Consider the following 144179-nt stretch of genomic DNA (forward strand, 5'->3'; position numbering starts at 1 on the left):
CGGGTCAGAACAACAGCCAACAAATTTGTGCACACAGTGTCTGTAATAGCTATGGAGCTGTATATTTTAATTGCTGTTTATTCAAACATGAATTTATTTTCCCAGTCGACAGAGGAGACCCTGGTGGCACATATAGTTTTTCAAATGTCTGCTCACAAGTTGACAAAAATCCAAGCTCTTCACATCCTCAGCAGAAAAGCGACGTAACTGTTCACAACATGTAAATAAGGGCTCTGTGGACACAGAACAGCATTTGCTCAAAACTGGTTGAAAATAAAGTGATTGAAATGCAATGTTACAAATAATCTGAGCAAAATTGTAATATATATATCCAGAAAGAAACTTTCTTGGGCTTTTCACATAAGCATTGTTAAAATTAAAAGCATGACTTTTACAGATTGCAAAGTCAAAAACAAACAAGCAAGCCAAAAATAACGCCCCTTTCCAATAAGGTCCACATATATACACTTTTCTGCTATCAGATGCTGTCCTGGTTAGAACTGCTGACACCCCTGAATTTTAAGTATATGTTGTGTTACAGCATTCATAACCATCTAGTCATTAGTGGCATCTAGTGGTGAGGTAACAGAATGCAATTATGCTGTGGAAGGTGACAAATTTATTTTCTTCATGTTTTTGCCTCTTTGGCTACGTGGATTCATGCTCTCTCCATTTCACAGGGTTGAGCTGGCCGATCATTTTTGGTTTTGAGCTCTTCATACTTGTGACCTGTGGTGTTACATACTCCAAGCCAGTTGGTGGCGGTAATGCACCACCAGAGTCGCCAACAGCAATTCAATCCGAGGGAATAAGAATTACGTCGCAGTTTAGCTATAGCACGATTATCATTACTGCTCACTGTTGTCAGTTAACTCTCTGGAATTGAGTTTTATTTGTTAAGATGTCTGGCGGACCGAATGAGTCGAAGAAGCGGAAGAAGAAGCGCTATGCGGGCGCTCAGCACAGTAAACGCTGGAAGGGCAGCAGAGAGCTGGAGGTGGGCATGCAGGGCGTCCTCATCTCCTGCAACATGAACGAGAGGAAAGCCACCGCCGAGGCCTACAACCTGCTCGGAGAATACGCAGACAAACTCTACGGGCCCGAGAAGGTCAGTCTTTATTGGTTTATAAAGCTTTGTCTAAGCACCAGAAGTTTCATCCTCAGGGGTGTTAATCTATTCCACCGATATACAGATACCGATATCTGTAGCCGATACTGATTACTGTGGAGTCAATTTCCCGCCAGAGCTTTGCAAATACATAAAACATCTTGTGCAAATGATTTGTAAAAACAGAACTCATTTAGATAGTGCATTCGCAAAGCAAAATGCACTGTGTATGTTTCAAATCGGAAATATGTCAGAGTTCTGCTTTGTGCAAGACTAATGAAGTGTGCAAAGCCGTGGTGCAAAGGCAGAAGCATTGTACATGTACAACCCCTGGCAAAAATTATGGAATCACCGGCCTCGGAGGATGTTCATTCAGTTGTTTAATTTTGTAGAAAAAAAGCAGATCACAGACATGACACAAAACTAAAGTCATTTCAAATGGCAACTTTCTGGCTTTAAGAAAAACTATAAGAAATCAGGAAAAAATTGTGGCAGTCAGTAACAGTTACTTTTATAGACCAAGCAGAGGGGAAAAAAATATGGAATCACTCAATTCTGAGGAATAAAATATGGAATCACCCTGTAAATTTTCATCCCCAAAACTAACACCTGCATCAAATCAGATCTGCTTGTTAGTCTGCATCTAAAAAGGAGTGATCACACCTTGGAGAGCTGTTGCACCAAGTGGACTGACATGAATCATGGCTCCAACACGAGAGATGTCAGTTGAAACAAAGGAGAGGATTATCAAACTCTTAAAAGAGGGTAAATCATCACACAATGTTGCAAAAGATGTTGGTTGTTCAGTCAGCTGTGTCTAAACTCTGGACCAAATACAAACAACATGGGAAGGTTGTTAAAGGCAAACATACTGGTGACCAAGGAAGACATCAAAGCGTCAAGACAGAAAACTTAAAGCAATATGTCTCAAAAATCGAAAATGCACAACAAAACAAACGAGGAACGAATGGGAGGAAACTGGGGTCAACGTCTGTGACCGAACTGTAAGAAACCGCCTAAAGGAAATGGGATTTACATACAGAAAAGCTAAACGAAAGCCATCATTAACACCTAAACAGAAAAAACAAGGTTACAATGGGCTAAGGAAAAGCAATCGTGGACTGTGGATGACTGGATGAAAGTCATATTCAGCAATGAATCTCGTATCTGCATTGGGCAAGGTGATGATGCTGGAACTTTTGTTTGGTGCCGTTCCAATGAGATTTATAAAGATGACTGCCTGAAGAGAACATGTAAATTTCCACAGTCATTGATGATATGGGGCTGCATGTCAGGTAAAGGCACTGGGGAGATGGCTGTCATTACATCATCAATAAATGCACAAGTTTCCGTTGATATTTTGGACACTTTTCTTATCCCATCAATTGAAAGGATGTTTGGGGATGATGAAATCATTTTTCAAGATGATAATGCATCTTGCCATAGAGCAAAAACTGTGAAAACATTCCTTGCAAAAAGACACATAGGGTCAATGTCATGGCCTGCAAATAGTCCGGATCTTAATCCAATTGAAAATCTTTGGTGGAAGTTGAAGAAAATGGTCCATGACAAGGCTCCAACCTGCAAAGCTGATCTGGCAACAGCAATCAGAGAAGGTTGGAGCCAGATTGATGAGGAGTACTGTTTGTCACTCATTAAGTCCATGCCTCAGAGACTGCAAGCTGTTATAAAAGCCAGTGGTGGTGCAACAAAATACTAGTGATGTGTTGGAGCGTTCTTTTGTTTTTCATGATTACATAATTTTTTCCTCAGAATTGAGTGATTCCATAATTTTTTCCCTCTGCTTGGTCTAAAAAAGTAACCGTTACTGACTGCCACAATTTTTTTCCTGATTTCTTATAGTGTTTCTTAAAGCCAGAAAGTTGCCATTTGAAATGACTTTAGTTTTGTGTCATGTCTGTGATCTGCTTTTTTTCTACAAAATTAAACAACTGAATGAACATCCTTCGAGGCTGGTGATTCCATAATTTTTGCTAGGGGTTGTATACGTGTATATGTATAGAGAGAGAAACACAATTTGACAGTCTTTCTTTCAAATGTGAGTGCTGATAATTTCTCACAAATGTGAGTAAATTGCCCTTCACTACTTGTTGCAAAAAGTGACTTACTCGGGCCATTTGTTAGAAAGGCATAGAAATTGGCTTGACAGTATTGGTGTGTGATTTGTTTCCTTTAATCCAGCTTTAATTTTAGTTCTGCAAGATGTTGACCGAATCTGTACTCAAATGCTTGACACCCCCCCCCCCCCCCCCTTCCAATCTACAAATTTAATCAGAATTTTCCAGCCACAGATTGAGTTAAAATATTAAAAAGTGGATACCTGACATTCAATAAATAAGACAAAAAAAGAATAAATAAAACAAGAGCACCATGCTCATAGAGCGCAAACCTCTGCCAACACCAATGTCCAATTCCACAAATTTTTTTTACCTTGGAAAAAATTTTGAAGGTCAAAGTCTTGTTAGAAGTGGCTTTTCAAAAGCTAAAATGTAATACAAAATATAGGTCAAAAGGGCTTTTCAATGTTAATATCAAATATCTGTTATATCTGCTATACAGATCAGTGACTGAGGCACTTTTGATTGAGATATAATACAAAATGTACACCAAATGGGCTTTTCGATATTAAATTCAAATTTCCACAAAATCCACAATCCAGATCATATCTGGATCAAACTTTGTCTGGCAGTGCCAGTCTGCACCTCACTTTCAAATATGAGAGTGATTGGGCACTTTTGATTGGCACTTTTGGCCCATTTATTGCAAAATATGCAATAAATGGGGATTGCAATGTTAAATTTAAAACGCCACAAAATCTGTAATCTGGATAAGATCTGGATCAAACTTTGTCAGTCAGGATACTATCTTACATAACGCTCTCATAATGATATATGAAAAATTGTGGGCTCCAGGCTGTTCACAAACAAATGGTTATAAAGCAGTCTTGTGCTCACAGTTGCAAAATAAAGACGGGAGCAGCAGTGAAGAAAATGAGTCTGGAGAAGATGAAGATGTTGATGTGGCCTTGAAGAAGGAAGTGGCACAGATGAAAGCATCTGGAGTTAAACAGGAGAGGCGATTCCAGGCTTTGGACAGTGGTGCAAACAACGTCATTTTTATCAGAACGCAAAATCTGGGTGAGTCTTTCGAAGGTAGTGGATCAATCAGGATGATAGTGTTTTGATGATTAATCACATCACTGAATAAATAAGTAAGCTATTTAACTCATTTAGCAAAAGGATTGTTGCTGACTTTGTTGTGCTCTTTAAAAATATATTTTCTTAAATTTTATGCACTAACTTGGTAATTATGAACAAGGTAAATGAAGGTGCAATTTTTTTTTTTTTTTTAAGCTGTCTCCAAGTATTCAAGTGTCCCCTGTTTGTTTTTGTCTTCCAGAAGCGGACAAACTGGTGCATCACATCTTGTCTGATCTTCACACAACGAAGAAGAAAAAGACCCGCGTGGTTCTTCGAATGCTGCCGGTGAGAAACCAAAAGTTAAACTCTGACTTAAAGGAGGCACTAGTTGGGTTTCCATTACAAATTTGCAGAAATTTTAAGTGATATATTCAGATTGCTGGAAAAAAGGAGAGGGAGAGAGAGGAAAAAAAAACAAAACTAGAGCACCGTGCTTGTAGAGCACAAACCTTCGCCAATGCTAGTTTCCAATTCCACAAATTTAGTCCTGTTAGAAGTGGCTTTTCACAAGCAAAATTAGATGTGATCAAATGTCAGGAGTATGTAATCAGTTGATGTACAGACGGTTGCCCAGTTCTGGATCACCTTTTTTAAAGTCCCGCTATAAGGAGCCATAATGCAACTGAATGTCCTTTATTGTGTATTGTTGTATTGGGTATTTGGATGTTATTTAGCTGAAAGTCTGGGTGGAGTAGCGCTTCTACTTAAAGTGTGAAGCCACATTATGTGTGGCGCAAACATTTGCCAGAAATGGATCACTTTTGCCAGTTCCGGATCACGACACTCTGCGTCACTTTGGGGTCATTCCTGGCATCTGGCTGGAGCCCTTCTAATGCAGAATGATACACACTGTGCCCGAGAATGTGTTTTGAAAACAAAATGATAGAAATAATACTTATTAAATGAGAACTTACTTCGTTTCGAAAAGCGCCGTTATACGTTTTTACGAGCAAAAAATGAAGTGTGGAGGTGAGATTTCTCCCGAATTAAAAAGTAAAAGCCCCCACATTCATGTCCATTCGTGATGTCGAGATGACCCTCAAAGTCCACAAGGCTCACAACTACAGACACGAGGCTGCTGCTTCAGTGATCCGGAACTGGCAAATTTTCGCGTCAGAGATAAATATGCGCAGCAATTAAACAGCAAGACATAACACAGACATTTTCTACCCAAGTAAGTATTTTCCCACTCTAGAACCAAAAACACCGAACGGCTAACTCACCTTTGCTACGTTTTAGAGATCGTTACTTTAAAACTTGCAGGAATGAGTGAGTCAGAAAAAGTGCGCACACCGCAGACACCGGGATGTTTTGATTCCTCTGCTGATCACAAGGACGGCTGGATCCGGTCGAACTTGTGGTCGTTTGTAGACAAAACATCAGTCTTTCCATTGGTACCAAGTATTAGGTTATTCGTGCTGATTATGAGAAACGGCGGCACAAAAACTACAGCAGTGATCCAGAACTGGCAATGATCCGGAACTGGGCAAGTGACTGTTCTTGAATCACAGTTTTATGGTGGTGTTGTCAGGTTTTTGTTGTTTTGCAAAATGTACACAAAATGGGCTTTTCAATATTAAATTCAAATGTCCACAAAATCCACATTCCAGAACAGATCTGGATCTAAATTTGTCAGGTGAGATTGCCAGTCTGCACCTCACTTTCAAATATGAGAGGGATTGGGTCATGTTTGATTAAGATACAATGTAAAATAATACAATAAATAGGGTTTTTTAATGTTAAATTTAAACAGTTGGGCAACTTAAAGACATTCACAGAGTTGTCCTGAAGCCACTCCTTTTGATATCTTGACTGTGCTTAGGACCATAGCACTACTGAAAGATGAACCCTCATCCCAGTCTGAGGTCAAGAGTGCTCAGGAGCAGGTGTTCATCCAGGATGTTTCTGTACATTGCTGTGTTTATCTTTCCCTCAACCCTGACTAGTGTCCCAGTTCCTGCTGCTGAAAAACATCTCCACAGCATGATGCTGCCACCACCATGTTGCACTGTAGGGATGGTGCCTGGTTTCCGCCAAACATGACACCTGCATTCCAGGTGGGCTGCCATGTGCCTTTCACTAAGGAGTGGCTTCCGTCTGGCCACTCTACCATACAGGCCTGATTGGTGGATTGCTGCAGAGATGGTTGTCCTTCTGGAAGGTTCTCCTCTCTCCACAGAGGAATGCTGGAGCTCTGACAGAGTGACAGTTGGGTTCTTGGTCACTTCCCTGACTAAGGCTCTTCTCCCCCGATCGCTCAGTTTAGATTGGTGGCCAGCTCTAGGAAGACTCCTGGTGGATCTAAACTTCTTCTATTTATGGGTTTTGGAGGCCACTGTGCTCATTGGGACCTTCAGAGCAGCCGAAATGTTTCTGTACCCTTCCCCAGATTTGTGCCTCAAGACAATCCTGTCTCGGAGGTCTAGAAACAATTCCTTTGACTTCATGCTTGGTTTGTGCTCTGACGTGTACTGTCAATTGTGGGACCTTATGTGTAGACAGGTGTGTGTCTTTCCAAATCATGTCCAATCAACTGAATTTACCTCAGGTGAACTCCAGTTATGCTGTAGAAACATCTCAAGGATGATCAGTGGAAACAGGATGCACCTGAGTTAAAGTTTGAGCTTCATGGCAAAGGCTGTGAATACTTACATATGCATGTGATCTTTTTTTCTCATAAATTTGCAAAAATACATTTTAAAAAATTTCCACACTGTCATGGTGTATTGTGTGTGTGTGGGGGGGGGAAACAAACAAAAACAATTTCATCCATTTTGGAATAAGGTTGTAAAATAAAATGTGGAAAAAGTGAGCACTGAATAATTTCCAGATGCACTGTACTTAGTGTCTGATATATTTAAATTTTATTTTCATCTTGTCCAGGTAACAGGAACATGTAAAGCCTTTCCAGAAGACATGATGAAGTATCTGACCGCTTTCCTGGAGCCTTGGTTCAAAACCCCAAATTGTGCTACATATCAGATAGTTTTCAAAGCACGAAACAGCAGCCACAACAACAGAGAAGAAGCCATCAAATCGATAGCAGGTAGACAGTGGGAATGTTTGGGATGTGGAGTAAAGGAGAGGTGGATTTTTGCTCGAGTCTACATGATTAACTTTTTTTTTGTAAACAGGTCTTGTGGGGCAGATGAACCCTAAGAACAAGGTGGACTTGACCAACCCGGAACTCACCATCATCGTGGAGATCATCAAGGCTGTGTGTTGCGTTAGTGTGGTGAAAGACTTTAATCACTTCAGAAAGTACAACGTGCAGGAGGTGGTGAAAGAGAACGCACCCAAGCCAGCTGTGATTGCGGCAAAAATGAATACGCAAGTGACTGAGCAGACTGAGAAATGTGACGAGTCGATGGGCAAGAACTGTAACGAGGAAAAAGTGTCACAGAACAGTGAGAATACGGGCAATTAAGACATGCTGTTTAGAGAGTTCAAGTGCCAGCTGATGAGTCAGTTTAGTTTTATACAGTTTAGCTTGTGTTGCAGCAGAAACCACAAAGCACAGTGATCATGTAAAGTTACAGTGTGCGGGGATTTAGGGGGATTTTATGAGCAGAAATAGAATCTAGCATTCATAACCATCTGGTAATTGGTGTATGAGTAATTTGTTACGTGTAACAGTGCAAGTAAGTTCATTGTATTTTCATGAAGTTAGAATGAGCCCTTCCTATCTACATGACAGCTTGATGCCATTATGTTGTTACTGTAGCACAAAAGGGACGTTTAGTCCAGCTTTTGCATTTTCCAGCAAGGCTTAAAGCCTTAAGACTACACAGGGTACTGGTTGGCAGTGCAAGCTAACAGTAATGAGAACCCTCATCATGAAATGTACCACCATTTCTCATACGAGAACACAAGGGAGCATAGATGCAAAAATGTGAAATCCTGACAAAAATGCAGCTAGTAACCTCACCACTAGACAACATTGAATCTGTCGCACTGTAGCTTCAAACAGGATCTTAACATTTGGATTTGTGTTCCTATTTGTCCCTTTCTGTTAAATGTGTTCTTTTCTTATTCACCAGGTGGCGTTAGTCCCCCTTATACAGAGTGAACATCAGTGTAAATGGTCCAGTAATTAATTTCACATTTGGAGTGAAATTTGTCCTTTAGTTTCTTTTTGTAAATTCGTTGCATTCTGCTGCTGTTCAAATAAACTTTCAGCTGCAACACACTGAAGAGAAGTCCTTAACCAAACAAATTCACACTTGCTCAAGTACTCTAAGTACTAGTTTGCTTACTTTATCCGGATAGAGATACCCATCTGATCACCAGTTTATTCCAGATGACCTTTCACGTAATCTGGATGTTTTTTTAGACTGCAACTCCACACAAAGGTTCCAGCCCAGGTTTGAACCCCAAACCTGTGTTTGCACAATCTTGCAAGATGTCACACAAAAGTCGAAGTCCGTAAATTTAATAAGTGACTAAAATCAGAAATGTGCAAAAAGTAACCATCCTAAAATGAATTAGACCATTTTGTGCAAAAGTCTCAGGCATTCATGTATTTGTGTAACTGGGTTTAGATTTTTATTTTTCATTGAGTCAGCAAAACATGACAAATTTAATATTCCCCCCCAAAAAAGTAAATTTTGCTCATTTTATTAAAGAAGCATCATGTTTACTTTATTGGCATATTTAAAGGCTTTAATGGTTTACACATCCTAAATTAATTTGGAAGATTTTCATGAATTTTATTGAATCTTCAGTTTAATTTCATTTTTTGGCACAGGACTGTACATGCACATAATTAAAATAGTTAACTGTACAGACAACCATAATTAGTGTTATCTTTCAATTTAATAAGTTACAAAAGTCATGACAAATGTGCCAAACAAATCCAGTGAAATGTGACATAATCCACTTGAAACATCACTGCAGTTTTTGTTAGCAGATCTATCTTAATTTTGACCTCTGTGCTGGTGGACACAAGACAGCTGAGTTCATTTGACAGAGTGAGACAGATGAGCCACCAGCAGGAGAAACCTGTGTGCTACCCTTTATAAGAGCCGACTCCCACTTAAAGAACTGGCACCCCTTGTGGATCCTGCCTCCGCCGCTAGAACGACGGACCGGACAGCAGTAAAAGCCCCGCCCATGGTTTGGTCCGCCATTGGAGACGATCTGTCGCTTTGTGCGGCGTCCGCACGCACACAGTGGTGATGTGATCCTCGGTGTTGCAGACGTGGTTGAACAGTTGATAGATGAGAACGTGTTGATTGAGACAGATGAGAGGACACTCCTGGGGGCGGGACACAAGCGGCCACAGGAGGTGTCACCTGTGGCTGCATCACTGTAGATTGTAAAAGAAGCTTTGTTTCTTTTGTAACACGGTTCATTTGTCTTACGCCTGACAAATGAGACATTAGGGGTAGATGTCTTTTCTGGGACAAACGTCTTGGACGTGAAAGGGGAGACAATGTTTGTTTTACAGTTCTTGTGAGAATTATGTGACTTATCGAGAGCTTGAGAGTGTTGATATGAGTCTGAGACCAAAGTTACTGGTTTCAGGGTGACTGACGAGCGTTGCTGCATCTTGTGTAAGTGAGGAGAGACATTAGGATGGAATCTTGTCTTCAAGGATGGGGAATTAGAGTCAGTGGACATCATTGTGCTGATGCTGTTTTTCAGAGTGCAGCGTCCCTCGGGTGAGTGTGAATTATCCAGACCATCCCACAAACAGCATCCACTATCAAAATCTGACATGTACTCCACGTCACGTTCTTCACTAAAAACACCAGCCTCCAAGACTACAGCATCATAAGAGCTACACCTCTCCTCTGGTTCCACGAAAAGGTCTTCCTCCTCCTCAAATCCTTCCGTTCTTGTCCGTGAGGGGTCACTTGGTGGAGGCATATTGGAGGGACAACCCAATGTGGTGGAACACAGAACGACACCATCACCATGTGGTGAAAGACAATTAACTTTGACTGAGGCAGGATTAGTGATGCACACTGCCATAGTCCTTCCATTCAGCAGCGTTTTCGCTGACACTAGAGTGCAGACTTGAACTAATTCTTCAGCGCAACTTTGCTCTGTATTTCTGTCTAGATTCCTCACAATCTTCTCCGAGCAGGATGATATTGGAAGAATCGCCGTGGATGAGGTGGTTTTGTTTGTGGTTAGCATGTTTTCCACTTTACTGAGGCAGAGATTTTCTTTGTTTGTGGGACATGTGTTTCCAAACATGGGTTTGGCCACAGATAAAGTCTAAGAAAAGAAATAAAAAAAAAAACACCTATAAAATATATAAGCTACAAAGATATCCATAGTACTCCCTCACCAAAGGAACCTCACTTGTGTTCTTTTTATTTCAGTGATTGCACCTGCCCTAGAGCGTACAAACCATGAAATGTTTGTGTGGCTCCAAAGTAACCTAAATTTGAGGTGTAGCATTTTACCAGTTTTCTTCTAGATTCCTGATAGCAGTACAGTATAATTTGAGAAACATTTGTGTCCAGCTGTTCCCCACCCCCAGGTTCTCAAACTTAGTAAGTACATGAAAGGTGGCCCCAGAACTGCCAAACATTTTTGTTTTGGCAAATGTTAAGTCCCTGGGATCAAAGGTCAAAAAGCTGGTCTGTCTGTTCCTCTGCTTCCCCCAGGTCCTTTGGTGGATTTCCACAAAAGGTGTTTCATAGATGATTGTCAACCTCAAAATTACCTGCACAAGGTTTGTTTTGTTTAAAATATTAACTTTTACCCTGATGTCCACCAGACATGTCACACATATCTTGGTGGATTCTGGAATTACCCAGACAAGATCAACTTAATCATAGGTCAATAGTTTGAGTCAATGGTTAAAACTGAGGTTTTTCCACTCTGACATGCACCATACGAAGGTAGGATCTGGAATTGCCCAGCAAGGTTAAATTTGCCAAAGGTGATTTGGACCAAGGTCAGGTCTACTGGTCTGTTGACCTGCTCCTTCCAGGTCCTTTTGCTGATGTCTAACAAACTTTGTATGTCAATGAAGGCTGATCCTCAAACTGCCCTTGAAGAACTAATTTTGGAAAAGATCAAGATAAAGGAATTTGATTTTCAAACCGATCCAGACCAAATTTGGCGCACAAACAGGTGGATTCCAGAAATGCCCTGGAAAAGTCAGCCAGAGGCCAATCATTTGGGGGAAGGTCAAGAGTCAGATTGCTGTGGCCCTTACTGTCTCTTCATGCACACAGGGAATATTACCTGGTTTTTAAGATTTTTTTTTTTTTTGAGAAAAAAATTTTGGGCCTTGACAAATATGTACAGTTTTTATTAAACTCTATGAAAGGGTTTGTTCTGCCCTGGAATATAACAAGTTACATTTTGGATAAGCTTCTACTTAAACAGCAGCACCAGGGCATTTAAAAGATTTTTTAAAAACAGGAAACGTGGTGTCTATGCACTCTAATGAGGGCCCATTTAAAAAGCACAGTCAAACATGCCCCATCAGCAGTTACTGCTGTTGTTTCAGAGTGTCTATAGGGTGCGCCGTTCACCACCCAGTTCTTTCTTCCCATCATTCTAAATCATTAGTTCTTACAAGAAAATCTAGCAATAACAGTCTAAAATGCCAACAAGAGGGAGAAAACTGTGCAGCACTCCAGGTTTAGATACATTTAATTAAAAGGTCTTAAAATAATTCCTCCAAAAAAAGTTTAACAGCATTTGACACAGAGACCTGAAACAAGCTTCATCCAGGAAGAGATTAAAAACAGAATAGGGTGAGTTTGTGAGAGGCAGTGGGGGACCTGACGTTTAGGATACAGTTTTCAGACGGCCACTCACCCGCTCCAGACTCCTGGTGATCGTCATCACACACCCATCTCTCATCATCCTCGCTGCTAGCCGAGCTGTATTCTGGGCATCATCTAAACCTGAGGGGAGGGAAATTAATACACAAAAGGGTGAGAAAATAGTGAAGACATGACTCTGCTTATAAATCTCTCCCTGCCCAAAAATATACCAGAATGTTCTCTCCCAGAAAACTGTATTCCCAGATCTTGCAGCGCCCCATTCAGTCCTTTAGGTTTTCGGTTGTAAAAGAGCTGAAAAACAGACAAAACCCTGTATAAATCAGTACACTTAATTTTCTTGAAATTAACATGCAATTGGAATGATAGAAATGTCATTTCTGTTATTTGTTATGTGGAGGTCATAAATAATGGTTAAAAACGTTCATATTTGATGGACATAGCATTTGCTCCCTTCTTCAAAACTGCCTCAGTGTTCAGTTGTCTGATGGAGCTCTCTGCCTCACTGGATAAAAGCTACTGTAATTTTACATAGTAGCTTTTAAAAGAGTCACTATCAGTTTTTTTTTTCCTTTCAACATGTTTGAGTGGGATTACATTACTTTTTTAACAATATAACCCCTTTAATAATAGTCTGATTTGAACAACACCTGAACCTGGACTGATTTCATTATAAACCTGCTCTTTACAGGATAAAACCTGGATGGATCAGAATTTCCACTTTCCTGTTTCACTGAGGCTGTGTGCTGAAAATGATTGTCAAGTTGCTCTGCTGTTTTAATGAGCATTGTGCGTTCAAGTCTGTCATTTTGTTTGTAAATGTTCCAGAAAAACTATTGTCTTTTGTGGTCATGTGAAGGAGTGAACCCCCCTCACCACCCCCTCCTTGATTCAAACACTGTCTCTGCTGTTTAGTGTTTTCTCCTGCAGAGGAAACGGAGCTTTTTGGAAACATGAAGCCTTTAATCTTTAAAATAAACAGTTATGTTTTTAATGTGACAGCAGCTACAGACAGGAGGAACTATGGATTATTTAAGATATTGGTTATGTTTTTTTTTCTCTTTTACTCAGAGGAAGATTGATGCTCTTTTCAGTTGTGCGGTCTAGCAACGCACAGCACGTGATGGTGGAACCTGGCGATCAGTGAGTTGCTACATGCAGCACTGCAACAATAGACCAACATATCAGCCAGTATAAATGGCCAATACCAATAGCTACAAAAATGCTGAATGTCAGCGCAGATAATTGGTTGACCCCTTGTTTGCTTGTTTCCAGAGAGGAAGGTTCTCAGTTCAATACCAACCCTGCTCATTCTCCATGTAATGTGGAGTTGCATCAGGAAAGGCATCTTATGCCACATCAACACAAAGATCCATCTCAGATCTGCTGTGGTGACCCCGAGTGAAAAAATGAGAAGCCAAAAGAACTTACTTTTGTGTTTTTAATTTTCTATGTTTTATAGATTAAATAACTGGAGAAAAAAAAAATGATTTCAAAGATGTACCTGCAGTCATAAGGATGATTAAGAAAGTAGAAAAGAGAACGTGTCCACTTACCCTGTATGTGCTTCTCAGGTCAATCCAGCTGTTAAGGACATCAGGTTTATGGATCTGTTTGCGTTTACACTCATACTGCAAACACACGCCCAGATCCCAGTCTGAGAAACAAATGTGAAATTTGAGTGCTTTAGCTTAAATTTTCAATCTCCGTTTCAGTAACTCACGTTAATTAGTTTCAGTTTGACAAAAGTATCACATTTGTATCCAGAGATTTAACATATGTCAGTATTCTTAAAAAATAAATAAATAAATCCAGCCATATCTCAAATGAAAACCATAATTGGTGAAGTTCATTTTGAGCTTCCTCACCAACACTACAAAGAACCACCTTAAAGTCACATTTGTGATGTGCACAGATTCAGCCAAATCAATCCATGGGAACAGATTGTCATGACCACACAAGAGTATGTGGAGCACCAATTCTCCCCTCTTTGACCACACTGGGGCTCTGTGAGTGTGCTGTGGACACCTTCATGTATGCACCTTCTTAGTAGGCTCCTTTCAACGTGAGCATCTATCTTTTCTTTCTTTAGGCAACCTTGTCCTGGTTTCTGCAATGGAAACCTGCATCTCCACCTCACACAAATTCTTTATGGAAGTCCAGTGGATTGTGTCTATGGGCCAGTGTGATGAAGTGTACTATTTTCATGTCATTTATATTGTAATAGCAAAAACTAATACTGGAATCCTTTAGGTCACAGCATCTCAGTATCTATGGAGTACTTCTGGGTACAAAATTTCTGTTTTTAAGGCAACTGGTGACCTACATGATCCTTTTTTTTTTTTTTTTTTTTTACTTCACCTGATGAGGCTACTTTAACTGTCTAAAAACTTAAGGGTGGCAGAAACAGCATTGTAGACAACAAACATAACCACTTACCCGACCATGTGAGGAAGGTACAGGATTTCTGAGAGAGTGAAAGTTTTTTGTTGGGAAAGCCAAATCCCATCTGCAGCTGCTGAGTCTGGAGCCAACGGCTGAACCGAGACAGACAGATGTGTAAGGGGATTCCTGCCTCAACTTGTGTCTGTCAGATTTGAAAATGAAGCAGTCAGATGAAATATGAAGCATTATATAGTAAACAGCACCGGAAAGGGCGCTGGGACGGCAGTAGTCGGTCGTTTTTGCTTATGTCGAAGCACCTGTGTAATCCCAGTCAGCTCAGTGCAGAACTGGGACAGGATTGGATGTTCTTGGGGCTGAACGTATGTATGAAACTCAGACTCGACCTCACCCGTGGACGTGTTCAACAGAACAGCAGGGAACTCGACTACAGAGAACCACAGGAACCAAAGGCAGAAAACAAACATGATTATTAGTCCTCATAAAACATGGATTAAATAATTTCAGAGCTGCTCTTATATTGAGAAAAACTACCCCTGTATTGTACGACACTTACTGATTTCCTGAGTCCTGTTGTTTTTCTCTCTCCAGCAAGTTGACTCAAAATCAATCACAATCAGGTATGAAAATACTTGATCTAAAACCATGAAATAATCACGTGGTTATTGCTGGTGTACATTCGTACCAACCGGGCAGCCACACTCCTAAAGTAACATTAAATAACTCGTAATATCATAGCATAACCCACTTTTTAAAAAAAAAAAAATCATATTTATGTCAAGAGGCACTAATTTTCTAAAATATAATTTGGTCTAGTTTTCACATATTACCAGTTCCACTACAGATACTCACTGGATATCACAGACGTCTTCAGTCCACTGGAGGACTGACATCGCTGCCTCAGGAATCCCAATTCTCTGTAAAAAGGAGGAAATTAAAAAACTCGAGTTAAATAACTGAACATTAGATTTATCAAGTGAAAATATCTAGCTTTACTTTCAGATACATTTGCTTGTTTCACTCGTGAAATCTGGCAACACGTCAAACATACTTTGATAATGATGCAATTTTATTAATTCCACGCCAGCCCAAAAACACACTGAAACTAAATTAAAAAAAAAAAAACATTTGCTACTGATCTGAAGAAAAGCTAATACCACCGAGTGAATTACTTTTACATTTTTAAAACGACGCTCAAATAAATCCAGCTTATGCTAACTACTAAGCTAACAAAAAAAAAAAAATAATGATTATTACATTCGGTTACTTACTTGGCCAGTTTCTTTGTAGACATGATTTGAATCGGAAAAAAGATGTGTTACCTAAAAATAAATACTTGTGAAACTATAGAACATTAGCGCAGAACAAAAGGCAGAAAAGAAAACACACTACTATGTTCAAACGACAGCGTCTAGACCGGAGCAGCGCGATGTTTAAATGCCCGGATGACCCGGAAGTAATGGAGTCGCAGGGAAGAAAAAGTTTAAATTGGTTTAAATCAGTATCATTGAACAGGGTTATTCAATAGAATAACTTCAATTTAATTTAATTTAATGTAATTAGCTTATAATGCGCCAAATCACAGCAAAAGCCGTCTCAAGGCGCCTTACATAAAACAATTCAACATAAAATTTAAATAAATAATTAAAAATGAATAAAAAAAATTCAAATACATAATTAAAAACGGAAGTAAAAGAATAAAACAGATAAAAAAAAAACGATTCATAAGAAAGAGAATAAAAATAGGTTTTCAGTCTTGACTTAACCCTGGGAACACATCCTGCGGCCGCAAAGCCCGGGCAGATATACAGATATATTTTTAATCGGCTCTTTATCTTTTTTTATTTTTCTTCCTCTCCTCCGTCCAGACGTCAGACTCCCAAACAATTGGTGGCGGTAATGCACCGTGTCGGTTTGCAAACCGCCAATAAACTCGACAGAAGAAGAAGAAGTAGCAGTCGCAGCACTAACTTTACGGCGAACTTGGTGTAAAGCACGTGTTTTTAGCATTGTAGCTGCTGCCAGTAAAATCACCTCGGCCACAAACCTGGTATTTACTAATATTTATAACCTTGCTGTATAATTAGTCTCATACCATCTATTTTGGTGAGGGTTTAATGTTGTTTACTTGATGTTGGGCATGTAGAGATCCATGATGAAGTTTACTGTAAATTCTAATAATGAAATATAATTAAGTTAATTACATTCAAACCTCTGCAGACATGTATGACAATGAACCAAAGGCTTTTAGGATGATATGGGCTGGCTCACACAAAACCCCCCTATAAACTCTTGTACATCAGATCCAACGTGGATATATATGTTGATTTGGCACAATGTTTACACTGGAAGCCCTTTGTGGCGCAACTCCACATTGCAAGGAGAAATCTGACAGGGATGGGGATTGATTGAGCCAGCTTCAATAAATGGGCAAAAATTAACATATAAATACCACGTCTATGTCACCCAGTATTGATTCTGATAAACTCTGATACAAAGTAAAACTATCACAAGGTGGGAAAATACCATAATTTCATGAAACTTTAAGCAGGCAAGATCAACATATTCGGCTGCATTTCCTGCAAAGAAGCACAAAACCGGCAGTGTGGTGAGAACTTTGGTCATTTCCTGCTGAGAAATCAACCAAAGATTGATATTTACTATCAGGTTTCTCTGAATGAGGCATAATTACCTCCGCCAAGGAGGTTATGTTTTCGGTCGCGTTTGTTTGTTTGTCTGTTTGTCAGCAGGATAACTCAAAAAGTTTTGAACAAATTTTGATGAAATTTTGTGGAGTGGTTGGAAATGACAAGAGGAACAAGTGATTAAATGTTAGTGGTGATCCGGATCACGATCCGGATCCAGGAATTTTTTAAAGGATTCTTCACCATTGCGGGATAGGGGGAATTTTGACATTCCAGTTTCTAACTCCACAAAAACAAGGCAGAAAGGCTTGAAAAAAAATTAGGGTGTAACATAGTCAAATGTTCTATCAAACAACAAAGTTTGGTGATGATCGGATCCGGATTCCGGATCTGGTGATCCAGAATATGCAAAAATATAGGGAAAATAGAAAATGTGTCAGTGTGAGGTAACAAATGAAGCTAGAGATGCACAACTAACACCAAATTGTAGCTGAATCTGTACTGATTCAGTAAGGTGTCATCAGATTCGATATAGCTTCAAATGTTATGGAGCTAGATCCAGACAAAAACCGCCATTACCGAAAAATCATTTTTATACAATAACTTTTGAACTAATAAAGACATAAAAGTGATTCCAAGTTCTAGTGGTATGTTTTCATGGTCAAGGATGTCAAATATAAAGGAAAGAAAAGTGTATGTATCATAGTTTTGGTTGTAACACTGAATTGTTGAATAGATCACTGTGCTAAGGAGGGAATCTCTTTAGGGTCAGTGACCCTATGGCCTTGTTTAGAGAAGTGTTTCATAAATGTTAAAAAATTCATATATTTGCAGTTTAGTTGAATAATAAATTGAATTTTGTCTCTTATTTGTTTTTGTCTATAAGCACATGCAATATCAATATCAGTGCTCAGATGACAGTAGCTTCTGAGAAAGGTGCAAGTTGCAATAAACTGTGATGCCAAGCGCTAAGGAGACATGCTATCCAGTCACAGCAGATGAAACTTTTTTTTTTTACTACTGAGCAAACATTATTGTTAGACTTTTTTAGGTTCGGTGATTCCACGGCGTGTAGATGTTATGGTGTCAGTGACCCCATGGCCTTGGCGGAGATTTGCACTCTCTGAGTGCTTCTAGTTTTCAAATTTGTCATCATCATTCATCTTCAGTGTGGTATTATTACTCTTACGACAGTCTGTTTCACTTAAGTGACATGGCTGCAATCTCTATTTAATGTGCCTTTGTAGTAATCATTTGTGATTTTTTTGATCTTCTGAAGGTTAATTACACAATGCAGTAAAATGAACATGCTATTTTCTAATGAATGTTACAGTATGAGGTTGTAATTTGGCAGTTTGGCAAATGTACCAAGGTTGGGGGAAAACCTATAAATGTACCCTGTAAAATGCAGCGAGTTAACAGCTAGATATAGCCCACCCCCACCAGATTACCACACTAACGTAAAAACAATAAACATTAGCATCTTGTAACTCATATTAAAAGGGCTTATAATGAGGCCACATTCTTTAAAATGTAGTAAACTTCAATGGCTCAATGTATATAGCAACTTTGTTTTGCCGATACAATATCCCACAGACTGGTGATGGATTAGGAGCAGGTGTATGTGGTTCTCATTGAGAGACACTGACTGTTTCAGCACAGAACTGTACTAAATCAGGGAGCTAAACAATTATTATGTGATTGTTTTACCACGGTTACATTCTAAAACTGAGATAACATGGTCATACCTTTATACAACCCTGCAGCAAGGACGTTGTATGAATTTAACCACAAAAATAGAGAGGTCAGTAGCAAGATACATAGTGAATAAGGTCAATGACAGAGAGTGTGTTTCTGCACAGAAATATACTTAATCAGAGGAATATGCATTAGTTTCTGATTGTTTCAGAGTTGCCATGTCCTGAGATTAAAATAGCATGATCATAAATTCACACAACTTCACAGAAAATATTTTGTATGAATTTAAGCACAAAAAGAAGAGGTAGGTAGCAAGGTACATAGTAAATGAGCTCAGTGAGAGAGCGTGTTTCTACATGGAATATACAAAATCAGAAAAATAAACCATTATTTTCCTCATTGTTTCACAGTGGTTATGTTCTAAAATTCAAATAATACAGTCACAAATTCACACAACCCTGCAGAAAGGGTATTATATGAATGTAGCAAAAGCAGACACTTCTTTCACCATTCTCTCCCTCTGCATATTTCTGAGTTACATATTGCTATAAATTAGTGTTTTTGCTAATTCCTTTCATTTTTAAAGCCGAGGTCTGGTGGCCACCAAGACCTCCTCTGCTTGTGGTGTAAAGTACGTGAAACTGATTAGAAGCTTCAGGTGAAATGGTTGTGTGACTGATTCTTTGACTGGAGGGTAAAGACCAAAGTGTCGCATACAACCACAGTGCACATTGTGTCATATCAAATATCTGTCATATTTTCCAGGAGCAACATCACCTTGAACATGGAGCCTTCAATGTCAGCACCATGGAACAGACAGAAAAGGAGGCGCAGCACCCACGCAAACCACGAAGAGGTGAAGAGAATAAAAACTGACAAGGACTTTGAGGGGGCGGCTGCGGCGGTGTGCGTATGTCGCCACAATGCACCAACGATCTCTGTGCCCCTTGACCGCATCCAGCAACCAGTCACAGTGAAGGAGCTGTTGGAGCTTTTGCATTTCGCTGCTTTGGGGAGAGCAGGTGGCATCAAACAGCCTAGGTAGGTGGAGCTTCTTTTAAATGGCTGAAGTGATTGGACAACAACAAAACAAAATGCTTACACACAGTGAAATTGAAAACAGACTTAAAATATACACAACACAGTTACTGGCGGCCTCTTATGTCTCTTTCTACATTCTTCTGGTAGTTGGTGCCGTCTTCGCCACCAGAGGAGGATTAAAGGTGTCAATGTTGTGGTTGTTGAAGGCCTGACTCAGAGTCACTTTTACAAGTTCTACCTCTCATTACAACACCTCAGAACAAATTACAGCACTGTAAGTAACCACCAATTATCTATGACAATTTCTACAGATGATGAAAGGTTGTTTTCGCTTCATCTTCTTTATTGGTGTATTTATCTGGATGTATTAGAGGGTCACTTTCACGCCGCCGTCTGACAGCCTGGTGTCTGGAATCTTCAGCAGTGAAGTTTTGAAATTGGACAGCACGTCGGTGTCACTACATAAAAATACCAGCAGTTACCTGTACAAAGGTGAGAATCGTGTTCTTCTTGCGCAAACAGGAATGCAGGATTATAATCTGAGATGAGACAAACTGGGACTTGTATGTTTAATAGGCATGTCTCGATCTGATTGTCATTTTTTTTTTTTAATGGATTGTATCGGATTTATTATACACGAGTAACATGTACATCCATTCATGTCAGTTCACAGCCATCACTCTGTCAGTGCGTCCTGCTGGCTCAATGGCAACACAACTGTGCATGTTTTAAAAGCATATTCATGCTCTGTTTCACTTCAGATACACTCCAAGTGTGTTTCCGGTGGATGGTGCATGCGATCTTCTTACCATCCAGTCAGATAGCACTTTGAACATGAATACACATTTTTCTTGTCATCTTGTCTATGTTTTCCTTCTAACAGGGCTGTCACAGGGTCACAAACATCTGATCAAGATATTTTAGGTCTAAATTTTGCTCAAAGGGGAGTTTCTATATGGACTTGTTAGACTTTAAGAATGTTTCAAATGGAACAAAAACCATGATTAACTGTTAAAACCCCGTGTCCACATGCCTCCTGCTAGGTTGCGGTTGGCTTCCAGATAGAACAAATAGCAAAACAGCAAACTCATGGGATAAATACTGATCCCACTGCAATCCATCTGCAAGCATACATGGTCATCCTGGAGCGTGTCGTCCACCATTGAGGTGTCGGGATAATCGTGAACAAAATTTTGGATTCCTCAAAAGTTCAGCGCCAATGGAAATCATCAGGAGCCCAACCAGATCACCAGGAAGCTCGCAGCAGCTTAACCGACCATCTTCAATGTCCTGGGAACCCTGCTGCAAGCTGATGCCATTAGATTTGTACCAAACACTGATGCAGGTCTGCACCCGATCTGTTATCCTAAAGCCCACTGCAGCAGCGCAGCAAGCAGGCAGCAAAATATTCCATCTTGTGAATAGGTGTCACCATGTGGCAAGGTCACTGCTAGCTTTAGTTCTGGCCCTTTTTGTGGTTTTTGTGGTTTTGGGTGCCGTTTGCTTCCTGATTTCTGTCTGGAGCCTACCTGGAAACTGACGGGAATATGTGGACATCAATAAAAAATCTAATTTTGTATAATATTAATCCTTTAATGTCTCTGTCTGTTTGGTTATCAATGATTTTCCAATGTACTAATTATTCCCAAGTTTGTCCATCTATACGTGGCCCTGTAATAGAATGGTATCCTGTCCAGGGTGTACCCCGCCTCTCGCCCTATGGCTGCCAGGATAGGCTCCAGCTCCCCCTTCCCCGGCCTTTAATTGGAGTCAGTGGATATAGAGAATTAATGGATGAATAATAATTCCTTTGGTGCAGCCATTGCGTTAGACGTCACAATGTATGTGGGGAGTCACTCAGTCATGCAACATTTTATTTCTGAGTGAGATTAGTTAAGTTGTACTGGACTGATTGTCACGAAACTTAGGACATTGATTACACACAGTAACACCAGGAAGTCTATTGATTTTAGGGTCAAAAAGTCAAAGGCCATTGTCTGTGGAGCCCACTTTGTAAAAATGTTGTGAGCTCTATAACTTCTTTCCTCATTGCCTGATTGTCACCAGACTTGGTGTGTGTGTTAGCCATGCAGAACACAAGAAACCTATTGATTGTGGTGTCAAAAGGTCAAAATCACTCAACTGTATTTTGACGCCTGTCAAAATACAGTTTTTGACAGTGATTAAACGCCTGTCAACGTTTGCCTAGTGAGGAGACTGCAGACAATCTTGTTATATATCTGAAAGCACTGCACTTGCCTCCATAGTTTGCTCACTTTATTGTTATCAGATTTTGTGGTTAAAGACACTAATCAAAGTGATTAAATTAACTCCTGCAGCGCTGAAATGGCACCCAGTTATTAGCAGCTTTGGGAACAAGAGAAGAGGACTAACAGCGTATGTTCTCACAGAGGAGGACATGGTGAGGAGACGTTTCCCTCTGAAAGGTGAGTGTCTTCCTGTCTGTGTGTCCGTGTCACCGTCTCCTCCGTCACATCGTCCTGTTTTATCTCTGGTCACAGGGATGCCGGGCTTTGAGGAATTTGTGTGTACGCTTTGTGACGACTGTGTGATGGACAGCAGCCCGCTGTATGGACTTGACTGTGAAATGGTGAGATGCTTTCTGTTTGCTCACGTTACTTTGTGGCTCTGCAGCAGCTTCCCAGGGACAATCAGAAAACAATAAATACCTAATCAATACATTTGAGTGTCGTTATGTTATTTGGGTAGATGTAATTGTTACAGAGGGTAAAACAGTGTGTCATGAGTTAAAGTGTGATTCATCAGTACGTTGCTTTTTGTGTTTCCAGTGTTTAACTGTACACGGGTACGAGGTGGTCCGTGTCTCCCTGGTGGACAGTGATGGGACCTGCGTGCTCGATGAGCTGGTGAAGCCCAAAAACCGAATCATTGACTACCTCACCAAGTATGCAAACAGACACACAGAGTGCACACACAAACATGTGGATGTGTTGCTGACAGCTGACAATGTGGAGAAAAAAGTGCCTGTCTTCTATTAGGTTCTCTGGTATCACTGCAGCAATGTTACAGCCAATCACAACCACCCTGAGGGACGTTCAAGCGAAGCTCAAGATGCTGTTGCCACGGGATGCAGTTCTGGTGGGTCACTCCCTCGAGAATGACCTCCAGGCTCTCCAAGTGAGTGACTGATACAAACCAGCAGAAATGCAGTTGATCTTATATTTATTTGCATGAATTGATGTAAAAAATCTCAGTGTATAAAACGGATACAGTGATTTTCTGTTGTAAAAAATGGATGAATTTATATTATTGAAAGGAATCACGTTAATTGATGAAACATTTCGGCCTTGATAATTAATAACCGTAAGGACATCTGTGTTTGGCCCCATTGAAAGGCCTCAAAGATTAACTCAAATGTTCATTTCACAGTATAAAAAATACAAAATCTTACCATGTTTGTCTAATTTCAAGTCAAAATATCTGACCTACATGTAATACATATGATAGGTGACCGATCATAGGCTGACGTGCTGCTGCGCATTTCTGAGCATCAGCAGTGATTCACCGATTATCACCTTGTTTCTGCTTAAAACTTCACTGCAGTCATCATCTATCTCAGCGACAAATATCAGAAGCTTTTGTACAGCAACAGATATCTGAAGCTTATGTGGAAGTGATCCACATAAATTCAGCATTATTTCATAATAAAAGACAGTGGACCAATCAGAGCGCCACAGCAGCACGTCTGAGTCTGATGTGTTGCTGCATCTACGGTACGTCATTTTGGAGCATTAGTAGCAATTCACACATTATCGCCTCATTTCTGCTTAAAAGAGCCTCGTTTCTGCTTAAAAGAGAGTTTAGAATGATTTAAGAGGTTTTACTTTATCTGAAGGTTATTAATTACATTATTCCCTTTGATCGCTTTGGGTATAGAGAGTCAGACTCAGATGTGCTGCTGTCGTCCGAAATGATGCATGCGCAGTGAAGGTATGGCGGACCAATTTTTAGGGGGGACCGTTCGGTCGGCGACACCTGTACTAGCAAGTTGTACTTAATAAAGTGGCCGGTGAAAGTTCTAAGGCACATGCACGTCTTCTTTTTTTAGACTTTTCTTCTGCTTTTAACACTATCCAACCACATATTTTAATAAATAAGCTTGTTAAGGATTTTAAACTGGATTTTACTATGGCAGGTTGGATTTTGAACTTTTTAACAGGGAGATCTCAGCGAGTGAGGGTAAATGGTTGCCTTTCTGATGTTTTACATTCCTCAACAGGCTCACCACAGGGTTGTGTGCTGTCCCCTCTATTGTATATTTTGTATACAAATGACTGTTGCAGCCATTATAAGAATCGCCATATATTAAAATTTGCAGATGATTCTGTTATAATCAGTCTCCTGCATGGTGATGAAAGGGAACATGGCCCTGTCGTGGCAGATATGGTTCAGTGGTGTGACGACTCCTTCTTGCAGCTGAATGTTGACAAGACAAAAGATATGGTTATTGACTTTCGGAAACGGATGTCCTCACCCAAAACCATTACAATCAAAGGCCAACAGGTGGAGCATGTGGACAACTATAAATACTTGGGAACGCTGATCGATAGCAAGTTGAACTTTAATGACAATGCAGACCTGCTGTATAAGAAGGGGCAGCAGCATCTGTTTTGTCTTCGTAAGTTGTCATATTTTCAAGTGGACAGGACAATAATGACCCTATTTTATAAATCTTGTGTTGAATCGGTTTTAACTTTTTCGATGATGTGCTGGTACGGAAATCTCAGCATTAAAGCAAGGAAGCCACTTCACAACATTGTAGAATTGTGCAGCAAGCTTTTGGGGGCCCAGCAGACCTCACTGTCTGACTTGTTTTCCAGACAGGTGAGGAGGAAGGCTCAGAGAATTTCTTCTGATCTGGCTCACCCTCTCCATGGTGAATTTTGTTGTTTGCCATCTGGAGCGAGGCTTAGGTTTCCTACAGTGAGGAGTAATAGATATAAGCATTCCTTTGTACCTGTGGCTATCTCTGTTCTGAATGCTGACCGGAGGAGAGAAGCAGATACATAAGGTCGATGGCAAATCGTGTTAGGTAACTCGGTTCCTTTTCCATCGATCCAGGTCTGTACTGTGTCCCCCTTGTGTACTGAATGTTTGGTGTGTTTTTGCTTTTCTTTTCTTTTCTTTTTATTCTGTGCTTTTCTGTATACCCATTGCTGTACAGCTCATTGTACATTGAATAAATAAAGTGAAAGTGAATGCACTAAACACGTGAAAATTTCAGTCACCTATCAGGACTTGCTTTTCGATAATGTATCTTAAAAATACAAAGTGGAAGAATTTTGCAACCATCGTATTTTGAGTTGTAGTTGTTTTTTGTTGTTGTTGTTGTTGTTGGTTTTTTGACTGTCAGTAAGATTTTTAAGATGTTGTGAAAAGCCTGAAAAAAGCCTGAAAAGCTTGTGAAAAGCCTGAAAACCTCTTAATACAAGTACATTCAAAATCACAATGAATTTTCACTTGTTGCATTGGCAGATTTTCTTTACTTGTTACAAGTTCAAAACTCATTTGTTAAGTGATTATGTCTTATGTGTAAATTAGATATACTGATGAGAAAATAGACAAAAACATATGAGATTTTGCAGAGCAAAACACAATATTTGAGTTTTCAAAACTCATTTGTTAAGTGATTATGTCTTATGTGTAAATTAGATATACTGATGAGAAAATAGACAAAAACACATGAGATTTTGCAGAGCAAAAACACAATATTTGAGTTTTAATTCCCAATTTAAAACACAAAACCTATCAGTAATTTGTATTTATTTTTAGATTTTGTTAATCTATGCCTTGAAGGGATTTGGAAGCATCACCTTATAACACTGATGTTCTTCAAACACAGATACATGTTTTGTTTGTTAAGGTAAAACAGGAAGTTTTGACTTTTTTATGTTTAATTTTTGCCCTCTCCCAGCTGATCCACCGCCATGTAATCGACACTTCGTTACTCTACAGGAAAGAATTTGGACAGAGGTTCAAGTTGAAGATCCTGGCTGAGGCAGTACTGAGGTCTCGGTCTCTCTCTCTCTCTCTCTCTCTCTCTCTCTCTCTCTCTCTCTCTCTCTCTCTCTCTCTCTCTCTCTCTCTCCTCTCTCTCTCTCTCTCTCTCTCTCTCTCTCATTTGTTTTTCACTTACTTCTCAGGAGACAAATACAAAGAGAAGAGAATGGCCACAATCCCACCGAGGATGCCACAGCAGCGCTGCAGCTGGCGCAGTACTTCATTAAAGCAGGACCACTTAAGGTAACAGAACTCTTTCTAAAACTCTCTTCAAATGGGATTAGTTTTATATCTTGAGGTGAAGTAATGTCATTTTACCACTGGACGTCATTATGGCCCTTTAATATGGGATAAGAATTCACTGTATACGAGGGCTGTCCGTAAAGTATAGGTCCTTTTTATTTTTTTCAAAAACTATATGGATTTCATTCATATGTTTTTACGTCAGACATGCTTGAACCCTCGTGCGCATGCGTGAGTTTTTCCACGCCTGTCGGTGACGTCATTCGCCTGTGAGCACTCCTTGTGGGAGGAGTCGTCCAGCCCCTCGTCGGAATTCCTTTGTCTGAGAAGTTGCTGAGAGACTGGCACTTTGTTTGATCAAAATTTTTTCTAAACCTGTGAGACACATCGAAGTGGACACGGTTCGAAAAATTAAGCTGGTCTTCAGTGAAAATTTTAACAGCTGATGAGAGATTTTGAGGTGATTCTGTCGCTTTAAGGACTTTTCACGGTGCGAGACGTCACGCAGCGCTCTCAGGCGGCGTCATCAGCCTGTTTCAAGCTTAAAACCTCCACATTTCAGGCTCTGTTGATCCAGGACATCGTGAGAGAACAGAGAAGTTTCAGAAGAAGTCGGTTTCAGCATTTTATCCGGATATTCCACTGTTAAAGGAGATTTTTTTAATGAAAGACGTGCGGGCAGATTGCAGCGTCGGCTCGCAGCCGCTGCGACGCTCCGCCACAGGAAAAACACCTCTGTTGGAAGCCTTGAGGACAAGTTGGAACATCTCCAGCTGATAAACAATTTCTCATATACTCACTCCACTGAAAGCCATCAAAAGCCAACTGGATTTTAACAAATGGTTATCAACACGGAGGTGTTTTTCCTGTGCCGCTGCGCCGCGTCGGCTGCGTCCCGACGCGCGGACCCGTCCGCACGTCTTTCATTAAAAAAATCTCCTTTAACAGTGGAATATCCGGATAAAATGCTGAAACCGACTTCTTCTGAAACGTCTCTGTTCTCTCACGACGTCCTGGATCAATAGAGCCTGAAATGTGGAGGTTTTAAGCTTGAAACAGGCTGATGACGCCGCCTGAGAGCGTTGCGCGACGTCTCGCACCGTGAAAAGTCCTTAAAGCGACAGAATCACCTCAAAATCTCTCATCAGCTGTTAAAATTTTCACTGAAAACCAGCTTAATTTTTCGAACCATGTCCATTTCGATGTGTCTCACAGGTTTAGAAAAAATTTTGATCAAACAAAGCGCCAGTCTCTCAGCAACTTCTCAGACAAAGGAATTCCGACGAGGGGCTGGACGACTCCTCCCACAAGGAGTGCTCACAGGCGAATGACGTCACCGACAGGCGTGGAAAAACTCACGCATGCGCACGAGGGTTCATGCATGTCTGACGTAAAAATATATAAATGAAATCCATATAGTTTTTGAAAAAAATAAAAAGGACCTATACTTTACGGACAGCCCTCGTATATAACAGGGATGGGAGTGGCTACTCAGTAAACAGGCCTGACGCACAACCATCGCCCTAAAAAAAAAATGGCTTCAGAGCTTTTTTTTTCATTTCTGTGTTCTCCCCTCTGTGACAGAATGGATCCGTCTTCGTGGTCATTTTGTTTTCTGTTCGTATAACCTGAGGCAGTTACTACAGATCTTTTTACAGAAGGTGAAAGTTGCTTGAATCTTTACTGACATACGAGCTTGCAGTGCCTAAAAATGACTGAAATGGTGCATTCAAATGGGACTAAAATCACTGAGAAATTCTGGTACTATTGACGTTGCCCACCTTCAGATGTGAAGCCATTCTGGTTTGAGTTGCACTATTAAACACATTCATCTGACATTTCCTATCAGGTTGTAGAACGTCATCAGGAGGTTCTGTGGGGAGGATTTCCAACCCTGAATGAGTCCAACGACTGCAGCTCTGCACCTGCACAAAGTAACAGGTACAGTCCACTTGACTGAGAGTGATCTTTAGCAGAAGCCCCAGTCAGATGTTCACTTTGCTCCAATTTGACTTTAAAAAGCCAGAATTTTGTTCCGTTTTCATTAAATGTCAAGCTACCAGTTTTAAGTCTTCAAGCAACATTTCCATCAAACGTCCTTCACAGCTTGTGTATGGTGGCCGAGAAAGGTCACAGCGCTAGCAAATTCAAAAATCACAAATGCTAAAGACACCCGCATAAGTTTTACACTGGGTAGTTAGTTGCATAAAAAAAATCTTGCAAATTGAGAAGATGTTTGCAAACACAAGTAAATATAATGCACATGCTGCAATTTAATTTGACATGTCTGCTGCAGATTCACACAATGCATGCAGAAACACAGATGCAGTGCAAAATAGACAACAGTAGTACTGGGTCAGGTAGGTTTGCAAATGGTTTCTCAATTTGCCACTAGGATCCTGATGAGGATGCGTAAATACGATCATATCACTCCCATCCTTAAATCACTCCACTGGCTTCCTGTCACATTCAGGACTGGGTACAAGGTTTCCCTCCTCACCTATCACTGCATCCATGATAATGCTCCCCCCATCTCAAGGAGCTCCTTAACCCCCAAACTGCTACATGCAACCTCTGCTCTGGAACTGCTAACATCCTAAAACCCCCCAGGACCAAGGTCCGGACCATAGGAGACCAGGCCTCCTGCTCGGCTGCTCCCAGGCTGTGGAATGCTCTCCCTGAGCATCTGAGAATGCCACAGTCTGAACATTCCTTTAAACAAGGACTGAAAACCTATTTATTTATTAGAGCTTTCTCTTAGACCTTTTATAATTGATCCTATCATTTTTACCTTGAGTAATTGCTTTATTTATACCTCAACTTTTTGCCATGGCTTGTGTGGTTGTTGTTTTATGTTTTTAATTCTTGCATTTAATGTTTTAATGTTTTTAACCTGTAGCACTTTGAGATGATTGAATGTAAAGTGTAATATAAATAAAATGTATTATTATTTATTATTATTAATTTACAAGGCAGTTTTTGATACAAATACCTATTGTTGATTTGAAGCAGGTGTTTTTTTCCGTGTGTGTGTTTTCGGAATTTGCTAGCGCTGTCTAAATAAACGTTGTGGTCTCTCTCGGCCACGCTGCATCGGTCATTACAAACATACCTCTCTAACCTCGATACCATCACCTCCCCAGGTAAAAATGCTTCCTCACCTGGAGTTGGTCCCAGGGTGCCAGATTGTGGTTGCCCACTGCCCCCAGTGGTTGGATTGTGTCCGACTGTAATTAGGGTGGAAATGAACCCACAACCTTTTTGCTATGAGGCAAGAAAGCTGCTGCCATGTCATATCATCAGTAACACTCTCTCAACTGAGGCATGAATGGACTGTGTGGCCTTGCTACGGGGAACTAATGTTAATTAGAACAACTGTTTGTGCAGCTTTGATACTGAGCGGATTGACCGCTTCCCCCCCCAAACTGAAAGTATCTTTGTGTTTCTTCCTGGTGCAGATTTGTTGACGCATTACAGACACTCGGCCGGTCTGTAACTTTTATAGGAAAGCGTCTTGATGTCGACCTGAATATTTGTAATCAACAGTGGTACAACTCTGACAAAGAGGTGAGCGAGCAGCAGTCGTGCCTCTGATGGAAAATCTTTGATTGCATTGAGAGGGAAGATGAATGAGTGTATGAGTGCTGCACTTTTCTTACATCTTCACATCCTTTTCCCCACTCGCTCCAACTCTTCTGCCAGGTGCTGGCAGCTTTCAGCAGGCAATCCAGAGTTCCCTTCTTCTCTCTTCTCCACTTCCCTTCCACCTGGGAGCGGATGAAGAAATGCTTCCTACCTCTGCAGAAACAGAATCACACGGTACCTCATTCAGTCAGAACATGCAGCATTTTGCTGTAAACATGGGAGGGAGCTTGATTAGGCTGTTTTCAACAATTGCTACTGTTAAGTAGGGGTGCCAGAAAAAATCGATTCACGTCCGAATCGCGATTTTTATTTATTAAGATTCTGAATCGATCCAAAATGTCCAAGAATCGATTTTTAAAAAGCATTTTTTAAACATTTTCTTACTTACTCGCTGTGTATACTGTTTGTCAGGCAATGGCTTCCCATACTACAGCGTCCCCGCTAGGGCAGGGTCCAACGTGCTTCAAACATTCGTGAGCTGCAGCTTAGCATGGCGGAAGAAGAAGAAGGCAAATGTTTGAGCGCATTTTGGATTTTATTATTTGCTGCATAAGAAGGAGCTTGACATGACTTATGCCGTGTGCAAAATCTGCAAAATGAAAGTCAAGTACTTCGGAAACACTTCAAATCCGCAAGCCCACATGCTACGTCATCACCCGGAGCTAAAAGAGGGGAGCAGCGGTATCTGCCGACTACTGACCAGTGCTTCGCTAAACTGCCAGCCAACTCTGAACATGCAAAGCAGATAAGTAAATTTACATCTAGAATCATTTGATTAACCTTGTAAAGCTGCATTTTCTTAAACATAAACATTTTTAAGTACTATAACTATTTCTCAGAGCTCTTTGAATCGAAAATCGATTCTGAATCGAATCGTCACCCCAAGAATCGAAATTGAATTGAATCGTGAGTTGTTGTACGATTCACATCCCTACTGTTAAGTCTGTGTGTTTTAAAATTCTGCTGGGTCAAAATTTCCAACTTTAGGATTTATTGGTAGGCGAAAAGAAAGAAAAAAAAAACGATCAGAACATCTGTATAAACCAGCTGCATTCTTTGATGTGCTACTAAAAATGCTAATATAATACTCCTACCAAATCTTTATCTGGTTACTCCAATTAAAGGTCATGGGAGGGCTGGAGCCTATCCCAGCAGTCACAGGTTGAGAGGCGGAGTACAGAACATAAATTCACCATTATTTCATCATAAAAGGCGGCGGAAGCGATGAAAGCACCGCGGCTAAACAAGCTGCTAGCTGATACGTTCATTGCGCGATGGACATTTCAAATCTTCACTGAATTTTGCCTCATTTCTGCTTAAAACTGACTTTAGAATGATTTAAGAGGTTTTACCTTTATCATCTGTTGGTTAATAATCCTATTAATCCACTTGATTGCTTTGGGTGAAGAAACTCCATCTCAAACGTGCTGCTGTGGTCCGAAATGACGCATGCACAGATGCAAAAGGCGGACCGATATTTAGGGGTGGACCGTTCGGTCTGCGACACCGGAGCACCCAGAGGAAACCCACGTAACATGGGGAGAACATGCAAACTCCACAGATAAAGTCCCAGGCAGGAAACAATCCCATGACCTTCTTCGAGGCAGCAGTTCTAACCATTAAACCATCGTGCCGCCCTTGTACAAAATGTGATGATTGGAAAGTAGACGAATTGGTAGCATCTATTTATCAGTGCGCTAAAGTTTTAACTAATTTACCTTTTGGCCTTGATTTTCACCATGCAACCAGGTAATCACGCTTTCTTGTCTGAAGTTGAAGGTCAAAGCCCATTTGTCCTTGCACTAACTTTTAAACAAATTTTTTTTTTTTTTTTTGCTTTGATTTTCAGCTACACCCACATAATCACCCAAGGATTGAAAGTCAAAGATCAAAGCCCATTTTTCTGTGCTCTAAAGTTTGAACTATTTGACCTTTGATCTGATTTTAGATGTCCACCCAGGCATTGATATTATTTTACCTTGGGTTTAAGGTCAAATTCAAAGATTATGTTCTGTTTTTCTTTTAATTTTATATTTTATTTACTTTTGCATATTTGGATGTTGTTGAGGCAAATGTAGATCACTAAAGTCACTGTCAGTAATCTACCTCAAACGTCAAATATTATGGAAAAGGTTAAAGGTCAAGATAATTTGTTAGAAATTGAGGTTTACATGCTTTCTTATTCAGCAGAGACCTTTCAATGTAATTTTGTTTTTTCAATGATTATTTTGTTTTTTCAATGATACCATGGGCAGTCTGACCACGAATGGGTGCAGAAGTGATCAAAGCTTGTCATTTTACAGCCAAAGGTATTAGACTCTGATTTACTGATTCATTCTGTACGTCATCCAGTTGTGTTCCATTTGAAGGATTAAAAGCACTCATGTTTTAATGACTAAAAATTATGATATTTTGGAAAAATAACCTGTTTCACAGTTATGTACTGCATGTTCAGATATGAGAGTTGAAGCCGTAAACAGACACATTCTTCTCTCTGTGTTCATTCTGCAGCTGTGTGCAAACCTTAAAGATATGTGTGTTGTGTTTGCGGGACCATTTCCGGACGGTTTCTCCAAGAAAAAAGTGAGGCGACTGTTTCATTGCTGTGGGCCCGTTCAGAAAATCAAAATGCTGAACGCCACGGTCAGGGTAAGCCTGAAAACCCCTGCTAAAGCAGTGGGTTTTATTTCCTGTACGTCCAGATGAAAGGTGCTGACCTGGCATAGACAAACATACTGAGTTATGCTGTACATACCTCACGGTGTCGATGCTGCAACACAAGTGTTGCTATGATATTTTTCACAATAATTAGAACAGCCTCACTTCATAGTTTTGTCTGCATCTCAGCGAAACATTGATACCTCATGTGGAGCAGGTGATGGAACAGGCTATCGTGAAAGAGAAAGCTCAAGGTCAATGCATTGGATATCAACAACACAGGTCACTGGTAGGGTTTAGATATGCTGATCAGGCTTTGAGGGAATTAAGTGCATAAATTTGGATACTATCAGGGGGAACCAGAAACTGTATGTTAGCAGTACTGAATAATGGAAAGCTCATATTTCCACATTGGTTACCTCATCTGGAGTAGATGTTGCCAATGACTGTTGCTGTATTTGCAGCATCTCAGTGGGAAACTTGTATTCATGTGCCTCATGTGGAATCGATTTTGCAAAATGAGTATTGCTGTTTGCATGCATTTGCGCATTAATTAGATTTTGAGATTAAATTTTCTGGCTGTATCTCAAAGGTTTTAATTAGTGGAACATTCATATTTTTGTCATTGACACCTCATGTGGAGTAGATGGTTTAATGGGTGTGTTAGATTGATATTAGGAATTTGCACACAAATGATGGGTCAAGATCACTGGATGCTAGAACCTTGATATTAACAACATCCAGCAGATATGCTGATTAAGATTTGGGGGGACATAAGTATGCATATTTTCATTATAATAGGGAGGATTGTAGTGTGTGTGTGTCAGTAGTACTGAATAATTCCTTGTCTATATTACATGTTGGAACCACTCTTCCTGTGTTTCATAACTTTACTTTTCACTGTGAGTGTATCACCAATGGAAAGTTTATTTTCCAGCTAAGACAACCTCATGTGGAGTAGATAATGTAAAATGAGTGTTTTACATACATTTGCAGAGTAATGGGGACAATAATGGCAGGATGTTTTGCTCTTTAAATGCCTTGTTTGTTATCTGGATGTTTGCATTCATCCCACCTGTCCCTTCTTTGCTCTCTAGCTTCATGCTGAGGTGACGTTTGAGTTGCTGGAAGGAGCTGATTTGGCTGTAAAAACGCTGAATGGACTTGTTGTACAGGGACAGACCATCAAGGTAACTTTTACCCACTTTTCTGAGGCTTTCACTAAACTGAAGCGTGTGCACTGTAAAATACACTGAGTGAATAGATAAATGGCTGTTGTAGAAATTTAGGTACAAAACAAAAAGAAAATGAGGGAAGTGGTTGAGCAAAGTATGAAGATAATGAGGTCAGAGAGAGAGAGAGAGAGAGAGAGACTGTTTCTGCACCAGAATTGACCAAATCTGAAAAGTAAACTGTTATTTTTTATTGTTTCACAAGTTACATTTAAAACTCAACTAACATGGTTAACTAACAAGTTAACAACCCTGCAGGAAGGATTTTGTGTAAATGTACAGTAGTGTTCAGAATAATAGTAGTGCTATGTGACTAAAAAGATTATTCCAGGTTTTGAGTATATTTCTTATTGTTACATGGGAAACAAGGTACCAGTAGATTCAGCAGATTCCCACAAATCCAACAAGACCAAGCATTCATGATATGCACACTCTTAAGGCTATGAAATTGGGCTATTAGTAAAAAAAAAAAAAGTAGAAGGGGGTGTTCACAATAATAGTAGTGTGGCATTCAGTCAGTGAGTTCGTCAATTTTGTGGAACAAACAGGTGTGAATCAGGTGTCCCCTATTTAAGGATGAAGCCAGCACCTGTTGAACATGCTTTTCTCTTTGAAAGCCTGAGGAAAATGGGACATTCAAGACATTGTTCAGAAGAACAGCGTAGTTTGATTAAAGTTGATTGGAGAGGGGAAAACTTATACGCAAGTGCAAAAAATTATAGGCTCTTCATCTACATGATCTCCAATGCTTTAAAATGGACAAAAAAACAGAGATGCGTGGAAGAAAACGGAAAGCAACCATCAAAATGGATAGAAGAATAACCAGAATGGCAAAGGCTCACCCATTGATCAGCTCCAGGATGATCAAAGACAGTCTGGAGTTACCTGTAAGTGCTGTGACAGTTAGAAGACGCCCAAGTGAAGCTAATTTATTTGCAAGAATCCCCCGCAAAGTCCCTCTGTTAAATAAAAGACGTGCAGAAGAGGTTACAATTTGCCAAAGAACATATCAACTGGCCTAAAGAGAAATGGAGGAATATTTTGTGGACTGATGAGAGTAAAATTGTTCTTTTTGGGTCCAACAGCCGCAGACAGTTTGTGAGACGACCCCCAAACTCTGAATTCAAGCCACAGTTCACAGTGAAGACAGTGAAGCATGGTGGTGCAAGCATCATGATATGGGCATGTTTCTCCTACTATGGTGTTGGGCCTATATATCACATACCAGGTATCATGGATCAGTTTGGATATGTCAAAATACTTGAAGAGGTCATGTTGCCTTATGCTGAAGAGGACATGCCCTTGAAATGGATGTTTCAACAAGACAGTGACCCCAAGAACACTAGCAAATGAGCAAAATCTAATCTTTTTAGTCACATAGCACTACTATTATTCTGAACACTACTGTAGCTGAAGCTGTCTGTCTCTGTCAACACTCTAATTGTACGAGTCAGCATGAAGACATTAAGGGCTGCACCAATCAGACATTTCACCATAGTAACTTTGGCCTTCTCTCAAATGATTGACGCCTGGTTGACCTTGCTGGAGCAGTTCTGGAGTCCATCTGATTGTGTGCTACATTCGGTCCAAATCGGGTTAAAAATCAAATTCCTTGATCTTTGCCAAAAATAATTCTTGATGGGCAATCTCAGGGTCAATCTTCACTGCCATACCAGGTTTGGTAGAAATTGGCGAAAGGAGTCTACTGGTAGACAGACAGGCAGATATGACCTCTTCGCTAATGAATGACCTTTGGAAAGTTTGACCTTACTCTGCAATTCTGGAACCCAACAACATGTCTGTCAAGTTTGGTACAAATCAGAGTGAAAAACTAAAATTTTGACCTTTGATCCCAACAACTTGACCCCAGTTATTGATCTTCAGTAAATTTGGTCATACCTGGGCACTTCCACAACCCATCTACATAGGTGTTTTTTGACCACTAAAGTGCAGGGGAAGTTCCATGGTTGACCTTCATTCACATATCAAAGCTGGCAGAAATGTGCCAAAGGACCTGTGAAGAGTTGGGGAACAAAGAGATGAATAAACTATGAGTTTGACCTTTTACCCCAATTACCTCGACCTTCGCCAAAAACAAAGCAATAGGGGTGGCAAGAGCTAAGTTGGTAGAACAAGTCGTCTTGTGACCGAAGGGTTGGTGGTTCGAATCTGGCTCCCAATTAGTCAAAAATCTGTTGTGTCCTTCGGCAAGACACTTAACCCACCTTGCCTGTGTTTGAATGAGGTGGTGATCAGAGGGGCCGTAGGTGCAGAATGGCAGCCACAGTTCCATCAGTGTAGCTGTTGCTACACTAGTAGCTTACCATCACGAATGTGCGAGTGAATGAATAAGGCAACTTGTAAAACGCTTTGGGTGTTTTGAAAATTAAGTTAAGTTTTGGGGTCAACTTACATGCACACAAGAAGGTTGGAAATTGGCTCAAGCACCTCGGAGGAGTAATGGAACAAACAAACAAATGTTTATTGTGTGTGTGTGGTTTTTTAAGTTGCATGAAGTGAGAAGTTTCTTTTATTTCCACAGGCTCAGTCTGGTGGTCAGCAAGGCCACTGCTGCTTGTCATTCTAATCAAACCTCCTATAAACTCTTGTGTATGTGTTGTTGTTGTTGTTTTTTTGTTGTTGTTGTTGTTTTTTTAGGTGCAGAGGCCAGTGTATGAGTCTGTGCTGGACATGGATCTCACACTTAGTGCTTTGAGGGCCGACACAGTTAACACTTGTCACCTCTACGCCGTTCAGATGAACCCTGGTGTAGCTGGCAGCATATCTGCAAAGGCCAACGGGTGCACTTCAGATGGTGAATGTTCAGGTGTCACTCCTGATAAAATGGTTGATGGATTTCCCCTCGGTTTTGTAAATGGGTTGAAGACAGAATCTTGTGATTCTGAGCTTCCGGCTGCTGAAGATAACACTGAGTCGACTGCAGGAACAAAGTGGTGTCTGTCTGAGGAGACACTCAGAGAGACATTTAGCCGCTTTGGTAAAGTGGAGAGAATCATCCTGCCGTCTAAACCTGGAAAACCAGCAAGACATGCATGCATACGTAAGAAAAATGCTGGGTTGGTGGTCGCTTATTTGTTTAGTGGTGGTGATGTTTGTGTGACCTCAGTGTTTCTGCTGGACAGAGTTTGAGAGCGCAGATGGAACGTGCGCAGCCCTCAGCTCTTCTGAGCAACTCCAGAAGGAGAACTATCTCATCTGTCCGTCTTTGACGCCACCTCACCTAGGCTCATGGGTTGCCATGGCAACCCCAGTAATTACAGCGGAGTCCAATGGAGAAGATGCAGAGAGGACCACCATGCAGAACAATCCTCAGGCGAGATCTAGAAGACACCAGGACAGCACTTTTTAAAGTGCAGTTTCACAACATGCATACTTAATAAATATCATACATGTATAAGTATTTTTATTCTATTTCTTCCTCTTGCTTTGCTTTGTTTATGACTGTGGCAACTTTCATTTTATAATACATTACTGCCACCAATTGGACAAAAATTGTGGTATACAGTATGTCAGTCAATGAGTATAAAAGATAAATTCATAATTAATTTATTGGTGTGATAAAAGTGCACAGTAGTATATAAAAAGCACACATCATGCATAAATAGAAATATTAAGACTGTGAATAAATATAAAAAATGTTCAGGGTCTGTTTGTGTTATTCATAATGGTGTGTATCTTAAATGTGTGTGTAGGACCGCAACTTGGAGCTGATGCTGAGGAAGTTGGACCGCAGGCTGGGAAAACTCTTCGCGTCTCTTCCGGACAGCACCTTGTCTGTGGTTGTGCTGCACAGTCTGACCACGTGAGGACGCTGTTTGTGTTTGGAGGAAGTCTGATCTCCAGCTGAAAGCTTCTGATAATCTTCCGTTTTGTCTCCCGCAGAGATCGCGGTCACGTTCCTGGTTTGTGCCTTATGGATATGAAGCATAGCTGACAGGAAGAACAGCGTCAAACACCCAAAAGCTGTAATTCCACAGTGGAATTTCAGTAAATGTTATATTCTATAAATGGCACCTTGATGTGGACATAAATGCAGGATTTTAAAAACATGGTCTACAATGTATGTTTTTGATAGTTGTTAAAACTGTTTTGATATAACTTTGGTTATTACTTTACAGAAATCAGTACTTATTTCAGTGTGAAACCATCTGTCATGAAATATTGCAAAGTGTATTTAAAGATAATAAAAAAATTGGTTTGAAAATGTAAGTTGTCTTCAGTTGATTTGTCAAACTTTTAGTTGTGTAATTAGTTGAAAAAAATGTCCATTAAAAAATTAGCAAAAAGGAATTTTTAAATAGTGTGCTAAAACAATTGTTCCCAAACTTATTTGTACAGTTTTATTCAAAATAACAGCAGTGTGGTTAAAAAAAGTGAAGAAAGCACAAAATCCTTTAAATAACGCATGGGGAACACTGCACATTCTATTCCAATTCAAAACATGAAGAAAACTGATCAAATTTATTACTTCACAGAAAGTAAAGAAAAATAAATACAGTGTCAGTATTTTTTTTTTACAAACATTTAATGTATAAACTGAAAAAATGCATGAAGATTTAGCTTTCATTTGAATCAATGAACTCATTTAGTTGTATAACTGCTGATTCTGAGAACTGCTTCACATCTGTTGCATGGAGTCAGTTCAATAAATTTTATTTGTAGAGCACCACATCACAACAAAGGTGCCTCAAGGTGCTTCACCTGGGTAAGGTCTGACCTTACCAACCCCTCTGAGCTAAATTTTATGAACTAAATATGGACTGTAATGGTTCAAAAACGTCAGTCTTAGGAAGATGGTCCACAAACTGCCGTGAAACCACTTTTTCAAGAATTTTACAGCAAAATGGCAGGTTTGATATTAGTCTATAGTGTTGCAATAGACTGGGGTCAAGGTTAGTTTTCTCAAGTATTGGTTTAATCACTGCGGATTTAAAACATTTGGGAACAAACCCCGAGGTTTGTGTCAGATTAAGAATTTCCAGTACAGTTGGCCCAAGAATCGGCCACAGGTCCTTCAATAGTTTTGTTGGCATATATAGTAGTGTTCAGAATAATAGTAGTGCTATGTGACTAAAAAGATTAATCCAGGTTTTGAGTATATTTCTTATTGTTACATGGGAAACAAGGTACCAGTAGATTCTCACAAATCCAACAAGACCAAGCATTCATGATATGCACACTCTTAAGGCTATGAAATTGAGCTATTAGTAAAAAATAAAGTAGAAAAGGGGGTGTTCACAATAATAGTAGCATCTGCTGTTGACGCTACAAACTCAAAACTATTATGTTTAAACTGCTTTTTTAGCAATCCTGTGAATCACTAAACTAGTATTTAGTTGTATAACCACAGTTTTTCATGATTTCTTCATATCTGCAAGGTTTAATTTTGTTGGTATGGAACCAAGATTTTGCTCGGCTACTAGTGTGCTTGGGGTCATTGTCTTGTTGAAACACCCATTTCAAGGGCATGTCCTCTTCAGCACTGAACTGTGGCTTGAATTCAGAATTTGGGGGTTGTCTCACAAACTGTGGCCCTTGGACCCAAAAATAATTTTACTCTCATCAGTCCACAAAATATTCCTCCATTTCTCTTTAGGCCAGTTGATGTGCTGTTTGGCAAATTGTAACCTCTTCTGCACGTCTTTTTTTTTAACAGAGGGACTTTGCGGGGGATTCTTGCAAATAAATTAGCTTCACACAGGCGTCTTCTGTCACAGGTAACTCCAGATTGTCTTTGATCATCCTGGAGCTGATCAGTGGGTGAGCCTTTGCCATTCTGGTTATTCTTCTATCCATTTTGATGGTTGTTTTCCATTTTCTTAAACGTGTCTGTATTTTTTGTCCATTTTAAAGCATTGGAGATCATTGTAGATGAACAGCCTATATTTTTTTGCACCTGCGTATATGTTTTCCCCTCTCCAATCAACTTTTTAATCAAACTACGCTGTTCTTCTGAACAATGTCTTGAACGTCCCATTTTCCTCAGGCTTTCAAAGAAAAAAGCATGTTCAACAGGTGCTGGCTTCATCCTTAAATAGGGGACACCTGATTCACACCTGTTTGTTCCACAAAATTGATGAACTCATTAACTGAATGCCACACTACTATTATTGTGAACACCCCCTTTTCTACTTTTTTTTAACTAATAGCCCAATTTCATAGCCTTAAAAGTGTGCATATCATGAATGCTTGGTATTGTTGGATTTGTGAGAATCTACTGGTACCTTGTTTCCCATGTAACAATAAAAAATATACTCAAAACCTGGATTAATCTTTTTAGTCACATAGCACTACTCTGAACACTACTGTAGGGTCGAAAAAGGCAGGTTGTGCAATTAGCGGAAATTACAAGTTTCATCGGCACCCCCAGTGAAATACACTCAACAAAATATTTTGCTCCCATTTTGTATGAGATGAACTCAAAGATCTAAAACTTTTTCCACATACACAATATCACCATTTCCCTCAAATATTATTCACAAACCAGTCTAAATCTGTGATAGTGAGCACTTCTCCATTGCTGAGATAATCCATCCCACCTCACAGGTGTGCCATATCAAGATGCTGATTAGACACCATGATTAGTGCACAGGTGTGCCTTAGACTGCCCACAATAAAAGGCCACTCTGAAAGGTGCAGTTTTATCACACAGCACAATGCCACAGATTTCGCAAGATTTGAGGGAGCGTGCAATTGGCATGCTGACAGCAGGAATGTCAACCAGAGCTGTTGCTCGTGTATTGAATGTTCATTTCTCTACCATAAGCCGTCTCCAAAGGCGTTTCAGAGAATTTGGCAGTACATCCAACCAGCCTCACAACCGCAGACCACGTGTAACCACACCAGCCCAGGACCTCCACATCCAGCATGTTCACCTCCAAGATCGTCTGAGACCAGCCACTCAGACAGCTGCTGAAACAATCGGTTTGCATAACCAAAGAATTTAGAATTTCTGCACAAACTGTCAGAAACCGTCTCAGGGAAGCTCATCTGCATGCTCGTCATCCTCATTGGGGTCTCGACCTGACTCCAGTTCGTCGTCGTAACCGACTTGAGTGGGCAAATGCTCACATTCGCTGGCATTTGGCACGTTGGAGAGGTGTTCTCTTCACGGATGAATCCTGGTTCACACTGTTCAGGGCAGATGGCAGACAGCGTGTGTGGTGTCATGTGGGTGAGCGGTTTTCTGATGTCAGTGTTGTGGATTGAGTGGCCCATGGTGGCGGTGGGGTTATGGTATGGGCAGGCGTCTGTTATGGATGAAGAACACAGGTGCATTTTATTGATGGCATTTTGAATGCACAGAGATACCGTGACGAGATCCTGAGGCCCATTGTTGTGCCAATCCAAGAACATCACCTCATGTTGCAGCAGGATAATGCACGGTCCCATGTTGCAAGGATCTGTACACAATTCTTGGAAGCTGAAAATGTCCCAGTTCTTGCATGGCCGGCATACTCACCGGACATGTCACCCATTGAGCATGTTTGGGATGCTCTGAACCGGCGTATATGACAGCGTGTACCAGTTCCTGCCAATATCCAGCAACTTTGCACAGCCATTGAAGAGGAGTGGACCAACATTCCACAGGCCACAATTGACAACCTGATCAACTGTATGCGAAGGAGATGTGTTGCACTGCATGAGGCAAATGGTGGTCACACCAGATACTGACTGGTATCCCCCCCAATAAAACAAAACTGCACCTTTCAGAGTGGCCTTTTATTGTGGACAGTCTAAGGCACACCTGTGCACTAATCATGGTGTCTAATCAGCATCGTGATATGGCACACCTGTGAGGTGGGATGGATTATCTCAGCAAAGGAGAAGTGCTCACTATCACAGATTTAGACTGGTTTGTGAACAATATTTGAGGGAAATGGTGATATTGTGTATGTGGAAAAAGTTTTAGATCTTTGAGTTCATCTCATACAAAATGGGAGCAAAAACAAAAGTGTTGCGTTTATATTTTTGTTGAGTGTACAACCCCTGGCAAAAATTATGGAATCACCGGCCTCAGAGGATGTTCATTCAGTTGTTTAATTTTGTAGAAAAAAAGCAGATCACAGACATGACACAAAACTAAAGTCATTTCAAATGGCAACTTTCTGGCTTTAAGAAACACTATAAGAAACCAAGAAAAAAAGATTGTGGCAGTCAGTAACGGTTACTTTTTTAGACCAAGCAGAGGAAAAAAATATGGAATCACTCAATTCTGAGGAAAAAATTATGGAATCACCCTGTAAATTTTCATCCCCCAAATTAACACCTGCATCAAATCAGATCTGCTCATTGACATTGACCCTATGTGTCTTTTTGCAAGGAATGTTTTCACAGTTTTTGCTCTATGGCAAGATGCGTTATCATCTTGAAAAATGATTTCATCATCCCCAAACATCCTTTCAATTGTCCAAAATATCAACATAAACTTGTGCATTTATTGATGATGTAATGACAGCCATCTCCCCAGTGCCTTTACCTGATATGCAGCCCCATATCATCAATGACTGTGGAAATTTACATGTTCTCTTCAGGCAGTCATCTTTATAAATCTCATTGGAAAGGCACCAAACAAAAGTTCCAGCATCATCACCTTGCCCAGTGCAGATTCGAGATTCATCACTGAATATGACTATCATCCAGTCATCCACAGTCCACGATAGCTTTTCCTTTTTTCCATTGTAACCTTTTTTTTTCTGTTTAGGTGTTAATGATGCCTTTCGTTTAGCTTTTCTGTATGTAAATCCCATTTCCTTTAGGCGGTTTCTTACAGTTCGGTCACAGACGTTGACTCCAGTTTCCTCCCATTCGTTCCTCATTTGTTTTGTTGTACATTTTTCGATTTTTGAGACATATTGCTTTAAGTTTTCTGTCTTGACGCTTTGATGTCTTCCTTGGTCTACCAGTATGTTTGCCTTTAACAACCTTCCCATGTTGTTTGTATTTGGTCCAGACTTTAGACACAGCTGACTGTGAACAACCAACATCTTTTGCAACATTGCGTGATGATTTACTCTCTTTTAAGAGTTTGATAATCCTCTCCTTTGTTTCAATTGACATCTCTCGTGTTGGAGCCATGATTCATGTCAGTCCACTTGGTGCAACAGCTCTCCAAGGTGTGTTCACTCCTTTTTAGATGCAGACTAACAAGCAGATCTGATATGATGCAGGTGTTAGTTTTGGGGATGAAAATTTACAGGGTGATTCCATAATTTTTTCCTCAGAATTGAGTGATTCCATATTTTTTTCCTCTGCTTGGTCTAAAAAGTAACCGTTACTGACTGCCACAATCTTTTTTTCTTGATTTCTTATAGTGTTTCTTAAAGCCAGAAAGTTGCCATTTGAAATTACTTTAGTTTTGTGTCATGTCTGTGATCTGCTTTTTTTCTACAAAATTAAACAACTGAATGAACATCCTCCGAGGCCGGTGATTCCATAATTTTTGCCAGGGGTTGTATATATGGCTTAGTAACGTAATACAGTGATACAGTAGCCACCACGGCACACCAGAGCTTTTTTTTTTTTTTTTTTTTTTTTAACTGGAGCAAGACAGCACCCAGCACTCAAATGGTTTGGAGCCAATATGGATTAAATATGCTGGAAGCTTCATGTTTATATTATTGACCCAAAGCTGCTTTTAATATTTGGAATTATAATAAGTTGCCTTAACCTCAGAATATTGTGTCTGTAATGCTTGACTTTAATATTCTGTACTGCCTTTAATGTTATTGATCTTCTTCTGTACTGTACTTTTTCTTTGCTGTCTTTAATGTTTTTACCACTTGTGAGATTGTGGTTCACTCTTCTGTCTGTCTTTGTGTTTTGGTGAAGGCAGCAGGAATATCCAGAGCTCCTGAATCTGAGGCAGATCTGTTTGTTGAACTTCAGCTCCAAGTGATATATAAGTACAACAGTGGTGGAAGCCATAAGGTGATCAAGTATCTCTATTTGAATACAGCAGGTTTATGATGCTAGTTTTTAACGTTGGTCTGATGTTGAGCTTGCAACATTTTGGAGAAATAAAACCTCTGCTGTTTCTCTGGACATAAACACTGAATGTTTTAGCTGTTTGGCAGAGACCTCAGTGATTACTTGATATTTCTTATTGTTTGTACCTCCTCCTGCTGTCATGTGCAGGAACTCTGACAACTTTCTGATTTCAATATTTCTATGTGTATTAACATTTTTTGCTTTTCTGGTTTTACAGGAGCACAAAAATGGATAAAATGGAAAACTTACTGGGTGACTTCGAAATCCAGGTCTCAAGTATTTGTAATGCGTTCGTGACCGCCCAGCAGGACCTGGAACGTGCAACTGAGCCACTGAATAAAGAAATGAAAGCCATGAGGTATGACTTCAAGAAGGAGGTGGTAACAGCACGAGTTCAGCTCCAGCGGGATCTGTCTGCCATGATGGACACAGTTAAGAAGGAACTTGAAGCTGAAAAGGCCCGTTTCATTGAGGAGCTCACTACCATGAAGGCGAGTTTGGCAACACAGTTGGAAAGTGAGCGACTGGAGACAAGCAAGACTGCAGATGAAAACCACCTGTTCCAGAAAGAGCTGCTGGCTACGATGGCTTCCTTTAGGAAGGAATGGACAGCTGAGAAGGAGTTGTTCAGGAAGCAGCAGGAAGACATGACTATAGACCTCCAAAAAGAAGTGGAGAATGAAATGGCCTGCTTTAAAAAGGAACTCAAGATCATGAAGCAAAGTTTCCTAAAGCAGGAGGAACACCAACAGCCACAGAGCAACAAGGAGGCAGAAGACTGCCTCCTGATCCAGAAGGAGCTGCTGGCTGAATTCAAGGATTCTGTCCAAAAGGAGATGAATGCCAAAGAAAAAGCTTTGAAAGATGAGATGGCCACCATGACTGCCCACTTCCAGGAGCAGATGGCCTCCAAGCAAGCTCTAGAAGATAAACTTCTGAAGGAGATCAATGACCTGACTCTTCAGAATAACCAGCTGAAAGTAAGATACTTTACTGAATGATTTTTTTTTTTCCTCACAAAATAATGACTCAGTAGATTATCGTGTTTCTTACAGTTTATTCTCAGCTGTCAGATTTTGACTTAGAATTGTAATGGACACACTTTTTTTGTTTTTTCAGGAACTGGTGTTGCACAAACCAAAGAAAAACAGCTTCTTCTGCAGGGTGTGTACAAACGTACTCAAAGGTGGATTTCAGCTGTTGTTGTGTACGGCCTTGGTGATGTCATGTCAACATATAGTCAGCTGGTAGCCATCTTCCTGAAAAAGTGTGGTGAAAATTTCTAGAATAAAAGTGAATCAGAACAAAACAACTGTCTTTGTGAGTTCAGTAGAACAGCATAAATAAACATCTGAAGATCTCCTGTAGTCAGAGTCAGACCTCTGTGTGTCAGGTCCATCTGCAGGTGTTGTGTACTTTGTTTGCACTAAATGGGGAAGTTATCAACCTTTGTACTAACATTTGATCATTAGTTTTAAAACAAGGTATTCTACTAAATACAGGTTGTGTTACAAGACTACAGGTTCAGATCAGACGTTGGCTACATCGAGTACCAACTTCCTGTTTTTAAAATAAAAAGGTGGGCTATTCAAACCAGAGATACTGTTAAAAGTTATTGAGAAGCTGTTGAGCGAAAATACTAATGTTTACATTTAAAATTAATTTAAAAAGGTGTATCTCATGCAGCCAGTGAAGTACTGTGATTCCACATGAATTTTGAGTCAATTGATCACATGACCTGGAAGCTATTGAGCTAAAATGCTAATATTTACATATAAAAATTAATAAAAAATATGAACAGGCTTAAAATGTAAAAAACCAAGAGGTGCATCTCATGCAGCCAGTGGAGCACAATGATTCCACACTGATTTTGAGTCAATTGATCACATGACCTGAAAGCTAATGAGCTGAAATGCTAATATTTACATATAAAAGTTAATAAAAAATATGATCAAATTTAAAATGTAAAAAAGAGGTGCATCTCATGCAGCCAGTGGAGCACAATGATTCCACACTGATTTTGAGTCAATTGATCACATGACCTGAAAGCTAATGAGCTGAAATGCTAATATTTACATATAAAAATTAATAAAAAATATGATCAAATTTAAAATATAAAAACAAGATGTGTATCTCATGCAGCCAGTGGAGCACAATGATTCCACACTGATTTTTAGTCAAGTGATCACATGACCTGGAAGCTATTGAGCAAAAATGCTAATATTTACATATAAATTAAAAAAAAATATGAACAGGCTTAAAATGTAAAAAAAAACAAGAGGTGCATCTCATGCAGCCAGTGGAGCACAATGATTCCACACTGATTTTGAGTCAATTGATCACATGACCTGAAAGCTAATGAGCTGAAATGCTAATATTTACATTTAAAAATGAATTAAAAATATGAACATTTAAAATATTAGAAGCACAGAGAGTGCAAACCTCCGCCAAGGCCATAGGGTCACTGACCCTAAAGAGATTCCCTCCTTGGCACAGTGATCTATTCAACAAATCAGTGTTACAACCAAAATTATGATACATACACTTTTCTTTCCTGTATATTTCACATCCTTGACCATGAAAACATACCACTAGAACTTGGAATCACTTTTATGTCTATTAGTTGAAAAGTTATTGTATTTTAGTTATTGTATTTAAGTTATTGTAATTTTTTTGGGTTTTGTTTCATTTAGATTTAAAACCACAAACTAAACTTGACACTGCAGATCCTTTATAACAGTGAGACATTTAAAGACTTGAGTGTTTTCATAGTTAAATGCAGCCACTTAAAGAATTAAATACTTTAAAATGTGTTCATTTGCCCATTTGAAAATAGATGACAGAAACCAATGTACTAAGAAACATTCTTTAATTTTTTTCCCCATCTTTCAAGGAAACAGTTCATTTTTAAACTCATACAAAAATGTATACACCTTAAGCATTTACATCTTTTAGATTAGAACAGTTTCATAGATTTATAGGTAGACAGTTACAAAGAAAATCAAAGTAAACAATTGCATACAAAAAACAAAAACGAGCACCTCATGAAGGATCAAAATGCCACCAATAATAAATAAATATTGATTAGCTTGTCTGGTAAAACTGTAGGAGTTAACAAATTACATAAAAAAGGGAATTTACTGACTACATTAAAATACTAAATTACCCTGACGTACTCTCGCTATAGGGCTGAATAATAGAGCGGTATTTCAACTCACTCAGTTTATTAAATCGCACAAATACACAACTTCCTCACGTGCACAAACTTCCATCCAAATCGCACTCACAAAATATAAGACTAACAGGAAGTGACGCAATTAAAATAGAATTTTTTTAACAGAGTGTGGCTGCAGATTCCAGTTGAATGCGTAAGAAAAATGAAGATTCTGGAATTTCAATTTAAGAGTCTGCTGTCCTGGTAAACCTTGGGGGGAGAACAACAAAACAAAAACATGGCAGCTGCCGTTATGGCTTGTGTTGTATCAAAAGTCCAGCCGAGTGGCTTGGCCGGGTGCTGTGGACACGGTACCCACAGCAAGAGTGAACGGTTGAATTTTGGCACACACACACACACACACACACACACACACACACACTGTTCTCAGTGATGTGCCGAGTGCTTCTAACGAGACGGGGTGCAGTAGCGCGGTCCAGGGCCGAGGCTGCTGCTGCTCTCGCTACCAGACCTCAGGGACTTCAAACAATGACGCCGTCGACTCGGCTCCTGCACAAGAACACAACAAACATCACAAGGACCAACATTCCGCACCTCAGAGAGAAAACACATTCAAACATATGTCCGAGTGACGACATGAAACACTACAGCAGCATCGTGCGAGTGTTACAGCACGCCACACACTGGTTTGTGTCCAAACGCCCGCTCTGTGATGTTAAAGCTGTAATCCCTGTGGACCTTTTATAATTAAAGTCATAAGAAGGATTTGTTGAGTATCATTATTTTATTCGATTAGTATTCCAATAAAGGCTCAACCATCTTATCTCACTGATCTACTCAAAATTCACCCTATGTGAAGAAAATAAAAATATAGGACAGTGTGGTAAAAATAGCAACAAGACATCATGACAGAAGGAGAAAATCTGTTTCCCAGCATGCCGTTTCAGGGTCAAAGGGCACTGCTACACTACATAACCTAGTGTTAGCTTCATACCCAAGGAACACAGTACGCCTTAGATTGTGACTTAAAATGAACAAAAACAAGACAAAAAAACAAAACAAAAACAAACTTCTAAACACAGACCACCAGAGATTTGAGTGAAAAGAATGATGAATAAAATTTATACATTTTGCTGGATACCTGCTGGACATCTAAGACAACAATCACAGGTCTGTTGTATCAGTTGTCAATACCAACAGTTATTCTTAGTTTACCCAAATGAGCCAATGTGGAAGCTAAAATTTAAAATCAGATTTATTAGATGTATTTTTTTCCAATTGCATGTCAGAAACTCCCAGTTCCTGTCAAATGCAGCATGAAGTTTGCTCATGGGCTTCCTTAATGTTTGCAAAATCTCAGAGAAATGCAATGTGTCACACAAATAGAGATACTTTATGAGTAAAAAGGCAGCAAAGTATCAATTTAGGGGGGAAAAAAAATTGAGGTGAAATACACCTTTAAACATCTTTGCTAATTTCTCAGAAGAAAAACCTGACTAAATAGGATGATCTGCTGAAATCAAACTGATCAGGATCTGAAACTCCAACAGTGATGGAAAATTAGTTTGGCGTTACGGGAACATCTTGGGAAGTTGTTTCAAAGTACCTGCGGTGTTTGATGTAGTATCACGTCAGCCTTTGAAAACAAATTACTCAGAATATCAGTAGATTCACTTCAACTTGTACTAAAGGGCAAAGCTAACAAAGCTTTAATTTACCACTGCCAATAGTGCGGCATGACGTAGAACAAATTTAAAATCAGTAAAATCCTTACGGGGACTTGGGCACACGTTTGACCATGATCTCTACGCAAGATCAGATTTTTTGAGGGATGGCGGTTCACTGCCTGCAGTCACATGGACACACCCACCTTCCGATGTGTTTTTCTTGTTCTTTTGACCTTTCCTTCCACGAGCTGTTGCCGTCTGTTGCCAGGTGACCGTCCCTTCAGTGTCATTGGCTGGCTCAGTTTTTTCAGTTCTCTTCTCATCAAGGACAGGACTCGATCCTGTCGAATCGGACGCGTCTCTGTGTGGCACAACATCCGTTAAGGATCAAAATTACTGATAGCATGAAAACAAGTGAGTTTTACTTACGACGTCTTTAGCCATCCTTCTGATGTCTTACTCTCCACAGCTCCAATGGTGTCTAAGAAAGCCAACGAAAAAGATTAAACAGGGCAGTGTTAAGGTGCTGTGAAATCCAAACTAGAACAGCACTCAGACATCTGCCAAGGCCCAAAACTAAACATATTGCAGTGTTAAGGAGATGATCATTCTGGCTCCACTCCTTTATGTGCACCCACCCCAAAATGTAATTAAAGCCATTTCATGTACACCTCAAATGAAACGTCTAAGGAATTTATTGAATAATGTCAAGCGTATGCAGCTACTCATGTTAGCACGTCATATGAGTGCTGATACGCCATGTTAAAGAGGAAGCTAACTGCTCAAGTCATGCTTTAGCAGCAGTGTGCAAGCACATATATACACTAATGCTAACTGTGGTTAGCATTTAATTTAATACAGTGTGTCACTTGTTCAATGAGCCGTATCAACATACTATCTGCTACATAGAGTGGAATGATCCACAACAGGAAATCTGCTCACTCTGGAAATATTTAATCTCTGACTCAATATTTTCACAAAGTTCTGTAAAAACCGGTTCCAGTATTTATGATAGAAAAAGAAACATATAGGCTCTGACGTACATCGGGGCAGTGCTTATGCCCAGATATGCAGTGGGAAGCAGAGGAGAGACTACAATTCCCCCTGGATGGAAAGCCAGTGTGAAAGGTTACCACCAGTATTCTGTTCAAAGACAAAGCAACCTGCTCTTATGATTTTTTTTTTTGGGGGGGGGGGATAAGTCCCTTTATTCAGAAAGTAGTGATAACTGAGAACATGGTGCCATTTTTGGGCCAACTGTGTTTACCAAATGAAACTTATGCTTTCAACATTTTTTAAAATAATTTAACCACATACAGCAACACATCCAGGTACTATCAAAATAAATATAAAGGTAGCTAAGCTGTCAAATTTACAATTTATTAAGATTTACTTAATTCATTTAAAGCCTGATTTATGCTTCTGAAACTAACGCTGTCATGCAATGACGTGTGTGACAGTTTTAAAGTTCTCCATCGCTGGATTATGTTTTATTGTCGATTAATTTGTCCCTCAACATGCTTTTCTGTCTACAATCATCACCTCCAATTTAAAAGGTAAGATGGTACAATTTCCTCTTTTTCTGACCGTGTTGTAAATTTGTGGACTTTTCGGATACATTTCTAATCAGCATGCACACTGCAAAACCTATTAAAATATGAGAGGAAAGAGTGAAAGCAGAAAAGTGTCAAATCACAGCCTTTTGCGGTATCTGATTTAATAGGTGCACGTCAGGCTGCAGGTCCAAGTCTGAGGATGGTTTAAAAAAAAACAAAACAAAAAAAAACAAAAACAAAAAAGGTTGGGCTTTTAATCATGGAAATGACTCCCGTCCCACTTTACTTGAATCAGCAAGTGTCAGAGCTGAAGTTTCATTTTGTACTTCTGTTACTGGGCACGACCAGACTGTTTGGGGTTTTTAATGGAAATACATTGCGATCGGACGGGGCATTTTATCTGATGTGAGTGAAAATCCGCTATACAAAAGCTGTTATAAATGGGATTTATTACATGGAAAACAATACAAAAACATTGGGACTTTTGTCCAGTAACTACGAACATCTGGTTTATACGGTGATGGCTTAGGTGAGTTTTACTGTACATAGGACTGAACAATAAATTTACCTCTCAAAACTTTGACGATGGAGTTGCTTCCATCCCACATGGCTGACTATTTTCCCAAATTTTTCTTCTGTTCCGATCTGAAGGGAATCTGTACATCTTGAAGCCCTTGTTGTGTCTATTTGTGCATCCAAATGCACAATGACCTGACATTTTCAGTGAGTAAATAAAATAGCTGGATTTACATGCCGACAGATCAACAGCAAACGATTTTTTTGGCACCAAGATGGCAGTGCAAGTCGACCATTTTGTTTCAGCTTGTCATGTCGCTACTCTCTGAATAAAGGAACCGAACCAAACCAACGGCACACTAATAGCATTGGAATTAATGCTCTCACCATATACAACTAGTGATCCACAGTGGACCAGTTTTGATTTCCAACACAAGATACCCAGTTTGGTAGTACATACTAGAAGGGAGGACACAAATCCTATGTGCTACATCACCACCACTTTAGCTGTCAGTTGACACAGATCACAGGCAAAACCACATATGCCGAACAACACAAAGCAGCACAAGTTTTTCTCCAAACAGTAGGAAGGAGAGTAATTGTCATTTTGAGTCTACCACGGAGATGCAGATTACAAATAGTGAGTTTTAAGTCATGGAATTATGCATGTGCACACAAAACACGACTATGGCTGATGAGCACCTGCACAGAATTACAGAGGTGTGGTGACGTGTTCTGAGCAATGACTTGCTGTCGGTAGCAATTAGGAGCGGTGATTTTGTTGGGGTATAAGGGAACTACATAAGCAAATGTCAAAATTTGAAATTGCTTGATTTTTTGTCATGCCTCACTGAAACGCTTTGTGAACACGCCATTGTCATGTTGGCCGCTGGTTTGACATGCAGAACATAAGCAGACATTTAAATGTTCATGACTCGACTATCAGCTGCTGAAGGAGGTTCCGTGATACAGGGAGGACATGCGACAGACCCACAGAACACTTCTGGGATATTCTGGATTGTTGTGGTTTTGCTCATATCCAGATACTAAATGCCGCTGTTCAACTCCAGAATGTCTTGAGGGAGGAGGAGCAGGCCATTTCTCAACAAGAAATTTGCCATTTAGTGGGTTCCATGTACAGATTAGCTGTATAATTGCAGCACGTGGTGACTGATCTGATCCGATCCAGAAACTCGAACGCTTTCATTTACAATTGTGACATTCTGTTCAAATCTGACAAAAATTTCACTCAAAGCACTTCATTTGTTATTCAGTATGTGTACATTTATACACTTTCACAGCTCTGCTTTTTGGCTACAGTGCTTGTGACATTCCAACAGATGTGAGAACATTGCGTTCTTGATGGAGGTACAAGTCTCACAGGACACATGCAGCAGGAGGCAAACTAAGAAAAGTGAAAGCCCGAATGTGAAACTAATCAACCAGCCCCGCAGGTCTTATTTAGTCTCAGTTCCACTAAATGCTTCAAGGGGGATTTGGGCCATTACATTGCATGTTCTCACACAGCAGTTGGAGGTTAGTGTGCATTTACATACCATCAGATTTCATCTTTTTGCTGCTTGAGTGATCTGAGAACAAGTAGGGACTCCAGCTGTCTGCCATCGGAACCTCTCCGCTCCCCTGCTCTGCGAGAACAGGACTGATGCTGCGCTTCCTCAAACTCCTGCAACAAAACATAAATAAGACATGTCAGTGCTGCCCTCTGCAGGCACACAGTGGTACCACGTTGATGAGGTGCACCTGGGATATCCGAAGCCCGTGGCTGAAGTGGTGGAGGGCGATTTCACCCAGCCATCCTCCCCCCAGCTTTTAGTCATCTGGACAACCTTCTCTTTCTTGTTGATGTACTCGGCGTACGTCTGGATCCTGTAGCTCTCTGCATAGCGGCTGGTGTTCATAGCTGTGGAACGAGTAGATGAGGGTCACACATTCAGCTGCACCGGTTATTTTTAGTGTAGCAGTCTGGTGGAGACTCACCTATCTGTACCTGGTCCGTCTGACTGAGGGACACGAATGCAGAGGTGTCGTCGAGCCACGAAACCTGGATGTTACCTTAAAATGGAAGAGCAGGCTGTGTCATGATGAGCTGTACCAGCCTGCCATTAGAATTAACATGCAGTGTTCTGTCCTACCAAAGGCACTGAAGAGCTGGTACAGGTCGCTGGTCTTCCACTCTTTGGGGAAGGTGACGTAGAGGACATGATCTCTTTTAGGCTGTACTGCAGAAAGGAACAATAGAAAAAAAGTGGAGGGGCGAGAGGCTTGAGGTGAATGTCTTAAATGGAGACATGGAATTTCAGCCACAGGTTGCCTGGAAACATATTGAATAGTCTATCCTAGATCTGACCAGTTTTCTTGTACAAAAGTGCTCTTGTGTTCCACTCCACCACGAAGTTGTGACTGGTAACGTAATCAATATGACTACACAATCATGAATGGATTATGAACTGGCTGATAATGTTACAAACTGGATGAGTTAAGCAGTTATGATGCTAACGCAGCATCTTCACAGTCTTGTAAATGTTAAAACGTCAGTGTGAAAAGTCTCACGGGTCCAGAACCAGAAAAAAATGAACTCACTTGTGCCTTGGGGCAACTGTTGTGATTTGGCGCTATATAAATAAAATTGATTTTGATTTGACTTGTCACTGGTGCACAGTGGGCTTGAATCACAACAAAAAATAAGGAAATGGAGTTCAAACATAAAAAAAAGTAGCAAAAACTTGAAGGTCCCTTGCCCTTTATGAGATATGTATCTGAAAATAAGCAATGACACTTTTTGGTTTATTCTAATTCATCAAGGAAAACAAATATCTACATTAAACAAAGAATTTTCTTTAATGGCACCATATCAAATCCTTCCACACCAAAAACCATCATGCCTGAATCATATCGTAGCCCATTTCTCTGGATATGTGTTATTTTATAAAAGGGAGAGACACCCTAAAATGCAAACATAAGTCACTACACACAGCCTCTCCAATCACAGCCACAGAAGCCTGCAACTCCAGAGTAATTGTGGGTGTCTTGGTAGCTTTCCTCACTAATCTACTTCCTCATATCAGCTTGTGAGAACTGCCTGCTACAGACAACTTTAAAACACAGTTTGTATTTGTTCATGTAGACCAGTGATTTGGAAATGTTCACACATCCATCTCCTGCGTTATCTAAAGATACTGGCTGTAAAAATACTGATTTACTGTAACATTCAAAAGGTGCCAATTGTTTATTTTATGCCTGCAGTTTTTTTAAATTTCACAATATAAATGCATTTTGTTGTTCATCAACTTTATGGATTTTTTTTTTTTAAACAAACTGTTTTGCAACAAATTCCTGCCGTTAAAATACAACTTTCTGAGCAGAAATGAATGTATGGGTATCAGTCCCATCCCTCTCCGATCAAACAGTTAATCTTTTATTAAAGTTTGTGTCACGAACAGCTGGTAGCTGATGCTAGCAAATATGGACACGCTACATGTGACCACACATGCCAACTGTGATAAGCATTCTGTTTAAAATGGTCTGTCGACAGCCAACCAGGGCTGTGAAATGAAAATTGTGAAATCCAAGGAAAATTTGCAGGAGGTCTGGGGGGCATAGGCCCCCAGGAGCCGGGGTCTCGGGCCCCGTGGGATCCCAGAAACCAAATTTTTTTTATATTTATATATATATTATTTTTTTTTTCAATCTAATGATACATTTTCAGCATCTCCTGGAACAAAGTCTTAAAATTAATGCGTATTTAAATGACCCTGTACTCAACCTTTCATTTGAACCGTCAATGATCATGTTGAACTAACAGATTATGACGTGAAAGTAGGACCTGGAATGATTTTCCTTTTAATTGTAAACCAAATTATGCATTAACTCAGAACAATTAAACCACATAAAATTCATGAAGACTGAAAAGACTGTTAAAGCATTTCAAAAACCACAGCTAAAGCTTGTAGAATATTTTGAAAATCATGGTAAAATATCAATAACATACCTTATAGTAAAAAAAAAAAGCCACACATTCTTGTGTAAATTCCTGTAAATCCACTCAAAGCCACAGTGTTTTTCCCCCATCAAAAAGCCTACATTAATCAAAAGTAATTTACATTCTTGTGTAAATTCATGTAAATCCATTCAAAGCCACAGTCACCCCCCATAAAAGAAAGTCTTGATTAATGAAAAAAGTCACATAATCTTTTCTAAAATTCTGTTTGAACAGCACGTTTATTTTCCAGAGAAAAATTCTTACTGCGTTTCCTGAGAGCACAGTTCCCGTTTCCCGTTTCTTTTATCCTTCAGGTGTGTTGATAAAGCCAGCAACAATTCCATGGACTTGTCCTTATCAGACCTTTTCAAAAGGTCTTTCTCTCCATCCGAAGTCGGTCCGTGACAGAGACATGGTGCACAAGTTCTTTTAAAAACTTTAGAGCTCTAAAGGTTTGCCATGTCCACATGCTACGTTTAGCTTAAGCTTCGCGCCGGAGACATACAGCATCGCTGCAGCAACCAACCAGTCTCGCTTTACAATAACTGTCGCAACAGCCAGGCCTTTTTCTCCTTGAAACTCCACAGATCTGAGGACACTGATTTGTATCTAACACACAGATCAGTGTCCGCGGACTGCTGTGGTCTTATAAAACTTGCATAATGTTGTGTAAAAAAAACAACAAAAAAAAAAACCACTTTGCTACAGACATTTTAAAAACTCAGTGACAATCACAATTACAGGGTAAAACACTAACACCCCCCATGATGAAATCCACAGATCCGTGTAATTTTCACAGCCCTGCAGCCAACTGCTCCATGTTAGTGAAGCAGTTCTGTATTAACAGTTCACACTGGGAAATCTGGAAAACTTTAACCTCTGCTTCTTAACGGAATTACACCAGAACACAATAAATTACAAACATTTCTTTGTCAACTAAATTATACTGATCAAACTTTGCTAAAATGACTGACATTCATTACTTGGAATGTTCTTGTTGTACAGCTGTAAAGTGCTCAGTTATTTTACTCACAGTCTGGTCCTGTGATATTGAGGTAGGGAATATCAATGATCCTCATCAGGAAAAGCCTTAGCGACAGACAGGAGCAGTATTAAAATACTTAATACAATTAAAATATTTCTACAAAGCAGAAAATTTAAACTCTTACTTGTTGAAGAATGGCTCGATTAGCTTGGAGTGAGCAGAGATGAAGGCTTTAGGTGGAGTCAAGAAAGAACCTGAATAGAAAGTGAAATGATTTCAGTCACATTTCTTCTTTTTCCACAGTTCCACTCTGCAACTGCAGGTCATTACCCAGGAAGTTGGCCATGGAGATGAAACAGAGGCCAGTGATGTAGGCATCGTAGCCCGCCTCATGCAGCTGCTCCTGGGCTGTGTCATAGCTAGGAAAGCCTTCCGCCGTTTCTATTGGACACAACAAAGTTTCACTACAATCACATAGTGTATTAAACGTTAAGACAGAGGTGTCAAATTTCTTACCAACTTGTGGGGACTTGAAGGGGGTTTCCTTCAGCTGTTTCTCCAGCTCTGCCAAAGACGTGTTAGTGATCAGCTCCTGGAACATTTAGAAAAATCACTTATCGGTCATTCATCACTCAGCAATGGCAATGAAAGTTACTTTATTTATAATAAAAGCAGCACTTTCAGGTTAAGACATCTGAGTGTTTTGCATAATAAAATAGCACCCATAGAAACAATCTAAAAAACAAATTCAAGCTTTTATATATACACACACACACACGAGGTCTGTTAGAAAAGTATCCGACTTTTTTGTTTTTTGCAAAAACCATAAGGATTTGAATCACGTGTGATTGCATCAGCCAAGCTTGAACCTTCGTGCGCATGCATGCTTTTCACGCCTGTCGGTTGCGTCATTTGCCTGTGAGCAGGCTTTGTGTGAGCAGTGGTCCACCCCTCTTGTCGGATTTTTATTGCGAATAAATATATTATATAATATATAATAATATATACTGCAGTCTAAACTGGCTGGAGCACTCCTTAATCTGTGTAATCCCCATAAAATCGTCACTGAAAGCCATATGAATCTTCCGAATGGTGTCCACCTGGAGGTCTCTCACAGTTTCTGGAAAAATTTGATGCAGCAAAGCTCCAAATCGTTCAGACATTTATTCGCAATAAAAATCCGACGAGAGGGGTGGACCACTGCTCACAGGCGAATGACGCAACCGAAAGGCGTGAAAAAACTCACGCATGCGCACGAAGGTTCAAGCTTGGCTGATGCAATCACATTCAAATCCATGTGGTTTTTGCAAAAAATAAAAAAGTTGGATACTTTTCTAACAGACCTTTATATATATATATATATATATATATATATATATATATATATATATATATATATATATATATATATATATATATATATATATATATATATATATATATATATATATATATATATATATATATATATATATATATATATATATATATATATATATACACACACACATATATACACACACATATATACACACACATATATATACACACACACACTCAAAAATATAAACGCAACACTTTTGGTTTTGCTCCCATTTTGTATGAGATGAACTCAAAGATCTAAAACTTTTTCCACATACACAATATCACCATTTCCCTCAAATATTGTTCACAAACCAGTCTAAATCTGTGATAGTGAGCACTTCTCCTTTGCTGAGATAATCCATCCCACCTCACAGGTGTGCCATATCAAGATGCTGATTAGACACCATGATCAACGCACAGGTGTGCCTTAGACTGCCCACAATAAAACACCACTCTGAGTGTGTGTGTGTATATATATATATACATACATACATACATACATACATACATACACATACATACATACATACATACATACATACATACACACACACACACACACACACACACACGAGGTCTGTCCATAAAGTATAGGTCCTTTTTATTTTTTTCAAAAACTATATGGATTTCATTCATATGTTTTTATGTCAGACATGCATGAACCCTCGTGCGCATGCGTGACTTTTTCCACGCCTGTCGGTGACGTCATTCACCTGTGAGCACTCCTTGTGGGAGGAGTCGTCCAGCCCCTCGTCGGAATTCCTTTGTCTGAGAAGTTGCTGAGAGACTGGCACTTTGTTTGATCAAAATTTTTTCTAAACCTGTGAGACACATGGAAGTGGACATGGTTCGAAAAATTAAGCTGGTTTTCAGTGAAAATTTTAACGGCTGATGAGAGATTTTGAGGTGATACTGTCGCTTTAAGGACTTCCCACGGTGCGAGACGTCGCGCAGCGCTCTCAGGCGCCGTCGTCAGCCTGTTTCAAGCTGAAAACCTCCACATTTCAGGCTCTATTGATCCAGGACGTCGTGAGAGAACAGAGAAGTTTCAGAAGAAGTCGGTTTCAGCATTTTATCCGGATATTCCACTGTTAAAGGAGATTTTTTTAATGAAAGACGTGCAGACGGGTCCGTGCGTCGGCTCGCAGCCGCCGCGACGCTCCGCCACAGGAAAAACACCTCTGTTGGAAGCCTTAAGGACAAGTTGGAACATGTCCAGCTGTTAAACAATTTCTCATATACTCACTCCACTGAAAGCCATCAAAAGCCACCTGGATTTTACAAATGGTTATCAACACGGAGGTGTTTTTCCTGTGCCGCCGCACCGCGTCCCGACGCGCGGACCCGTCCGCACGTCTTTCATTAAAAAAAATCTCCTTTAACAGTGGAATATCCGGATAAAATGCTGAAACTGACTTCTTCTGAAACTTCTCTGTTCTCTCACGACGTCCTGGATCAATAGAGCCTGAAATGTGGAGGTTTTCAGCTTGAAACAGGCTGACGACGGCGCCTGAGAGCGCTGCGCGACATCTCGCACTGTGGGAAGTCCTTAAAGCGACAGTATCATCTCAAAAATCTCTCATCATCCGTTAAAATTTTCACTGAAAACCAGCTTAATTTTTCGAACCATGTCCACTTCGATGTGTCTCACAGGTTTAGAAAAAATTTTGATCAAACAAAGCGCCAGTCTCTCAGCAACTTCTCAGACAAAGGAATTCCGACGAGGAGCTGGACGACTCCTCCCACAAGGAGTGCTCACAGGCGAATGACGTCACCGACAGGCATGGAAAAACTCACGCATGCGCACGAGGGTTCATGCATGTCTGACGTAAAAACATATGAATGAAATCCATATAGTTTTTGAAAAAAATAAAAAGGACCTATACTTTATGGACAGCCCTCATATATATATATACACATATATATATATACATATATATACATATATACATACATATATACACATATATATATACATACACTTTAACAAATGTAGCAAAAAGGGGGTAAAAGTAAGTACAAAGTTATACATGACAGAAAATAAATGTCTTAGCCTGTAAAGATTCAACATCAATGGACTTTCTGAAAATGCCTCAGCAAAACTTCAACAAAGTAGAAGCACATTCAGCAAAAGGCTTGACAGCCTCGTGATATTTGCCAGAATTCCCAGACTTCCACATGTGGTATGGGCAGCTATTTTATACAGGATGCTGTTATGCTGATGCATTAATGTTAGCATATGTGGTCACAATAACGACACTTGATGCTGTCAATTAGTGTCAAACTTGATTAATGCTAGGCCACCAAGAACAAAAATTATGCTTAAAATGGTTATAACCAGCTCCAGATTTCAAGCTGCTACTGGGTCAGTTTATATGTCCCTTGACTTCAGAACAGCTGGGGATAGGGGGCTTATAAAGGGAAGCAGTACAACGACTGAGCAAAACATGATTCTAACATGCCATGTGACAGGGAGGTGGCTGAATATATTATACAGATTTAGAGTGTAAACAGACCCAAGCTGGCCCAGTGTTAGTTTGTATGACATAATCCAACCCCAGTCCTCAAACACATTTTTCGCTATACAATTAAATATCCAAGTATTATACAGTTTTGTCTGTAATCAGTCTCAACACAATATACATGGTGTAAAATAAGAGCCGTCTTAGAAATAGCAACCAATCAGCTGTTTTAACTGTCATATTCAACACACCAAAAGGAAACACTTTTTTAGTGGCACTGTCTAAAATCAAAAGATTAAGGCTGAAGAAAAGCCCATTTGTCACACAGGACTTTGGTGCCAGGCTCCAGCGCCAGCTGTAGTCAGTTATTGCAGCCGATGGATTGAGTCTCTTGTTAACAAGCCGCTTTGCGTTGCAAGTTAGAATACTCGCAATGCCTCATGTGTTCATAATGTCTCAGTCTGACAACATTATCCCATGACCCAGAAAACAATAAAATAATCTGAAAATACTCTGTTTTGTCTCTGTGTCGAGTGGAGAAGCCGCAGACTCCTTGCATATGCGCTCATCAATATAAGTGTTCCACCTGCCATTTTGTTGGCAAAAATTAACCGTTCTGACACTGAAAATGCGGTGCAGCTCTGACCCGAACCACTTGGTGGAAACGGGGCTGTCAGTAGCCTGTAAAAATCCATAAATGAATGGGACAATTAAGACAATGGTCCCAGAGCTGATCCCACTTCCTCCTCCTCGTCCAATGTCGGCACTCGCTGGGAAGTTCCTGGTTTTTAGTGGTGTGCAGTTCAAAATCCGAATATTTATCTCTTCAAGAACTGCGCATCAGGAAAAGATCATTTCAGTCTTAAATATTCATGAAAACATGGCATTATGTGTCACCTACACTTAAATATATTGTGTAAGATTTTGCTTTTTTTGCAGCTTAGTGGGATCTCATATGCTAACACTAACCACTAATGTCTGACAGGATATCCTATTGTTAACCAGGGAGTTAGTACTTTTTTCAATAAAATGCATCAATAGTCAAATGCTGGCAACATAACATCCAGTATAAATAGCAGTATGCTCTACATCTGGACAGCTTTCCTGATTGATTAATGATGCTGAAAAAACACATACAGCAGGTCAAACCCAACAGCAGACACACTATGCAAGGTTAAATTTCTATTACATTTATTGGCAGCACCAGTAAAAAAAAACAAAACATGACCACTCTAGTTTGCAAAACTGACATCGTTACCTTAAAAGGTTGTGTGGAAGCCATCAACTTTGTGTCCAGAAGTCTGAAAGTGAAGAAACTGAACTATGAAAATCAACAATACACACATACACACACACACACACACATACACACACATATATACATACATACACTCAACAAAAATATAAACACAACACTTTTGGTTTTGCTCCCATTTTGTATGAGATGAACTCAAAGATCTCAAACTTTTTCCACATACACAATATCACCATTTCCCTCAAATATTGTTCACAAACCAGTCTAAATCTGTGATAGTGAGCACTTCTCCTTTGCTGAGATAATCCATCCCACCACACAGGTGTGCCATATCAAGATGCTGATTAGACACCATGATTAGTGCACAGGTGTGCCTTAGACTGTCCACAATAAAAGGCCACTCTGAAAGGTGCAGTTTTATCACACAGCACAATGCCACAGATGTCGCAAGATTTGAGGGAGTGTGCAATTGGCATGCTGACAGCAGGAATGTCAACCAGAGCTGTTGCTTGTGTATTGAATGTTCATTTCTCTACCATAAGCCATCTCCAAAGGTGTTTCAGAGAATTTGGCTGTACATCCAACCAGCCTCACAATCGCAGACCACGTGTAACCACACCAGCCCAGGACCTCCACATCCAGCATGTTCACCTCCAAGATCATCTGAGACCAGCCACTCGGACAGCTGCTGAAACAATCGGTTTGCATAACCAAAGAATTTCTGCACAAACTGTCAGAAACCATCTCAGGGAAGCTCATCTGCATGCTCGTCGTCCTCATCGGGGTCTCGACCTGGCTCCAGTTTGTCATCATAACCGACTTGAGTGGGCAAATGCTCACATTCGCTGGCATTTGGCACGTTGGAGAGGTGTTCTCTTCACGGATGATGCGAAGGAGATGTGTTGCACTACATGAGGCAAATGGTGGTCACACCAGATACTGACTCGTATCCCCCCCCAATAAAACAAAACTGCACCTTTCAGAGTGGCCTTTTATTGTGGGCAGTCTAAGGCACACCTGTGCACTAATCATGGTGTCTAATCAGCATCTTGGTATGGCACACTGGTGAGGTGGGATGGATTATCTCAGCAAAGGAGAAGTGCTAACTATCACAGATTTCGACTGGTTTGTGAACAATATTTGAGGGAAATGGTGATATTGTGTATGTGGAAAAAGTTTTAGATCTTTGAGTTCATCTCATACAAAATGGGAGCAAAACCAAAAGTGTTGCGTTTATATTTTTGTTGAGTGTACATACATATATACATATATATATAAAAAAAAAAATAAAAAAAAAGACTGAGCAAACCTTACTTTGGGAGAACACACATTGTGACCTCCTTGAAGTCCTGAAGATCCTACAGAGAAGAACATTCATAAAACGCAACTTCAAAATGGCACCTGTACAGATGTTTTTTTTATTTTTTAATGTTTACCTCTGGCAGAGGGGTGTAAAACTGATGGATGGTGTGCATCACATCCAATAGCATGTTGTGGCCAACCACAAGTTTTCCCTGTGTGACAGAAGTAATAAATAAGGGCTACAAGTCAGATTTACAAAAGACAACAAAGCAGGTGATTCTGCCCACTCACAGATTTTGAGATGGCATGGATGACCCTGGAAAAGCCCACGGCATCATTTAGCTCCTCCTGTCAGGAGGGGGCAAAGGAGAATGGAAGGGTGTAGATGTCAGATACAGAATAGGTTTTGACCTTAGAAAAACTCAAACAGAAACCATACCCTTGCATGAATTTAACACCATCTTGATGAACTGGGATTCATTACGCCAATCCCATGGCATAAGGTTCTGTACTTCAGTACACTTGCATAATGATACCACCAAATTGGTCTTGAACCCATGTGGATGTGATACTCCAAAATCTTAGAATTTTTTGTGTAACCTCCACTTGTGATTGCTTTCATCTGCCCAAATTTCCAACAAACCTTTGATTTCTTCAGCAGAAAAAAAGAAAGATCCTTTTATGAAGATTTTAACAAGACTGCTGTATTGTAATGACATTGCATCCTAAACAGCAGTCCACTTCTTTATTTTGGTTTGCTTTCACACCATGTGCAAAACATACCCAAGACCACACCAACTGTGCTCAAGACCACCTTTTCAAGTGGTCACAGGCATGGTTCATTGGTATGTGCTAGAGTACAGTACACAGCGTTTACCCTGCTGAACTTTGGGGTCAAGTGTACCTTGATCAGGGCTCACAGTACCTGGGGTAAAAGCTCAGAGTTTCTTGCATGTGATGACAAAATTCCATTACTGAATATCATAGAATACATGACTGAACCAGCTTTTGAGATAAAGAGATGCTTGGGAAGAGCTTATGAAGTCAAGAAATCACTGGACAGAGATGTTTGGTGATAAAAAATTAAAATAATAATAGCAGGGAGTTAGAGACAATGTTATTGGGATTTCAAAATTCTCTCCCGATGTAACACTGTGAATTAATTGAGCTTCAATACTGATCAGGAAAACAAGGAAAGGACACCAAATGTCAGATATGCATCAGGCTCAGCAAGAGAAAGGATAGAAGAAGGGAAGAAACTAATAGAGGGTCTGTTAAACAAAACCTGCCAATGAGCAGCTTAGGCTCAGTGTTACCATGGTAACTGACCCAGAATTTGAGACTCATCTCTTTGTGGAACAGAAAAGCCAGAGTTCCGTTGATCTTGGAATTAATAAACTCAAGAGTTTTTACAACACCCGCTTTCTGGCATACACACACAGACATCATGACAAACATTTTGGATCTTCCGCACGCTCACCTGCTCCCGCTCCAGTTTCTGCTGTTCCCTCTTCTTCCGCTCCTCTTCATCTACCTTACTGATTTGGATGTATCGCTCCTTCTGTGCACAAACAACAATCACACTTGGATTCCACACAAAAACAAGAGGTAAACAAAAGGGCTGAAATGACAGCAGCGCTTACCTTCTCCGTTTCCACAGTTTCCACATGAAGCCCTTTGGGAAACCTGTGAGAACAGGACAATATTAACACGCAACAATCCAATGGCGGATAAGCGAGATTTCCATAATGAAGGCACTCACTTCCAGTTCAGGGCCTGATATATCAGCTTTCGCTGAAAGCTGGAATAGAAATGCAACAAAGGAAAAAAAAAAAGAAAGAAAAATCCAAAAATGATAAGGTAGAAAGTTTCTTTTGTTTTTTTTTTTTTTTTTTTTTGCTCATGTGGACTCTGATTACCCCGTGCATGGCTCCAAATCCAGACTTTTCTCAGAATTTTTGAAGAGAGCTTCAACTTTTTCTCTGTATGGGAGGCACAAAAAGTCAACATGTCAAATTTTGGTCAACCAATCATTGCAGGGCTCGCATGAGGAGTTTTTGTATTTTGGACTGGGAAACAGACAGCTCCCGAATCTGATTTTACCCCAGTCACTCTTGAAAGTGTGTAATTATGCAATTGGAAGTGTGTCTTTTTTTCCCCTCCCTAGTGCGCTTTGGCTTTTTTGTGTAGCCGCCCCGAGTGCTTTTAAGTTTAAAATCTCTGAACATATTAGAAAGGTGTTGTGTTGTCACTGCCGCACCTGTTCAAGCAACCAGTCATATGGACCAAAATTTGTCACCGGAGAAGTTTGATTTGGCCATCTTTGTATACAGTGACCGGATTTGTCATGCAACATTCATTGAACTAGAGAGAGAAGAAAAAAAAAAAAAAAAAAAAAAAAAAAGGATCTCTCTGATAGCAGACTGTACAGATGGTCCAATCTGCTGTCATATGTTAGTGCTGAGGGAGAGAGTACCTTTATCACCATACATAAGTTAGTAGTTTTAGCAGTTTGTCATAGAAACAAAATCCAACAAGGAGCATCTTTTCTTAAAAAAAAAAAAGCAGTGAGATGAAGCGCTGGGATTAAGCATACTTCAGCACTTTTCTGCCAGGAAAAAATTAAATAAAAACAAACACCGACACAGAGGGCCTAAAGTTTTCTGTGTAACAGGACAGTAATGGTTAAGCAGAGATGACATAATTGAGTTTTATTTGTTATTCTGAAGGAGTTTCTCTTCACTGTAGATATTCAAGTATGTTAACATGTTCTTAATCAGCTGGCAAGTTGAAAATAATCCTTTTGTAAATGAAGCTGCCCCCTCCCCACTGACGAGTGCAATGGACTCAATTCTCGCCCATATGCACACAGAATAGCAGTTTTGAGATAAAAATTCAGAGGATTTTCCACATGTTTTTTTTTGGGGGGGGGGGGGGGGTGCTCCTATTACCTCACTGTATTGATGATTATATTGTACATTTTGGAAATTCATATTTAATAACTATAAACAACACTTACATCACTCTGTTTATAAAATCTTTATGTTCTTCAGGAACACTTGCAGGACCTTTGGAGGACGGGGACGGAGTCCCTGCACCATTGGCATGTTGATTCCGCCTCTCTTCTGCCTGTTCCCTTAGCTGGGCTTCTTCTTCTTGATTCAAGTAGGGAATTCCTGATTTAAAAGAAATAAACATAACTAAAATGGCAATGAGAGAGCACACACTTCTGCTAAAGTCCAACAGTCTTCACTTCAAACTTCCACTTCAGACTTCACAGGGGAGGTGATGGTCTAGTGGTTAAGTGTTGGGCTTGAGGCTGGAGGATCCTCGGTTCAAATCCCAGCCTGACTTAAAAATCACTAAAGCCTCTGTCCCACTGAATAATAAGCCACGAATAATGAGCCACGCATGGGTGTGTAGTGATTATTCGAAGAACTCATGTTTTCATCTATCACATATCCACTACTAAAGTGCCTCTCTGTACCCTGCATGTGCCACATAGCAGCTTCTAGTCAGAGCAGGGGTGCCCAAGTTCAGTCCTTGAGCTCTACCTTCCTGACACTCTTAGTTGTCTCCCTGCTCCAACACACCTGAATCCAATGAAAGGCTCATTAAAAGCCTGCAAACAAGTCTCATAGGATTCAGGTGTGTTGGAACAGGGAGACAATAAAGAGTATCAGGAAGGTAGATTTTGAGGACCGAACTTGGACACCCCTGCATTAGAGCCTCGAACGGCTCGTATCAGCCACACAAAGCCACGTATGAGCCACACAGTGCCATGTAGCATGACATTGGTGCACAAACGTACGTTTGGTCCTACCCTCCGCCACTCCCACACTTGTTTCCTCACAGAGCAGGAAAGAGAGGAAAAAAGCATCCAGATGAAAGTCTTCTGTGATTCCAGAAGTGATCAGAGGTGTTTTCAGCATCCAAGGTTTGGCAGAAAATAATTATAATCCACTCCAAAATAATTATTTTATATACAGCTTCTGGAGCACAGAGCAGGTGGAATTGTGTGCGCAAGATGGCAGCTGCTCCAAAAATAGCCTCTCAGGTCCTGCATAGCTGCCAGGTGCTGGGATAATGGGCTTTTAGCAGCCTCAGAAGCACCACGCACATGCCTCTAAAATCCTCCTTAGTCATCATAGTAACTCGTACACAAACTGCCCCACGCTGTTGTTGCTAAATTTTAAACATCTTGAAATTAGCGTAGAAAAAAAAAAAAAAACATGGTGCATGGCTCATTATTCATTCTTCCTTATTTGGTGGGACCAGGGCTTAAGGGCCCTTGGGCAAGGTCCTTAATCCCCTAGTTGCTCCCGGTGTGTAGTGGGTGCCTTGTATGCGAGCAGCCTCACATCAGGGTGAATGTGAGGCATTTATGTGTAAAGCGCTTTGAGCGTCTGATGCAGATGGAAAAGGGCTATATAAATGCAGTCCATTTACCATTTCATTTTACAAGTCTCTTTTCCCAATGGTTACTCCTTTGATCTCTTATCCAACATTCTTAAATCCTGATTTCCAATCTTTGACCCAGATGACTTATCTTTTATCCTTGCCAAAGTGGTCATGCTTTCATCAACACATCTTGCTTTTGATTACACAATCAAGAGGATGATCCCACCATTAAGAAAATCAGCAGCCCTGATTACAGGATCACAGGAATTGGAATTAAAATCACAGGCAGGATCCACCCTTGATCCAAAGCCACATAAAATTTTTATCAGGCACCAAATTTAATTGAAATATGTTGACATCCTCCCCGTGACGATCCTGGATAAGTGTTTCTATGTCTATATGTTCACATCTTTTTTAGAGAGCCTGCTGAAAAAAGAAATACCTATCAACAACTTAAGAAGTAAACAAAGTGCATTTCATTCAGGCAATATTCTGTGACATAATAATCATTCCATCACATTAACTTTGCTATGGATGAAGGTCACATATCAGATTTTGTCAATGAAGCATTCCACACATACAACAATTGATGCATCATTTGTAACATTCCCAAACACTGGTCTCCTTTTCACATGTGACGTGGGAGTCTCCTGGAAGCACAATTTAAGACCGACATTTCTTCGCAGTCAAATAGAAAGTTTCTTCTAGGAAGCTGTAATTCCACTTGGTGTGATGGCACCAAGACTTCCATCTTAGATTATACATAAAAATCAAACCGAAACTTTGGATGTTGCCAAGAAAAGTTTTTGTTGCCACAATGAAAACACACGATCGAATTATTCACACATTAGTTATGATGCTTATTGCAGATACACATTCCCTTAGCAAAGATTAAGATACATGGATGTAAAACAAAAGTCAAAATGTAATTAAGTCAGTGGAAGAGCTTTTCCTCAGCTTTGAGAGATACTGGGAGGGGGTGGTGGAAAACTCACCATGACAGAACACCTTGTTGAAGTCAAATCCCTGACTGGCCAGGAAATCAATGCTGGAACTCTGAAATGACACCGGTGAGCCTCCATTTTCACAACTTCTTTCCAACAAAAGACACTAATGAAATAGTTTTTCTCAGCTACACTCACTTGACAAATGAACTTTATGTCAGGGGACGTCCTGTTGAATGGTTTAGGGAATACATAAAAGTTAAATGGTTTTGTTATATACCTGCAGACAAGAGAAAAAGAGGAAAAATAATTAAAAACTCACCCGTGTTTTTAAGATGTTATGCAAGTGTGCATTTTAATACCAGCTGCACTGGTTGACAGATGAGTCTGCATACAGCAAAACGACATTGGTCGCCATCTCTCATGAATCACAGATGAAGTAAATGATTTGGGTGTATAGTGTTAAAGCACAAGAGTACTAAAAATGAAAGTCATGAGGATTTGTAAATTCTAAAACATACAGATTCACTCACTTTGACTCCATCTGGTCATACGTGAATGTACATAATCCAAACTGGAACAGCAGAAAGTCCATGGAATGCTGATGGACATGAAAGAAAAACTTGTCAAATGGGTTAAACATTAGGTGAAAACTGAAAAGCTTTCAGTTGTTTTGGCCAGACTGAGCTATAATTGGACAACAGGGACAGTGGCAGGTCCATCTGCAACAATGTTTCATAGAAATGCCACTGGGGTGTAAGGAAGGACAACAGACCATCCAAACTATGCTCAGCTGATAAATAAATGGAGGGAACCCATGCAAACACGGGGAGGACACCCAAATTCCACAAAGAAAGGATCAGCTTGGAACTGAACCTGGGACCTTCACACTGTGAGGCAACAGCACTGAACATTAAGCTACCATGCTGCCTGTTTGTTCAATATAATAATAATAAAACGTGTGTGTGTGTACCACTGATGCCTCCAGGTTTGCCACGATGCTTTTATACAAAAATCCTCACTCAAAAGACATGTGCAGCATTCAAATAATGCGGGGGGGGGGGGGGGGGGGGGGGAACGCAAGAGGTATGTTGATGCTTAATTACATTGGAACATTTGATCATTTTGACCGTGATATGGTAGATAATGTTTACTGCATCAGCTGCCATTTTGGGGGATGATGTCAAATGCATCTTCCGGAATTGGACCCAGCACTATATCAGAATTCTGCAATTCCACAAGACTTCCAAAAGTACGCCAAGCTGTTGACAGTATGCGGAAGTATTGTTAAAATGTACAATTTTTATGCATCTCAGACAAATTAAACCTTAATGTTAAGAGAAGGCCATGGATATTGTTACAGCAACCGCAACTATGTGTTGATAGGTTATTACGGTGGTGATGAGACATCCCAACCTGAACTTCAATAGCCCAAACAACCCAAAACTTACAGAGACACATGAACCCAAAGAATAACAAAAAATAAGATAAGATCAACTTTATTTATCGCAAAGGAATTATTTTGCCAGAGTAACGAAACAGTAAACAATGTTAGTTGATATGAAGGAGGTTAAAAAAAATTCTTCCATCAGACAATCACACCCCTGTCTCCCATGTGACAGACAGGGATAGTTACCACTATACTAACAAGGAGCTAGAAACACTGAGTCACAGAACATCAAATAAGGGAGGCTGTCATGAGAACAGCCCCAAAATTTAGAGTTACGGCTGCCATCACTGTAACCACTTTGTTAAAAAGAAAGTGACCTGCATAGTTGATATGCAGTTGAGATATCAGTTTAGAGCTTTGTACTGATACCAGATGCAGGCAAGAAGGCCAGCGACATAGTACTACACACAAACTGAATTGCTATTAGCATGGCATGATTGTTATTTAAACTACCTAAAGTCTGGGTTCATGCCCACCCCTAAGTTTTGAGCTTGAAATACAGTGGTCCCTCGCTATATCGCGGTCCACCTTTCGCGGTCTCGCCAGTTCTCTGATTTTTTTTTTTAGTGCAATTTTGCATGCTTCTTTTTTTTTTTTTTTTTTTAACTATCTGCTGTGCTTAGTTGCAGCCAAAACCTGGCAACAGGTCCAGAGACTACACTCGCTGTTTTGATGCAGAGCGCTCCAGCAGCGAAGAAAAAGCATGCGCATTGTGTTCTGCGTGTGTCTGTATAAGAATCTTCTCACCCAGAAGAAAAAAAGAGCAACAACTACCCATAACTGTGTTCTTCACTCAGAAAAAGACACCTGCACCATTCACTCAGTGGAAAAAACATGCTGCGGAGCGGCACCACGACGAAGAGGCGCGATCAGAGGAACTGTGACATACTGGTCAGTTACTATTAATAATTTCTTATGTGTCCAACCTCGTAGGTTGATTATTAAAATTAAATTTGTTAGTTCTAAAAGCCATCATAACTATTTATAGGAAAACGTTCTATTTTTATTTCTCAAACAAATGTTTGGTCCAGAAAAGAGGATTTGATCTTTGGTTTCATTCTATAATACTGGACTTATTTTTGTACTAAGGTTTGAACTTTGAGAGTGTTTACACAGGAGAGAAAAGTGAGAAAATGTGTGTAGTGAGGGGTTTTACAACCTTAAAACATCTATAATAATTGTAAAAAAAAATAATAAAAATAACACTGGCTACTTCGAGGAATTCACCTATCGCGGGCTATTTTTAGAACGTAACTCCCGCGATAAACGAGGGAACACTACATTAAATGCGTGTTGCACATCTTCAATGGGATGTTCCTCTTTAGCTCATGATAATCACTGTGGTTTCTTACTGGATGCCGTATGATCATCGTGGTTTGTTAGAAGATGTACAAGAAAGAATACGGCACCATGTCAATGGCAAATTTGTACCAAACATGGCAGTGAGTTTCTGGAGTGGAATATTCTGATTTTTACAGCTTTACATACTGCACCAAACATGCATAAGTCTGAATTGAGAAACCTTTGCATTACAGAGTTGGAATTCCAACCTCTCGTGGCATTTTCTTTGCCTTTTCCAAAATACGAGTTCCCAGTTTGCAAGAATAGCAGCATTACTCATAGCAAACTCAAAACACTGTTCTGAAGTGTTTCCAAACCTTTACACATGTTTCAGAATAGGCAAAGGCTATACGCCCAACCGTTGGGCAGATAAATATGTCTCATCTTATTCGCCCAACCGTGATCGTGTATTTGATACATTTTGTGCGTCTAAACTACGTTTTTTACACCACTTTTTAAGGCTCTATTGTGGCGTATGTTTGACACATTTAACGTCGCCGTCTTTAATTACTGCGACAACACCGCAATGGATCCAAACAAACTTCATAAGCATTTTGAACGGAAGCCTGTTAACGACGACGAAACAGTTTGTGAACAAAGTGCTGCTTGTTGGCTGTAAGACTGTGTTAGTTTGACATAGTTCCCTGGGTGTGATGAGCCAAACAGAACTGCTTTAGATCACAGCCCCTCCACGGGGTGCGAACCCTCCCAGTGGATGAAAAAATATCCCCCCCCCCCCCCGTCGAAACCGGAAGTGAGTTTACAAGAGCGCTCATTGGTCGGTTGTGGTTGGGCGTATATGCTCGCATATTTACTTTATTGTACAAATGGTTAGGCGTACAGCCACTCCGTTCGGGATATTCTGGCATCTGTATGAAATTTAAGAAGGTGCAGAGCTGCCACCTGCTGAACAATGACATCTGCAGGATGCTTCTGAGATGTGCATCCATAACAAATCATGACATGAACGTCATATTTGAAGGCTGCAAGATGAAGTGTAAGTGCACGTTGCTTGTGTTTCCTGCTGATTGTCGAGTCACTAACCTTTTTAAGCTTGGTGTACCGTTCCTCTGGCGTGTCCAGTCCATTGGTTAGTGCGCTGACATTAGGACCGTCGCTTATCCCTAAAAACAAATCCGTTTACACCCAACCAAATCATTTAAAAATCAGCTTGAACACTCGGATTAAGCTGGCAACCTCACCTGAAAATTCTCCATCTATGGCGAGGAAATCGGCCTCCTGAATAGCGCTGTAAACGGCGTTTAAACACTCTTTGTAATCTGCAGAGAGAAGCGTGTGTTAGCATCAGTAGCACGATGAGGAACGCGTACTAGCTAGCCAACCAGCGGCGTACGCACTGAAACGCCTCATTAAAAAGGCGTAATTTTGCCAGTGCACCGTTCGCTTTTAGAATGGATTTAGTGGAGTGAAAGTGTGGTTCGCCTCTTACTTTTCCGTGTCACCTCCATCCCCGCACACTGACTGAACCCGGCTGCCAGCTAACAGCTAACGACCTCAACTGGCTTTTAACCATTTAGAACAAACACTTCCGGGGCTGCTCGCGAGCTAAGCCACTGCAGCCTCAAAAAACAATTTTTCTTATTATTTTGGGTGTCAAACATCACGAGATAACAAAATAATCGAATAAGTAAGTGAATGTATAAAAATTGCATTTTTTAAACCAAACAATATAGAAATATTTAAAGGGTTCATCTTGTGAAGTTTTGACTTAGCTACAGTCGCAGTTTATACAATTCATGTAAAACGTGCACAATATCGAAAAATTATGTTTCTGACAACATAAACTACCTCCATTGTGGTAAACTGGACAGCTGTGACATATGTTACTTTTGATAAGTCTGATAGGTTTATCTAGAGTCCCCAATGGATCACGTGACTCATGGTGCCATCTTGGGGCAAAAATGGCGTTGTCTGCATGTAAATCCAGCTATTTTAATTATTAATTAATTATTAATTAATTATTTATTCGCTGAAAATGCCGGGCTGCTGTGCATTTGGATGCACAAATAAATACAGCAAGGGCTTCAAGATGTACAGATTCCCTTCAGATCCGAACAGAAGAAAAATTTGGGAAAATAAAGTCAGGCGTATGGGATGGAAGCGGACATCATCATCAGAGCCTTGCGAGGAAGGTAAATTTATTGTTCAGTCCCATGTACAGTAAAACTCAACTAAACCATCGTTGTTTAAACCAGATATTCACAGTCACCAAACAAAAAAGTCCCAAAGTTTTTTGTTTTTTTTCCCCATGTAATAAACACTGTATATAATGGATTTTGTACAGCAGATTTTTCGCTCACATCAGATAAATTGTCCTGTCCGATCGCAATGTATTTCCATTAAAAACTCTGAGCAGTCTGGACATGCAGAGGTACAAATTAAAGTTCAGTTCTGACACTCACCAATTTGTGGAAAGTGGGAGAGTTATCATTTCTGTGATTAAAAGTCAGACTGATTAGTTTTTCAAACCGTGTTCAGACTCGGACCCGCAGCCTGACATGCATCTGTTAAATCAAACACAAAAACTGTGATTTGACACTTTTCTGCTTTTAATCCTTCGTCTGCCGTATTATAACAGTTTTTAGAGTCCACATGCTGATAATTGGATCAGAAAAGCCTGCATGACATTTACAGCAGGAAGTCGGTAAAAGAGGAAAATGTACAGCTTCCCTTTGATTTGGAGGTGATGATTGTAGAAAGAAAAGCTTGTTGAGGGTCAAATTAATCCATAATAAAGCATAATCCAGAGATGGAGAATTTAAAAACTGTCACGCACGTCATTGCAAGACACAGAGTTAAAGAGCAGCAGCTGCATAAATCAGGCTTCAAATTAATTAAATAAATCTTCATAAATTGTAAATTTATTTAATTTGATAGCTTAACTATTTTTACATTTATTTTGATAGCACCTGTACCTGGATGTGTTGCTGTATGTGGTTAAATGATTTTAAAAAATGTTGAAAACAAAAGGTCCATTCAGTAGTTCAGCGCAATTAGACCCAAAACGGTGCCATGTTCTGAGTTGATGCCACTCTCCTCAATCAAGGCACTCTAGGTCTGCCAGACGGTGCCCACTCACACCAGTCTTTTGACCTGGCTGAATATGAACTAGATACTGCAAGATTTGATACTGATACGATACCAAGTAAGTAAGGAAGTAAAATTTATTTGTATAGCACCTTTCAAGATAGAATCACAAAGTGCTTTACAGGAATTTAAGAAGACAGAAATAAAAAAGAAACTAAAAACAGCAATAACATAAAACTAGTTAAAAGCAAGCCTGTACAAATAGTTCTTGAGCTTCTCCTTAAATGTTCCAACAGAGGCCACAGAACATAAGTGTAGTGGCAGTGCATTCCAGAGTTTGGGTGCCACAACCTCAAATGCACAGTCTCCTTTGGTCTTCAGCCTTGACCTTGGTACAACCAACAGGTTCTGGTCCGAGGACCTCAGAGACCTGCTTCTTGTTACATAAGTGTGCAAGGGTTCACTGATGTAAAGTGGCATTTGACTGTGCGGAGCTCTAAAAGCTTATCACCAATATTTTAAATTACAGTCTGAACTGAATTGGGAGCCAATGCAAAGAGGACAGAATGGGTGTTACATGAGACCACTTAGATGACCTTGTAAGGAGCCTTGTCGCCACATTTTGGACCATTTGTAGGCTCTCCAGCGAAGACTTACTGAGGCTAGGGAACAACGGATTACAGTAATCAAACATGAAGAAATAAAGGCATGGATGATCTGTTCCTCCTCAGCTTGACACACAATGTTTCTAAGGTGGGCAATGTTCCATAAATGAAAGAAGCATGATTGCACAAGACGCGTAACGTGTGCGTCAAATATGAGAGATGGTCAAATGTAACACCCAAATTTCTGACTGTTGAGTGAACAAAAGAGGATAGAAAGCCAAGGTTCTTAATCACTGAGGGAACAAACTCCTCAGGGGCACAAACAAGGACTTCAGTTTTTGCTGTATTAAGTAACAAATAGTTAGCAGCCATCCAGTTTTTTTATGACATTAATAAAGTTTTGAAGAATAGATACCCTATACATTTTGTGGAGAAAAGGAGAGGTACAACTGTATATCATCTGCATAACAATGATATGAGACATCATTAAAGGAACTCAAGGTCCCAGAATGGAACCTTGGGGCACACCACAGGACAGAAAGACAGAAGAGGATGTATATTTAGCTGCAGCAACTGAGAAACTACTGTTAGAGATATAGGATAAAAAACAATCTATGGCTGACACAGAAATGCCCACCCATGTCCTTAATCTCTCAATTAAAACACCATGATCAACAGTGTCAAAAACTGCAGACAGATCCAAAAGTACAAGTACTGAATATTCACCTGCATCTCTGCGCATTAAAAATCATTTGAAACTCTAAGAAGAGCTCTTTCAGTAGAACGCAAGTGATGGAACCCAGATTGAAATATGTCAAGAATATTGTGTTCAGATAACACATCATTAAGCTGTTTGGCCACCACTTTTTCTAAAATTTTGGAGATAAAATAGGGCCATTATTGCAAATACCAAAGAAGGAGTCCTTCTGGGATATGTTATCTTGGAGAACTCTGGAGGGAGTTGCAAGGTACCGACAGGCCAAAAGGGCGGCAGCCTGTGCTGTGAGGGAGGCAAAGCAGCAGATGTGGGAGGAGTTTGGAGGAACCACAGAGGACATTTGGTCGGCACCGAGGTGCTTCTGGCAGACTGTGAGGCACCTCAGAAGAAGAACACGGGGAACCGTCCAAGCTGTCTACAGTAAGGATGGGACTCTGTTGACCTCAACTGGGGAGGTGCTGGAAGGAGCACTTTGAAGCACTTTTGCATCAGACTGGAGTGCCCTCTGTAGTAGAAGCAGAGCTGGAAGCTGATGGGGGGATCATCATATATTTCCCTACTGGAAGTCACTGAGGCAGTCAAACAATGATGAGATCCACCCAGAAATGCTGAAGGCTCTGGGTGTGGAGGGACTGTCTTAGGTGAGATGTCTCTTTATCATTGCGTAGATGCCTGGGACAGTGTCTGATGCTGCATTTACACATAACGACGGCACGTCACGAATGCCATGAAGTATACATTCTTGGCCGGAGTAGAGCCGTTGCTGCTTTGCATTGAGAGGAGCTGGCTGAGATGGTTCAGGCACATGGTAAGGATGACACCTGGGTGCCTCCCTAAGGAGGTGTTCCTGGCACGTGCAGCTGGGAGGAGACCTCTGTGGAAGACCCAGGACTACGTGGAAAGATTATATCTCCACACTAACCTGGGACTGCCTCGGGATCCACCAGTTTGAGGTGGTTAATGTGGGCTGGGAAGGGACGTTTGGGGTCCCCTACTGGAGCTGTTACCCCTGCGACCCGATCCTGGATAAGCGGCTGAAGATGTGTGAAGATGTAAGAATGTATATCACTGATGCTGATACTGATACCGATACTGATAGGTTTTAATAATTACGGTGGATGACCTTTGAGATTGGTAATGATGAAAAAACAAGCATAAATAAATTAATAAACATTTAAAAAAATGTAGCAAACCAAAGTATGCTGCCCCCCCCCCCCCAAAAGACTTATTTACCACTTAATAATTGACATGCATCACCGCAGCAGAGACACCACAGGTTATTAGCATACATCTTCCCATTCAGTGTCATTGTTTCTTGTAAACGTTGCACTGCAGAATAAATGTCTTGTTGTGAAAGTGTAGTGACACGGACCCACAACAGGGGGCGCAAATGAACGGACAATAGGAGAAGTCAAATATGAACACTTTACTGTTGTGAATGCCACAACTACACACAGCAGATTATAGAATGAGTACAAAGTCAATCAAAAACAGTCAACAAGTTCTTCTTTAATAGTCAGGTGGGAAAAACACCTCCACCTTAACACCAGAACACAGTGCAGAATCAATCTCCTATTTTTACGTGGTTCGGAGTGAGGAGTGAAAACTACTCACTGCTCGTCAATCCACGACATTTAAACATGTCTAATGTTTAAATTAACTTTCTTTTGCCAAATTTAAAGGCATTGATGATTATGAGAAAAATGAAATAAATGAACAAAACAACTGTTCAATTGTTAATATTATTTATGCTGTGACCTGGATTCGAACCCAGGGTTGCTGCTGCCACAAAGCACTGAGTACTGGCTGCACTATACGCTCACAGCAACACTATCCAGCTGTTGGTGACACATTGTCTCAGTAGGACCTATAACCTTAGCTTTTGGTTTTTTTTTTTTCTTGCTTTTTTGAGGAGGAACTGTTGCTTTTATTGCAGAAAGCAGTCTGGTTTGACACAGGAATGAAATGAGGAGTAGAATCTATAAAGTTTTATCATTAGAGGGCCATTCTTACATGTATTGACCGCTACCTACTCTGTGGCACTGTTCTTCTTCTGCAATATGCCATCTTGCAGTTACAAGTGCGTAAATCTGGGTAAGCCTATAGCACTTCCGGGTCAATGGTCACGGGTACCAAACAGCACAGTTTGCTGTAAGCTCAAACAAAACAGCTGGAGTTTCCATGTCTGCTTTCTTCTTCACTGCTGTCACAATTGCTGATGTTATTGCTCAATCTCATGTGGCGGAGAGCCACTTGACCCTCTAAGATGTTGACACCGACGGTATGGGGCTATGTAATTAGTTATCTCGGACGCACTAGTCCGGAATTCCTCCACCCTCTTCTCGCTCAGTGATTGGCTGGTTAGTCACTAGTCATACAACAACACATCCAGCAACAACAGCAGATTTGGAAGGATGACTAACATGGGTATCATGCCACCCCTGCATAAATCAGTGCCCCCAGTGCCACCCCAGTCAAATAAATTTAGTTCAATAAATTAGTCTCAGACATATTTCTTACATAAGTCAGTGTTGTATCAAAAGTCACTCTAAGGCTTTTAACTCTTTCAAGATGATGAATCACACAGTCGCCCTGTGACCGTGTTAATTTATCACGATGTGTCTGTCTAGGACGGCTGGATACACAGACAGATGTGTTTTCATAGGATACAGGGATGAAGTGCGAGAGTCACTAGGTGTTCACGGGAAACTGTTATTGATTATTTATTTCTATATTTGTTTATGGATTGTCATTGCTATTATTATTATTGTTGTTATTATTATTATTATCATGATTGTCAATAGTAGCATTTTTAAGGAAACAGATTGATATACAGTATAAATCATTATACAGGGAGAAGGGGTGGGATTAGATAAGTTTCGACTTCTCACTCCTTTAATTTTACATTGTCTGTTATTGTTTTATTTTTTCTTTTATGTTCAAAATAAATCTTCTTCAATTCAATTTGATGTAAGAACAGTTGAGTAAATGGATAGATGGCTGATCCGATGGATGAAAGTTGACTCATGGTTTAACAGATAAATGTATGGATTGTTGAGTGAGTGGATGAAGTGTTACAAAACCCCCACAATATTTTAAGAAAGTTTGCACAGAGGAACCACAGACATACTTAATGGGCATCTTTACTGTAGCTGGTGTCACAGGGAGTGAAAGACATTCAACAACTGAACCAGTGGCGTCAGGTTTATTGCCTCGAACCTGCAGGCCCCCGGGGACACCCTGCTGGTTTGGGTTTTTATGGCAATTTATATTCTGAAAAATCACTCATCATTTCCTTCCTGGGGTGACAGTAATGTGATTTTATAATTATGGATTCAGTGAAATCTTCATGCCGAGATTAATCTTTTTTACCTCATTACATCACGTCAAGTCACTGTGTTGTGAGTCGAGTTTCATTCTAATGCAATTTTCAATGTTTTTATGGTCCATCTGTGTGCTTGTGTGCGCTCATCCTTACAAGTGGCATTACTTGTTAAATTTTATGTGTATGCCATAAAAACAAATGCATTACTTCTTTAGAATCAATTAGAATTTTCTCCATATGAGTGGAAGTCAGTATAATCAGTGCATCACATAATCTGAAATAATTACAAATTAAAAGTAAGATAAAATGTATTACATTAGATTTTTTTTATTGATTTGAAATCTTAAAGCAAAACATGGTTCAACTATAGGCAAATCTTACCGCCACCATTAGAGGGCGCCACATTCCACAGTTTGAGAAGAGGACCTCCCCCATGAGTGAGAACACGTCATCTTTCGGCTGTTTTAAAATCAACGCAGACTTTTCTTTACCTTGTTTCTTTATAAAAGGACACAGTATTGAAGAGCAAAGAGAGTCACGAAATAAGTGAAATATAGTGAGGCTGGAAGAAAAGTAATAAGGACACAATGAGAATGTCTATTGTTTGCAAAGCTGAACATTTCATGTTTAATGTCCAGAAACCATAGATGTATAATTTCTAAACAAACTGTGAGATTCATCAATTGTTACTTGAGAATGTGCATAAATTTACGCACAGACCCGATCATGCGTACACACAGCACCTTGTGGTAGAATCCAGTCTCGCCACCAGCAGCTAATTTTTCAAATTTGCTTGACATCATCGTGTGACGTCATTGATGTTGATACATTTGAAGAGTTTTGATGCAAAATTCTGTAAGTACATTTTTTTCCCAAATGGAGAAAAATGCAACTGAAAATGTGCATTCACAGCAAAATGCATCTGAAAACGCACAGATTTACATAAATAAAATGAACATGTGTTCAAATCCTTTAATATGTTGCATACGCATAGTTATCTAAGCAATGAAGTGCATGTTGTACTATTAGACAATAAAATCAAGTAAAATGTATTAGACAGTGACCTCTGATTTAACCTTGACATTAGAGCTATAACTTTCACCAGAAACTGTGTTGCAGTAGGACAGTTAATTGAATTTATCCATAAAATCTTAATGAAATTGTTCTTTGCATTTTGAGCATACTGTATCTCCACTGATAGCAGATTGTTCATAATGTGCTTTATAATGTGCAATATATGCTAACAGTGTGTTTCACACATGTCCAGTACTCTCTCCCCCCAATCCAACACAAAATACACATATATTACACTGTGCAATCCCTCTACTTTCTACATTTTCACTTTTATGGCTACTTATGGTCGCTCTCAAACTAGTATAGTTAGTGATTTTAGACACAATGTTATTGTAGTCATTGTAATATTATACTGCTTGTTGTCTAGTCTGTGAAGAAGGCATCAAATAAGAAGTTCACTGTACTCTGAACACCAGACTCTGTATGAGAGGCGATTGAGAAGTTGTGAGCCACCTGGCCCAGAAAATGTAGGGTGTGGTTCTCCATCTTTTACATTCTGAGAAACCAACATTTCTTAGGGCCCCTTCACTCATAGTACGAATGTGGTCGAATTGCACATGAATTGTTGTGCATGAAGCAGAATTGTATGCAATACGTGTAAAATCGAAACTGCCTCCAACACCTCGTACACCTGTTGCTACAACTATTTGCACACACTAGCGGCTGAAAGACAGAGTGTGCCCTGTGCAAGTACATCGAACCCTCTCGCGGCAGGTGTTGGCCAAATTCCAGGTGACACACACGCACATGTAAGACCGCTTGTTTGGCACTTAGAAAATGTGTGGCCATTCACACTATTAACATGACAACAGTAAGCAGATGATCGCTGTCAAGGTGGAAGTGAAATTTGTCTAAGTGCCCCCACAACTGTGGAGTTGCCGAGTGCACATGTGGCGTGCCCTCCCTCCGCTCACCCCCATCGCATGTATACATGTTGTTCGTGTGCCCCCTGCAGACGAGGCGCCTCTCATCTGATCAAAGAGTGACATCTTTGTCTGTGCACTGAACGGACAGGGGCGTGGCTGACTGCCAGCAGAACAGCTGTTGAGACATCTCTGGTCCTGCACGTCACAGCTCCAGAACATGTCCTGTGTTCTGATGGACGCGCGTGTCTGCTTGCTGTCCTCATGTGGAAATACATAAAAACATATATCGCGTTTGCGACGGGCTGGAGAAACAGACCGTCAGTTCATGTGGACACGCAACAGGTGATCTGAATGTCACGTCTGTCTGACAGGACACGTGTCGGGCCCTGAGGGCTGTGAGCGACACACCGCAGGACAAGCCAAGAGTGCAACAAATACTCCACTTTCAGTCACGTATCTGCAGAAATGCACCATAACAAATGCCGTTCGGTCAGTTGTCACTGCAATTTTTTCTCTATTTTAAAAAAAATACATTTATCTGCTTGTTGATTTTAGCCATTTCATCCTCCTGTTAAAAGACAGTGATGGTAGTGCAGTGGTAAAGTTTCTGTCTGGTAATCAGAACTTATGGGTTTGAATCTCGTGAGTGGCAGTTATTTTTTAATTAACCAGGTTTATTTATCTGTGGGGTTCTGTATTGCGTCCCCTTTTATTTATTATTTATATCAACCCAGTGATATTCACTAATTATACAGCTGGTTTTTATTTTAGTTTCCTCCACATCAGCGGCACAATGTGGTGCACCAGGTCCCAGCTGCTCCCACTGTGTTCCTGCTTGAACGACACTGCAGGACACCATGACACCAGGATTGTGCACGCCTGCCCGCCGGCTCGATGTTTTCGTGTTTCGCTCATACAAGCTGTTCCGCTGTAATTCGCCTTGATTTGTACTTAATTGGTCTATGTGTGAAGGGGCCCTTAACATTGCACCCAGTGAGTCAAAATTCACACATTCTTGAGAAATGTTGCCTTCTCAGAATGCTAAAGATGGAGAACCACACCCTATGTTTTCTGGGTCAGGCTCCAAACTTCTCAATTGTTCCTTGTACATATGTCAAACAAGCTTTTGAATCTTGAATGGTGACTTAATTCTATCTTGACCTTGGCATGACTTGTGTTGTGAGAGGAAAATCCACAGAGTTTATCCATCACGTTTGATTTAAATTGCTCTTAGCATTTTGAACACATCATTGGTGACAGCTGACGATGACTTATTTTTTGACCTTTGCTCCATGGGGCAAAGGTCCTAACATGACCTGTGTTGTGAGAGGATAGTCCACTGAATTTGTCCACCTGGTTTTATTGAAATTATTGTTTTTGAAGTGATATTTTAATTGAATTTAACCAGATTAGTCCCACTGAGATTGAGGTCGCTTTTGCAAGAGAAACCTGGACAGTTCTAAAGTTTCCAATTCACCTAACCTGCATGTCTATAAATGTTGGAGGAATCCAACACAAACATTGGGGAGAACATGCAAACTCCACACAGAAAGGCCACAGGTGGGAATCGATCCCATGACCTATCCCATAACCAATCCTAATGAGACTTGACGAGTACTAGCACAGCGGTTTAGTACATATTTGAATCAACAAGGCGGAGTACTTGCAGGTGTGTGTAAATCAAGGATCATGACTGAGAAATGCTATAATTTTTTGTGCATGCAAAGGTACATTTTTTTCTGTACGAGTGAATATAGAAGTTTTCTGCACAACTCTGATGAATGACAGCTGTGGTTTCTTCAAAGCTGAACTTTCTTGTAATGTATGTGACTTACCCCAGTGAGAATCTGGAAGTAGGAGGTCAGGCAGACACAATTCCCTCCTGTGCACTTTGGTCAAGATGGCACACGTGTGTAACAACACAGCACTGAATACCAGCCTGAACACATGGCTCCGGGTAAGAAAACCTGATGAATTTGTTGTTGGATCATGAAAAAGCCTCTATAATAGAATCCCCATGACAGCGCTTGGGCAATTTTCTAAAGAAGAAGTCAAAATTGCAGGTTCCAGTTGTGCAAAGCTGTTTAGAATCCTACCCACACAGGCTAAAGGTGCTCACTTCAACACAGACTCAGGGGGTGAATACTTTGTTGCATGTGCTGCATGCCGTGGAGGTTTAACCTCTTTGAGAATACACTGGGAAACTGAAGAGAGACCTCCATGGACCAAAATGCCGTGGAAGGAAATGGATCATTTTGGTGAATGAGACAATCAGGGGGATTGGGTGAGGGTCAGGGTGAGTACACATGGAAAACACAGACTCTTGTTGTAATGCAACAGTTGCTGCTTCAGTAAACATCGTCTCATCTGTGTCTCTCACACACACAAACAGAGGACACTCACATTATTGTTACCCGCTCAGACAATCGTGCTATTGCTCTCCTAATCATGCGTGAGATTAGGTGGCAACACACAGGCAAAACTCGGCTGTTGACATGTCCTCTGGCGTTTGGCGGCACACGTATGCTCCGCCGGTGAATAGAAACGGCTGTCTTTCAGGCAAAACAGAGAAGCGTAGGAATGTGGTTTATCACTGTGTAACTGAACACAACAGAGGCACGGCTATGAAAGGGATAAAAGTTTGTCAGAGTTGTGGAAGTGTAACAGCTAAGTAAGAACAAAGACTAAACTGATGGCAATTTAGGGAGAGGAGCTTTTGCTGGCTGCCTCTCTCCGGTCTGGTTCTTTGTTCGGAAAGAACTTGTGGGAGGACGAGGGTTTTGACTCGGATGAAAAGAAGTGTTGGAGTGAATCTCAGCTGTGAAGATGAGGAGGAAGAGCAGAGAGTCTCACACGCGCGCACACACACATACACAACATCAGTAGAATTTCTACCATCCACTTCAAAGCTACAGCTTGCAAGATTTAGGCCCATTTATTAGCAGAATGGAATAGAACATTCATATCCATCTGTTCATGAGTGCATAATCACCTGCAACAACAAACTGATGTGTTTTTTATGCTTGAAAGGCTTTTCTGAGTTAGCTTCAATATCTCAAAGCAGGAACATTCTGTTGGCAATCAATTAGACAAAACTTTGGCATGTTGATTTTGGTAAATAGACTCCATTTATATAATGGTTTTCCATCTGCATCAGACACTCAAAGCACTTTACAATCACCCATTCACACACCGATGTCAGGGTGCTGCCATGCAAGGTGCTCATGCCACTACACACTGGGAGCAACTTGGGGATTAAGGACCTTGCCCAAGGGATCTTAGTGATTTTCCGGTCAGGCTGGGGTGTAAACCGAGGATCCTCTGGTCTTAAGCCCAATGCTACTAGCCCATCACGTCCCCGGTGGTTGTAAGTAACAAAAACCCCAAAGAGTGCCAACAGAGCTTCAATATTTAATGCATGATTTGAGCACAGTCACATACAGGCTGTGCAAAATGAGATAAAATTCAATTGTGACTTTGAGATAACGTGGCTTGGAGCATTTCACAGCTGTCTGATGACAACCTGCAATGCAACGGACCATTAAACCAAAATAAAGCTCACGTATTGGGCAGTATGTATATAATAACTATTGCACTGGCAACTTTTTTTTGAAAAGTTTTGTTTCCTAAAAAAAGAATGATATAGACAATGTGACCCAAAATGCAAAAATTAATTCAGATTTGCTGTAGCATGTAGAAAGTTAAAAATTAATTTATTGAATTAAATCACATGAGATTGCATGAAATCAAATTGTTTTATTGTATAGCCCAGTGATGCTGAGTTACACATTGTGTTAGTTCAACTTAATCAAGTACATCCTGTTGTTAAGAATACTCACTATTCTGTTGTCTGAAGAACACCAACATGCATCCAAACAGCTTTTATAAATGTGACCAACTTTTGTAGCCTGTGTGGCAGCGTCTAACCTGACAACACATGAAAATTCAGTAAGGTATATCTTATATAACTTGTCAGCAGCTGCTGAATGTAACTAATAAAGTAACTCGTAAACTAACTTGGTTATTTTAAGATTGAGTACCCAGAAAAGTAACTATTAGTTACTTTGCTGATTACAAATTTTAAAATTTATTAATTTCAAATTTATGAATTTATTTTGCGCCAATTCAAGATGGGGTCACCTCAAGGCACTTCACACAACACAACTTGAAAAACAGAACAAAATGAAGTAAAAGATTAAAAAGAACAATAAAAGAATAAAAACATAAAAAAGATTAAAAAGAATAAAAAATTATGATTACTCAGTCTTAAGAGTAACCACGTTAGATTACTAGTTACCTCATCAGTTACATTACTTATTAGTTGTAATAGTTGGCAGCTTCTAATAAAATAACTGCAAAAAGCTGCTAATGAAGTAACTGTATAAAGCAACTAAAAATGTAACTAACTAGAAGCACTCGGAGAGCGCAAACCTCCGCCAAGGCCATAGGGTCACTGATGTCACATGGAATACTCTTTGGCAATGAGACTTATTCCACGTTGTTTCACAATCTACTGTCATGTTTCAGATTCAGTGGTTAAACCCTTAGATCTTCAGCAAATGTATTTATAAAGAGAAACTGCATGAACTACACAGGTTTTTTTTTATTTTCTAATAACAAGTTTATTCAATGAGGAGAACCAAATGCTAAATTATTGTTGTGTCATAACTTAATTTTTGTTCAGCCTTTGTGACCCGTCTTCATGAAGTTAGATGCAAAAATATTGAAACTGGCCCTATCCTGCAATGATAAAGAATCCTTAAAAAAAATTACTGGATCCGGATCGTGTTTCGGGATCATTATCAAAATTTAATGACTTCTAAGTTAGGCCAAGATACACCCCTGGTAAAAATTTAATTGAAATCCGTTGAGGATTTTTTTTGAGTAATCCTGCTATCAAACCAACCAACCAACCAACCAACAAACGGACGCGACCGAAAACATAACCTCCTTGGCGGAGGTAATAAAGTAACTTTCAAAAGTTACTTTGGCAACACTGGTTATTTACATAGAAATGCCAAAATAAATGTTATGATTAGGGGTTTGGGTGGAACCGAACCATTTCAGACTATGAAGCCAAACACAGGGACCTGGACACGGAGAGGAGTACAAAAGGAAAACAGATTTATTTATAATAAATAAACTAAAATTGCTGCACTTTGGAGTGCCTGCAGTATGGAGAGTGGCCCACCCTCTAGCGGTGAAATTAGGGAGCTGCAGTATCCTGAGCCAGTCTTGAAGGAATGTGTCAAAGGATTCTGAGACCAGGGCCAGGTGGGATGTTCACCTCTGCAACCAGGAACTAAGGGAGAAGACACAGTGGGTGAGTGGAATGCACTCGTAACACTGGAGTCTCACACAGTCACAGTTCATAAAAGATATAACACAGGTTGTTGCAGAGTTCAGGAAATAAAGTTCTTCTTCTTAAGAAATACAGTTCACTGTTCAGCAATAGTTCATAAGTTGTCTCCACAGGTCAGAGGTCAAGTGCTGTGTGTTGAAGTGCAGCGCCAATTAAGCAGGACTTGATACAGCTGGACTGAGTTCTCAATTGTTTGATATCAGCGTTCGTGGAGTACTTAGATAGAGTTCTTGAAATAGTTCTTTATCATAGCACAGTCACAATAGGGACAAGTGAGAATGGGATCTCACTGAGACGAGGGGAACTCATCTGGCATTTAGTTGAGATGCTATCCACACTGGGAGCCGAGGACTTCCAAAGTGACGTTGCGGTGCAGGTAGTTAGTACCGGGGTCCAGGTCCGCTTGGAAGCTGTACTGGAATCATCTGGAACAGTATGAAATGACAGTTCCCTCTAATGCGGGAATTAGAGGGAGAGACCAGCGTTACCTGAGGATAAGCTGCAGGAAGCTTCAGCGTCATAAGCGCACAGCTGGAAGATACGTTCTTGTTAGCAGTCAGGCTTGGTCGTTCAGGTCTCTGTCTTGATCATGGACAAGGCTGGGAAGCTGGCAAGGTAAAATGAGGAAAGCAAGGCACAGACAGCAAAACATGCACGTCTCTGGAACTCAAAGATCTGAGAAGTATCTGGTCATTCTCAAACAGCAGTTCTGAGCTTATATAGTCTCTCACATAATCAGTCACTCATAGGATTCAGGTAAGAATAAAAACTGCGGACACCATCTGGACGGGAGCAAAACACATGACACAAGATAAAAACAGTTCAGGGCTGAGTCCAGGGGGAAATCCTGACAATAAAATCATAATTGGAGTCATCATCCCCAAAAATACAGAAAAAAGACATATTACAATATTATTTATAACAGCTTAAAATTACAACAACAGATCTAACAGACACCATATTGGTATTCCACTGGTCACATTCCGTTCATCATTTTCTCAAAGTATACCATCAAAGGAATCAAAAACAATCACAATCACACATAGGTCGTTCGCTGCAAGGTCGGGCTGATTTTTGCCTACTTTGCCTCTGGACTATGAAAGAAACAGACAGTACAACCGATGAAAACCTGTTTATATACAGATAATTCTGCATTGTGAAGCTTCAGAACTCTTTCATCACTCAGTGGTGGAAAAAAAGACACAATCCTGCTTGGTGCTGTCCATAATCTTTCACTCACTTGACACATAAATACAGCACCCATGACAATACAGTGCTGGAATGTTAGACTCAGACAGAAACACTAGTGAACAGAAGGACACAGTATGGACTTCAAAATGTATACATTTACATTATTTGCAGTTCTCTAAGCATATAACACAAGCAATCAGAGATATCTGACGTCCGCCAATCCGGATCCGGATCACCTTCAAAATTCAGTGGAGTCTTCTGTGGTGCAAATTTGGTGAGAATCCATGAAGTAGTTTTGAAATAATCCTTTATTAAAGCCTATATAATGGGAAATATTGATCCAGAATTCAGATCTGGATCACCTCCAAAATTCAGTGGACTCTTCCAGGGCCTAATATCTACACAGTAAAATCACCAGTGCTAAACTAACACAGACAGTGAACATATGGTCCCACTCATGCCATAGTGTTTATTTAACAGTGTCAGTGTTAGTTTTACACTGGTGATTTTACTGTGTATCTGTGGTGCAAAGTTTGGTGAGAATCCATGAAGTAGTTTTGACGTAATCCTTCACGGATTCTCACCAAATTTGCACCACATATAGATATTAGGGCATGGAAGACTCAACTGAATTTTGGAGGTGATCTGGACCTAGATCTGGAATCTGGATCAAGATTTCACTTTATATACGAGGTCTGTTAGAAAAGTATCCGACCTTTTTATTTTTTTCAAAAACCTGATGGATTTGAATCACGTGTGCTTGCATGAGCCAACCTTTAACCTTCGTGCGCATGTGTGATTTTTTTTCACGCCTGTCGGTTGCGTCATTTGCTTGTAAGCAGCCTTTGTGTGAGGATGGGTGGAGTCTCTCGTCGTTTTTTCTTTGCAAAGAAAATGGCGGAACGACTGGAGCAGTGCGACTGCATCAAATTTTGCCAGAAACTGGGTGACAGCCAGGTGAAAACCATTCGGATTATTCAGATGGTTTTCGGTGACGATCCTATGGGCATCACACAGGTTAAGGAGCGGTACAACCAGTTTAAAGACGTCCACACAACGGTGGAGAGCGCGCCACACTCCGGTCGGCCATAGACATGCTGAAATGACCAGATCATTCCAAAGTGAACGCTGTGGTGATGCGGGACCGTCGTGTGACTATCTGAGAAATTGCAGAAGAGGTGGACTTCAGCACTTTTTCGGCACATTCCACTGTGACAGATTTGGATGCCGACCAGATCATTTCCAAAGTGAACGCTTTGTTGATCCGGGACGTCATCTGACTACTACAGAAATGGCAGAAGCCTGCCATTTCTGTCATTTCAGCCTGTCGATCGCCGCTCGGAGCGCGGCGCGCCCTCCGCCATTGTGCGCCGTCTTTAAACCGGTTGTAACACTCCTTAATCTGTGTGATCCCCATAGAATCGTCCCTGAAAGCCGTCTGAATCTTCCGAATGGTTTCCACCTGGCTGTCTCTCACAGTTTCTGGAAAAACTTGATGCAGCAAAGCTCCAAATCGTTCAGAAAATCCGAGGAGGGGGGTGGACCACTGCTCACTCAAAGCGTGCTCACAGGCGAATGACGCAACCGACAGGCGTGAAAAAACTCACGCATGCGCACGAAGGTTAAAGCTTGGCTGATGCAAGCGCACATGATTCAAATCCATATAGTTTTTGCAAAAAATAAAAAGGTCGGATAGTTTTCTAACAGACCTCGTATGTACACTGGCAGTGTTAATTCAACACTGTCAGTGTTAGTTTTACACTGGTGATTTTACTATGTATCATCAACTGATGCCGTCCCTGTGCATTCTATGCCCTACAGTATAAATGTGCAAGTAGATATACATATGTCTATATGTTTTTGACTATGCTTGAATTCATCATATGATTTCTGTATGACTTCATTATAAAGTCATTCATACCAATCAATCACAAATATTTTGCTGATCAAGATAAATGGTAAATGGACTGCATTTATATAGCGCTTTTCCATCTGCATCAGACGCTCAAAGCGCTTTACAATTATGCCTCATATTCACCCCGATGTCAGGGTGCTGCCATACAAGGCGGTCACTACACACCGGGAGCAATAGGGGATTAAAGGCCTTGCCCAAGGGCCCTTAGTGATTTTCCAGTCAGGCGGGGATATGATCCCATGATCTTCTAGACTCAAGCCCAACACCTTAACCACTAGACGATCACCTCCCCATATGCTTTAGATATGCTTTAGATCATCCATCTACATCAGGGCTCTTCAGCTCATTCCAGAAAGGGCCGAGAGAGTACAGGTTTTCTTTAAAACCACCCACTTCACCAAGTGATTTCACAGATGAACATCACTTTGAGCAGATGGAATCAGTTAATCAGTGAAATCACTTGGTGGAGTGGGTGTGGGGAATGAGTTGAAGAGCCCTCTCTAGTCTTCTTGGTACAAAAAAAGGATGTTTTTTGGACCAGGTTTTCCTTGTCCTTGACTTTTGATTTTTGACAAAACTACTCCAAAATCTAATCACCTCAAGATATATGTCCAAGCTATATTGCCAAAGGTTTGATTCATCTATGCTTCTTGGCTGTTGAGATGTACAACAAAGGTGTTTTTTGGACTATATTTTCCTTGACCTTTGACTAAAGTACTCCAAAATCTACTCACTTCTAGACATCTAACCATGTAATAGTCCCACACAGTTTAATCCATCTAGGCTACTTGGTTGGTGAGATATACAGAAAAGGTGGTTCTCTGACATCTTTTCCTTGACTTTGACCAATGACCTTTGACCATACTACCCAAAATCGAATCACCTCAGTATATCTATCCAAGTCATATTCCCACCAAGTTTGATCCAGCTGGGCTTCTTGGTTGGTGAGATATACAGAAAAGGTGGTTCTCTGACATGTTTTCCTTGATTTTGACCAATGTCCTTTGACCATACTATCCAAAATCGAATCACCTCAGTATATCTATCCAAGTCATATTCCTACCAAGTTTGATCCAGCTGGGCTTCTTGGTTGGTGAGATATACAGAAAAGGTAGTTCTCTGACCTGTTTTCCTTGATTTTGACCAATGTCCTTTGACCATACTACCCCAAAAAATTGAATCACCTCAGTATATCTATCCAAGTCATATTCCCACCAAGTTTGATCCAGCTGGGCTTCTTGGTTGGTGAGATATACAGAAAAGGTGGTTCTCTGACATGTTTTCCTTGACTTTGACCAATGTCCTTTGACCATATTACCCCAAAAAATGAATCACCTCAGTATATCTATCCAAGTCATATTCCCACCAAGTTCGAACCAGTTGGGCTTCTTGGTTGGTGAGCTATACAAAAAAAAAAAAGGTATTTTATTTATTTATTTTTTGGACCATGCTTGAGTTATGTTGTCCATGCACGCACCAGTGAAATCAATATCCTGGTATTGCCTCTTCGCCGGCACACAGGGTCATCAGTTATCTGCGTTATTTACCTCATCATCACTGTTAACCATGACAGGCGTGATGCCACAGTCTCATCCAACTTTCTCAGTGTGTCTCCATCACTGCAGATCTCTCCTGAGAATACTGTTACTCAAGTGAGGTGTTTTAATAAACCACTTCATCAGTTTTCAGGAGATCCTGCAGTTTAAAGTTATGGGCTTGTTTATTAAAATCATCACTGTTATAGACTGATTCTGACTGCGCAGCCACGATTCAGATTTTAAATGGACTTTTTATTTACGCATCCATTTCCACGCAGATGAAGTTGAAAAAAAACAAAAAAAACAATATTGCCACTTCATTTAACTGAAAAATCACTTTTAGGCACTGCTGGATGGAGGTGTCAGACTCATTCTGACTGGAAAGACTTGATGAATATTAGATTTTTTTTATTCAAACACAACATTTCGGCAAATTTGCTCAATTTAAAGGAAGGCACAGATGAAAGAGCTCACATTAGTCCTGTTCTTTAGATTACTGCCAGTAATGCATGTTTGTCTAAAAGGGTCTCTTAGGCTAAATCAGCCCACTTGTATCCACTGCTATAATTACGCTTATTATTCTGAACACCTGCAGAGAAATTGACAGTTTTAGCACGTTAAAATGGATAAGTTATGCATAATATCCTCAGTATTATAATGCAGTTCAGAGCTGAATTAAAGTCTGACACAATGTCAACAAAAATTGGACAGAGGCTTTACACAAGCTGTGTGCTTTTGGACCGGGTGTGTTATATGAATCTGATAAGTCAGCGTATGGTAATATGGGGTTGGCTTCTCCTGCATCATTCTGGCTAAGCCTGCTTCATCCCTTCATCACACAACATCTGCCCCTAAATACAACATTCCGGTTCAAACAAAATCCCACTCTGGGATTTCAAACGGGACAGAAGAAAGTCCCAGACACTCGATGTGTTTACACAGATTGAAACAGTCTGTGCTTTTATATCCTCAGTGCCTAAAGCAAATGGTTCTGTTGGCTCCAGTTCACGGTCACAAGGTTTTCTAAGGTCCCCCTCAGAGGAAACACAGAGGTGCAGGCCTCACATTGGGATGATATTGTCTACATTTCTGTGTCAATGTTAATTGAAACACCTTCACCGCATGAGTACCCAAACAAAGCAGGAGGTTTTAAGTGTGGGAACAATGTTTTAGTGCCCAGTTCTCACTTGCACACATCAGCTTTTTTCTCACTTTATTAACACTAACTCTCAGATAGGATAGATGTTTTTCTTCACATAAAAAATAAATAAATAAAAATCTTTGTTTGTACTTCACACACCAAAGCCCATTCAAAGAGCATTCATGGGTTATAGAACTGCAGTTAACTTTTGATGTATTATAGTAGGGTTTAGTAAAAAATATTTAATAAAATATTCAATAATATTTTAATAATAATATTGAATAAACTTTAATAAAAAACAATAAAACTGGAGTATTAATGGCATCTTTCTTTCTTTCAACTTACACTCCAGCATGACTTTTATATATATATATATATATATATATATATATATATATATGATTTTCTAAGGAATCATAGCACTAAACAAAATAAACTCCAATAATAAAAGAATAAATGCCAATAATAAAAAGTACATAACCACAATGCACAAAAATCCCAAATGAAAGAACTGATAATACAGAACAAAGGTGCAACTTATACATGTTTAATTCCTCTCCAAGAGGCATTTTTGACAGGTATGCCTGATACTCTGGTACGACTTACACTGTCAAAAAAATTCCCTTGTTTTTACGGAAAAATGATGGCAGCTGTGGTTACCAGAAGAATTCTGTAAATATTTCAGTGAATATGTAAATAGTTTTACATAAATAATGTACATTTTACAGTGTAAACCTGATGTAATTTTATTGTCTGTTTAGAAGATAAAATCTTTGCAAAACGATCACCTTATGTTTAAATATCCTCAAAATGTAGTTTAAATAGACACATTACCTCTTTTTCAAACCCTTAAGTATCAGTATTTTACTGTATTTGTGAAAATTCTCATCTTTAAAAGTATTGTACGATTTTTGATATTACGTTTATGTGTTTAAACAGTAATTTGCAAATTCTACAATGGTATATGATTATTTGAACATATTTGTACTGTTCCACATTTTACACATTATTGCTGTAAATTAAACATTACTCCATTGTTTTTCCTTTTTACTTTTTTATGTCATGATTTCACAGGATTTCACCGTTAATTTCACAGACTTTTTTTTTTTTTGCAGTGTATTCTCCGGAAAATCTGGTAATAATCGGTATCAGTTTTTGGCTCCAGCCATGCCACTCTGAGCACAACTGATCCAGACATATCTCAGAAGTGAAGCTAGGAAGATCCTCATCAGTACACTCAACAAAAATATAAATTTAATAGTTTAGTCTTCACTCCTATTTTTCACAAGTTGAAGTAAAAGATCTAACACTTCTTCTGTTCACCCAAATGGTTTATTTTTCTTGAATTTCCTTCTCAAATTCGTTTGAATCTGTGTTCACTCTTGCCCAGACAATCCATTCAACTGCCTACTGTGTGATATCAAGATGCTGATTAAATAGCATGATTATGGCACAGATGTGCCTTGGACTGGTTACCATACCAGCTTAAAAAATGATCGTTAGGTGAGGAAGCTGATTGTGACGGTCTGTGCACAGTTGCATGGGGTGTGAGGTGGTGTGAGTGCTTGGAAGCAAGATTACACTGCAAAAGTAAGGTTGTGAAATTAACGGGGAAATCTTGTGAAATTCCAACATTAAAAATGTAAAAAGCAAAACAATGGAGTAGTGTTTAATTTATAGCAATAATGTGTAAAATGTGGAACAAGACTGAACTGTGAATTTAATAGTACAAATACTCACTCATCGTCAACCACTTTTCCGGGTTCGGGTTGCGGGGCAGTACAAATACGAGGTCTGTTAGAAAAGTATCCGACCTTATTATTTTTTTCAAAAACCATATGGATTTGAATCACGTGTGATTACATCAGACATGCTTGAACCCTCGTGGGCATGCGAGTGAGGAGTCGCCCACCCTGTTGTTGTTTTTTCATTGTTTAGGAATGGCTCAGAGACTGCTGCTTTGTTTGATCAAAATTTTTTCAAAAGCTGTAAGGCACAACTGAGTGGACACCATTCCATAAATTCAGCTGGTTTTCGGTAAAAATTTTAACAGCTGATGAGAGATTTTGGTCTGGTAGTGTCGCCGTAAGGACGGCCCACGGTGCCTGATGGCGATCTGCGCTTCGAGGCGGCAGCGTCTCACCGTTTCAAGTTGAAAACTTCCACATTTCAGGCTCTGTTGACCCAGTAAGTCGTCAGAGAACAGAGAACTTTCAGAAGAAGTCGGCATGAGGAGTTTATTCGGACATTCCATTGTTAACGGACATTTTGTAATGAAAGAACGTGCAGGCAGAGTCGCATGTCGGGCCGGACCCGACCGCGGGGGGTCGCGACAGGAAAAACACCTCCGTTGGAAACCTTAACGGGCAAGTTGGAACATGCCCAAGCTGTTAAAGAATTTCTCAGTTACTCACTTGTTGAAAGCCATCAAAAGCCGCCTGAATTTTACAAATGGTTTTCAACACGGAGGTGTTTTTCCTGTCGTGGCGCACACAGATTCGCCGAGTCGTCACGGAAACGACTCGGCGAATTTGCGCCGCGCACGTCTTTCATTACAAAATGTCCTTAAACAGTGGAATGTCCGCATAAAGTCCTCATGCCGGCCTCTTCTGAATCTTCTCTGTTCTCTCACGACGTCCTGGGTGAAATAAGCCTTAAATTAGGATGTTTTCAGGTTGAAACAGGCCGACGACGGCGCCTGGAAGCGCTGCGCGACGTCCTGCTCCATGGGAAGTCCTTACAGCGACAGAAACACCCCATAATCTCTCATCAGCCGTTAAACTTTTCACCGAAAACCAGCTAAATTTCTCGAATAGTGTCCACTCGGATATTCCTCACAGGTCCAGAAAAAATTTTGATAAAGCAACGTGCGCCGTCTCGAGCAGCGTGTGAAACAAAGGAATTCAGCCGAGAGGGCGGGACCACATCTAACTCAAGGCCTGCCCACAGGGAAATGACGTCACCGACACACGTGAAAAAAACTCACACATGTGCACGAGGGTTCAAGCATGATTGGTGTAATCGCACGTCATTCAAATCCATATAGTTAAAAAAAAATAAGTGTCGGTTTCTTATCTAATAGACCTCGTATGTTCAAATAATCATATATCATTATAGAATTTACAAATGACTGTTGTTAAACAGAAAAACTGTAATATCAAAAACGGCATGATACAGTTAGACTTTACAGATGAGAATTTCCACAAATATAGTAAAATACTGATAATTAAGGGTTTGAAAAAAGAGGTGATGTGTCTGTTTAAACTACATTTTGAAGATATTTAAACATAAACTGCCCATTTTGCAGAGGTTTCATCTTCTAAATAAACAATAAAATTCTAACAGGTTTACACTGTAAAATGTACATATTTTTGTAAAACCCTTTACATATTCACTGCAATTTTTACAAAATTTTGCTGTAAAAATAGAAGAATTTTTATTTATTTATTTATTTTTTTTACAGTGTAGAAGCAGAGCTCTGGTCATGAAATGGACAAGTGTTAATTGTAGTTTTTGTCGTAGTTCACTAAAATGTGATTTAGTTTTAGTCCCAAGTTTGTCTTCACTTACTCAACTAAATCTCAGTCATCTACATCTCAGTTGACTAAAATTTTATATTTGGTCAACTAAAAGTGGACTAAAGGTAAAATAATTAAGATGACTAAATTATCACTAAAACTAAATTACACTTTAAATTACATTTTAGTTGACAACTAAAACTAAACCAAATAGACTGTCAAAATTTACACTGAAATGGATTTTCAACTCACAGACAACAGTTCTGGTGGACATTCCAGCAGTCAGCCAGTTACACACTACCTCAGACATCTGTGACATCTGGGGCATCGTGTCGAAAGCATAGCTGTGCAATAATCATGCTGTTTAATCAGCATCTTGATGTGCCACACCTGCCCAATGGATGGGTTATAGAGGCAAAGCTGAAGTGCTCAGTAGCATGGATTCTAATAAATTCCTCAGTACAGTGTGAAAGAATCGAACATTTTGCACAAGTAGAAAAAAAAATTCAATCTTTTATTTCAATGCATGAAAAATGGGAATGGAAAGAAAGTCTTACTTTTATATTTTTTTGAGCACGCTTGGCTGTGATACTGCTTGGGTACAATGGGAGCTGTGAGCATGTTTTTCCCACTAGAACTGGAGTTGTGTCAGGAAGGGCATTTGGCATAAAAGCCGTGAGAAATCCCAATGTGGATCTGTACCGTATCTGTATATATATATATATATATATATATATATATATATATATATATATATATATATATATATATATATATATATATATATATATATATATATACAGTAAAATTACCAGTTTAAAACTAACACAGTGTTAACACTGCCAGTGTACATATGGCCCTTCTCTGGCCAGAGTGGGACCATATGTACACTGTCAGTGTTAATTTAACACTGGTGACTTTACTGTGTATAAATGTGCAAGTCAGTTACACTGTGTACTTTATTTGAAAATGAATTTATTTAAAAATAATAGTTACATGACTCATTTCAGTTTCGTCCAGTACCATATGAGAGTTTTTCAATAGCGCAAACGTTTACGTACTGTACACAAAGATGAATATAGGAGATTCTCAAAGAATCCAGGAATTGCTGGAATTAATTCTAAAAGCTTTTAATTTTCATAACTTCAGTTCCTCTTTATGAGACACATTGAAAAGATTCATGATGCTGCAAGCAACTGCGCATTTGGACCACACACACTTCACTGAGGAAAGAGGCCCAAATTAACACATTGGAATTCAATTCCATTCACTTTATTTATGCAGTAAACCATTTACCATTTATGCAGTGACTAAGGTAAGTCACCCTAAGGTGCTACCCACAGGCAAGATTTTAATTTTACTCACCCTATTAGTAAGCACATTGACTAACAGTGGTATGGAAACTACCATAGGTGTTTTTTTTTCTCCTTAATTATAGGAAGAAACCTCATGTAGACCAGACTCAGCGGAGTGACCATTCACTTCGGCCAGACTCACGACACAAAACAAAAACACAACAAGGAATTGCCAAATGTAGAGCCATAGAAATGTCACAGATAAGCACCCATACACATTCATAAAGAATCCAGTGATAGTAAGTCCCTTCAGCTGCTCCCTTGTTTGCACTTGGGGTCGCCACAGCAAATCCAAGGTGGATCTGCATGTTGAACTGGCATAGGTAAATGACCATCATGAGGCGGAGAGCAGAGTCTCAGTAAGAAGTACGACAACGGGCGAGTGCTTGTACTGATACAAGCTCAGTCATTAAATATGACATTCCAGTTATCACCTTAACCCTGAAACAAGACTAAAGACCTCAAAGGCCATCAGCCGTTACTCTAATATCAACATAAAAAGGACCACAACAAAAGACTGAACCTATTTTTATGTCAATTGGGGAGTAGTGGCTCCCTCATCGGTTGATTGCAGCTTTGAGAAAAAGACTCAAATAAATACATATTTTACAGACAGATAGACAGACGGGCAGAGACACAGACTGAGCTGTGTATCCCTCCATCCATAGTTTGGGGGGGGGGTTTACTGAAATAGCTGGAGTTTGGCCTTGAAGGAAAAGAGAAGGCGAGATGAAAGGATGCAGAGACTGAGAGGAAGAAGAGAGATAGATAGAGAGAGAATGATGGGAAATAATGAGAAAGGAATCCTGTCAGCATTTGGGGCTATTCTGCTTTTCTAATTTGACAAAGGCTCACACCCACCACCCCACAGATACACAAAATATGCTTTTTATTACTTTAAAAATCTGTTTATACTAACAGTGCCTGGATGGGAACTCATTTTTTTTCTCTGAGTGGCGTGTAACGATCATCCATTAAAATATTTTATTACGCCATTATTGCTGTTAAACCGACACGTGATATGTTTGGCGTCCCGGCCAGATTCGAGCGAGACATGTCGCTGTTTTATTGTCATTTGAATACATGCAAACATCTAACAAAAGCTGAACGTTTGCTCATTAAAATCGCTGTCTGATGTGAAACGCAATGTAATGTACAAAAGTCGTCGTCTCATAGAAGACAGAGAGAACGACCTCACGCTGGGGATCCCGTCTCTGATTTCTCCAGTAACAGTCCATTGTATCTGAAAACGTTTGACGTTTTTAGTATTAGTCGTTACTAAATGTTGTTTTGAGTTTCATTTAGGCTGATTATTTGCTCCAGCACATTTTTCTTTCCCCCCCAGTGAGTTTAATATATTTTCTTCCCTGCTGGGAATGGTTTTTCTCAGCTGCTCTGAAGAGTCAATGTTTATGAATGAACCTCTTAATTTCTAATCATTTAGGAAGTGGAATTAAATCTATTTAAGTGAAATACCAGCATTAGTGAGGATTTGCCTTGTCTCTAGATTTCTCCATTAGCTCAGAGCCAGTCGCAGTGACGCTCAGTGAATGAGGCAATTAGAAGAAAAAGAACATGGGATCCCAAGTGTATTTTAAAACTGCAGAATCTGCAGACTTCAAATCAAGACTATTCACCAATTTGAATATATTTCTATTTATTAACATTACTGGTGTCATGGAACACGTCAAGGTTGCCCATTATCGCCTTTGCTCTTTGCTATTGCTGTTGAGCCTCTTTCCATTGCATTGCGCTCTTCGTCTTTATTTAGTGGCTTTTTCAAAATGGTATTGAACACAAATTGTCTTTATATGCGGACGATTTGTTGTTGTATGTATGTATCAAATCCTGTGAATTCTATCCCCATGGTCTTGAGTATTTTAAATCATTTCACCTCCTTTTCAGGCTATAAATTGAATTTGGAGAAAAGTGAATGCTATCTCATAAATACTGCTGCTTGTGGTCTTCAGCAATCTGACTTACCTTTTAAACTTAGTCTCACAGGATTTAAGTATCTTGGTATAAATGTGACACGTTCTTTATCTGGCCTTGCTTCAGCTAATTTCTCTCCTCTTATTACAATAACTTCTGACATTCAGAGATGGCATAATCTTCCTCTCTCCCTCTAAAATTAATGTTGTCAAGATGAATATATTACCAAAATGTATTTTTTTTAAATTTCAGTCTATTCCTCTTTTTCTGCCAAAAATCTTTTTTGATTCCTTGGACAAATTAATTTGTAGTTTCATTTGGAATGGGAAACCTCCTAGAGTCCAAAAAAACAAAACAAAAAAAACAACAACAACAACAAAAAAACAAAAAACAAAACATTACTGCAAAGATGTAAACATAGTGGGGCACTTGCATTACCCAATTTTTAGTCATATTACTGGGCTGCTCACATACAAAAACTTTATTGGTTAAAATTGTCTAGGTCTCCCTGGTGCATATTTGAACTATCATCTTGTACTGTGTCTTCATTGCCTGGTCTATTTTTCTTCTTTGCCTATTAAACCCTTGTTATATACTAATAATCAAGTTGTACATAATACATTGAAAATCTGGTTTCAGTTTAGATGTCGGTTGAAATTTGTAGCTGCCTCTTCTTTGTGTCCTTTAACCAACAATCATTTGTTTCCTCCGTCTCTTTCAGATCCATCATTTTCAGTTTGGTATGATAGTGGCATAAAACTGTTATGTGTCGGACGCAGCTCGGAGAACCGACCAGCGTTTGAAGGACCCAATATGAAATAAGCAATCAATCAATCAATCAATCAATCAACTTGTTTCTTATATAGCGCCAAATCACAACAAACAGTTGCCCCAAGGCGCTCCACATTGCAAGGCAAGGCCATACAATAATTATGAAAAACCCCAACGGTCAAAACGACCCCCTATGAGCAAGCACTTGGCCACAGTGGGAAGGAAAAACTCCCTTTTAACAGGAAGAAACCTCCAGCAGAACCAGGCTCAGGGAGGGGCAGTCTTCTGCTGAGACTGGTTGGGGCTGAGGGAAAGAACCAGGAAAAAGTGATCGATCACTAATGATTAAATGCAGAGTGATGCATACGGAGCAAAAAGAGAAAGAAACAGTGCATCATGGGAACCCCCCCACAGTCTACGTCTAAAGCAACATAACCAAGGGATGGTCCAGGGTCACCCGATCCAGCCCTAACTATAAGCCTTAGCGAAAAGGAAAGTTTTAAGCCTAATCTTAAAAGTAGAGAGGGTATCTGTCTCCCTGATCTGAATTGGGAGCTGGTTCCACAGGAGAGGAGCCTGAAAGCTGAAGGCTCTGCCTCCCATTCTACTCTTACAAACCCTAGGAACTACAAGTAAGCCTGCAGTCTGAGAGCGAAGCGCTCTAATGGGGTAATATGGTACTACGAGGTCCCTAAGATAAGATGGGACCTGATTATTCAAAACCTTATAAGTAAGAAGAAGAATTTTAAATTCTATTCTAGCATTAACAGGAAGCCAATGAAGGGAGGCCAACACGGGTGAGATATGCTCTCTCCTGCTAGTCCCCGTCAGTACTCTAGCTGCAGCATTCTGAACCAACTGAAGGCTTTTTAGGGAACTTTTAGGACTACCTGATAATAATGAATTACAATAGTCCAGCCTAGAGGAAATAAATGCATGAATTAGTTTTTCAGCATCACTCTGAGACAAGACCTTTCTGATTTTAGAGATATTGCGTAAATGCAAAAAGGCAGTCCTACATATTTGTTTAATATGCGCTTTGAATGACATATCCTGATCAAAAATAACTCCAAGATTTCTCACAGTATTACCAGAGATCAGGGAAATGCCATCCAGAGTAACGATCTGGTTAGACACCATGCTTCTAAGATTTGTGGGGCCAAGTACAATAACTTCAGTTTTATCTGAGTTTAAAAGCAGGAAATTAGAGGTCATCCATGTCTTTATGTCTGTAAGACAATCCTGCAGTTTAGCTAATTGGTGTGTATCCTCTGGCTTCATGGATAGATAAAGCTGGGTATCATCTGCGTAACAATGAAAATTTAAGCAATACCGTCTAATAATACTGCCCAAGGGAAGCATGTATAAAGTGAATAAAATTGGTCCTAGCACAGAACCTTGTGGAACTCCATAATTAACTTTAGTCTGTGAAGAAGATTCCCCATTTACATGAACAAACTGTAATCTATTAGACAAATATGATTCAAACCACTGCAGCGCAATGCCTTTAATACCTATGACATGCTCTAATCTCTGTAATAAAATTTTATGGTCAACAGTATCAAAAGCAGCACTGAGGTCCAACAGAACAAGCACAGAGATAAGTCCACTGTCCGAAGCCATAAGAAGATCATTTGTAACCTTCACTAATGCTGTTTCTGTACTATGATGAATTCTAAAACCTGACTGAAACTCTTCAAATAGACCATTCCTCTGCAGGTGATCAGTTAGCTGTTTTACAACTACCCTCTCAAGAATCTTTGAGAGAAAAGGAAGGTTGGAGATTGGCCTATAATTAGCTAAGATAGCTGGGTCAAGTGATGGCTTTTTAAGTAATGGTTTAATTACTGCCACCTTAAAGGCCTGTGGTACATAACCAACTAACAAAGATAGATTGATCATATTTAAGATTGAAGCATTAAATAATGGTAGGACTTCCTTGAGCAGCCTGGCAGGAAGCAGAGCACGGTACAAAGGCTAACTGAATTTAATACATAACAGTGATACAAAAATAACAGAAAGTGCGGTCTGGCGTGGTGCGCTCCCAGCAGCGCTAACGGTCCGGAGCCAGAAGCTGTTCGGACCCAAGGACCCCGCCGACACCCCCCAGGTGGCCGCAACAAACCGAGTCTGTGAAAGAAGGAACCATTATGTGAGTCCACACTCTACACACAGAGAGAACACTTAAAGGTGTACAAACAGCAAACACTTCCTGGCTTGATTACTAATCAGCTTCCCAACCTGCAGGCATGGAACATCCAGTTCACAAAACTCCACTGCAGTGGAAGCCGATACATGACTAACATACAGCTCAATATAATAAAGGTGTGAGGGACACCACATTTACTGACTGTATAAATGTTAGTCACAAAATCTAACGTACCTCAGGAAGTGTGCTGACGAGCGTGAGACCTCACCCCCTCCTCTTTCACAGACCGTGCATCAAACCCTGGACGTTCTCTGCATCCACTGATGATGAGATGGCTCCCGAGATGACGATCTCACCCGTCTGGTCACAAGGTCGAGTCTCTGGCAAATAAACACTGTATACTCCAGTCTTAAATGCCACCATGTTCCAATCCATATAGATGCACCTCAGCTGTGAGTCCTGACGAGCCGCAGGTGATCAGGGTGAGGTCCTGATAACCTCAGCAACACAGCCACTCAGTCCCAAATGCAAGCCACCTGGAAGGAAAAACAAAAGACAGAAACAAAAAGGCAGCCAGGCCCCCCAGCCATACAACATAAAACAAATAAGAAATCTATATATATTGGGAGTATTTGATGATTTTGCTAATTTATCTTCCAAATATAATTTACCTGGTATGCATCTGTTTCATTATTTACAAATTCAGAATTTTTTTTCCAAAATTTTCCATCTGTACCTCCTGGGAAAAATGCTCTCACATTATCCACATCAGAAAGGACTGATGTCAAAGATTTGTAATTTTATTTTAACGTTAAGTATGGATTCAAGTGTCAAAATTAAAAAAGCATGGGATAAAGAGTTGGGAATACAACTGAGGAAAGAGGTCTGGGAAGAAGCCATTGAAAGAATAAAATCCTCTTCCTCTTGTGCTCATCTTAGCCTAATTCAATTTCACAGTGTACATAGGGTTCATTTTTCCAAGTCTAGGCTCTGTGAGATATACCCTGATATTGTGGATGTATGTGACAAATGCTCTTCATGTCATCTTGGCCACATGTTTTTTCTGTCCTTAACTATATAATTTCTGGTGCAGCTGATCTGCTCCGTGTAAGTCTGATCCCGTCAGACCTCAGAAGCTACGCAGTGCTGGATAGCTGGAAATGTCCTTGTGCGGTTGAAATCCTACTTACTTAATCACTCTGTGTGTCTTGTACAATAACATAGTGTTAGAACTTGTCCCAAAGAAATGCAGGGTCCCACAAGGGTCCGTGTTAGGCCCCCTGCTCTTCTCCCTTTATAAAATATGCCTAGGGCTATGGAATTACTTTTCACTGTTATGCTGATGACACTCAACTTTACATGCCAATAACTGTGGGTAATCTCATACACATTAAGACTTTAGAGGACTGCCTTGCTTCAGTGAAAAACTTTTAAATTTGGAGAAGACTGAAATGAGGGTACTGGGTCCCGTGAGACATAGCCGTCAATTTGAACAGCTAGCTAAATTGTGTTATTTTAAAATAGAGCAGGTCTCCGTCTCATTATATCAAAAAATTTTGGGTTTGTTATTGAAGCAAAGGGTTAGCTGCCAATGACCACATTAGTACTCTCCCCGCTTCTCTGTTGATTTATTGCTAGTGAAACTAGTTGTTAATTCTTTTGATTCTGCACATTTTCTCTTTGTCTGAAGTATTGTTGCTGAGACTGGGGAACCTGAGTGCCTCGTGGCTAGGCAAGTGGTTGAGATGTGACCAGTGCCACATGATGGATGGCTGATTTGATCCACCGCATTCAACAATGACAGCCAGAAGTGCAACTGCTGGAGGTAGGGATATGGGACTACTTCTTGAACTTTGTCGGCTTGGCTTTAAGATTTTTCCCTATCATGCAGTTTAACTGCTGTAACTGCTTGTACAGTTGTATGCAAAAGTTTGGGCACCCTGATGATTTCCATGATTTTCCTTTATAAATCATTGTTTTTTTGGATCAGCAATTTCAGTTAAATATATCATACACCAGACAAACACAGTGATATCTGAGAAGTGAAATGAAGTTTATAGGGTTTACAAAAAGTGTGCAATAATTCTTTGAACAAAATTAGGCAAGTGCATAAGTTTGGGCACCTCAACAGAAAAAATACATCAATATTTAGTAGATCCTCCTTTTGCAGAAATAACAGCCTCTAAATGCTTCCTATGGCTTCCATTGAGAGTCTGGATTCTGGTTGAAAGTATTTTGGACCATTCTTTACAAAACATTTCCAGTTCAGTCAGGTTTGTTGGTTTCTGAGCATGGACAGCCCGCTTAAAATCACACCACAGATTTTCAATAATATTCAGGTCTGGGGACTGAGATGGCCATTCCAGAACATTGTACTTGTTCCTCTGCATGAATGCCTTAGTAGATTTTGAGCAGTGTTTAGGGTCATTGTCTTGTTGAAAGATCCAGCCCCGGCGCAACTTCAACTTTGTGACTGATTCTTTTGTTCTCAAGAATCTGCTGATATTGACTGGAATCCATGTGACCCTCAACTTTAACAAGATTCCCAGTACCTGCACTGGCTACACAGCCCCACAGCATGATGGAACCACCTCCAATTTTTACTGTAGGCAGCAAGTGTTTTTCTTGGAATGCTGTGTTCTTTATCGGCCATGCATACCACCCCTTGTTATGTCCAAATAACTCAATTTTAGTTTTATCAGTCCACGGCACCTTATTCCAAAATGAAGCTGGCTTGTCCAAATGTGCTTTAGCATACCTCAAGCAACTCTGTTTGTGGCGTGTACACAGAAAAGGCTTCCTCTGCATTGCAGCATCATACAGCATCTCTTTGTGCAAAGTGCGCTGTATAGTTGAACGATGCACAGAGACACTATCTGCAGCAAGATCATGTTGTAGGTCTTTTGAGCAGATCTGTGGGTTGACTGTGACTGTTCTCACCATCTTTCGCTTCAGCTTATCTGAGATTTTTCTTGGCCTGCCACTTTGGACTTGAACTAGTACTGTGCCTGCTGTCTTCCATTTCCTCACTGTGTTCCTCACAGTGGAAACTGACAGCTGAAATCTCTGAGATAACTTTTTGTATCCTTCCCCAAACTATGATGTTGAATAATCCTTGTTTTCAGGTCATTTGAGAGTTGTTTAGAGGCTCCCATGTTGCTACTCATTAGAAGAGATGCAAAGAGGGGCAACATGTTGTGTGGGCCGCTGAAGAGGAGGTACTGCTGGCCCACCACCAGAGGGCGCCCTGCCTGAAGTGCAGGCTTCAGGCATGAGAGGGCGCTGCCGCCTCGCGGGAACAGCCGGGGGTGACAGCTGTCACTCATCATCTCTTGACAGCTGTCACCCATCTCCACCTCATCAATCACTCCATAAAGCTGGATGACATCTCCACCTCGCTGCCGAGATATCGTCTATCTACGAGGTAATCTCTCAGCCGTATTCTGTGCCTACCGCACTAATTCTGTATTGTTTGCAGGCGTACCTGTTTCTCCACTTACAGCTGAAGGCTGGGTTCGAAGCTGGTGACAGAGTGACGATCTTCACTCCTCACGCTGAACTGTGATAAGTAGTGATTCAGGCGCTGCTGTTTTTCTGTGTTCCTCTTTCGGAGGTGGAGGTGTTTTGCCCACCATAAAGGAACCGTTGCTGACTGTGCTACTGGGTGTGCACACACCCACACCTAACTGTTTCTGCTTCCTGCCAGCAGTACCAGATCCGACAGCCGGAGACGGTGGCCACCTGGGGACTCGGGACTTGGCGGCTCCAGTATCCTCCGGGTTCGGTGGCAGTGGAAATCGTGTGGGATCCGGTTCTTCTCTGGACAGGCATCTTCTATCCTCGAGCCTGCCCACACGTCACCTTTGTACATTTGACTCTATCCAAATTCTGTATTTGTCTATATTTCATGTACACATTTCACAGCAGTAAAGTGTTATATTTTTGGCTCATCTGTTGTCCATTCATTTACGCCCCCTGTTGTGGGTCCATGTCACTACACTTTCCCAACAAAACATTTGCAAATGGCCACCTTAAATACCCTTTCTCATGTTTGCATACAACTGTAACTCTGTAACTGTTAGAATTGCCTAAGCAGTGGCTAACCCCTCTGAGTCTGGTCTGCTTGAGGTTTCTTCCTCAAGAATGCCAGAGGGAGTTTTTCCTGACTACTGTCACCTATGTACTTATTCAGGGGGGGTTGATAAGGTTAGACCTTGCCCATGTGAAGTGTTTTAGGGCAGCTTTATGATTTGCCACTATATAGATAAAATTAATTGAACTGACTTCAGTTTTCGCTCCCATTTTTCATAAATTGACGTTAACGATGTCAAATTTATTCTATGTACACAAAAGTTTCATGTATCTGAAATGTTACTCACAGATTTGATAAAATGTGTTAGTGAGTGCTTCACTTTTGCCAAGGTAATCCATCCACCTGACAGATGTGGTGTATCAGGATGCTGATTAAACAGCTTGATTATTGCACAGGTGGGTCTGTTGGATCTTATGATGAGGAGCAGTGAGTAAGTGATGTGCTTTTCTACAAAAAAATGAGGCCAAAACAGGTAGGCATTTACACGCATATGTGGAAAATTGCTAATGTTCATAGATTGCTCAAATACAACAAACCTGAACAAATATGTCCTAAATTCTGCTGGTCATGTGACCAATTTATTGCTTAGTTAAGAAACTAAAGGAGTTCTATCACATGATGCAACATTCATCCATTCACCCATACATACATTTTCTGAAACTGCTTATTCCAGTTAAGGGTCCCACGTAGGCTAAAGTCTATCCCAGCAGTCATAGGGCGATAGGATGGGTCACTCTCCAGACTGTGGCAGGGCCAGCACCCATAGACAGACAGACAAGCTCACATTCTCACTCATGCACTTGATTCTTTAGGAATAATTATCTCTGTATGTAACAGGTGGAAGACACATAGACTGTGTCCCAATTCAGGGTCTGCACCCTCTTCAGGCTTCAGCCCGTCGGACACAAGGAATGTTTTGAAATGAGACATTGGAATCAGCCAATCAGAACAAAGGATTTCAGTCAGATATAGAATAAAATAAATTTTTGAATGATTTACTCTCTGCTGATGAAATGAGTGTTATACCAATCCAGTAACAGAAAGGGCGACCGGGGCAGTCTGTTTAATTATTACACTACTCATGCCTGCACGTTCCACTGTAGCCTCTGAAATAAGGCGGTAAATTGCAGCATTTCCAAACCTGGTCCTTGTTGATGCAAATGGAAGCTGAGCTCTGCTGTGGGGTCATTATGTCAGAATCGGTCTTTATCGTAGATGTGATGCTCTATCCCGGGCACATATCCTCGCAGTAGGCCCTCTGCCCATTACCTTCAGCAAACTGGTCTATATATCCCGTCTTTGACATTTATAGCATGAGCCATATAGCAGCAGTGTCATGGAGCAGCTGCAGACACGAGCTCTTTCCAGCTGTTTCTGTCTTTTACATCTGTACTGTGGGTCATATTAAATCATCTCTGCAACGAGAGTGTAGATAAACAACACATTAGGCCTCCTCAAATAATACTTATTGGTAAAAGTAAAGTCAAGCCGTGCACATTGTGATATTGATATAGTTTTTAAATGGTTTAAAAGCTCTGCAGTTAGCTTTTGTACCAGTATTTGTATTTGGCCTGTAATAGGATGGTTGATTACAATGGACAGACTACTTGTTAGTAAAATGGGGAATGTACAAATAATAAGATCAATGAAACAATATCTTACATTAGCAATTAAAAAAAACATGCACACTACAAGGACACTTGGAATGCATTTCTATACCAAAGTTTGAAGCACTTTGTACCCCAGTAGTGCATGGCCTAAATTGTGTATTGTAAGTGCATTTGGGACGTGTCCAACTCCATGTTAGGAATTACATTGTGCATAATCTGATTGTGCAGCAGATAAGCAATCCTTTAAATGGTGATACAAGCACCAAATTAGCCATAAATATTCCTTAGACATTACTCTTTGAAAAAACCGACTGGCCGGTTGAATTTTCAATAGGCAGCCAGGTAGGGGTCAATTGAAGAATTACACAGGGATCAAAATATAAACATGCTCCAATCAAATTGAAACCTACACCACATTACTTGTCTGATCATAAACATTCCAAAAAGGTATAGTTTGGACTATCTGTGACTGAATGTTATGGAGTTATGGGGTAAAAACAGCAAGAATGGTGACAAAGGTCAATTTCAGTTTGTACAGGAGTCAAAAGTTAAAGTTGCTGCAGTTTTGCAAATTATTGGTTGAGCTAATAGGATTAATAATTGGAAAAGTGTGACAGTGCTGAATGCTTGGTCTCCAAAGTAAAGGTCAAACAAGGTCAGCGTCCATTGGCTTCTATGACATGTGACATATGTTTCCCTGTAACGTGATAACTAAGCATGATACATAGTCCAAACTATTCCTTTTAAAAACCCTATTAACTCAAACAATAATTTGCCCTACATTTTACCAAAATTGGAGCAAGTTTAACTTTTGACCCCCATACGAACTGAAACTGACCTTTGTCACCATTCTTGCTATTTTTACCCCATAACTCCATAACAGTCAGTGACAGATTGTCCAAACTATACCTTTTTGGAATCTTTATGATCAGGAAAATAATGTGGTGTAGTTTTCAATATGATTGGAGCATCTTCTAATTTTGAGATGTGTGTAATTCTTCAATTGACCCCTACCTGGCTTCCTATTGAAAATTCAAATGGCCAGTCCTTTTTTTCAAAACAGGAATGTCTAAGGAATATTTGTGGCAACTGTGGTGCTTGTATCACCATTTGCAGGATTCCGCTCGAAATATTCTCTTATCTGCTGCACTATGAGGGCATTGCCTTTAAGAGCATTTGTGCTTAACCCTTCCTGCACTTCTGTTTAGAAAGACCCTTTCTCTTTGCATTTATTAGCACACAGGTCGCATAACAGGGACACCTGCCCTCTAGAGTCTAAAAATATCAAGTTTCTTCTAAGAGAGATTGAGGGGAGGTTTCAAGCTGTCATGCTGCTTGACCACGTGTGCAGATGGAATTAAGAATTTTGACAGAATTAAGTTCCTAAAATGACAAATTCCCATTGTAGAGGTCAGAGACCTTAGTCATTCCCTGAGCTGTCCAAAACCTAAAACCTGGATCAGCTCTATCAGGTTGAAAATCATTGCTGACAAAGACTGAGAAAACTGAGATAACTGTGTGGTCTCTCCTAAATATAATCATTAATATATTCATAAGAAAAGGGCTTTTTGTCTTCTGAGTAGACATGCAACTTTAAAGGAATAATTGTTAATTGGGGTTCTCCACAGATCCAATCAGTTTTAGTTTCTTTAATTCTTTCTCAAGTTATTCCATCTCCATTGTTGAGCATCGTGTTTGAAGCTGGTCATGAATATCATCTGGCCTCTCAAAAAAAAAAAAAAAAAAAAAAGCTTTAAAGGCTTTCCAACATACTGCAGCAGGCATCTGATCATTATTATTTTTGAAGTAATAATCCATTTCTACCCCAATAAATTGTATGAAATCTGGATCCCTAAGCCAGGTTGGTTGAACAAACCATTGTGATGAGTTACGCAAAGAGGGAGGCATGTACGAAACTGAGGCATGAGCTGAAATACTATCACACCAGCAGCATGTAATTGTAGATACTAAAGTAGCTGAGACTAGATAGCAATCAATTCTGGAGAATGTAGTACTAGAGTAAGATGAAAAGGTTTGCTGATTGGAGTGTTCTTTTCCTCACACACCAATTAAACTAAATTCTCTTATTCACTGAAATCATTCCTTCCTAACCTGATGATGAGCAGTATCTGTTTTTGTGGATTTATCTATCTCAGATTGAAGGGTACAACTGAACCCCCACCCCTCCCACCCACCCACGGTGATGAAACTTCCCGAAAAAGCAGCTATGAGACAAGAGGAAGCGTCATCCTCATTGGTTCCATACATATTAACCAAATTCAGACTAGTTGAGAAGATTTTAGACTGCATCATGAGGTATCTACCAGATTGATCTTCCTTCACACTAATGGGGTGAAAGGACAGCGAGTTATGTACGAGTCAGGGTGATTACCCCAACGTAAAAGAAGCTGGGGGTACCGATCCCAGCCATCTTTTCATTCTACGTCTTGAGGGGTCAAATGAGTGTCCTGGAGAAAAGCTATTTTAGCTTTTAATTGTCTTATCTTGACAGGTTTATTGACCATTAATGGTCTACTAATATAAAGAGATAGCTACTGATGTACAGTATGTACCCAAAATCCGTGATCAGAGTATCTCTCCCCATTTGTCTCCTCCTCACGACAGACACACTTTAATTTAATATACAAATGCCTCCACCTCTCTAATGCTGTCAAAGATGTCCCCTGAACATCACCAGAAGTTTAGCTGGATAAATTATCCCAAACCACAGATCCTGGGGTGGAGATGGAGGCCAGTTCCTTCTTTGCTATATCAATAGCTTTCCCTTGTTTGGCCAAGTCAGAAGACACATGAGGGAAGAACACGACGTTCTGGTTGTAGTGGAATATCTGTCCCTTAGTCCTATCTGTTTTCATGACCCACAATGCATCTGTGTAATGTTGGAAGTACCATAACTGTGGGAAATAAGGGTGCTGCAGGCATCACAGCACCCCCTGCCAGGTGACAAAAATATAATAACAAAATAAATTAAACATTTAAAGTTGTTTTCTTCTTATTTACACAAATAAAATGTAATCTTTGCTGATGTTTTTTAGAATAATAAGCAATTCTGAATAAGTATTTTATACTGCTATAGCCTATAACGGAATAAGGAAATGTCACAAGTTCTTGCAACACTTTTTCGTGCATCTTTTGATTTGGTGATGCTGATAATGTATGTCTGTGCTCCGCCACAGAGAAGGTGGTTTAAATGAAATACAGTAAATTTTGTATTGCTTAAATATTATGTGTAGCCTTTTTGTATGTTTTCTTTTTGGAGTAGTGGGACACCCCACTACAGCCCCCTATGGCAAATCCTTTTCCTACAGCCATGGGAACTTCATTATTACCACCCCTGGGTTGACTGTGCATCGGGTTCATTACCTCGGATGGTTTTATGTACTTTTTCAATCAGAAGGGGGTCAGGGATGCTCACCTAACATCTCAGGAGTCCCCTTTCTAAAAAGGTACACGTGGACAATTTCCTACGGAACGACCTGCTAAATAGAGATGCGATGAGTTTATCACGGGGCGGGGTCGCCCCCCCCCACAAAAAAAGTGCGCACCGGAGGGTACCTGCCTCTGAGCGTGCGTAATGAATTGGGTGCGCTCATAGAAAGCTCGTGTATTTAGGCTACACAGTTGTAAGAGACTGACTAAGAGTAAAGAGTGATGACAGTATTTTTTAATAATTATTTGAACGTATAGACCAGGGGTAGGCAACCTGTTCCAGAAAGAGCCATGAGGGTGCAGGTTTTCTTTGCAGCCACTGACTCCACCAGGTGATTTCACTGATTAACTGATTCCATCTGCTCAAAGTGATATTAATCAGTAAAATCACCTGGTGGAGTCAGTGGCTGCAAAGAAAACCTGCACCCTCATGGCTCTTTCTGGAACAGGTTGCCTACCCCTGGTATAGACCCTTGGTCAAGTGATCTCCTGCATACCACAAAACCAAACCAACAACTGATCTGAGAAACGACACGAGACAGTAGATTAACCCCACATACAGCCCTCCATCACAAGCGCAAACACAGCGCAACTGGGCATGACAGTCACACAACGGGTCAAAGATGAACCTTTCATGTAGATATACAGTGGTCCCTTGTTTATCGCGGGAGTTACGTTCTAAAAATAGCCCGCATTAGGCGAAATCCGCGAAGTAGACAGTGTTATTTTTTACAATTATTATAGACGTTTTAAGGCTGTAAAACCCCTCACTACACACTTTATACACTTTTCTCAAACAGGCATTAACATTTTCTTACTTTTCTCTCGTGTGTAAACACTCTCAAAGTTCAAACCTTAGTAGAAAAATAAGACCAACCTGTTTTCAGGCCCAAACATTTGTTTGAGAAATGAAAATAGTATGTTTTCCTATAAATAATTATGATGGCTTTTAGAACTAACGAATTTAATTTTAACGATCAACCTCCGAGGGTTAGGGACACATAAGAAATTATTAATAGTGACTGACCAGTATTTCACAGTTCCTCTGATCGCGCCTCTTTGTCCTGGCGCCGCGCCACTGTCGCGCCTTTTTCCACTCACACCTCGCTGCAGGTGTCTTTTTCCGAGTGAAGAACACAGTTATGGGTAGTTGATGAGGACGCAGACTAAAAAATCAGCGAAACTGTGAGGCGCTATATTTTCCAGTATTTCTTTTTCTTTCTTTTTATTTTTGATAACTCTCACATCCGAGGGGGCGTCGCCCCCAAACGCCCCCTCGTGGCGCCGGGTCCGGGAAGGTTCTCAGTTGTTCTTTGTCCCTTGTGTAATTTTGCATTGTCATTCCTGAATGTTTTACTTTTGGGTCCCCTGGACTTTACTTTTGTCTTATGGACAAAGTTTTTTACTAATTTTGGTCATGTTTTGGTTCTAGTTCTGTTTTGCAGTTCTGACCTATTATTATGTTTTGTCCAAGTTATTATGTAATTTTCTCTGTGTGCCATTTAGCATTTTTCTCTGTCGTGTTTATTACTTGTGCTCTTTTTGTAATGTTTTCGCTGTTCGTTTTGGTTATTTTGTCTTCCTGGTTTTTCACTTGTGTGATCACATGTCCCTGCACATCCAGAGTTATATGGTAAAAGTTCTTTATAACTGATGTTAGAGTGTTCTTCTGATGCCAGATTATATTAGGTTCTACCCTGCTCTCTTGTTCTCAATGTATTTTTCATTCCTGTTGTCTTGGACTGATTGTGGTATGAACATTATCATTCACTGAACTCTGTGTTTGGATAACTCTTCTGTTTTGCCCTCAAAAAGGCTGTTGCTGTTTGGATTGATTACCGATGTACCTGATTTTTGGTCATCCTTCTTGCCTGCTGCTGTGCAGCTGTTGGCTATTTTTGTATGGTTGTTTGTGGAAAATCAAACCAATTAACTAGTTTTTCATTGTGGTTCTCTGAACTGGAGTCCTTGCTAAAGCCAGTTATGGATTCACACGTCGGCAGGCAGCCGGCGAGGTGTGCCACCACAGGAAAAACACCTCTGTGTTGATAACCATTTGTAAAAACCAGGCGGCTTTTGATGGCTTTCAGTTGAGTGAGTATCTGAGAAACTGTTTAACAGCTGGACATGTTCCAACTTGTCCTTAAGGCTTCCAACGGAGGTGTTTTTCCTGTGGCGGTGCACTGCGCCGTCTGCCTGCCGACGCGCCAATTCGTCCGCACGTCTTTCATTACAAAATCTCCTTTAACAGTGGAATGTCTGGATAAACTGCTGATCCTGACCTCCTCTGAAAGTTCTCTGTTCTCTCACGATGTCCTGGGTCAACAGAGGCTTAAATTAGGAGGTTTTCAGCTCGAAACAGGCTGACGACGGCACCTCCAAGCGCGGCGCGACGTCCCGCTCCGTGGGAAGTCCTTAAGGCGACAGTAACACTCCATAATCTCTCATCAGCCGTTAAAATTTTCACTGAAAACCAGCTGAATTTCTCGAATGGTGTCCACTTCGATGTGCCTCACAGGTTCTGAAAAAATTTTGATCAAGCAAAGCGCCAGTCTCTCAGGAAGTTGTCAGACAAAGGAATTCCGACGAGGGGGGTGGACCACTCCTCACTCAAAGCCTGCCCACAGGCGAATGACGTAACCGACAGGCGTGAAAAAACTCATGCATGTGCACGAGGGTTCAAGGTTGGCTGATGTAATCGCACGTGATTCAAATCCAAATATTTTTATAAAAAAATAAAAAGGTCGGTTTCTTTTCTAATAGACCTCATATATGTACTAACATGGCCCCATGCTTTTGAAGCCAGGCTGCTGTTGGCAGATTCATCACAATGTGTGATACAATTTGCACTTCTTTCCACGCTTTTGGTTTTCTTCTGCAGCTAGAGCACCACAGAAGCTGCTGTCCATTCTCACCACAACCACAACTGCACAAACCTATATAAAACCCCTGCAACTGTGTAAAAAGAAAAAGAAAAATGTGTCACGTCGGCAGTAGTGTGACCTTGTGTTCATATGCAAATGTACCTTTTGAGTGTCAACGTCATTTCCCAGGCAGTATAAATGAAGGAATGAAGTTGAACAGGAATGAAGTCTGGAGTCTTTTAACAGTTGGGTTGCAAGGTCTGTGCAGTGTCTCAGGCTCTGCTTTCAGAAGCAAGCTTGTCAGATAAAACAGGAGAGAAAATACTGGTGCACTGCAAACACAATTGTCACCTGTTCGATCGCGTGCACAAGCAATCGCCAGCGGATGAGTATATAACACGAGTAATTAAAGACTGCAGATGCTTCCCTCACAGCACCACATTAAATGTAATGTTTGTAGATATTAGTGTGTGCACACCTTGCTGCAAACATCATGTGCATGGGAACACCCTGGAGTTCTTGGTGTAACTGTCTTTCTTCGATAAATGATATGCAACCAAAAATATCTTGACTTTGTTTTTGATTTCTATTTTTTTTTTTTTTTAATCTTTTTCTTTGTCACAAACATTCTACAGTGCATCTGGAAAGTATTTTTCCACATTTTTTTTTTATGTTACAGCTGTATTCCAAAACGGATTAAATAAATTTTTCCCCCTCAAAATTCTACTCGCAACACCCCATAATGACAACATAAAAAACGTTTTTAGTTTTAATTTTTGCAAATTTGTTAAAAATAAAAATGAAGGAATCACATGTACTTAAGTATTCACACCTTTGGCAGCATTTTCAGCCACTTTTTTTTTCACTTTGTCATTATTGTTGTGGTCTGGGTTATGTGTTTGTCTCCACCTCCCTTCTGTGTTTCCCTGCCAGTGGAGCTGATTGACTTCACCTGCACCTGCGGTAAACCCGCATTGATTAGCAGCATCCCATTTAAGCCTGGGCTGAACTGGAGGATGCCACCAGATCTTTCACACTATGGATGTGGTAACCTGGCCTCCCAAGTGTACTCTTGTCACCTTTGCTTGTTCCTCCCTTGTGATTTTCTGGTGTATTTTCAATAAATTGCTGCCTTTGTTTTTTTTTGTTTTTTTTTTCATGAAACCTGCCTCATTGCATTTGAGTCTGTCTCCAGTTCCCAGTGTGCCACAACAATTATAGGGTATTGTGTGTAGAGTTTTGAGAGAGAGAGAGAGAGAGAGAGAGGATTTCATCCATTTTTGTGAATACTTTCTGGATGCACCGTACCTATTTGGAAAAACACAATCATTTCATTAGTATGACACAAATGGAAATGTGCATTTTTTTTTTCACCACACAGATCCAGATCATTCAATGTAAAGCAGCGGGGAATAGCACTAGCTTTTAAGTAAGAAATGTCAAATATGGCATCACATAAGAGTATCATATAAATGTCATTTTTCTGGTTAAATACTGTTGGAGTTTCATTTTAAACTTACTCAATACTCCCAAAATTCTATATTGATACATGCTGTAGGCCAGAGTCTCCTATGTGCCTTCTGGTAAACTGTAGCCAAAATTTCACAACTTATGATTTAGTTATTTAAGAAAAACCATATGTGTACCACTGCACTGCAAAGCTGTAGAATGGAACAGACAAAAGTTGCACATTACAAAGGTTCTCCAGTCACAGCCACAGACACATGTAACTTCTTTAGAAATGTCTAGGCTGTCTTGATGGCTTCCCTCACCCACCTCCTCACATGGTCAGTTTCTGAGAATGGGTTACTTCAATCTTACTGAACAGTACCATGCTGTTTGAATCTCTTAATTATCCTTATATATTTCTATATTTTTTTTTCTTTTAGCTGAACTTGGTTGCTCGAGCCCACCACAGTGTACCCAGCAGAGATCCAGATTAGGATTTAGCACAGGTTTTGCACTGGATGCCCTTCTTGATGCAACTCCATTTCTAAAGATGTCCAACTCCTGATGTTCCTAAGCAGTCTCCTACCCCACTAATCAGAACCAGTCAGGACCTATCCTGCTCTACGTCTGAGATCTGACGGGATTAGGTGTGCACAGAGTGATTGTTGTGGTCCAAGACCATAGAGACCATACAAATGGACTTTATGAAGACTATTGGAATTTCTGTTACGGTCCAATTAATCTGGTACCATGTTATTTAAGAGGCAGTAGAAAATTATATAAAAAAATTTAATTATGTCCGCCAAGGACGTAATAAAATCATTGGCGTTTATGTATTTGTTAATTTTTGTGTCTATGTTAGCAAGATTACATCAAAACTACCACAGATAGATGGGTGATTCTTTAACTATGGGCACTATATATAAAGCGCCTTGGGGCAACTGTTTGTTGTGATTTGGCGCTATATACATGTGCTCTGATGTCACTGTTTATCTCCATAGAAACTACCCAAACAATCTTTCATACAAACTGTTTAAAGGGACATTACAGTGTTGTGGAAATTACGGCAGTAGTGTGGGACAACTACATTTTGTTTGAAAAAATCACAACAGTTGTATGACATTGAATACCCCAATTATGTTTTGATTATTTTACTGATATTTTATTCAGAGATATTTTAAAACATTAGTAAAAACGTTTCTTTACCATTTATTTTTATCATTGAAGATCAAAAGTCTGGGTGTGGGACAAGCACAAAATGGCAATATTTGCATATAATGATGCTGAAAAAAAGTGAAAAAGTCATCATAGACAACTAGAACAAATTTCTTAACACACTTTCATTGTAAAGATAACTATAAAAGTGTGAAATTTCCCCTTTTTTCGGTTTTTCATACAATATGATCAAAGGACATACGTGCCCGTAGTCTAAGAATCACCCAGATATTAGACCAGGGAAGACTCCACTAAATTTTGGAGGTGATCCAGTTCCAGATTCTGGATCAAGTTTCACGTTATATGTTCTTTGAAGGATTACTGTTAGCAGGATTACATCAAAACTACTGCACAGATTTTGACGAACCTTTCATCACATATAGATATTAGACCAAGGAAGACTCCATTCAATTTTGGAGGTGATCCAGATCCGGATCCAGATCTGGATTCTGGATCAAGTCTTACTTCATACACTCAACAAAAATATAAACGCAACACTTTTGGTTTTGCTCCCATTTTGTATGAGATGAACTCAAAGATCTAAAACTTTTTCCACATACACAATATCACCATTTCCCTCAAATATTGTTCACAAACCAGTCTAAATCTGTGATAGTGAGCACTTCTCCTTTGCTGAGATAATCCATCCCACCTCACAGGTGTGCCATATCAAGATGCTGATTAGACACCATGATTAGTGCACAGGTGTGCCTTAGACTGTCAGAGAATTTGGCAGTACATCCAACCAGCCTCACAACCGCAGACCGTGTAACCACACCAGCCCAGGACCTCCACATCCAGCATGTTCACCTCCAAGATCGTCTGAGACCAGCCACTCGGACAGCTGCTGAAACAATCGGTTTGCATAACCAAAGAATTTCTGCACAAACTGTCAGAAACCATCTCAGGGAAGCTCCTCTGCATGCTCGTCGTCCTCATCGGGGTCTCGACCTGACTCCAGTTCGTCGTCGTAACCGACTTGAGTGGGCAAATGCTCACATTCGCTGGCATTTGGCACGTTGGAGAGGTGTTCTCTTCACGGATGAATCCCGGTTCACACTGTCCAGGGCAGATGGCAGACAGCGTGCGTGGCGTCGTGTGGGTGAGCGGTTTTCTGATGTCAATGTTGTGGATCGAGTGGCCCATGGTGGCGGTGGGGTTATGGTATGGGCAGGCATCTGTTATGGACGAAGAACACAGGTGCATTTTATTGATGGCATTTTGAATGCACAGAGATACCGTGACGAGATCCTGAGGCCCATTGTTGTGCCATACATCCAAGAACATCACCTCATGTTGCAGCAGGATAATGCACGGCCCATGTTGCAAGGATCTGTACACAATTCTTGGAAGCTGAAAATGTCCCAGTTCTTGCATGGCCGGCATACTCACCGGACATGTCACCCACTGAGCATGTTTGGGATGCTCTGGACCGGCGTATACGACAGCGTGTACCAGTTCCTGCCAATATCCAACAACTTCGCACAGCCATTGAAGAGGAGTGGACCAACATTCCACAGGCCACGATTAACAACCTGATCAACTCTATGCGAAGGAGATGTGTTGCACTGCATGAGGCAAATGGTGGTCACACCAGATACTGACTGGTATCCCCCCCCCCAATAAAACAAAACTGCACCTTTCAGAGTGGCCTTTTATTGTGGACAGTCTAAGGCACACCTGTGCACTAATCATGGTGTCTAATCAGCATCTTGATATGGCACACCTGTGAGGTGGGATGGATTATCTCAGAAAAGGAGAAGTGCTCACTATCACAGATTTAGACTGGTTTGTGAACAATATTTGAGGGAAATGGTGATATTGTGTATGTGGAAAAAGTTTTAGATCTTTGAGTTCATCTCATACAAAATGAGAGCAAAACCAAAAGTGTTGCGTTTATATTTTTGTTGAGTGTAGGTTTGAAGGATTACGTCAAAACTACTTCACGGATTCTCCCCAAATTTTCACCACAGACACATATTAGGCCATGGAAGACTCTTTAGAGACTCTTTAGAATTTTAGAGATGATAAAGATTTCACTTTATATAGGCTTTGAAGGATTCTTTCAAAACAACTTCAAGGATTATCACTGTTGGGAAGGTGTAGTGACACGGAGCCACAACAGGGGGCGTTAATGAACGGACAATGGATGAGCCAAAAAGTAACAATTTAATGTTGTGAATTGCACAACGGAATACAGACAATGACAATAGAGGAGTACAGTCAATCGTATACAAGGTGACGTGTGGGCAGGCTCGAGGATAGAAGATGTCCGTCCAGAGAAGAGCCGGATCCCACACGGCTTCCACCGTCAGCGGATCTGAAGAACACCGGAGCCGCCAAGTCCCGAGTCCCAGGTGGCCACTGTCTCCAGCTGTCAGACCAGGTACTGCTGGCAGAAACAGAAACAGTTAATGGTGGGTGTGTGAAGACACACCCAGTAATCGTCCCTTGATTAGTTCCTCCGGGAGGGAGAACCTCCACCTCCAGAAACAGTTTCACCCATGCAGCTCCTGTCAGTCTCTTCGCTGGATGGAGTGAGAGGCGAGGAACGTCGCACTCCCACTATCCGCCAATCCAGCTTCAGACTTAGTCCCCAGGAATACGGCTGCACACAGAACAATGTTTAGTTACAGAAAATCACAGCAGAGAAGGTTACCTTGATTGGTAGCTGATTTCTCGGCGAGGAGGTTGAGTTGCAGTCCGGCCTTTATAGTGATGGTGATGAGTGACAGCTGGTGCTGATAAGTGACAGCTGTCACTCCCAGCGGCTCTGACGCCCTCTCGTGCTTGGAGCCCACACTCCAAGCAGGGCGCCATCTGGTGGTGGTGGGCCAGCAGTACCTCCTCTTCAGCGGCCTACACAACAGGACCCCCCCCCTCAACGGGTGCCTCCTGGCGCCTGACCAGGCTTGTCCGGGTGCCGGGTGTAGAAGTTGGCCAGGAGGGCCGGGTCCAGGATGAAGCTCCTCTTCACCCAGGAGCATTCTTCGGGTCCGTACCCCTCCCAGTCCACTAAGTACTGGAACCCCCGGCCCTTCCGACGGACATCCAGGAGCCGGCGTACAGTCCAAGCCGGCTCCCCGTCAATGATCCGGGCAGGTGGCGGCGCCGGTCCAGGGGTACAGAGCAGAGAGGTATGGCAGGGTTTGAGGCGTGACACATGAAAAACCGGATGGATCTGCAGTGAAGCTGGTAGCTTCTGCTTCACTGCGGCTGGGCTGAGGACTTTGGTGATGGTGAAGGGTCCAATGAATCTGTCCTTCAGTTTCTGGAATTCCACTTGCAGGGGGATGTCCTTTGTAGATAGCAAAACCACCTGCCCGGGCTGATACGTAGGGGCCGGGGCATGCCGGCGGTCTGCATGGGCCTTAGCCCTCGTCCGGGCTTTTAGCAGGGCAGAGCGGGCGGTACGCCACACCCGATGGCACCTCCTCAGATGGGCCTGGACCGAGGGCACCCCGACCTCTCCCTCCACTAGCGGAAACAATGGGGGCTGGTACCCCAAACATACCTCAAACGGGGAGAGGCCGGTGGCAGATGAAACTTGGCTATTATGAGCGTACTCGATCCAGGCCAGATGGTTGCTCCAGGCCGTCGGGTGCGCGGAGGTCACGCAGCGGAGGGCCTGCTCCAGTTCCTGGTTCGTCCGCTCTGCCTGCCCGTTCGTCTGGGGGTGATACCCAGACGAGAGACTTACGGTGGCCCCCAGTTCCCTGCAGAAACTCCTCCAGACCTGGGAGGAGAACTGAGGACCACGATCTGAGACAATGTCCGATGGAATCCCATGCAGACGCATGACGTGGTGGACCAGGAGGTCTGCTGTCTCCTGGGCCGTCGGGAGCTTCGGGAGGGCCACGAAGTGGGCCGCCTTGGAGAACCGGTCCACTATCGTGAGGATGGCAGTCATGCCCTGGGAGGCGGGAGGCCTGTGACGAAGTCCAGGCCGATGTGAGACCAGGGTCGATGAGGCACGGGCAGAGGCTGGAGGAGGCCTTGGGTCTTGTGGTGGTCGGCTTTGCCCCTGGAGCAGGTGGTGCAGGCCTGGACGTACTCCCGGACGTCGGCTTCCAGGGACGCCCACCAGAAGCACTGCTGGACCACTGCCACGGTTCTTCGCACCCCCGGGTGGCAGGAGAGCTTGGAACTGTGACAGAAGTCAAGGACTGCAGCCCTGGCCTCTGGTGGGACGTACATCTTGTCCTTCGGTCCAGTCCCCGGGTCCAGGTTCCGTGTCAGGGCCTCCCAGACAGTCTTCTCCACGTCCCAGGTGAAGGTGGCCACGACAGTGGACTCGGGGATGATGGTTTCTGTAGGGTCTGACAGTTCGGTCCTCACTTCCTCCTCGTGCACCCGGGACAGGGCGTCAGACTGTTGGTTCTTCGTCCCAGGGCGGTATGTGATCTGAAAGTCAAAACGCCCGAAGAACAGTGACCAGTGGGCTTGCCTGGGGTTCAGACGCTTGGCGGTCCGGATGTACTCCATGTTCTGATGGTCTGTGAAAACCGTGAATGGTGCCGAAGCTCCTTCCAACAGGTGTCTCCACTCCTCCAGAGCCTCCTTCACCGCAAGAAGTTCCAGATTGCCGACGTCATAGTTCCTTTCAGCCGGGGTCAACCTGCGGGAAAAGTAGGCACATGGGTGGAGAACCTTGTCAGACTCCCCGCTCTGGGATAGCACGGCTCCTATCCCTGAGTCAGAGGCGTCCACTTCAACTATAAACTGGCGTTTTGGATTGGGCTGCACCAGGACTGGCGCAGTCGAGAACCGGCGTTTCAACTCCCTAAACGCGGCTTCGCACCAATCTGACCAGGTGAAGGAGACTTTTGTGGAGGTCAGGGCTGTCAGGGGGCTAACTACCTGACTGTAGCCTTTGATGAACCTCCGGTAAAAATGAGCAAAACAAAGGAACTGCTGTAGTTTCCTACGGTTTGTTGGTTGGGGCCAATCTCTCACCGCCGCAACCTTTGCCGGATCAGGGGCGACGGAGTTGGAGGAGATAATAAACCCCAGGAAGGACAAAGAAGTACGGTGGAACTCGCACTTCTCGCCCTTCACAAACAGCCGGTTCTCCAACAACCGCTGCAGGACCTGACGTACATGCTGAACATGAGTCTCAGGATCCAGGGAAAAGATGAGTATATCGTCCAGATATACGAAGACAAACCGATGCAGGAAGTCCCGCAAGACGTCATTAACCAACGCTTGGAACGTCGCGGGCGCATTGGTGAGGCCGAACGGCATGACCAGGTACTCAAAGTGACCTAACGGGGTGTTAAATGCCGTCTTCCACTCGTCTCCCTCCCGGATCCAAACCAGGTAATAAGCATTCCTAAGATCCAGTTTAGTGAAAATTTGGGCTCCATGCAAGGGCGTGAACACTGAATCCAGCAGAGGTAACGGGTATCGGTTGCGAACCGTGATCGCGTTCAACCTTCTGTAGTCAATGCATGGACGGAGTCCGCCATCTTTTTTGCCCACAAAAAAGAAACCAGCACCCTTTGGGGAGGTGGAGTTCCGGATCAACCCGGCAGCTGACGAGTCCCGGATGTAGGTCTACATTGATTCGCATTCCGGACGTGAGAGGTTGTACAGCCTGCTGGACGGGTACTCAGCGCCTGGTATCAAATCAATGGCACAATCGTACGGACGGTGCGGGGGGCAGTGTGAGTGCCAGATCTTTGCTGAAGACGCCAGCGAGATTGTGGTACTCCTTAGGCACCGCCGTCAGATTGGGGGGGACTTTAACCTCCTCCTTAGCTGTCACACCGGGTGGAACCGAGGATCCTAAACACTCCCGGTGGCAGGTTTCGCTCCACTGCATCACAACCCCAGACGGCCAATCAATCCGGGGATTGTGTTTTAACACCCATGGAAAACCCAAAATCACTCGGGAGGTAGAAGGTGTTACATAAAACACAATCTCCTCCCTGTGATTTCCAGACACAACCATTGTCACTGGCTGTGTCTGATGTGTGATTAGTGGAAGAAGGGTGCCATCTAGTGCCCATACCGACAATGGTGACGGTAAGGCCAATAGAGGGAGCCCAACCTCCTTTGCCCATCTGCTATCCAGCAGATTCCCCTCTGACCCCGTGTCCACCAGTGCTGGGGCGTGAAGGGTTAGATCCCCACTCAGGATCCTAACTGGGATGCATGCAGATCCTCGGGGTTTCCCCGCGTGAGTATTATGACCCACCCTTAGCCCAGTCTCTAAAGACGAGTGCTGCTGTTTTGACCGTTTGGGGCAGTTTTTCTGCGTGTGCTCGGTTGAGCTGCAGAGAAAACACTCCCCACGGACCAGCCTCCTTTGTCTCTGATCTGATCTCATTTTGGTCCTGCTCGTTTCCCTAACAACGGCAGCAGGGGGAGCTGTTGTCACGTGGAGTACCCTGGCTGTGGAGCGTGGGGAAGATCGCTCCCTTTCGGACCCGGGAGGAAGAGGGACGGCTTGTGCCTGACCATGCCCTTCGTCTCACCGCCGTCGGTGTTCTGTTAATCGGTTGTCTAACCGTATAACCAGGTCGATAAGCCCGTCTAAATCCCGCGGCTCGTCCTTCGCCACCAGGTGCTCCTTAAGGACCAGAGACAGTCCGTTTACGAAGGCGGCGCGGAGAGCAACAGCATTCCAGCCGGCTCGCGCTGCCGCGATGCGGAAGTCGACTGCATACTTAGCTGCGCTCCGGCACCCCTGTCTTATCGACAGCAGCACGCTTGAAGTGGTCTCGCCTCTATGAGGGTGGTCGAACACCTGTCTGAACTCCCTCACAAACCCAGTATATGTCGTTAGGAGCCGTGAATTCTGCTCCCAGAGCGTCGTAGCCCAGGCGCGTGCCTCTCCACGAAGCAAATTTATTACATAAGCCACAAGGCTGGCGTCTGACTCGTACATGATGGGACGCTGTGAAAAGACGAGCGAGCACTGCATTAAGAAGTCCGCGCACGTCTCGACACAGCCTCCGTACGGCTCCGGAGGGCTTATGTAAGCTTCAGCGGAATGTCTGTTTCAGGCCTCCGGTCAGCAGGAGGAGGTGCTGCAGCAGCGCCCTGAGCATGCGCTTCCACCTGGGCGGTGAGAGCCTCCATCCTCCGATTGAGAATAACATTCTGCTCAGTGACTAAGTCCAACCGAGCAGTGAAAGCGGTTAAGATTTGCTGCAGCTCACCTAACACGCCTCTTGCTGATGCCTGTTCACCTCGCTCTTCCATTGGCTGTTCAAGCGATGGTTGACGCCCCTCGGGATCCATGACACTGGCCGAGAAATCCTGTTGGGAAGGTGTAGTGACACGGACCCACAACAGGGGGCGTTAATGAACGGACAATGGATGAGCCAAAAAGTAACAATTTAATGTTGTGAATTGCACAACGGAATACAGACAATGACAATAGAGGAGTACAGTCAATCATATACAAGGTGACGTGTGGGCAGGCTCGAGGATAGAAGACGTCCGTCCAGAGAAGAGCCGGATCCCACACGGCTTCCACCGCCAGTGGATCTGAAGAACACCGGAGCCGCCAAGTCCCGAGTCCCAGGTGGCCACCGTCTCCAGCTGTCAGACCAGGTACTGCTGGCAGAAACAGAAACAGTTAATGGTGGGTGTGTGAAGACACACCCAGTAATCGTCCCTTGATTAGTTCCTCCGGGAGGGAGAACCTCCACCTCCAGAAACAGTTTCACCCATGCAGCTCCTGTCAGTCTCTTCCCTGGATGGAGTGAGAGGCGAGGAATGTCGCACTCCCACTATCCGCCAATCCAGCTTCAGACTTAGTCCCCAGGAATACGGCTGCACACAGAACAATGTTTAGTTACAGAAAATCACAGCAGAGAAGGTTACCTCGATTGGTAGCTGATTTCTCGGCGAGGAGGTGGAGTTGCAGTCTGGCCTTTATAGTGATGGTGATGAGTGACAGCTGGTGCTGATAAATGACAGCTGTCACTCCCAGCGGCTCTGACGCCCTCTCGTGGTTGGAGCCCGCACTCCAAGCAGGGCGCCATCTGGTGGTGGTGGGCCAGCAGTATCTCCTCTTCAGCGGCCCACACAACAATCACCACATTTGCACCACTGATAGATATTAGGGCATGGGAGACTCCACTGAATTTTGGAGGTGGTCTGGATTTGGATCCGGATTCTGGATCAAGATTTCACTTCATATAGGGTTTGAAGGATTACATCAAAACTACTACTAGGTGATCCGGATCCGGATTGGCGGACGTCAGAAATGTCAGATTGTTTAAATTGCTTGTAATGTGACTAATGTTACTACTCTCTGCTGCTTTGAATTATACTGAAATGGACAGAGGAGCCTTTTTTTTTTTAATTTTGCAGGCCTCTGGGATTCCGTTGCTTTCCCTGCAAAACAAAGTCACTGTTATATCTGAACGATTTTCGATGGTGCATTCACACGATATCTGCTGATACTAATGTGCTCCCTGAGGGCATGATGAGGCTTGAATATTAAACAATGATGACGAGCATTAAAAAAGGTAAAAACATTAAAACAATGTGTTTATTAAAATCTAAACTTTTTTGTTTTTAAAATTCACATCTACATCAAAAGGAGATTAAAAACAAATCTAAGTGTAGCCTAAGCGTCTCCTTCAACAACGGGCAATAATTCCAACTGCCTACAGCCACAACAGCATCGTGCTAATTTGATCCACATCTCGATTCATCTTTATATTCGGTATGAATGTTCATTGCTATGCACCAAGCTGCAATTAGCAAAGAAAAACTGGTTATTTTGTGGCCCCCAAGCATAAGATCATGCAGTGTAAATTGGATTTTTGTAGAACTCCCTGTCAGCTAAGCCTTCCTGCGCTACATGTTTGTGTGTCTGCAAGTGTGACACGTGTGTGTGTTTTGTGCAGAACAAATCAATATACAGGCATTAATCAATGATCCTGCTGAAGACTAATTAAGTTGCAGTGCATCACATGGTGCACGGGTACTATGTGCAGACACACAGGCTGGGTGGTTGTGTTGAATGTGTCTGTAAGCGTTTGCAGTAATTTGAGTAAAAATACCCACAGCAGGTTTAAGATTCTTTGCAATGTAATTACACTGTGTTCAAGAATAGAATATGATAATATGATGCATTTGTTGAAGGTTCTGTCCACACACAAAGCAATCATAGGCCTTTGATAAACAAGTTTATTAATGATAAAATAAAATAATAATAAAAAAAAACATAGAAAGCCAGCTAACAGCCAACATTTTTGTAGTAGAACATGAAAAAAAAGTCTTTGATCACTAAATTCTGCTGCAAAGAAAATAGTCTAATCTGAAAAGAAACTCTTCAGTAGCTGCCGGCAATAAAAACGTTTATATTCTGTTTTTATGGGGTAAAGCAGCAGTACTGCTAATAGAACATGACTCTGAGTTAAATGTTTTCAGGGTTTTGTAATGTTTCTTCTCTATATTTTATGTAATATCAAATACAAGTGTATTTTTTGCAGACATTTAAGCAGTTGAATGTTTTTATTTGTCTATACAGCCTGTTCTTATGTGACAATTTTATTGTGGATTTACTGCAACTACTGAAATCTTATGACTCAAACAGCATGTAAAGCTGAATGATTGCTGACCAGGAAGAAAGAAAAAGAAACACCTTAAAGTAAAAGTCCCTGCTTCAATACAAACTATATAAAAAAGAACAAGATTAAAGAAAAAATGTTGAGGCAGAGCCAGATCCCCAACAAAATATAACTCATCCAAGACCAGTGGTCTATTCTGATATAAGCATGTGTCAAACTCTCTCAACCCTACAGACAGACGTGACGTCTGCCCCCTAGAATTATGTGCAAATGTATCAGATTGCTCTTTCCAGAAATCACACTTCAGAGTCTGGAATACTGTAAATGTTGCACTGAATTTAAGTTTATTTCAGATTAATCTGTTGTTTTGCTACAACTCACTGAAGAAGGTGAAATATCTCCAATATTTCTTGAGTAATTCATGTGGATAATTTGTGTTCAGTTTAAATAAACTTTGTAATTTGACATGTTAATGAACATGTACATTTGTGTCAATGTCCTTTGGCAAGAGCCTTAGTCAGGGTGGTGACCAAGAACCTGATGGTCATTACAGCTCCAGCATTCCTCTGTGCAGAAAGGAGAACCTTCCAGAAGGACAACCATCTCTGCAGCAATCCACCAATCAGGCCTGTATGGTAGAGTGGCCAGATGGAAGCCACTCCTTGGCAGCCCGCCTGGAGTTTGCCAAAAGGCACCTGAAGGACGCACACCATGAGAAACAAAATTCTCTGCTCTGATGAGACAAAGATTGAACTCTTTGGCGCGAATGCCAGGCGTCATGTTTGGAGGAAACCAGGCACAGTCATCTACTGTGAAGCATGGTGGTGGCAGCATCATGCTGTGGGGATGTTTTTCAGCAGCAAGAACTGGGAGACTAGTCAGGATTGAGGGTAAGATAAATGCAGCAACATACAGAGACATCCTGGATGAAAACTTGCTCCAGAGTGCTCTTGACCTCAGGCTGGGGCAACTGTTCATCTTTCAGCAGGACAATGACCCAAAGCACACAGCCAAGATATCAAAGAAGTGGCTTCAGGACAACTCTGTGAATGTTCTTGAGTGGCCCAGCCAGAGTCCAGACCTGAAGCTGATTGAACATCTCTGGAGACATCTGAAAATGGCTGTGTTCCGATGCTCCCCATCCAACCTGATGGAGCTTGAGAGGTGCTGCAAAAAGGAATGGGAAAAACTGCCCAAAGATAGGTGCACCAAGCTTGTGGCATCATATTCAGGAAGACTTGAGGCTGTAATTGTTGCCAAAGCTGCATCAACAAAGTATAGAGCAATGGGTGTGAATACTTATGTACGTGTGATTTCTTAGCTTTTTATTTTTAATAAATTTGCTAAAATTAAAAAAAAACTTTTTCATGTTGTCATTATGAGGTGCTGTGATGAATTTTGAGGGAAAAATGAATTTACTCCATTTTCGAATAACATAACATAAATTGTGGAAAAAGTGAAGCGCTGTGAATACTTTCCGACTGCACCGTATTGCACATCCTTTGTACAAAATTGTTAACACAGGCAATATGGGTTTGCTGAAGGCTTGTTATTGAGCAAACAACATGTACCGTTAATATATGATCAAAGAGTAATGTTAGCATGTGCTCTCGTAATTTTACTGAAAATGTAACCTTTCACATGTGTCGTTGACAATTATCTGATGAAATTTAGCTCAACGACAAGTCATCGCCTTGTTTAGCTTTCAACCCGTCTTAGCCATCTTTCTAAATATGATGTCACAGGAAACTTACTGTAGGCCAATAGAGGTACATAAAAAGAATGAGGTGAGCAGAGGCGCTTTAGAGATTATTGCCTTAAGGTAAATTATAAGTGATGCTGAGATAAAATGTAAAACTGCACTCCGCTAAAGCTCAAATGATGACAACTTTAAAGCAGAAGCAAATGAGGAAGTTGGTACCAACACACTATAGATGAGTGTTTAAACATTCAACAGAAGGAAAAACGCTCCCTTCGCCATAAACTTTGGATCTACATATAACTGCTCCCAACAGGAGTGGAAACTTTATAATGAAGGTATGTTTGCATTTCTTAATTTCCACTGTTTAAATCCACAGAGAGGTGTTGTTCCTAATACGGCTTTATGAGATTCTGGGTATTTTTATGTGTATGTGTGGGAGTGTGAGGGTAAAAACCTCAGGGAGCGTCGCTGAAAAGCCCCTGTAAGCTGAAAGAAAGTTTCTCCTCAATGCTGTCAAAATGCTTAGCCAGGAGTTTGAAGAAAATTATTCACAAAGGTGCTCAGGCCAGTATCTCCACTCCACTGGGAAATACCACAACACACACACATGCACACACACCTTTAATCAAACATGTTTAAACCACCGAAAGCCTTCAGATTTAGCAACAGAATGATTTAGTACATCAGAAGACAAAACCAACATCGTTATTAATGGTAAAGCCTCTGAGAGCTCTATGTCACCTCTGACAATTGGGCGTTAGGAGAAATCCTATTTTCAAACAGCTGCACCAAAGGAAATGCATGGCTGTCAATCACACAGATGCACACTGGCAGCAGTGCTCCAAATTAGAAGAAATCACGTTTGCAGTTATTAATATGTTGTATTTTATGATTATTTCCAAGATCACTGAACATGCAACATGTAACATGTTGTAATTGAGTTAGTGCAATCGCAGACCCTAGGGGAGTCTCCAAAATATAGATTCATCCTGTACACTGATGCCATGTATCACACAGCACTTCTGTCCAGGCTCAGTTATGTTAGATGCAGTTTGATGCGAGTGTCTTCGGCTACTGATATTAAAATTAGGCAACTAAAATTTTTCACAGCTTTGACTTGACATTGCACTGATTGCCTTTGGGAAGAAGTTATTACGGGACAATCCATCCCTGTCATGCGAAAGAAAAGAACATTTGGACAGGCTGGATGGGAATTGGCCTCAGGCCCTGCCAAGAAACAGAAGGAACAGCTGTCCTTGACACATACGCTGCACACAAATATCTGTGCAGGCGCGCAGACAAAGGCATGGACACGTACTCGAAGAGAGTGCGAGCACACGCACAAACTTGTCTATTGTTGCCTGAGGGCACATTTTTGCAGGGAAGGAAGCTATTCTACAAAACGAGGAAAGGAGGAGTCTACTCATATCAGTATCACGTATCTGCAGCGCTGCATGACAGGTGGAACAGACTGTTTCATATGTGTTTGTTTCAATGCAACCACTTCAACCCTGTAACATTCCAAAAAAGAAAATCTTTATTTTAAAGCTTAGTTTTTGGGTGAACTCTCCGTTACTTTATGTATGTGTTCTGCTGTAGTCCTTTTTTCTAAAAGAACAAAGGCACTTGGCACTGATTAATGCCTTTCTAAGTGATTTAGTCATTATAGTGCCATCTCAAGGTGGATCAAACAGCAAATTCTTCAAATGGAACCAAGAGCTTATGAATACAGTATTCAAAGGTATCACATATGACTTTTTGTCAGAACCCTTTATCATCATCAGTTGACCGATGAAAAAGGTCTCAGCATTCACTGAAAAAAAAATGCTACTTTGGATCAACTTAAAAAAAATTTATGTAATTTGTTACAGCTAATTTTTGTAGTTTCTCCCAATGTATATTTATGATTTTGTAAAGTGATTCCAGCAGATTTAAACTGGAAACCACAAATTTTCCATTAGACCAATGTAACTAAGTACTTTGAATGAAGTGCACTGTGTTTCACTTTTTTCAGTGTTGGTAGACCAATATACTGTTGTTCATTTTGGTAATGGTGAGGTTAAGGGTGAATGTTTGGGCTTGTTAGATGCACGTTCACAAATCTGATTTACACAAATGTATTAGAGTGTTCTTTGTGCTGGGAAAGGTGCCTACGGTAAAGGTGAGTACAATGTTGTGACCCCAGTGCAGAGAACAGTCCAGATGAAGTAAGTCAAGAGTTCTTTATTCCAAGGTCAAAACACAGGAGATCAGTCCAAACAGGTCTTTCACCAGATGGTGGCAGAGGGTTAACCAAAAACAGGCTAAATTGTTCAGTGACAAAGGCAATCAATCCAAAATGGCAGGCTGAAATCAGGATAATGAGACAGAAGCAGTGGTCCGTAATAAGAAAACAGTAACTAATAACAAGACAAGAGACACCATAAGCACGTGGAAAAACCTTTGCAACTGAGCAAAATTGATGAAATGGTGAGAACCTAATATACGTACTTATACATTAGGAGATGATGACAATAGGGCTCAGTTGAACATTACGCTGACAGAAAGAAACAGAAGATAGTGCAGAAAGAGGACACCAGATGGAGCCAGAAACCAGAGAGAAAGAGAGAGATGATCTTTGCAAAGTGTTTGATTCTGTTGACCAGGCTGCTATCTGGGACATCCTTAGAGTTCACTGGATGTCCAAGATGTTGCTAAAGACCATAGCCAGCCTGTGCACAGGTACTGTGAGGGCTGTCCAGAGTGGTGGTGGTGGTGGAATGACCTTTTCACAGTGAATACTGTCATTCAGGAATGCATTTTGGGTCCCACACTGTTCAGTGTTCGCATGGACTGGTTGCTGGGTAGCTTTTTGAAAACCAGTGGCTTCAGTGCCTTTGTTGGTGAGAAAAGTGTCAATGACCTTGCCTTCATTGATGTCGCCGTTATCTTTGTGGAATCAATGGATGCCCCAAGAGACAGTTGTTACATTCTCAATGTGCATGCTAAGTAGTGCGTAAACTCGACTAAGCGTGAGCTCCCACCTCCACTGTTGGCATGGGGAGTGTTAAGTTCCTATTCATCCAAAACAAATATGAGTAGCGGCTCTTGCATCTTATTCCACAGGGTGCTGTTCTACTATAATTGCTCACTATCCAAAACAGTGCTAAATCAGAATGAAATGGCTCAATCCGGCTTGGCTCCAAATAGGCTAGTTTGTAAAGTGCAGACCTGGCAACCCGCCTGAAAATGAAAGTAAAGTGTCCTCTGCTAGGAGTTTGACTGCTTACAGTGCACATTTCTAAATGCTTGAAAAATATTGAATTGGTGTTTTCTTTTCATGATGACCGGAGCAGGAGACTTTAATGTTTTGGAGGAATGAATGGAACGTTGCATTTTTATAGAGTTCTGCAATCTGCCTCACAACACTTTGTGATGGAAAAGTCCACTGTTTTTCTCCTAAAGATTGTGTTATTATTCTGATGGTCACATCTGGTACATGTTTAAGGGACTCTGTACACCTTTCTTTGGGCAAGTTACAGGCATTTGTCGTAGTGTTATCCAAATTTTCAGTCATGTCTGTATATGTACACAGAGCCTGTGTGCATGCAACAACAGTCTGTTGCAGCAGGTGAGAAACTGAGTGAGGAGTCTGAGTGTCTTGGGTTGCGATGATTCTGGATCAAGAATAACATACAGGTTCAAAAGTGTAGTTGTAAGCGTGGAAAGCGTAAAACCTGTACAGACATTCACATACGTTTGAAGTGACATTCACATCTCTGGGATCTTGCTCTTCTCAGATTGGGAGACACCTGGGAAGAGTTTATAGATTCATGAGGTCAGTGGACAGAGCCATTTGTTGACCTTTGCAGGAGAACAATATTCCAAGTGTTTAGTATCCTGGCACTTCCTGTCTTAGTGTGTGGTTGTGAGACTTGGATGTTACCCAGTAATCGAATGTGACAGTTAGGTGTCTTTGGTGTCCGTCTCTGACATCCTCAGAGACTTGGGTACTGCTGGAAGGACTTTATGCCACTCAGATGTGTGTGAGTGCGACTCGTATTGTGAGAGAATGTCAGCTACGACATTTTGGTGGTGCATTTCTCTGTCGATGATCCAGTGCTGAGGATTAAGTAGTTTAAAAAAAATAATGCCCACATTTATACATTCTATTATTTTGGCTTATGAATTAGTATTTATTTATATTACAGTCATTTATATCATGTTCCTGAGACTGGTTTTCCCTTTGAGTTTAAAGAGTAATTTTTTTTTATTTGATCTAGAGAAGTACATTTTTATTCTCATAAAAAATATATATAAAACTCAAAGAGTGCCCAAAGCTCTCTGTATAACTGTATGTGGACATAAATACACAGGAGCACAGATTGTGCTGTTTACCCGCTGAACTCACACACCAGGCAAGATAATGACTCCCACAGAATCCAGCAGGACTTGTTAGTGTTGTGTGGACCATTAAAACAGACTTCACTTAAATCATTTGAGAACAGCTGGGTCAGTCTGTCTCACAAACAGTCAGTCTAAAGGGAAGTGTTCATCCGTATGAGTTATGGCACATATTAGGGAGCTTTTTTACCTAAAACATTTCTTTCTTTTGTTAGTTTGCTGCCTCTGAATTGTATTTTCTTTTCCTCACCTATTTATGTGTTTCTGTTGTTGAAAAGCACTTTGTCTCATTAACTAAATAATTGTTGTACTGTGAAGGGCCCTATCTTGAAACTCTACGGCATATGGTGTAAAAGCACATAGTAAATTTGGAGTATGTCCAACTGAGCTTTGCTGTTTGCACGGTGTGTAATATGAGCACAAAGTAAAACACAGGGTGCAAAAGGGTTTTATTGAGTCACTGGTGCATTTTGGGTGTAATATGAATTAAAATACTTGTATGGGAGCTACCCCAAGATCTAAAGTACACCAACTTCTTTAGGTTCCTTAGATGACCCCAAAACACAATCAGGGTGTTCCTCCAAATTAAAAACTGTCTTGATATTCAAGATGATGCCCAAAATGTCCACCAAAATATATGTTGTTTGTTGCTATCATGAAAAAAACAAGCAAACAATCTAAACACTATTTTGGACACCATCTTAAATATCTGGCTTCAGGCCAATTTTTATTTTGGGAAGAATCCTGATTGTCTTTTGAGCTCATCTAAGTAACCTAAAAAAAATTGGTGTGGTTTAGTTTTGGGGGCAAGGGTCAAAACAAGGTGGACCAAACTCCCCTACAAAACTTTTAAGAGCCGGGTAGCTGGATGTGCTAGACCTTGACTTACTATTTAGATGCCTTTTATTACTTTGATTAACCAGATCAATAGGAAAACAAATTTGTTTTGCTTCTACAATGTGCCATAAACCTGTCTGCCACCTGCTGGACATGTCTGGAAATGTTTCCGACAATAATCTTATCATCACATGCATGATGGAAATTAGGAGCAGGTATGGTTTTAAAGTTATCTGTAGTTTGAAAGTCTGTTTCTTTCATTTCCAAAGCCCTGGGCTGGTGGCCACAGAAGTATCATTACTTGTCTATCATGTAACCCCAGTTAGAGCCTTGTTGGCAAAAGTAGAGTTGTAGAACATTGTGAGCAATTGGGAAAGTTTAACAAATGTTAAAAAAAAATTTTTTTTGTGACATCAGGGTAATCTAGTGCAAGAGTAGGTGAATGTAGACAATCGGGTACAATAGAATTTGAACCTACCATCCTCTGAGCAGACACCTCATTGTGATCCTCCTCTGCAACATCAAACCCCATGAAAAGCCCGTTGCACACTTCGACAGAACACAGTTTTGAGACATTTTTGGAAAAGTGTGGGGAAAAACACAGAAGGTGTATACGCAGAAACAATTGTGTATTGGAATCATACATATTTGGGTGCTTTCAGCAATAATGTAGTCGTATGTACGTGGATAAAATAGTAGGTAAGTAAGAACAGGCCAAGTCCTGTAACTCTTCCCGGGGATCCCAAGGCGTTCCCAACCCAGCTGGGAAATATAATCTCTCCAGCGTGTCCTGGGTCTTCCCCGGGGCCTCCTCCTGGTTGGATGTGCCTGGAAGACCTCCTTAGGGAAACAACCAGGGAACATCCTCAACAGATGCTCATACCACCTCAACTGGCTTCTTTCCATGTGAAGAAGTAGCAGCTGTACTCCAAGTCCCCTCCCTGGATCACCACTTTATCATGGTGGAGGGGTTTGTGTGCTCCAGTGATCCTGGGAGCTGTGCTGTCTGGAGCATTAGGTCCTGGGAGGGCTGCCCTTGACAAACTGGTCCCAGTTGAGGAGACACACAAAGGGTGATCTTTGACCCTTTATGACAAACACAAATAGGGATGGAATAACTTCGCCCGGATCAGTGAAACCGGGACCTCCTCCTGGTGCCAGGCCTGGCGGTGGGGGAGGTGGCAGATGAGCACCTTGTGGCCAAGACTACCACTGTAGGACATGGTGTCCTCTCCATGTGGGCTAAACAACCTGCAGGGAGTCTGTAGAGGGTCTGGTGCACTGTTCTTTTGGCAGTGGACAGGGGCAAATACCCACGCGGACTGACACTCGGCACTGAGCTTAATTATAGATTTTATACTCAACAACACTCCAAAGCTGTCATTAACAGCTTAAAATTGGACTCAGTGGGATTTTAAACCCCTATACAAACCTTGTAACACAGATGTTAAAAACTTTATCAGGCATGAGTGTGGAAGCAGATAATAACAAACCAGTTTAAAGAAAAAGATGAAAGAATCCACTATTAATGACTCTATAGTCAGAATACCTCCTGTGTCCATGCAGGCTGTTACAGAACTGACAATGGACCATTTTCTTAAGATGGAACTAGCTTCATTAAGTGATTACATCTTGTTTGTTGGAAGATTTCAGGTGAGCACCTTCGTCTTTTGCACCCCCTTCCAAAACAAACAAACAAACAAAAAACCCCAGTCAAACAAAAACAAAAACAAACAAAAAACCCTCCAAAAACAAAACAATTTCCAATCAAGTGACATATCTTCAAATGTTTTTGGATGGTTCAAGAGAGATATGAAGCTACTTTTTTTGCACAGTAAATTTAAAGGGGTGACATATACTGCTGATAGTGTAACATACGTTACAGAAGTCTGAAACAGGTCGTGTCAGACCAACATTGTGCTTATTGCAGGGTAGTTTGTCTTTGTACAGTCAGAATTGTGAGACTTTGAACTGAGCCTAGACGAAACTGTACCTATGTTTTAGGGCAAAATGTAGCTAATAACAGACTTGATGCAATAAGACCCCTTTAAATCTGAAAGATTCCAAAAGGTGGAAGAAAGATATTCCCAAACGTAAGAACACTGTAGCCCATTTGAAATTTGAAAATCTTCAGTGGCCCACTCAAAACACTTTAATCACAATTTAGATACACACGAGCCTAAGATGAAGTACTTTGGTGTGTGTGTATAGTTAAACTAGGTCAGATAAATGAAGAACTGTAATTTAAATTTCCTGACTTTATTTGTGATTACATTTTAAAATTAATCATTAATACTTTTGGTAAGTTTCGCCTTTATTACAGAATTGAAAATCAAAGACATTTTTGTTTATTTACTGTTAACAACCTTTCATATTTCACCTGGATTGCCTTCCTGGACCACTGGGGGTCCACAGCCCACACTTTGAGCATGACTGGTCTAACAGTCAAATTTCTTGGGATTATTTGAGAATTTAGACATGATGTTGCCTGTCAATTTATAAAGCAAAAATAATTATTTAAAAATGACTAATGGTGGATTTCTCAGTGTGGGTCGAGCAGGTTTAGTGTGAATGGAGGGACCCGGGTTCCACAGAGTACAAGCAACCTGCGGGCCTTCATTCCCATCAATCACCTCCAAATGTGATTTCATTGATAACTTCTGCTTCTCTGCTTGAAGCTAATCAGTGAAATCAGATGATGGAGTGTTTGGCTGGAATGAAAATCTGCAGATGGATCCTGTCCTCCACCGTAGATGGATCTGCTTCCCTGACGTGCGGATAAACACTTGTTGATTGAGTTTAAAGCACTTTCTGTGGGAATATTCACACCAGAAAGGTTCCTGTGACCTGAATTCACACAATCCTGATGCTGAAGATCTAAAGAACGATTGCTAAGAAAACTCTGATTAATGAACTATTTTTCTGTACTTATTTTCCATATGATGCTCAAAGCACTTTACATTGAACCCCCCACACACACTCTAGGAGCAACTTGGGGATGAAAGAAGTTGGAGATGAAGGGACAATGAAGGTGCATATTTTTTCAGTTGTGAAAAGCTGATTGACTCATTCAGGTGTGCTCGACCAATCAAGACCCAATCAGCACACCTGAGTGAGCCAATCAGCTGAAGGTAAAGCAGGTAGAGGTAGAAAATGTGCAGGTTTGGGAAACACCTTTACATTGCTGTGGGGGCGGAGATGAATGAGTGAAACCTGTTGTTATCAAGTCAAAGCAGGAAACCACAAAATAAATAAAGGGCTTTAATAAGAGTTAATTCAGTTTTCTTGTGCTGTACTTCTGCTTTAAAGGAGAAGCAGAGAAAAGCATGTGGAAAAGAAAAAGTGAGTGGCAGTTTGTTTCACAGAACCAGTTGGATTTCCTGAATATTTGAGCAACCATGTACTGCAAAACAGACTGCTCATCCCCGGATATGTAGTTTTAATCTTCTTCTTCTCTGACTGGATATCCTTCCTTTCACAATCCCACAGAGGCATTTGAAGGTATGAGTTTTGTTTTATTCAAATCCCCTGAGCTTGACTGAATTTACTTCTCTCCCCCCAAAACCCCTTTGTGATCTGTTTGAAACATAATCCACAGGCGGCACTAGGGCGTGGGCTTCCAGGGGCTTTAGCCCCAACCGTATATATATATATATATATATATATATATATATATATATATATATATATATATGGGTGATTCTTTAACTACTGGCACTATTGGCCTTGTAAATGTAATTTCCACCACACCATTGCCTTACAATATAAAGCGCCTTGGGGCAACTGTTTGTTGTGATTTGGCGCTATATACATGTGCTCTGATGTCACTGTTTATCTCCATAGAGACTACGCAAACAATCTTTCATACAAACTGTTTAAAGGGACATTACAGTGTTGTGGTGGAAATTACGGCAATAGTGTGGGACAACTACATTTTGTTTAGAAAAATCACAACAGTTGTATGACATTGAATACCCCAATATAGATAGAGATATTTTAAAACATTAGAAAAAACGTTTCTTTACCATTCATTTTTATCATTGAAGATCAAAAGTCTGGGTGTGGGACAAGCACAAAACGGCAATATTTGCATATAATGATGCTGAAAAAAGGTGAAAAAGTCATCATAGACTACTAGAACAAATTTCTTAACACACTTTCATTGTAAAGATAACTATAAAAGTGTAAAATTTCCACTTTTTTCTGTTTTTCATACAATATGATCAAAGGACATAAGTGCCCGTAGTCTAACAATCACCTATATATATATATATATATATATATATATATATATATACACTCAACAAAAATATAAACGCAACACTTTTGGTTTTGCTCCCATTTTGTATGAGATGAACTCAAAGATCTAAAACTTTTTCCACATACACAATATCACCATTTCCCTCAAATATTGTTCACAAACCAGTCTAAATCTGTGATAGTGAGCACTTCTCCTTTGCTGAGATAATCCATCCCACCTCACAGGTGTGCCATATCAAGATGCCTGATTAGACACCATGATTAGTGCACAGGTGTGCCTTAGACTGCCCACAATAAAAGGCCACTCTGAAAGGTGCAGTTTTATCACACAGCACAATGCCACAGATGTCGCAAGATTTGAGGGAGCGTGCAATTGGCATGCTGACAGCAGGAATGTCAACCAGAGCTGTTGCTCGTGTATTGAATGTTCATTTCTCTACCATAAGCCGTCTTCAAAGGCGTTTCAGAGAATTTGGCAGTACATCCAACCAGCCTCACAACCGCAGACCACGTGTAACCACACCAGCCCAGGACCTCCACATCCAGCATGTTCACCTCCAAGATCGTCTGAGACCAGCCACTCGGTTTGCATAACCAAAGAATTTGAGTTCATCTCATACAAAATGGGAGCAAAACCAAAAGTGTTGCGTTTATATTTTTGTTGAGTGTATATATATATATATACACACACACACACACACACACACACACACACACACACACACACACACACACACACACACACACACACACACACACACACACACACACACACACGCGTAAACTGACATTTCTGGAAGGATGTTATACAGTTTGTATTGCAACAACCTGAATTCTCAGATGCTTAGCAACCTTATGAATGGGTTAAAGTTCTACTACAAGACCATGGCTGTGTGCACATCTGGCAAATCTTGCACAGTAGCAGAAGTATGATTACAGTACAGTTCTAGAATAGTGCTAACTTGAATTCTGTGTGGAACAAACAGATTTGCGCACATACGAGGTCTGTTAGAAAAGTAACGGACCTTTTTATTTTATGCAAAAAATATATGGATTTGATTCATATGTTTTTACGTCAGCCAAGCTTGAACCTTCGTGCGCATGCGTGAGTTTTTTCACGCCTGTCGGTTGCGTCATTCGCCTGTGGGCAGGCTTTGAGTGAGCACTGGTCCACCCCCCTCATCGGATTTTTATTGTCAGGGAAATGGCGGAATAATTTGGGCTTTGTTCCATCAGAATTTTTTCAGAAACTGTTAGAGACAGGCAGCTGGAAACCATTCGGAAAATTAATTTGGCTTTAGGTGAAAATTTTTTGGGCTTCACAGAGATTAAGGAGTGTTACTACCGCTTTAAGGACGGCCCACAATGGCGCACAGCGCGCCGTGCTCCGAGCCGCGATCGACAGGCAGAAACGACCATTTCATTTCTAAACAGATGGCTGTATGGCTCCGGGACCATCGTGTGCAATTTCTCTGGTTATCACAAGAGCTGGACATCAGCCATTTTCCGGCAGATTTCACTTTTAACAAGAGATTTTGTCATGGAAAGCCGTGCGGAGGCTTCGCGCGTCACAACAGATTCGTTGATGGAGCGAGACAAAGAACACCTCCGTTTTGGAGTGTCAGAGGACAAGTTGGGACATGCCCAGCTCTCCACAATTTCTCTTATACTCACTCGACTGGTAAGCCACTGAAAGCCGAGATAGGTATGTCCCAACTTGTCCTCTGACACTCCAAAACGGAGGTGTTCTTTGTGTCGCTCCATCAGTGGCTCCGTCATGACGCGCGAAGCCTCCGCGCTGCTTTCCATGACAAAATCTCTTGTTAAAAGTGAAATCTGCTGGAAAATGGCTGATGTCCAGCTTTTGTGATAACCAGAGAAACTGCACACGATGGTCCCGGATCCACACAGCCATCCGTTTAGAAATGAAATGGTCGTTTCTGCCTGTCGATCGCGGCTCGGAGCGCGGCACGCCGTGTGCCATTGTGGGCCGTCCTTAAAGCGGTAGTAACACTCCTTAATCTCTGTTAAGCCCAAAAAATTTTCACCGAAAGCCGAATTAATTTTCCGAATGGTTTCCAGCTTCCTGTCTCTAACAGTTTCTGAAAAAATTCTGATGAAGCAAAGCCCAAATGATTCCGCCATTTCCCTGACAATAAAAATCCGATGAGGGGGGTGGACCAGAGCTCACTCAAAGCCTGCCCACAGGCGAATGATGCAACCGACAGGCGTGAAAAAACTCACGTATGTGCACGAAGGTTCAAGCTTGGCTGACGTAAAAACATATGAATCAAATCCATATATTTTTTGCATAAAATAAAAAGGACCGTTACTTTTCTAACAGACCTCGTATGTGCACATATGGGTGTGTTGGTCTTGAAACGAGGTTTGATCAAGTGCAGTACAGGTGGATTGCTTTCGTAAGGAAGCAGAAAGTGGTTTTGCCACAGAGAAGTAAAATCCTGATCATAGAGGTTTTGTTTCTCAAAATATGCATGCAGAGCAGTATTCATGTATGCATTACATGTGCAAGTTCACAGTGTCCATACACCATCACACTACAAAACTGAATTGAGAACAACCCATCCATCCATCCATCCATCCAGCCATCCATCCATCCATCCATCCATCCATCCATCCATCCCTCCATCCATCCATCCATTTTCTTCCGCTTTATCCAGAGTCGGGTCGCGGGGGCAGCAACTCAAGCAAAGCCGCCCAGACCTCCCGATCCACACACACCTCCCCCAGCTCCTCCGGGGGAACCCCAAGCCGTTCCCAAGCCAGCCGAGAGATGTAGTCCCTCCAGCGTGTCCTGGGTCTTCCCCGGGGCCTCCTCCCGATGGGACGTGCCCGGAACACCTCTCCATCGAGGCGTCCAGGGGGCATCCGGAAAAGATGCCCGAGCCACCTCAACTGACTCCTTTCGACGTGGAGGAGCAGCGTCTCGACTCCGAGCTCCTCCCGGAGGCTCCTCGGCCCTCCGAGGAGTGACTGAGAAAAAACACACAACCATTAAATGAAATAAATTAATGGAAGAACACAAAACTTCAGTTTACCACTTCAATACTTCACCTCAGGGAGCTTTGGTGTCTTCGCTTTGTTCATGGTTTGTTTTCTGTATAGTGAGTTTTATGAGCTGGCTGAGTTTTTCTTTTAATTTGTAGAACTTTACAATAATGGGAATCTTATTCATTTCCAACATAGCCTTTACATATGTGTCAGCCACTGATACGTCTGTGACCTGTGTACATCCAAATGCTGCACGTGCAGAAACTGTACATGCATCTGATGTGGAAAAATGCACATAAATTAAAAACAAAACAGGCATCAGTGGTTGGAATAATTTTAAAGAAGTTACATGATTAAGTGCAAATGACGTGGAGTTCTTTTTAGATGAGTGATTAGTGAAGTAGGTAATGAGTCTCATTCAATCGTAGACACATCCTTGTCTGAATATGTATGAGGGTAGATGCTTCCTAGCGTGATGACAGAATGTTCAGCCCCCTTTGATCTGTTTGCCCCCCACACACACACACACAAACACACACTGTCCCTTTGAACCATGTCCAAAACTGTGGGTCAGGAGCATGCTGTGTCCAAACAGAATTGGGAACAGGCTGTCAAGCCATGTGGAAAACAGCAAACTCCTGTTTCTATGAGTATCTAGAAGCACAGAGACAGGGAAAATGTGCAAAAGCACCTCAAATCTCTGATCTACCTGAGCAGAATAAGTAGTTCAGTGGGATAGGAGTTGGACTACCGATATGTAGATCTGGATTTGAGGCCTGGTCACGCTAACCTCCTGTGTCCTTAGAGAAGACACTTTTTATTGTTCCAGTCTGTCCAGCAACAAATGAGTACTGAACTTGGCTGGAGAAGTAACCTGTGATGGACTGGTGTTCAGTCCAGGGGGAGTTGTAGATTCTTATCCCCTTCACACTACTCTGTCAGGGGGATCAGCACCAGCGCCCACGGGGCCTATATAGTATTTACTTGTATCCCAACTTTAAGCTTAGTTTCTGTTTTTTGTTTCTGTGACATCGGAAACATCCTGAACATATGAGCAGAGACAGATGCGCCTCAAGTCTCAGCTGGCTAACCTTTGATTTTATACTGATAATTTACTTATTCTCATTTCCACATTTTTCTCTTTCTGTTGACAGTTTAGTGTCTGCTGGCACTAATTAGTTATGTAAGAGTGGTAGGCACAATAAACCTTGGCTTTAGTCTAAACTTTTGTAATTATATCTTGATGTTTTCATTTTTGTTTATCATTTGAAAATATTGTTTTATTTTATTTTTTATTTATTTTTCCCCCTGTCTATTCTTTTATTAAACATCCTTCATCAGTTGTTACAGAAATTTTACCTTATCTCACAGACAATCAAAAGACTTTGAGCTCTGGTTGTGAACAGTGCTTCAGTACAGCTAAATTGATTTTTTTTTTTCTCATTTGTATGTTTTTGTGTATCTTTTGACAGAAAACCAACAAGTTTAAAGGAGTATTATGGAGTTTTCTGAAACCTCGAGTGGTGAGGGTTCACATTGCAACCAGTCCAATAATCTCTTCTCACCCCACCATTTACAAGCATGTACCCGTGTGCATGCTCACGTGCATGAGTGAGCTTTCCAGTATCACTGAAAGAAACACGACCCACTGAAGGCAACAAAGTTGACTGGCTAAGCTGTACAACATATGGCAAGAAGGAAAAAAAGATCACCACAAATGGTCATCCCTAGGAGCAGATTGGACGGACTCTAAATGCTGCTGGTGAGTGCTGTACTTCTATCACCATGTGTATTGAAAGTTTGTTGTTAGCCGTGTATTGTTGTCATGGAAACAAAATTAACACACTGTTTTGTTTTTTTTAAGTTTTCTACAAGGAAACAATCAGTCAAACAAAAGAAATGTTATATGGACACATGCCCTGATATTGTTACACTGACTATAAATGGCTTCAGAATGATACATCAATGTTACCAAATGATTGGCATTAGCAGACAGGCTAACATTACTCAATTTTTAGCTAATGGAGCTGCATAATCATATTATATTGTGGAAACTACGATCAGTACATTGACGAAATAGCACAGCTGACTCACTGAAAATGGCTGTCTATACCCCTAACTCTTTGGTCCCTAGACCACTATAATGTAAAATTTGCTGTATTCACGCATCTGAGTGCGCAGGTTGTTCTGCACGAAATTCTGATAGAGTGGGTGGGATGATGCACAAGTACAGCCAAATACTACATTTGGCATACTGCTGGTTTCAATAAAATGATTTCATCATCAAAATACAAAAAACACAACTCACCCATTTGTGTCCGTTTTTTGTCCTTTTCTCATTCATTAAATGTATTCTTTGCCAGCTGATGTCTGGTGAGTCCATTGGAAACTTCCCGCATATCTTAAAGGTGATAGAGAGAGGTTGAATGGGGCATTAATCCTTGTTCTGTGATGTGATATGTAGCCCCCAAAAAATTGGTTGGGTCTGTAATGGCTCAGAACCTTCCTAAAAGGCTCTCTGAAACAGCTATGTTACTATGCTGGGTTTAGAATGCGTTGTTTGCCCTTAATGACGTCGTTTTGGAGCTTATTTGGCAACCTCATTATGAAATGCACGTAGGTGTTGGCGCTGATCGGTTGCCGTTGTTTGATTTGGCTGCCCTTGCTCTCACTGAAAAGAAAGTGCGGAGGATCAGCTGTTTTTAACAGCAGATGCGGAGTGGCTTGGAGAAAAAAAAAGCATAAAAATGTCTTTGTAAAGCTCAGTGGTAGTTGTTGGCGCTTTTTTCTTCTGGGCGAGAAGGTTCTTATAAACAGACACACGCAGAACACAATGCGCGTGCTCTCCCTTCGCGGCGCCGCGACCGACTGCTTGATGAGGACGTAAAAAAAAAAAAAAAATCATGCAAAATTGGACTAAAAACAATCCGCGAAACTTCATTTGTTTTGTTTTACTTCGGTTACTGTGACTTCCAAAGGTTATGCATTGAAATAAGCAAGCTGCCCTTTGCAGGCTTACTTGCTGCCAGCATAATAATGCAAATAGCTAGCTGCTAAGGGGTTAGCTCATTCCCTTTAGAGGAATAAACCAGAGCTAACGTGCCATTCTAACGTGCAATTTTTACAACAGGAATATGGCGCAACACAAATTTAAAACAAAAGAAAATGTGATACTTACAGGCTGTACTGATTGCTGGGGGTTGATTTTGTCGCAGAGGCGGAACTGACCCTCTACTGAGCATTAAATGCCGACTGAAGCCAGCTCGAAATTGTGCAAGGTTTGTGAAACAGTCCTCCGTGAAATGCGCAGAGCAAAGAAATAGTCGGTGATTGTATGTACTGGGGATGCGGTTAAAAATGAATAAAAGCCATTGATTGCGTACATTGCTTTCCATGGGAAGAATATGTAAAGATCGTAGTCCACTAAAACAGCCTGGGAAAGCACACCTGTAGCTCACCATTGCTTCTCTTCGAGTGTTATGAATGGGTGGGCACAACCTTATGATTAATTAATTTCGAAGGGGCGTGTGTGAAAGGGGGTGGGTGTGGGTGTGTGTGTGGGGGGGGGGGCTATTGGTGAAAAAGTGACGTAAGTTTTCTCTCAAAAACGGATTGGCCTGTTTTCTAGGGGCAATTAAAAAAAGGAGAAATACTTGAAATAGAGGTTCTGAAACTTGCTGGCACTTCATGTGTATTCCCCACAGCGGGGAGACTCTGAACTAACACCAAAAACATGAAAAAGATGATTTTGATTCTCTATCCCCTTTAAAAACTTTCTACGGACAGTCTCAGCTGCTGATGCTGGCCTTTCATTACATATCAAAGGGGATTTTGGCACTTTGGGCCATGTACACTCAGACCCACATTTACACCGATTAACATGCACATTTATCCAGATCTATGTTGTTAATTTAAAGAGAACAGAGAACTTTTCCAGTACAAGTTTGTTTTGTCCTGTCCTTGTTCATTGTCCATTCAACGTTAAGCTGCTTACTCACGTCGGCAGCAGAAAAAACATCACAGAATTCCATCTTAACCCTCCCAAAGCTAGCCATTGTCATAGAACATTTCCTGTTTTCTTGCACAAGTATTTAAAAATTAGAGCACATTTCAACATGAAGTTCAATTCTACTACTGACATCATCACAGGTAAGACATGGAAGAGATGAGAAAAACATTGTGAAAACTCCTTATTTTTTGCTTTTTGTGATGTGCTGGGGTCCACAAACTTTTTTTTAAGGGTGGGCATTTGATAAACTGTTTAAAAAAATTATTATTATTTCAGGTGGGTGTTTAACCAACTTTCTTCAAAAAAGGGGGTGGGCTGGTGCATTGCCAGGAGTGGTCCAGTACGGATATGGTATCCTCCACAACATCAAAAATTAGCTCTGCTTCCACTGGTGGAAATGCACCTAGGTTATCCACAACTAAAATATGAATTCCTCAGTACGGTACTAGTCCCTGTGGTGCACCAAAAGACAGTCATGTAAGAGAGTCACAAAGATGACGACAATAAGAAAAATTACAGCTGAAGATTGTGATAGCTGTCGGGGCTTTCTGGGACTGTTCCAGGGATTCTTTGCTGAACGTCGACAGACGATGCAGCTTTGTATATCTTGTGTGTTCCACAGCTTTTTTGTCTGCATGCGTGGAGGTTCACTTGTGTGCACATCACCTTGAGTGTTTGTGCACTTTTCACTTGCACGTCTGTCTGTTGAATAGGCTTCTTGTCACTGACCTAAAAACAGTGCGAGAGGCTGCCAGTGTCGCTTAAATCCTCTTTTCTTCTCCATTCCCCCAGTCTCTGTCTTCTAGTCGCCGCACATATGTGTGCGTGGCTGTCTCTATTTAAACATCATACAGACTCACAAATGGGATTCCTGCCAACAGAAATGAGAGCGCACACTGTTCACAAAGGCTCTCCCACACTCTCTCCTCCTTCAGTCCCTCATTTCTACTTTCAGCTGCTCCTGGGATATCATTAGTGTTATGACCATATTGAGATAAATGAGTGCATATACATCTGTGCACATGTGCATGTGCACGGAGGTGGGATGATGCTGTGTGACCAAACCCCAGGGTCGTACCTAATTGCACATGCTGCGCTGCAGACTTTGAGTGTGTTTCATTTTGCGACTCC

At 41.0% G+C, this 144179-nt stretch overlaps 4 protein-coding genes and 1 long non-coding RNA gene across 8 annotated transcripts; 3 read left to right on the forward strand and 2 right to left on the reverse strand.

The window, feature by feature from the left end:
- The first annotated feature begins 790 nt into the window (after positions 1–790).
- thumpd1 (THUMP domain containing 1) lies at positions 791–8511 on the forward strand. The gene is made up of 5 exons (XM_034188861.1): positions 791–1108; positions 4086–4266; positions 4529–4614; positions 7213–7375; positions 7464–8511. The coding sequence occupies exons 1-5, from the start codon at positions 902–904 to the stop codon at positions 7754–7756; spliced, it is 930 nt and encodes a 309-aa protein (XP_034044752.1). The 5' UTR covers positions 791–901; the 3' UTR covers positions 7757–8511.
- Positions 8512–9077: 566 nt separating this feature from the next.
- On the reverse strand, positions 9078–15902 carry eri2 (ERI1 exoribonuclease family member 2). Its single transcript, XM_034189142.1, has 9 exons — positions 15758–15902; positions 15339–15403; positions 15043–15123; positions 14786–14913; positions 14523–14670; positions 13640–13740; positions 12296–12377; positions 12118–12206; positions 9078–10554 (listed from the first exon to the last, which is right to left on the reverse strand). The coding sequence occupies exons 1-9, from the start codon at positions 15778–15780 to the stop codon at positions 9241–9243; spliced, it is 2031 nt and encodes a 676-aa protein (XP_034045033.1). The 5' UTR covers positions 15781–15902; the 3' UTR covers positions 9078–9240.
- A 529-nt stretch (positions 15903–16431) lies between these two features.
- LOC117525787 (RNA exonuclease 5-like) lies at positions 16432–37874 on the forward strand. 2 transcript variants are annotated; one of them, XM_034187725.1, is made up of 19 exons: positions 16432–16536; positions 19595–19870; positions 20018–20144; positions 20242–20362; positions 22210–22317; positions 22393–22481; positions 22681–22796; positions 22891–23029; positions 25827–25921; positions 26056–26155; positions 28005–28096; positions 29614–29722; positions 29858–29974; positions 32312–32449; positions 33556–33648; positions 36349–36751; positions 36834–37024; positions 37404–37513; positions 37594–37874. In XM_034187725.1, the coding sequence occupies exons 2-19, from the start codon at positions 19614–19616 to the stop codon at positions 37643–37645; spliced, it is 2457 nt and encodes an 818-aa protein (XP_034043616.1). In that variant the 5' UTR covers positions 16432–16536; positions 19595–19613; the 3' UTR covers positions 37646–37874. The 2 variants fall into 2 exon arrangements, with proteins under 2 accessions (XP_034043616.1, XP_034043617.1); XM_034187726.1 differs by lacking the exon at positions 33556–33648.
- On the reverse strand, positions 33888–71719 carry parn (poly(A)-specific ribonuclease (deadenylation nuclease)). 3 transcript variants are annotated; one of them, XR_004565143.1, is made up of 27 exons: positions 71571–71719; positions 71323–71400; positions 71165–71244; positions 67863–67930; positions 67528–67609; positions 67381–67441; positions 65004–65160; positions 63904–63966; positions 63747–63785; positions 63628–63670; positions 63465–63545; positions 62276–62332; positions 62119–62196; positions 61997–62040; positions 60686–60728; positions 56117–56192; positions 55931–56041; positions 55785–55854; positions 55649–55704; positions 52769–52855; positions 52614–52688; positions 52377–52536; positions 52172–52299; positions 48973–49024; positions 48747–48904; positions 46825–47425; positions 33888–33907 (listed from the first exon to the last, which is right to left on the reverse strand). XR_004565143.1 is itself a non-coding variant. In XM_034187728.1 (26 exons), exons 1-26 carry the CDS (start codon positions 71587–71589, stop codon positions 47379–47381), a joined length of 2001 nt encoding a protein of 666 aa, XP_034043619.1. In that variant the 5' UTR covers positions 71590–71719; the 3' UTR covers positions 46554–47378. The 3 variants fall into 3 exon arrangements, 2 of the variants coding, with proteins under 2 accessions (XP_034043619.1, XP_034043618.1); XM_034187728.1 differs by lacking the exon at positions 33888–33907 and having other exon boundaries at positions 46554–47425; positions 48973–49012; XM_034187727.1 differs by lacking the exon at positions 33888–33907 and having other exon boundaries at positions 46554–47425.
- Positions 71720–77355: 5636 nt separating this feature from the next.
- On the forward strand, positions 77356–84521 carry LOC117526464. The gene is made up of 3 exons (XR_004565295.1): positions 77356–77428; positions 83330–83332; positions 84511–84521. It is a non-coding gene; the product is annotated as an uncharacterized LOC117526464 (long non-coding RNA).
- The last annotated feature ends 59658 nt before the right edge of the window (positions 84522–144179 follow it).

Source organism: Thalassophryne amazonica, chromosome 15 (genome assembly GCF_902500255.1).
Source record: "Thalassophryne amazonica chromosome 15, fThaAma1.1, whole genome shotgun sequence".
In the NCBI taxonomy this organism is placed as follows: Eukaryota; Metazoa; Chordata; class Actinopteri; order Batrachoidiformes; family Batrachoididae; genus Thalassophryne; species Thalassophryne amazonica.

What these genes read in the sequence shown, in the direction of transcription:
- parn (XM_034187727.1), bottom strand. An exon ending in GGTACACCAAGCTTAAAAAG is followed by an intron (nt 67,931 to 71,164) that starts GTTAGTGACTCG and finishes CATGTCCATCAG; the next exon opens with CATTCCATGGACTTTCTGCT. An exon ending in CTTCCACACAACCTTTTAAG is followed by an intron (nt 56,193 to 60,685) that starts GTAACGATGTCA and finishes TAAATGTTCCAG; the next exon opens with GAGCTGATCACTAACACGTC.
- LOC117525787 (XM_034187725.1), top strand. Translation starts at nt 19,614, where the DNA reads ATGGAGCCTTCAATGTCAGCACCATGGAACAGACAGAAAAGGAGGCGC. An exon ending in CAGCAGTTACCTGTACAAAG is followed by an intron (nt 20,363 to 22,209) that starts GTGAGAATCGTG and finishes TAACTCCTGCAG; the next exon opens with CGCTGAAATGGCACCCAGTT. An exon ending in CTGGCTGAGGCAGTACTGAG is followed by an intron (nt 25,922 to 26,055) that starts GTCTCGGTCTCT and finishes CTTACTTCTCAG; the next exon opens with GAGACAAATACAAAGAGAAG.
- eri2 (XM_034189142.1), bottom strand. Translation starts at nt 15,780, where the DNA reads ATGTCTACAAAGAAACTGGCCAA. An exon ending in TCTACAAAGAAACTGGCCAA is followed by an intron (nt 15,404 to 15,757) that starts GTAAGTAACCGA and finishes TCCTTTTTACAG; the next exon opens with AGAATTGGGATTCCTGAGGC. An exon ending in TACCTTCCTCACATGGTCGG is followed by an intron (nt 13,741 to 14,522) that starts GTAAGTGGTTAT and finishes TTTGTTTCTCAG; the next exon opens with ACTGGGATCTGGGCGTGTGT.
- thumpd1 (XM_034188861.1), top strand. Translation starts at nt 902, where the DNA reads ATGTCTGGCGGACCGAATGAGTCGAAGAAGCGGAAGAAGAAGCGCTAT. An exon ending in AACTCTACGGGCCCGAGAAG is followed by an intron (nt 1,109 to 4,085) that starts GTCAGTCTTTAT and finishes TTGTGCTCACAG; the next exon opens with TTGCAAAATAAAGACGGGAG. An exon ending in TGGTTCTTCGAATGCTGCCG is followed by an intron (nt 4,615 to 7,212) that starts GTGAGAAACCAA and finishes CATCTTGTCCAG; the next exon opens with GTAACAGGAACATGTAAAGC.